The 144,179-nt window shown below is 37.9% G+C and overlaps 1 protein-coding gene across 1 annotated transcript; it reads right to left on the bottom strand.

Moving 5' to 3' along the window:
* Positions 1–30,822: 30,822 nt before the first annotated feature.
* Positions 30,823–119,942, bottom strand: LOC122800438. The gene is made up of 6 exons (XM_044069882.1): positions 119,742–119,942; positions 109,572–109,694; positions 97,865–98,051; positions 81,465–81,526; positions 56,782–56,904; positions 30,823–31,173 (listed from the first exon to the last, which is right to left on the bottom strand). The coding sequence occupies exons 1-6, from the start codon at positions 119,940–119,942 to the stop codon at positions 30,970–30,972; spliced, it is 900 nt and encodes a 299-aa protein (XP_043925817.1). The 3' UTR covers positions 30,823–30,969.
* Positions 119,943–144,179: the final 24,237 nt, after the last annotated feature.

Genomic DNA, 144,179 nt, shown 5'->3' with positions numbered 1-144,179 from the left:
TCGCACTGCCATAAATTCTCCAAGAAAAGATGGATATCTACTTTGTATAGCATTCCGCTGCCTGTTGTGCTTCACCAGCTTCTCGAGTGACTTTGAAAAAATTCCAGCCATCTGCAACAACAGCCTGATCACCTGTTTTCTTGCTCACTGGTAAGATTTTTTTTCTGTGTCATATTTTTAGTATGGATGCTATCAGACCGAATTCCAGCAAATGTAAGTCAAGTTTTACTCTTAATGTAACAGAACAACCAGATAAAATATGGAGCAAATTGCAATGTTGGTATACACAACACATTAGCAAGTGTAAAACCTTATTAGGGCAAGTTGGCATACAGGCATTATGTAAGTGGATTGTAACATTTGATTGGTATTTGCAACAAAAAAATGAAGTATATCATAGTAAATGTTTATTGAGTGATTCAAGAGAAACTGCATTTTGTGTATTATGCCATAAAAACAAATTTCATTATATTGCTAAAAAAACAGACTGTGAAGACAGATCTGTTCATGATACAGAATTAACTAAGGGTAAAGCGTTTTCATTATATCCAGATGCAAAGCAGTTATGTCCTGTCAGTACATTAATCTCTGAATTACAACAGCAATCAAATCTTTTATTGACAGAGTCCCCTGTAGAGCTTGTAACTCCCTTTAAAAATTATGTACAAGCATGGAATGATGCCATGGCCACACATACAGATGAGGACAGAAACAAAGCTTATGATATATTGACAGAAGAATTTAATACATTTTTAAAAGAAATACAAAGTGAGTTTAAAAAGTTCAGAAATGACATCCAAGATCTCTGTCAAAAGTTCATAGGAGCCCTGCAGTCAACAGAGGACTCTAATAACAGGTATCATACCTCCCTTAAACAATTACACGTAGAAGTGACAGACCTTAAACAACGTCTGAAGGAAAAGGAAGAAGAATTAGATGAATTAACAGAGACTAACCTCCAAAATTCTATTTTGATATCCCAGCTTAAGGAAGAGTTAAAAAACACAAAACCAGTCCAAATGATAGAACAGGGACAGGAAACCCCTACAGATTTATATATACAGTCTAGATTATTACAGAGTTTACCACAGTGGAATGATAAAAAAGGCATATTTTATAGCATGCTTGCATTTGAAGAATGGGTGGCATATACAGCAGGATCTGATATATGAACAGATGCATTACTTAGATGTTTCTGGATTTTCATTCCCAAATGTTTTAAAACTTTCATTCAATTAAAACAAGATGATTATCAGTTAAACACTAAAGAAGGACATATGACAGCCGTTTTAATGGCATTTACACAAGGGCAACCTCTCACAGCCAAATTATTAGATAATTTTAAAGTTACTATCACATATAAATTAATGGAACAAAGTGAACATTTTAGGCTTGCATTTCAAATCATATATAAAAAATAGACAGAGACATGGGAAAAAGAGAAATACCAAAACAGCTAACACATTGCTTCTTAGAACAAGTCAAAGGGGTTCCAGTGGATATTAAATGCATCTATGTAGAAAATTCTGATACCCTCACTGATTTGGTACAAAAACTAATGAGGGGATGGACTATGGCCAATGATGGGACATTATACTCACACCATATCTTTGCATTTGAAGATAATTGTGAGCCATTTGAAGTAATTGGTGAGGTAAAAAACAGGGGAAGGCAAAGGTGGTGTGACCAACCACCAGCAGAAAGAGCTGCATCAGCACCAACATGCTTCTTTGGTAAAAAAATAGGACATGTTAAGCAAAATTGTGATCATTACAAAGCCTGGCACAAAAAGAAGGAAGAACAGGGGGGGGTCCAAAAAGAGAGCAAAAAAATTTAAAATAAAAGTCAGAAAAGCAGGATTATATACAAAAACCTTGCAATATTGGTAAAGACAGTTATAAGAGCCATCAATATACAGGAAAAAGGGAAGTATGCCCTGTAGATTTTCAAACAGTTTTGCTTGTAAATCTGAAACATTTGATAGAACAGGCAGAAGGAATAGCTAGGCAACAGTTAAAAAAAGAGATTGAAAAAACTAAATATGTGGATCATTCAGACACAGAGGAAGATGACAAGCAAAAACATGAGGTGTATCATATTACATTTGATAATAAAGGAGAGGATGAGTGGATTTCCTTACAATAGGGATGTGCCCCCCTACTCTGGTATCTTTCCTGACTACCTTTAAAAAGGGTCGAGATGGACGACCACTGACTGATATTTGGGTAGAGGGGTCACTGTGGAAAAATGTCTTAATATACACAGGAGCAGCAGTATCTGTCACAAGCAGACAGTTACCAGCAAATCCTATAAAAAAGGTTTGCATTTCAGCATTTAATGGCACAGGATGCTATGCAGGGAGTAGCCAAAATGTGGACATAAAGTTTAATCAAAAGGGACAGACATGGAAGGGTGCATTTTTATTGCATCCATCTTGCTGAAATACCATTATTGGTATGGACATTCTAGGGCCTTTGGGCATAGTAATTGATTTACCTAATGACATTCTGTGGATGGGAGACAAACAACAAAGAGAGGAAGAGCAAAGTACAGGTTGCTATGCAATCTCTCTACCTGACAAACCTGAAAAACCTACAGGCTATGTAAATACAGACAGTGAAGATGTATGGAAGCATTTACAACAGCAGTTCTCAAATCTGTGGTCCAAGGGTCCCAGTGATTGTGGGAAACTAGAAAGCCCAGTAGGGGTTGGAAGTGATCAAGACTATATACCACCTTTTCAAAAACAATATCCTATTCCTAGGGAAGCAGAAGAACATATGCAAAAATGTATTACAGAATGGGAAAAAGAAGGGATTATACAAAAGGGCAACAGTCCTACAAATTCACCAATCTGTCCAGTTAAGAAAAAAGATGGTAGTTATCGTCTTGTTATTGATTTACAGAAGGTTAATTAATATACTACTCCCAGTGCACATTTAATTCCAGGAGTCCCAGAGTTGGCTGCACATATGAAGCCACAAAGTAAGTGGTTTACAATAATAGATTAGCAAATGGCTTTTTTGCACTACCACTCAGGAAAAAAGATTGGCCAAGATTTGCCTTTACATTTAAAAAAAGCAATATGTCATGACAAGGTTACCACAAGGGTTTCAAAATAGTCCAGTTATTTTTCACCAGACAGTAGGATCCATTCTACAACATTTAGAAAAGGATGATTCAGTAATACATTACACTGATGATATTTTAATTCAGTCAGAAACAGTAGAGGAGTATGTATAGCTTCTGAAGAGAGTTTTTCATACTCTACAGTAAGCAGGGTTTAAGGTTAAAAGTGAAAACATTCAGTTTATGTCACAAGAAGTTATGTTTCTAGGTGCTATTATAAAACCAACAAGAAGTTCTCCTTGCCCTATACATGTACAAGGCATTTTACAAATGGAAAAGCCACTGACTATAGCAGACTTACATAAATTCATGGGAATCATGAATTACAGTAGGGAATTTATAGTGGATTATGCAGCCATGGCTGCTCCCCTATACAAAATGTTACAGGAACAAAAGAACTCCACCTTTATAGAGTGGGGATCTCATGAAGAGGAGGCATTTTCACAAATAAAAGTAAAACTAGCACAAGCTACAGAATTAATAGCACCCGCACCAAGGTTACCGTTTGTGCTACAAGCAGCAGCAGGGAAAAAAACACTGTCTGTGGTAGTACTACAGGAATGGCAAATGGTAGTGACAACAGAATGGCAAAAAAAATTATGCCCAATCACTTTCTTTAGCAGGAAGATGACCCCCAGTGGAACTGGGCTACCATCCATGTATATAACAATTATTAGCCATTTACTGGGTTATTAAACAAACTGAATATTTGACCATATTTTCCAGCATTATAGTACAAACACCACATTAAGCAGTAAATGCTCTGATAGACAATTTTGAAATGAATAAAATTACAGATGGTATTAGTCAGACAGTCTTTGCAAAATGGATGGCACTTTTTAGAATGAAAACTGTTACTATACAGACAGGGGACAAATACTATTTGTCAAACCACATGGGATATGAAGGAAACCATCATAACTATTTAGAAAATATAATGTCACCTGATGTGCAATTTTTAGCATCTGATTTTGATCACTTTAAGCCATCCATCTTTGTGGATGGAGCACGATATTGGGATCAAGGCAGATACTGGTCAGGATTTGCCATAGTTCCAGAGAATCCACAGCTGGGTTCTCCTGAACTAATCAAGTTACCAGGGCATATGTCAGCTCAAAGAGCTGAACTGAAGGCAGTACTGTATGTGCTGAAGTATTACAATCCTGTTAACATTTTTTTAGATAGTGCTTATATAGTAAATTCTTTAAGACTGCATATGGAACATGGGTAAGGCGAGGATTTGTGGATAGTGTATGTAAACCATTATGGCATGCTGAAGTATTAAAAGACATATATAAAGTTATAACAATGTCAAAACAACAAAGACAGTATAGCATTTTAAAAGTAAAAGCACATCAAAAGCCAACCAGTGAAACTTACAGGTTAAATGTGTTAGCTGATACTTTGGCAAAACAAGCAGCACAAAATGGAAAAGAACTTCCAGAATATGAGTATGCCAGTGTAGAAGTTAGTGTCCTAAAAAAATTAGATGAAGAGTCAATAGAAAAAGACCTTGTAAATATACAAAAACAACAGGGCTTAAAAGAAGAAACCGATCAATGCAAATTAGCAGGTATACCACCAAAGGACTACTATGCATACACCAGCTCCAAAGGGTTACAGTTGCCATATGTAGCATTCCAGTTGGCACGCCAGTTGGTCAAGTTAAATCACCAAATACTGGGCCATATAGGTACTGATAAGTTATGGGCAGTTGTAAAAGAAAAGTATTGGAACCCAGATTTAAAAAAAGGTCTGCAAACTGATTGTAGAAGAATGTTTAATCTGTCTGCAGGTGAATGCTAAAAGCAAAAGGTCTCAGTTACATCGAGTACAGCCAGCGGATGGGCCATGGTATGCAGTTCAAATAGATTATGCAGGTCCATTACCAACAACAAAGGAGGTTACATGTATCTACTAGTAGTAGTAGTGGACGTCTTTTCAAAATGGTAGAAGCAATTCCTACCAAAATCATGACAGCAAAAGCAACAGCAGAAGCCTTATGGAAAAATATTTTCTGTCATTGGGGATGGCCACAGGTCATAGAGTCAGACAGTGTCCCACAGTTTATTAGTAATCTCATTAAACAAATGTGCAATTTGTTAGGCATATAGCAAAAGTTTCATGTACCATATCTTCCACAATCTTATGGCATTGTAGAATGTATGAATCAGACGTTAAAAGAGCGTCTAAAAAGGCATGCTTGGAAAAGGGCAATACATGGGTACATCATCTGCCTGGTATTTTAATGGGTATTTGAGCAACACCAAACAGCAAAACAGGCATTTCTCCATATGAAACAATGACAGGCTGCAAAATGCCCATACAATTACCATTTGACCCAGATTTACCTAATGGTAGGCCCATGCTAGAAATTAGCAAACATCAGGAATGAATACAATGACTTACTAGTATATGTGACCATAATGCAAGAGAGCAAGTGTTCCATCTATGGAAAAAGGTGCCAATATTACCAGCTGAAGAAAACCTTCCCTGTGGAGCCAAAGTATTGGTAAAAGCATTCCAAATGGAAGGACCATTGGCTAGCAATTGGCAAGACCCTTTTGAAGTAGTGGAACAAATTGGACCATTAGTGTATAAAAATCAAAGGAAAAAAGAAAAACAGAACAATGTTGGTACATAAAGACCAACTAAGAATTATCAAAAATAGTAAGTAATTTAAATCTGATTAAATGTATTCTCTTTTAGGTTTCCATCAGAGAAAACCATAATGAAATTGACATGGTTTAAAGTGCATCCTTTTGGAAATCCAGTTTTGGGTGACCAAAGGCAAAATGATTCACCAATGGAATTTCTGTTTAAAGGATGTTCTTTTTAAATTAATAATAGCTATCATACTAACTATTATTGTATTGCTTAGTATTAAATTATACTTACAACCTGTTAATCAAACTGTAAAGTTACATAAGAGAGAGAGTAAGGAAATGTGGAATAATGAACAAGATTGGTCACCATCTTTTAACACTTTTTTGGCAAGGCAATGTTGGTATGCAAAAAGCATGAATGTTTCTAATTGTTGGGTATGTAGTTTAATACCAAAAATAACAGGGGTAATGCCTCTAATACCTATTCCACTAAATTCTCTTAGTAGTTGGAGGGTATTAATAAATGAAACAGGAGATCAAGTCATAAATGTACAATTATGTAAAGCAAGAGTACAGTTATCTGCAATAGTGCAGGGGATCACATGTTTTCAACAAAATGGAAATGTTCTAGTGGGTAATAGCAATTGTATTCAAACATTTGAAGTCATAAATTTTCACAACCACATACCAGTACATGGAGTATTTTCTCATGGTTTTCCTATTTTAATACCAAATAAGGGTCAGTTAATATTAAGTGACACAGCAGTATTTCATTTTTCACAAAATGATAAAAATGAGTGTAAAACCAATATTACATGTTAGCGAAGTAAAACAGATAAAAACTTTACAGTTGTGCATGATAAAACTCCTACTATGGGGCAAGTAAATGGTAGTCTGATAAATAGCAGTGTTGCTCTATCAGATGGGTTATATTACATCTGTGGTAAATATACTTATAAATGGTTACCAAAGGGATGGGATGGCACATGTTATATAGGATTAGTGGTACCAGCAATACATCATGTAAAAGAGTTACCAAAAGGAAGCATTTGAAATGCAAACAAGAAAAGGGATATATTACCTGTGATTGAAAATCCAGAAAATCCAGTAGACACCTTAGTTACATCATGTATATATCATCAAAATCTTGATTATATTAAATTAAAACATATGGATTTAGGAGATGTAATCTCTGGAGCAGGTATTTTCCCTTGGTACGGGGCAGCAAAAGCCACCTGGGAGCTGAGAAAACTACCTAAACTAGTTGAGGTATTGGCAAATGCCACTTACAATGCAGTCCTTGACTATACTGTCAAAATGACAGCTATACGAACTATGGTTTTGCAAAATCAAATGGCATTAGATTACATATTAGCATCCCAAGGGGGTACATGTGCTTTAATAGGAGCACAATGTTGTACATTTCTTCCAGACAAAACAAAATCTGTAAAAGCACATTTAGAAGTGATTGCACAAGTGTCTCAACATACTAGAAAAAACTGGAATGATGATTGGAGTGAATGGTTTAGTAATCTATTTACAGGATGGACAGGAAAAATCACTGTATCTTTAATTTCTTTTATTGTTATTGTAATGCTTGGTTGCATATTATTTACATGTATTAAGGTCTGCTTAACAAAAGCTAGTCAAGTTACTGTTGTTAATTGTCATAATGAAAAAGTATTATCAAATAATGCTGAATTTATTTCCCTGGTTTAAAATAAAAAAGAGGGAATTGTTAGAGTGTGCTCAACAATATACTAAGGTTGAAAGTAACTTTGCTACAAATATGCAACATAAATAAGGTATAAGATAAAGCTTGCTTAAATGTAGAAATAGAGTTTAGCAATATGTGATTTGCATCCATACTAAATGACTGTGACTTGGAAAATAAGAAATCTGCTGAATGCGCATCTTTCCTTGCAGACTTAAAAACAGGATGTATGCATTTCATTGCCAGTGAGAGCAAAAATGTAAAATCTGCTTTTTTAAAGACACTGTTACAATGTGTTTCCTTAAAAAAACATGTTTTTTCTGCACTTATCAGCATTTGCACAAGAACAGATGTTCTTATACAAAGATCCAAATAGAATAGTAAAGACAAAAACAGAATGTTCACACTGTCAGAAAAGCTGGCCTCTTATAAATTCAGCAAAAATAAGACAGGACATTGTTAAACAAGGAAGCTTAAAAATAATATCATTAAGTCAGCATTTGCATCAGCATCTGCAATAATCAGTATTGTTTCTACAGGATGAGCAATTCTCTAAAATAGAATACCAAGAGGAAATGTGTATGTGTGTGCATGACTAAAATTGTATATAAAGATCTGTATTAATCCAGTTATGTTAGGGATATTGGTAGGGACACATTTGTCCCGAGGTAAATGTTATAACATCCATGCTGATTTAGAAGTAAAGTAGAACAATAACTAAAAAAGCTGTAACATTAGTATGTGTGGTTTGTTATAAAAAGCTATTTGTTACTGATCTGAGTTGGGTGCTGCAAAGTATATTCTTTTATCATTGTACATTCTGCAAGCTTCTGTGTGCAAAAAGACTGTAAATGCAACTATAACCAGACTTTCATTTCTGCAGAATCCAGCCAGCAAAACTGAGTGTCTTAAGAAGACTTCAAATCCATTACAGTAAGCAGCACCATATAATTTTTCAATGGCAAGCTAGCCTGCATTCGAACACAGAGGGAGTGGTAAGCCATGCAGAGGGTCACTTAAGTCAAATTGCAGTAACTAACATTTGTGCGTATGTGTAATTTCTAAACAGAAGTATTCCAGTTTATGCAGCTTGCAGTAGTAAAGTTTTTTCAGACATCTGAATCCAGATTGAGCCTGCAGTGCAGGAAAGTCACAGTGCCATAAATTCTCCAAGAAAAGATGGATATCTACTTTGTATAGCATTCCGCAGCCTGTTGTGCTTCACCAGCTTCTCGAGTGACTTTGAAAAAATTCCAGCCATCTGCAACAGCAGCCTGATCACCTGTTTTCTTGCTCACTGGTAAGACCTTTTTATGTGTCACATTTTTAGTATGGATGCTATCAGACCGAATTCCAGCAAATGTAAGTCAAGTTTTACTCTTAATGTAATAGAACAACCAGATAAAATATGGAGTAAATTGCAATGTTGGCATACACAACACATTAGCAAGTGTAAAACCTTATTAGGGCAAGTTGGCATACAGGCATTCTGTAAGTGGATTGTAACATTTGATTGGTATTTGCAACAAAAAAATGAAGTATATCATAGTAAATGTTTATTGTGTCATTCAAGAGAAACTGCATTTTGTGTATTATGCCATAAAAACAAATTGCATTATATTGCTAAAAAACAGACTGTGAAGACAGATCTGTTCATGATATAGAATTAACTAAGGGTAAAGCGTTTTCATTATATCCAGATGTAAAGCAGTTATGTCCTGTCAGTACTTTAATCACTGAATTACAACAGCAATCAAATCTTTTATTGACAGAGCCCTCTGTAGATCTTGTAACTCCCTTTAAAAATTATGTACAAGCATGGAATGATGCCATGGCCACACATACAGATGAGGACAGAAACAAAGTTTATGATATATTGACAGAAGAATTTAATACATTTTTAAAAGAAATACAAAGTGAGTTTAAAAAGTTCAGAAATGACATCCAAGATCTCTGTCAAAAGTGCATAGGAGCCCTGCAGTCAACAGAGGACTTTAATAACAGGTACCATACCTCCCCTAAACAATTACACGTAGAAGTGACAGACCTTAAACAGCGTCTGAAGGAAAAGGAAGAAGAATTAGATGAATTAACAGAGACTAACCTCAAAAATACTATTTTGATATCCCAGCTTAAGGAAGAGTTAAAAAACACAAAACCAGTCCAAATTATAGAACAGGGACAGGGAACCCCTACAGATTTATATATACAGTCTAGATTATTACAGAGTTTACCACAGTGGAATGATAAAAAAAGCATATTTTATAGCATGCTTGCATTTGAAGAATGGGTGACATATACAGCAGGATCTGATATATGAACAGATGCATTACTTAGATGTTTCTGGATTTTCATTCCCAAATGTTTTAAAACTTTCATTCAATTAAAACAAGATGATTATCAGTTAAACAATAAAGAAGGACATATGACATGCGTTTTAATGGAATTTACACAAGGGCAGTCTCTCACAGCCAAATTATTAGATAATTTTAAAGTTACTATCACATATAAATTAATGGAACAAAGTGAACATTTTAGGCTTGCGTTTCAAATCATATATAAAAAAATAGACAGAGACATGGGAAAAAGAGAAATACCAAAATAGCTAATACATTGCTTCTTAGAACAAGTCAAAGGGGTTCCAGGGAATATTAAATGCATCTATGTAGAACATTCTGATACCCTCACTGATTTGGTACAAAAACTAATGAGGGGATGGACTATGGCCAATGATGGGACATTATACTCACACCATATCTTTGCATTTGAAGATAATTGTGAGCCATTTGAAGTAATTGGTGAGGTAAAAAACAGGGGAAGGCAAAGGTGGTGTGACCAACCACCAGTAGAAAGAGCTGCATCAGCACCACCAGCTCCTGCCTCTATGTCTGTAGTGCCAGGATCAATCCCAGGTAATGAGCAAAAGGCACCAACATGCTTCTTTGGTAAAAAAATAGGACATGTGAAGCAAAATTGTGATCATTACAAAGCCTGGCACAAAAAGAAAGAAGAACAGGGGTGGGGGTGGGGGGTTCCTAAAAGAGAGCAAAAAAATTTACAATAAAAGTCAGAAAAGCAGGATTATATACAAAAACCTTACAATATTGGTAAAGACAGTTATAAGAGCCATCAATATACAGGAAAAGGGGAAGTATGCCCTGTAGATTTTCAAACAGTTTTGCTTGTAAATCTGAAACATTTGATAGAACAGGCAGAAGGAATAGCTAGGCAACAGTTAAAAAAAGAGATTGAAAAACCTAAATATGTAGATCATTCAGACACAGAGGAAGATGACAAGCAAAAACATGAGGTGTATCATATTGCATTTGATAATAAAGGAGAGGATCAGTGGATTTCCTTACAATAGGGATGTGCCCCCCTACTCTGGTATCTTTCCTGATTACCTTTAAAAAGGGTCGAGATGGATGACCACTGATTGATATTTGGGTAGAGTGGTCACTGTGGAAAAATGTCTTAATCGACACAGGAGCAGCAGTATCTGTTACAAGCAGACAGTTACCAGCAAATCCTATAAAAAAGGTTTGCATTTCAGCATTTAATGGCACAGGATGCTATGCAGTGAGTAGCCAAAATGTGGACATAAAGTTTAGTCAAAAGGGACTGACATGGAAGGGTGCATTTTTATTGCATCCATCTTGCTCAAATACCATTATTGGTATGGACATTCTAGGGCCTTTGGGCATAGTAATTGATTTACCTAATGACATTCTGTGGATGGGAGACAAACAACAAAGAGAGGAAGAGCAAAGTACAGGTTGCTATGCAATCTCTCTACCTGACAAACCTGAAAAACCTACAGGCTATGTAAATACAGACAGTGAAGATGTATGGAAGCATTTACAACAGCAGTTCTCAAATCTGTGGTCCAAGGGTCCCAGTGATTGTGGGAAACTAGAAAGCCCAGTAGGGGTAGGAAGTGATCAAGACTATATACCACCTTTTCAAAAACAATATCCTATTCCTAGGGAAGCAGAAGAACATATGCAAAAATGTATTACAGAATGGGAAAAAGAAGGGATTATACAAAAGGGCAACAGTCCTACAAATTCACCAATCTGTCCAGTTAAGAAAAAAGATGGTAGTTATCGTCTTGTTATTGATTTACAGAAGGTTAATTAATATACTACTCCCAGTGCACATTTAATTCCAGGAGTCCCAGAGTTGGCTGCACATATTAAGCCACAAAGTAAGTGGTTTACAGTAATAGATTTAGCAAATGGCTTTTTTGCACTACCACTCAGGAAAAAAGATTGGCCAAGATTTTCCTTCACATTTAAAAAACAACAATATGTCATGACAAGGTTACCACAAGGGTTTCAAAATAGTCCAGTTATTTTTCACCAGACAGTAGGATCCATTCTACAACATTTGGAAAAGGATGATTCAGTAATACCTTACATTGATGATATTTTAATTCAGTCAGAAACAGTAGAGGAGTATGTATGGCTTCTTAAGAGAGTTTTTCATACTCTACAGCAAGCAGGGTTTAAGGTTAAAAGTGAAAAAATTCAGTTTATGTCACAAGAAGTTATGTTTCTAGGTGCTATTATAAAACCAACAAGAAGTTCTCCTTGCCCTATATGTGTACAAGGCATTTTACAAATGGAAAAGCCACTGACTATAGCAGACTTACATAAATTCATGGGAATCATGAATTACAGTAGGGAATTTATAGTGGATTATGCAGCCGTGGCTGCTCCCCTATACAAAATGTTACAGGAACAAAAGAACTCCACCTTTATAGAGTGGGGATCTCATGAAGAGGAGGCATTTTCACAAATAAAAGTAAAACTAGCACACGCTACAGAATTAATAGCACCCGCACCAAGGTTACCGTTTGTGCTACAAGCAGCAGCAGGGAAAAAAACACTGTCTGTGGTACTACTACAGGAATGGGCACATGGTAGCGACAACAGAATGGCAAAAAACATTATGCCCAATCACTTTCTTTAGCAGGAAGATGACTCCAGTGGAACTGGGCTACCATCCATGTATACAGCAATTATTAGCCATTTACTGGGGTATTAAACAAACTGAATATTTGACCGTATTTTCCAGCATTATAGTACAAACACCGCATCAAGCAGTAAAAGCTCTGATAGACAATTTTGAAATGAATAAAATTACAGATGGTATTAGTCAGGCAGTCTTTGCAAAATGGATGGCACTTTTTGGAATGAAAGCTGTTACTATACAGACAGGGGACAAATACTATTTGTCAAACCACATGGGATATGAAGGAAACCAGCATAACTATTTAGAAAATATGTCACCTGATGTGCAATTTTTAGCATCTGATTTTGATCACTCTAAGCCATCCATCTTTGTGGATGGAGCACGATATTGGGATCAAGGCAGATACTGGACAGGATTTGCCATAGTTCCAGAGAATCCACAGCTGGGTTATCCTGAACTAATCAAGTTACCAGGGCATATGTCAGCTCAAAGAGCTGAACTGAAGGCAGTACTGTATGTGCTGAAGTATTACAATCCTGTTAATATTTTTTCAGATAGTGCTTACATAGTAAATTCTTTAAGACCGCATATGGAAACATGGGTAAGGCGAGGATTTGTGGATAGTGTAAGTAAATCATTATGGCATGTTGAAGTATTAAAAGACATATATAAAGTTATAACAATGTCAAAACAACAAGGACAGTATAGCATTTTAAAAGTAAAAGCACATCAAAAGCCAACCATTGAAACTTACAGGTTAAATGTGTTAGGTGATACTTTGGCAAAACAAGCAGCACAAAATGGAAAAGAACTTCCAGAATAGTATGCCAGTGTAGAAGTTAGTGTCCTAAAAAAATTAGATGAAGAGTCAATAGAAAAAGACCTTGTAAATATAAAGAAACAACAGGGCTTAAAAGAAGAAACTGATCAATGCAGATTAGCAGGTATACCACCAAAGGAGTACTATGCATACACCACCTCCAAAGGGTTACAGTTGCCATATGTACCATTCCAGTTGGCATGCCAGTTGGTCAAGTTAAATCACCAAATACTGGGCCATATAGGAACTGATAAGTTATGGGCAGTTGTAAAAGAATAGTATTGGATCTCAGATTAAAAAAAAGGTCTGCAAACTGATTGTAGAAGAATGTTTAATCTGTCTGCAGGTGAATGCTAAAAGCAAAAGGCCTCAGTTACATAGAGTACAGCCAGCGGATGGGCCATGGTATGCAGTTCAAAAAGATTTTGCAGGTCCATTACCAACAACAAAGGAGGTACTAGTAGTAGTAGTGGATGTCTTTTCAAAATGGGTAGAAGCAATTCCTACCAAAGGGATGGGATGGCACATGTTATATAGGATTAGTGGTACCAGCAATGCATCATGTAAAAGAGTTACCAAAAGGAAGCATTAGAAATGCAAACAAGAAAAGGGATATATTACCTGTGATTGAAAGTCCAGAAAATCCAGTAGACACCTTAGATACATATATACTAAGGTTGAAAGTAACTTTGCTACAAATATGCAACATAAATAAGGTATAAGATAAAGCTTGCTTAAATGTAGAAATAGAGTTTAGCAATATGTGATTAGCATCCATACTAAATGACTGTGGGACACCACTTGTGACAGGCTTTGAGTCTGACATGGCGCCAGCAACTCTGACCCTGTGGGTTCTGTCACTTAGCCAGTTTGCAACCCATCTTGTGATGTATGGGTTTACATTTAAACTGATGAGTTTTTCAATGATACCTGAGTGGGGTATTGTGTCGAAAGCCTTTGCCAGGTCGAGGAAGGCTGTATGGACTGCCTTTCCCTCATCAATGGCCTTGGTGACTGTTTCGAAAAAGTCAACCAAGTTTAAAAGGCATGACCTGCCTTTGACAAAGCCAAACTGGGTTGGATCCAAAGTCTGCAAGTTCCCTATGTCTTTATTTATGAGTTCCATTATGATCCTCTCCATAGCTTTGCAGATCAGGCTTGTCAAGCTGATGGGACAGTAATTTCCAGGGTCGGTGGAGGCACTGCCTTTGTGAAGTGGGACCACAGTTGCCGTGCGCCACTCCTTGGGTACGTATCCTGAGGTGAGGCTAAGATTAAACAGCTGTCCTAACTGCGGGTTTAATTCCTCATTGAGTTCATGGAGCACACAGCCTGGGACACCATCCGGTCCCATGGATGCTGTGTTTTTCGCCTTGGAGAGAGCAGTTCTCACCTGGGCGTTAGAGATGTTTGGGGGGCTACAATCCTCTGGTATAGATATCTCTCCTTTTGGGGGGGGAGTTTGCACTGAACCTGTCAGCCAGTATGTTGGCAATGTCTGTAGGTTCAGTAATTTTCACATCATTTTGAGCTAATTCTGAGCATATCTGGGAGTTTCCTCCCAGGTTTCTAACATAGCTAAAGAAGGCCTTATGATTGTCTTTTGAGTCCTTAGCAATTTTTCTCTCAAAATTTGCCTTGGATGATTTTATGAGAGCTCTTAGTTTTTTACTTATAATGATCAAAGGTGTCTTACCTTTTAAGGATTTTGCTCTATCTTGTAGTAGCTTCCTCCTTTTGTTGTAGAGCTTGTTTATGGCTGGGGTCCACCAGACTGGACGCTTGCCTTTGGTACAAAGAGTCTTTGTTTTGTTTGGGATTGCCTGATCCATGCAGTCCTGTAGGTGCTGGTAGAAGGCATTTGTAAGTGATTCAGCGGCTTGAGTAATGTTTTCCGCCGGCTAGGGGGCCTTAAAGGAGACAACACTAGTCTTTAGAAGTGTGAAGTCGGCTTTTGAGAAGTTCTTCACTGTGGTCTTTTTTATCTCAGGTGAGGGCGGGATGAGGACCTCCAGTAAGATTAGTTCATGCTCTGATCTCATCAGTGAGGGGTATACTTCCGGTGTTGAACATTGTGATACCATGTTTGTGATGATGAGATCAAGTATGTTTTCACCTCTTGTGGGGATGATGACTAGTTGTTCCATGGCATTTGAGTTTATGAACTCCAGGAACCTTTGGGCTAGAGTGTTTGGGCTTGAGTAGTGATCCCAGTCTATATTAGGGTAGTTGAAGTCACCTAGTATGATGGTGTTTGGAGATACATTTATCCCCTCCAGTGTTTTCAGGAAAGCTATGTGAGGTTCCTGAGTTTGAGAGGGTGGCCTGTAACATGCTACAAATTGCAGAGCTGTCTTGCCTATGGTTAATTGCACCTGGATGGTCTCCGATGCATCGTGCGTTGCCACCAACCTTGAGGTGTGGGTGTCCTTGATGAATATGGACACCCCCCTCCTTTCTTGGTGTTGTCCGGATTTTGGGGCCGGAACGCATGATATGAGGTAAAACCTGATAGTGCTGGGGTGCTCTCAGGAGCCTTGAACCAGGTTTCTACCAGCACCTACAGGACTGCATGGATCAGGCAATCCCAAATGACTGTGACTTGGAAAATAAGAAATCTGCTGAATGCACATCTATCCTTACAGACTTAAAAACAGGATGTATGCATTTTATTGCCAGTGAGAGTAAAAATGTAAAATCTGCTTTTTTAAAGACACTGTTACAATGTGTTTCCTTAAAAAAACATGTTTTTCTGCACTTATCAGCATTTGCACAAGAACAGATGTTCTTATACAATGATCCAAATAGAATAGTAAAGACAAAAACAGCATGTTCACACTGTCAGAAAAGCTGGCCTCTTATAAATTCAGCAAAAATAAGACAGGACATTGTTAAACAAGGAAGCTTAATAATAATATCATTAAGTCAGCATTTGCATCAGCATCTGCAACAATCAGTATTGTTTCTACAAGATGAGCAATTCTCTAAAATAGAATACCAAGAGGAAATGTATATGTGTGTGCATGACTAAAATTGTATATAAAGATCTGTATTAATCCAGTTATGTTAGGGGTATTGGTAGGGACACATTTGTCCTGAGGTAAATGTTAGAACATCCATGCTGATTGAGAAGTAAAGTAGAACAATAACTAAAAGCTGTAACACTAGTATGTGTGGTTTGTTATAAAAAGCTATTTGTTACTGCTCTGAGTTGGGTGCTGCAAAGTATATTCTTTTATCAGTGTATATTCTGCAAGCTTCTGTGTGCAATAAGACTGTAAATGCAACTATAACCAGACTTTGATTTCAGCAGAATCCAGCCAGCAAGACTGAGTGTCTTAAGAATACTTCAAATCCATTACAGTAAGCAGCACCATATTATTTTTCATTTACGTTGTTTCCTGTTTGGTTGAGAGCTATGTCTAACATAGCTGTCAACCTCTTACAGCAAGATATCTGAACAAAGCCATAATTAATGGAGAGACAAAGGCCCAAAATTAGGGACACTGTAACTATTGTTCATACAAAGTAAGAAAGTGAATATAATAACAGATATTACAGTAGCATAACCGTGTTCTGAATGGTATGACATCTTAAATTCAGATGTCTGTCTATTTTCTGATGTCAGCCAGCAGTGATTGGCCAACCTTTTGTCAGATATCCACAATGTTATGTGAAAATGACCAAAACTATCAGGCAAACATCTTGACATTCTGCAAACATCTGTATAGTTGAAAGGTATGATGCCTACAGGCAACATATACTACAGCAGGTTTGCATTGTTTTCTGTCATTGTGGCACACTGGTGTTGTTGGACTGGCCCCATATAGTGGTTGTAATAGCACACTGCTATTTGTCTGGCAGTGGCTGAATGACATATTACTGGGTATTTGCCCATAGGGGACACACCACAGTAGACTGCAGTGCTGGGTGTAGGAACATACAGCAGAATCTTTCACAGCACACAGATGTTACTATCTTGGTGATATTCACACACATAGTACATTGCCAGACTGTGGGGTATGATGTGTGAGGGAGCAATGGATATTGCAGGCCATTATGGGTGTGCTGGATCTGTACATAGTGGCCATCCACATATCTGGTCCTGTAATGTGTTCCCCTTTTGTTGTCTTTCAGAAACTATGTACCACAGAAGGGTCCCCCTTTATAATCTCGAAAAACTGAAATCTCGAATTTCAGTATCTCGAGACCATAAAGGCAAATATTTAAAATAGTGAAAGTGCATAATTGCGAATTTGTATATCTCGAATTTGTGGTTATGGATTTACACTAATTACGTGCAGTGTTTGGTTTGGATGGTGTCAAGTGTAGTGTGTGGATTTACGTGGAATTATAGTGAGTGTTTTGTAAGGGTTTTGGGTGGGAGTTTGAGTGCATGTGAATGTGTTTGTAAGTTGTACTTGTGGGTTAGGGTAGGCAGGTGAACGTATGTGTAAGTGTGTAAGTGTTTGTATATGTGTGTGTGTGTGTGTGTGTGTGCAAGTGACTGCAGAATGTCTGGGCGTGAGTTTGCTGTCTTTTTCTGTTTGTGCGATCTCAGAGTTAGTATATATAAGTACTTGGGGTGTGGGGGTGCAGGCCCCCACATGTGGGGTGCAGGGGGGCTTGCCCCTCTGCTTAATTGTAGTGCAGGTTTGTGGATGAGTGGTGTGTTTTTGTGTGTTGTTTTGTTTTGTAGTGTGTGCGTTGTGTATGTGTGGTGTGGTGTATGCTGTGTGTTCAGTATTTTGTGGTTTTGGGCTTTCAGTGTTTGGCAGATTCGCCTTTATTATTTTGAAATACTGACATTCGACATTTCAGTATTTCATGATTATAAAGGGGAACCACGGCAAAAGATATGCCCCCTTCTCAGATGCGGAGAATGACATAATAGGGGATAGACTGAGACAGCACCATCAGATCTTGTTGTCCAGGGTAGGAATAATCAGGAACAGCAGGCAGCATTGTGGGCAGACCTTGTGCAAGATGTCAATCAGATTGGCCAACAGGACAGGAACTATGAGCAGGTCCAACACTGGGCCACAGATATGCTGAATGCTGCACGACGAAAGGCAGCTGATGTTGCCAGGGATCGTACTGCCACCAATGGAGGGCCTGTGACAAAACAACCACTCTCAGCCACAGATGAATTTGTGGGGAACCTAGGAACACACAACAGCTCCCAGCCATCCATCACACTATACATCATGGAGGTGGGTGTCACAGTGTCCACAGCAAAGGAGCGTCCAGGTAAAAGTAATGTGTTCACCAGTGTAATAATTTCTCAGGCATTGTGGCAGGCTGTACATACCTGAACATGGGTGTAAGGCCTATCTGCATTGGGGAGAGTGTTGGGGTTTATGCTCAGTTGCACACACATACTCAGAATGTCGGCAATACAGCCAGTATCACAGTAGCTACTGTTCATGTGAATATATGCACATATTACCTTGCGGTGCTGCAACACTTGGTGGTGCTGACAATACTTCTCCCTCACCTTTTCAAAAGTCCATCAGATGTGGCCCAAGTCCATCGTCCTGTACCTGGTAGGTGTGATACTGTTTTTTTATGGATCATATATAGCCTATGAAAGTTAACGGCTGCCATATTGCCCTATATACATATGTTGTATTTAGCCAGAGTAGTATATATGTATGTTCCATTCTGGAACAGTTAACTAGGGCTCACAGACTGGGTAATCACAGGTGTGTATTTGAATGGCCAACAACATGTTTGTACTTATAATTATGAGTGGCTAGACAGCCTGGTATACATGAGGCAATTACTCCAAGATGCCTGTTCAAACACAAAAGGGAGATGGTACATACCTGAGACCTGAGGCAGTGACACTAGTACTGGTATACCATTCTCAAGATATGTATACTGGGTTTTATGTTTATTTCTATCAGGTATAGTGTCATATTATATTCCTTACAGGCAGATTGTACTGGCAACTTTAACTGGATGTTAATCACAGCACCATAAAATGCATAACCATTGCACAGCGATAGCCCATATGGGCATGTCTGTAGTGCTGTAAGGGGATATATTTACACACACACACACATACACACACACACACACACACACACACACACACACACACACACACACACACACACACACACTTGGCTGATGTGAGATTAAAATCCATGCGTATCTACTATTACACACTACAGCTCACAGTACATATCACATGCACCACAGGTTATGTCTGTTGTATATGCAATTGCAGGCACAGTACTTGTGGAGTATGCAAAGTAACCTTGTGTTGGGCAGCATGTGTGGCCTGCAGAGTTATATTGCTTGGTACTGTTATTGTATGTAGTGTCCTAGGAGTGGGATACATGTTAATATCCCTGCTGTGTGTATACAGTTGCCAGTATGGCCTCATTCTGCAGCTCATGTAGCTCCTGGAAGGTTACCCTGGGCCTGAACACTCTTCTCCTTCTCAGTCTAGGCCTATTGTCAGTCGCAGTAGCAGCAGCATTGACCTCAGCACCTAGCACATACATATATAGCAGACCTGTAGCAGCCCCTAGCATTCCTTCAGTTAAAAGTCCCAAGTCTGTACTCCACTGTTGCAGAGTATGGGGGTGAAATCAGATTGTAGGGTGTATGCAACCTTTATAGTGCTCTGCTGTAGGTGCAAAGATTTAATGGCCCTAGTTTAAGTGAAACAGGGGTCATCAGTAATTAAAATACCATTGGCTTTCTCAGGCATTTTATTTTTTGGACAACCTTCCTCGCTCAGCACTGTGGTGCACTGCACAAACATGTGCTGCGAAGGTAAACAATGCTCAACAGTCACTGCACATACCCCCCCGAAAGGTCACTGTCAGCATGGTGCTGTGTTATGCAAACACGCTGAATCACATGCCTCAAAGGTAAATAAAGCTTAGCAGTCAGTGTACACCCCACTCCCTGCTGAGCACAGCAGCATGCCATGCAAACAGGCGCAGCTGAGCTCCAATGAGCGTACAATTCTGACACCCCCCCAATGTCAGTTACCTCTTCTCTGGACACCAACATGGTTCTGTGCCTACATGGATGGGATCTGTGGACACTTATACCCATTTGTGCTATTCAGTGACCCCACCTCATTTGCATAGGGACCCGTGCACATATCCTGGAAACTACACGATTCCAGGCTCTGCCTCATTGGCAACAGCACCACCATTCCACCTTTGTAGATATGCCACGCAGGGTCCTAGAATACATTACTGTTACATACTACTAAATTTGATTTTTACAATCTTTTTTTTTTATAACAGCATGTTTGTACAATGTGGCATGCTGCTCAAACATACACAGATCATTAAAAAAACAAAATTATTTTAAAATATTTTCCATACAGTTTTGGATACACTGTGGATAATTTTCTGCACATATCTGTGCCTGCTAGCCTATTTCTGTCCATCTAACTATACTTTTGTAGCCCCTGCTGTCTGTTTAAATTCCTGTACAAAGAATTTTTCTGGGTAAACTACGGACAGTGACACACTAACCCACGCACGTTCAAGCTTGCACGGCCCAACAGCAGAACAGGAACAAACAAGAGCCAGCAACCGGTTCCCAAAAGCTTTATTGAAGTGAAAATAGTGTCAAAGACACTAACACTCTCCAGACAAAAACAAGCCTCAAACTAGTTTCGGTGTGATACCTTCTTCAGTGAGGAAAAAACATGATAATTCCATTAGACATGCTCCTTATATATATATAAATAATTAGCCAATAACCAAGTGGCTAACAATCAATTACAAAGCCAGATTTAAAGACATGCATCACCCTAAAACCTGACTGATAGATAGAAATACATAAATGCACAAACTGTGCATAAATAATACAGTTTAAGCAAAAATGTTATATCAATAACAATAATGTGTGGCCAAGATGTGGTATATAATAACTTATAAGTATATAATATATTGAGTATATTATAAATGGTCATTCAAGCCTGGTGAAAAAAGGGCTCCCAAATGTATGATCCAATATTTTTCTTTCATACTTAAAACACTCTGCCAGCCAGTCTGATTGGACCTATTACCCTGTACTTTATCAATAACACAAAATATGAATTTGGCAGATGAATGCTTGACAGTATGTTGATATAATGCATTGCTGATTTTGTGAGTCCGAATGTCACTACGGTGTTCTCCTATTCGAGTTCTGAGGGACCGTGAGGTTTTGCCAACATAAAAAGCCTGACACTGACATATAGCTAAATAGATCACCCAACATGTTGAACAATTGGCAAATATATGTATATCAAATATCTTACTGGTATTGGCACTGGAAAATTCCTTAGTTTTGTTAATACTTGTACAGGAGGTGCAATGACCACACGGGAAAGTCCCCAACAACTCATCACCGGTGATGGTAAGTTGTCTGTATGTTGCACCTCCACTGTCCTGATGTTTATAATGAGAAAATAACATGCCCAAAGTTTTGCCCCTCCTGTAAGAAATAGAACATTGGTCGGTCAAAATATGACGAAGATGTTCGTTAGCCAAAAGTATATTCCAATTGTTATTCAACACACTTCTAATCAATTGGTGATTCTTCCCAAATGTAGTAATAAATCGAATGGTATCACCTTTAACAGCGTCCTTAATCTGATATTTTAAAAGATCTGATCTAGACTGCTGATCTGTCCACACCCTGGCACTAGATATGTCCCTGATAGAGTAGCCTCTATCAAGAAATCTCTGATTTAAATCCTTTATGGCATCCTCATGATCCTGAGGAGATGAATTAATACGTTTAAGACGCAAGTATTGTGATTTTGGGATGTTGCGGATGGTGTGACGTGGGTGCATGCTTGACGAATGAAGTAACGTATTAAATTGTGGGTACTTCCTATGTATTTTAGTACTTAGGGTATTGTCATCATTCCGATATACCGTAACATCCAAAAAGTCAATGGTAAACTTATGGTATGTTATAGAGAATTCAATACCCCAAACATTGCTATTCAAATGTTCCACAAATTCCATCAAATAGTCAACATCCGCACGCCACACCATCCAACAATCATCAAGATAACGTCTCCAAATATCCATCTCCTCTAAGTAAATGTTATGCAAGGGATCATATATGAGACATTCCTCCAGGTATGCCATAAAGAGGTCTGCGTATATAGGGGCAAAAGAAGCCCCCATAGCTGTACCTCTGAGTTGCCAATAGCAATCACCCTGGAAGAAAAAAACATTTTTATTCAGAACATACTCTGACAAACATACTAGTAGCGTATTAAATCCGGGTGGGTATAGATCAGATCTTTGAAGCCAATAATCCAACGCCTGTAGGCCAGCCCAATGGGGAATGCTCGTATAAAGGGATTTCACGTCTAAAGTACACATTATCCATTCTGGATCTAATTGTGTATCAACAATGATGTTTAAAAATTCCGTGGTGTCCTGTATACGAGCTCTAACCATGGGCAATAATGGCTTGAGGTATGATGTTAGAAAAACCGATAAAGGTTCTGTAAGGGATCCATATCCGGACACAATAGGTCTCCCAGGAGGAGCACTGAGAGATTTGTGGATTTTGGGTAACAGATAGAGAATCTGCTTTTGTGGATCACCAACTAGAAGATGACTGGCAGTTTTAGATGAAATAATACCTTCTTGTACTGCCTGTTGGATGAATGCGTCAATGTCTTGTTTAAACTGAGGTGTTGGATCTATCCTCATATGCTTATAGCACTGGGCATCAGACAACTGTCTTAATCCTTCCTGTACATAGTAGTCATTATTCAGGACAACCACAGCACCCCCTTTATCCGCCTGGATAATGACAATTTTATGATTTTGTCTCAATTCCAACAAAGCTTCTCTCTCAGAAGGTGTGATATTGTCCTGAGCTATGTTAATATTGAAATTTGGAAAATGTAGGTCCCTCAAAACAGCTTGTTGGAAAATCCCTACATTTTTATTCATTGGAGGTTGGAATGTTGATTTTTTAAAAGTAAAATCAGTAGATCTTTGAGTGACAGGATTACTCTGATCGTTAAAGAAAATTTTTAAATTCAACTTTCTGCAAAATTCAATAACATCAACAGATACTGAATAATGGTCAGAGAAAAAACTTGGGACAAAACCCAATCCTTTATTAAGAATGCAATGTTGTTCTTTAGTAAGTATGTGATCAGACAAATTTAGGACATTGTCAAAAGGTTCAACTATTTGTTCAACAGTGCCTGAACTAACCCTGTCATAGAATCTGTATTCATGTCTGCTCTTATGCTTCCTCCCCCCTCGGGATTTCCCAACATGTCTAAAGGGAACTTAGATTGATTTTTCTTTTTGACAGGAGATCTGACACTGGTGCCTCCCTCGCTGTCAGTGTAGGATGACTCCTCTCCTGAAGTACTAGTGTAACTAGAATCATGATGTTTTAAAATGGACCTAGGTCTTTTCTTTGATTTACCCACATTTACCATTGATCCTGCGTCCTTGAATCTAACACTCCTTTGAACCTGAAATGGTTGACCTCTCTCATAATCATGTATATCCCTAGAAAATTTTTTAAGTTTTCTATCCTTCACCATATTGTCATAAACCGTGAGTTCCTTAGACAACCGCTCAACACAACTAGAATATTTAGTACTATCCTTGTATTTTTGGCATTCCATACTTAGATCTTTTACCTCCTTGAGCAGGATATCTACTGTTCTTTCATAATAATCCAATAAAATCTTCACAAATACCATTGAACCCTTCCTCAGGGCATCATCCCATTCCTCTGTGAGTCTCTGTTCAGATCTACCCACAAGAGGGCGTAACTTAATACGAAGGCCTCTGGGTGCCAAGCCTTTATGAAAATAGGTCTTAAACAACCTTAAATGCCAAATATTGGCTCTGAGACCCCTGAGTCCCTTATCTAATCTACGGAATGCCAAATCACAACCCCCTTCACTGTTTGGGTTGTTTATATTTTGGTTGTTGCTTGGGGCTTCCACCAGGCCAAAAATGGCTATATCCTCCCTATCAGCACACAACCCTGATAATATTTGGTCCAAATCCATATTGAAAAAACGTGTGTTGATCAGTCGTCCAAGGAAGTACCCCTATATAAAGACAAAAAAGCTATAGAATTCAAGGAACGCAGAAAAAATGATTTGTAGATATGAATTAAATGATGTCTACCAAGACCTAGTGTATATCATTCAATATACTTATCCAAATAGAATGGAGTCATCCCCCATACACTGAGCTGCTGTACTCATTTATCCTTTGGATAATATAAAATTAAACATGGCCTCACATAATAATGATGAAAAAATATTCAAATGTAATTACCAAATCAGAAAGTTTTTGTTGAGAAAATTTTTGTTAGAAAAAATTTTTGTTTGTCACTACCTAAAATAAACAGTGCATATAATACAATCATAACATGTGCCAAAATGCATAAGTTCAAAGGATACAAAAAAATTTTTTCAGACCCTTAACAGATGATATAATAAAGATGTTACCATCCCATAGCTGAAATGGCCATTAATTACCAATAGTACAAATAGGTGTGCTAAACCAAATGTTATCCTACTCAATTAAAGTCTATCAATGTATGATGACTAACAAACAACAATATTCAGTCCTCACTCAAAACAATACCTATGTCTTGCCTGAAAGGACCTATAATGTGCAAAGCATACACTATATTGTACCTAATTATCAACCAAAAAATATATTTGCATATTATAATAGTAAATGCAGATTGTATATACATATCACATAAGCCCCAAATATCCTAAGAATGAAACCCTTCTTATAAAAAATGGGCTCAAAAAGTGATTATGTTCCTACCCCTATAGCCAAGAAATGAAATCGTAACGTGTAGTACACAATTTCAATGCCATTTGAAAATGTACATTTGTTAATACAACATATTACACATAAGCATAGCATCCGCATATGACACTTGTAATTCAACTAACAAATCTGACACCAACATGGGGTCTGCAGGACTGCCTATCCACTTGCTGCATCACTCTACCTCCCTCATTTGCATGCAGTTCACCTGCTTATAAGGTAATTTGTATGCCATATATACGTCCGTGTTGGCGCATGCATGCCTGCTGCCCAGGTCTGTTTACTGGATTGCAAAAATTTTTGTGTAAGCAGTGTGCCATGATGCCTACATGGAAAATGTCTGTGTAGACTTTATTAAATTCCCCCCAATGTTTTCCATCTAAAGCCTAATAATGCTGAGTGAACAGCTAAATTAGCCTAACAAGTACACAGATAAGTGTCAGGGATTAGAGAATGACTGGAAGTTAGATAAAACAGTGCTAGGGTAGCCAGGATGTCCATGACTTTGCTTTATATTTCTGGTGTAGTCCTTATAAAATATTTGGCTTTTTAGCAAATAATTGAGGATTGCAGTCGGTAAGTAAGGATGGGGCAGTAGTGAATTTTTTTTAATGATTTTATTTTTATTTGTAAGGGTGGTAGAGAACTGATGGAAGCCTTTATTAATTATGTATGTAATAATAAATTTGTTTTTACAATTAAAGGTAGTCCTTTTGAGGAAAAAGGTAGTTTTAGATAGTAGTATGTCTCAAGGTTAAAAATATTGTGATGAGATTATATAGGAAAGACACTTCTAGTGGGGATTTTTTTTTTTATATAGCAGTAGCTGTCATTGTCCCCATTTGATTAATGCTTTGCCTAAGGGAGGTTTATTGGAATATGTAGATAGTGTAGAGAACTGGAAGAGTTTTTGTTTGAAGCTAATTGTACAGTTGGATGTTTTTAAATGGGGGATATGATTATACTAATATATGCAAGTATGTGATAAGTGAAAAAGTAGTAGAGGCTACTAGAAAATATATTTTTTTAAGAATACTTACTTTTTTTTTCAACAGAAATTTGGGGGTTCTAGGGTTTTTTATAAGAAAGGGAGAAGCATTAGTGATATGTTATTGCATAGTCAGGTTATTAGGCATAACAAAAAGCTTTCCACTCATATTATTGCAGAGAGAGGTACTTCCTCCTGTGGTTCATGTAATGTATATGATTATATAGTTAATACCTTTCAGGTAATGAATGGCAAAAAAAAATGTGTGAGTAATAATTACACTTGTCACCCTGAAGTTTACATATCTGCTGCCCTCACAAGTTTTAAGACATAAGAAGAACAACTCTAAGATGACTTCCCTGCTTAGTTTAGCAGAAGCATATCAGTATCAAGCTGGAATGGAACTCAAATCAGAAGCAGGCAAAAATCAGGTAGCAACTGACTGTGACAAAAACCAAAAGAAAAAATATAAGGTGAAGGATCAGATGAGAAGGCAAGAAATGTGGAAAATGCATAAATATAGTTGCAGGTACAGAAAACTCCTGGAATAACCTCATATTGATCAGGATCTAACACAGAAATGGTTAAGAAGAGGTGAATTTAAACCAAAAGATGAAAGGTTAATATTGGCAGCCCAGATTAGTGGACTACGTACACGCTGGATTACAAACTCTGTTGAACGTCAGAGAAACAGACAAATGCAGTTTTTATAAAACAGAATTGGAAACAGTCGCACAACTTATTACTGGGTGTGATAGAATGACAGAAGGCCTGTATACTGAAATGCATAATAGTGTGGCATGGCTACTGCATTGGGAATTGTACAAACATTATAATAATGAAGTAGCTAAAATAATTGGAAACATGAGCCACAAAGTGTTAAAAATGATGAAGTTTATATCACATGGGATCACCGCTACCAACAGTTCAAAAATAGATGCGAGAAAAACAGATTTAGTAGTCCATGAAAAGGATTCAAAAGCAGCATTGTTCTTTGAAATTGGTACACCCCGTGATTACAGTGTCTTATGTACAGAAAAACAGAAAGTCATAAAATACAAGGATTTGCAGGCAGAAATGAGGTCATTCTGTGTGTGTGTGTGTTCATGGATTCATAGGTACTAGTCTATTGATCCATGGGGATATTAAAAGCATAGCCCTGCATACCCATTACATTTTTAGCCCTTGAAATCTAAGTCTGAATAACTCAGAGCCAGGCAGGATATATATACATGTTACCCCAATCCATAAAGGATAAGGTGCTAAATGACGGATGAATTTATAGTTTCCCATCCATTCATCCAGATTATGTTTGACTAGAGTAAGGAGAGTACATTGATTTGGTTAAGGTGATTCCAAAGAAGTGGTATTTTCTGTGATACATATCTATCCTTCCAACATTTTCTATTTATGTTATAGAAAAGAATATGATGTCTTGAGAGGGTGTTTATGCCACCACTGGACTTGTGGATGTGTAGTAAATCTGAGAGGACAGGGTCTGTTGAGAATCTGTACACGGGGCAGAGATCACCACTTGGTAGCCTGTATTATACTGGGAAGAGAGGTATGTGGTGTGCTTGTGTGACAGAGAGAGACAGAGTGAGAGAGAGAGCGAGAAATGCAGGCTGTTCTTTCACTATCATCTTAATGACTGCAGTAGAATGTGATTTCTGTAAACCGTTTTGTCATTCATCATAGCTGTGATCTGAATTGCACCAGAAATTCTTATTCATGCATTGGATCCTATTTGCATACGAACTGCACACCTTCTGCCTGTTTGATGCACATTTGTATTCTAGCTCTCTGTGGCACAGTTGTTTCTGAACTGGGACATGACTTACCTGCCTTTCTCTGTGTGCTAACCTTACACAAAGTGCACTGTGTCTGTACTTCTTCCCTTCTATCTACATGATAATAGTAGGAGATAAATGGATCTCAAACAATCCTAAATATGCAAATTGATTCATCCATTAAATTTTGGTTGCATTAACATTTTTGAAATTCCCAGTTGGCTATAGCATACACGTGTCATAGTCTTTGTTCTTTTATAAATTAACACTGTATTTAAATTCAACTTCATGGCACAAAAGTATGAAGCTCTATCACCCTAAACACCCACTTGAAACTAGTGACCTGGGATTTGGAGGATATTCCTTGTACAGCATGTTCTTGAAGCAAACAGACAATGACATTGGTGGCACATCCTCATCAATGGCCAGGAAGATAATTTGTGCAGAAGGCCTTTGTCTGCATCACTGTGGATCTCATTAGAGTGGGGCTTCTGAGTTAGGGAGATTCTGTATTTAGGCTACATGGCTGTTTTGCTTCAAACAGTCATTTCTGGGAAGGCACAATGACTGCTGTGTATGCAGCTGGTATTTTGCTGGGAGATCAGAAACATGTTTTGTGGTTCTGCTGCTACGACCATGTAAGCAGGGATTGATAGACACCTTTATGCCTCTAAGATGTTTCAGAGACATAGTGTGAGGTCAATAGTAGTGTTATACTTCCTGCATAGCTGACCTGCATTTCAGAATGGCTTTGGATTATCTCTGAGAAGTGCCGCATGAAAGCAGTCTTAGATAAAACAAGATATCACTTTCAAAAATGCCGATGGTTGGATGTGGGAAAGTACCATCTTGATTATTGCCTTACAGAAGACATGTCTGAGAATGCAATTTTGTACTCTTTCTTCACCTCCAGCTTCTTCTTCTTATATATCTCATTGTAACCATCATGTTATTTGTACTGCATTCTGATCTGAAGCTGATTTGCTCACTTCCCATCTTACATTCTGCTGCTCTCACATTTGTTTATCATTCACACTCTGCAGCACTTTCATGCAGTGCAATGAGTGTAATGCAATGAATAGTTCCCTAATGCTTCTTTTTGACTTGTTATTTTATTAAATGAAACTTGAAACTTGCTCTAACCTCAGGAAATTCTGTTTAACTACACTTTTCTTCAGAGTTGGTGTGTCACCTCTTCCAGTCACATTTCATATAGATTTCAGATTTATATCAAGTGCCAACTGATGCTTTGTATGGTACAATGATGTCAATGTGGGGAAGAGGAAGCTATGTTCCTCTGTCCTTTCTAATTCAATTATACTAACTCCATAGCCTCTACATACATGACTCTTTGGTCACTGTGGAAGCAAAATTAATTATCAGACCTAGTAAAAGTTCTGTTCAAAAACGTGAGTTTCAACCATTATAGCTGAGGTAGGGCTATATAATGAGGATACACTTACATAAGTGAAAACTGAAGACCTCACTAGTGCAACACAATGTCAGTTGTGCAAGTTTGATTTCTGACTGTGTGTGTTTAAGAAACTTAACCCTTACAAGCATTTTAATCATACAATTTTACAGAGGCACTGTGCTATTTTCTGCTGAACATTATTTTTTTTCCACTTATAACTCACTCTCGGGGATTGGAAATTAACTAAATTTAGTTTTACATGTGACTGGTAAAGATAGACACTTTGGCTGTTGCTGTGAGAACATAGCACACCATCTGTGGAAGATCCCATAGTTCAAAGGACTCTACACAGCAGAAAAATGACACGTAGTTCTCTGGTGCTGGCTGAGTTAAAACATTAAATACCATCACATTCGAGACTTAGAATCCTGTCTCACTGTCAAAGTCTTGCCCTAAGCAATTATGCATATTGCTGGTCTCCTGTATGTGCTAATATGTCTTATAGAAGACTGACATTTCACACATACATGCATAAACACACACACACACACACACACACACACACACACACACACACACACACACACTGACACATATTACATAGGGAGCTATATCACAATTTGAGTATAGTGTCCCCAGCACTCACCACATTAGTCTAACTCTGTGGTTGCTGTGGTTGTTATTACCACCAAGTGAAGGATATGGCAACAGCTGGGAAACTTCACTTGGGAAAACTGACATTCACAATACAAGGATTTTCCATGCACGTGATGATCGACATGCCAGGCTGTGATGCAATAACCAGTTAGCTCCTCTATGCAACAAAACATGACATGCTTATACAACCTGCTGGCAAGATCCTACAGGTGACCGATGACATCTGAATGGCAGCAGCATGGAAGGTGGAGCAACCTGGTTAACATCACTAGATTAAGCCATGGTGGACAACAGCAATGGGAAATTAAGTATAAGGAAATGAGCATGGAAAGTTAAGAAAGAAGAAAATGGCATGGGTCTATCTACCTATCTATATTTATGTTTGTCTGTTCGTCTATTACTGTATCTGTCTGTCTTTCTGTCTATCTATCTATCTATCTATCTATCTATCTATCTATCTATCTATCTATCTATCTATCTATGTCTGTCTTTTTGTTTGTGTATTTATCTATTATCTATGTATCCACATAATTTTTGCTGACTGGAATAGTCCAACTGAATTAAGCATTGCCCCTTTTCAGTGAAATCTTGAGAGAAAAGCTCTACACATAAAGTGTAATTCAAAAGTAAAATACAAAAAATGTATAATAGCACAGTAAATATAACAGTGTTAATTATACCAGCAGTAAAGTATAAATTAATTCCAGTGTGTCATGACAAGAGCATAGTACATAAAATAAAAAAGAAATAAAAAATCAGTGACATAAAACAGTTGTGGCATGTAACTGTATATACATTTTCAGTCACAAAAGTATAATTTCAGATGAAATAGTACACGTATAAAAAGTATAACGTATAAAAAGTATAACTTGAGAGTTTCAGAAAAATGTAATAGTTATGTGCAGGAGCAATTATTTAATGGTGGTTAAACTATGGCTCTACAGAACAAAGCACACTAGTAAGGAACAAATAAGGTCTGTACTGCAGTCTGTCTAGTTTATGTAAGAAACCTGTTCAGTGAAGGAATTAATTGAGCAAATGAGTTCTGAATGGAGACATTATTCGGACTTGCCATTTTCAGGTGGAATTTCAGCCTTTGCATGATCTCCTGGTTTCTGCTCTTCTACAACTTGCTTTCTGGGTTCATTTGGGTCCATACAGATTCCAAAGTCTGTGTGAGTTATACCCCCAATGATGGTTCTGTCAGTTTCACATTTCAGCCCAGCCTCACAGGGACAGCGGTAGTACACATCCCAGATGTACTGAAAATAAACAGAGTTATGTTTAGAATTTTAATCTCCTTCTCTCTTTTTCTTTCTAAAGTGAAATCCCTTTTTTAAATAACCTTACCAAGAGAGAAATTTACAAATTCCCATTCATCTTCATTCACCTGGCTATCCACTTCAGTACGACTGGCTTCAAGGGCCCACCTCTTGGAGATGGAGTCAGACTGTGAAGATTCATGTCAACTCTCCAAGGGTTACACACACACACACACACACACACACACACACACACACACATATATATATATATATATATATATATATATATATATATATATATATATATATATATATATATATATATATATATATCTACTTCACAAACTGGAAATGGTTGAAAAAAAAATAAAAACAAAAAAACATTTTTTTTATGTTTTTGCAGGGGGGCAAGCCCCCCTGCACCCCCCGCACACCCCCTGCTAAATAAATATACCAACTCTGAAATTGTACTACAGTGAGGAAAATGGTAAATTTTCTGTTCTGTGCTGTACTGGAATCTCCGTTCAAAATGATCGAAGTTTCAAAACTTCTATCTTATGGTCTCAACTATTTGCATTTCGAAGTTTTGAAACGTTGACCTTGTGAAGGGTATCCATATATATATATATGTGTGTGTGTGTGTGTGTGTGTGTGTGTGTGTGTGTGTGTGTGTGTGTGTGTGTGTGTGTGTGTGCATATATATATATATATATATATATATATATATATATATATATATATTTTTTTTTTTTTTTTTGCAGAGGAACACCAGATTTGATAAACACATCTGCAACACTCTCTGCTATCCATACACCACACCAGTGTTCCATTGTTTGGGATGATGTAAGAAGCAAAAATGGGATAAATCTTCAGAAACAAATAACCAAAAACAGAAGCAATGCAGGCATAGCCGGTGTTAGGCACCCGCGAAACCCATGGCCGCGGGTAGCCCTCGATTACTTACTCGCAAATGAGGGCCCCCATTCAGCATCCGTGGGTTACTCCGATGGTCCGACCGGCATCTGCGGGTTACTCCGATGGCCTGACCGGTGTTACCTTGCTTCGGCTCGACTCCTTATGGATGTCTAGCTGCTCCGTCATCGCGAAAATTCAAACTGCATTTCTGTTTTTTTTTTTTTGATTCGCTGGCAAGCTGCACTCAATCAGGTCTGCTCGCTTAAACAAGGGATCTGATTGGCTGCAGCAGCCTGCGAATTAAGTCCTTGTTTTTTTTTTTAAGTAGGAAGTGATGAAGCAAGGACCTGATTGGTCCTTGCAAATCACTTCCTGCACAAACTGCCTTTAAAAAGGCACCTGCAGCTAATAAGTATCACTTCTCTTGTTTTTAAACAGAGGAGTGTTCCTTAGCAACAGCAGGGTGATCGAGCGGGGTTTGGACCAGCGTGAGGACGGACAGCAGGAACGGATCAGTGGTGGATTAAGCCTTTGCAGTGGTCGTGGTCTTTGGATTATACTCTTTTTAAACTGTCCTTCTAAGGACAGCTTCTGAAAAGGTCTGACAAACTGTTCTTTTAAGGGCAACTTCAAATGGATTGAGTGGTCTGAAGAAGGCAAGCAGAGCAGGTGAGCCTTCAGTTGTGAAGACGGAGCAGAGTATTGGAAGCTGCCTTCTGTGGAAAGCAAAAAAGGTAAGTTTTGGGTTTAGTTTTAACTTAATTTTTTGTGGGGGTGGGTGATTGTTTTTTGTGCATATTTCTTGTGCTAAGAGGTTTGGGGGAGTGTGGGCTGTGGTTGCATTAGTTTTATTTTGGTTTTGTGTACAGTTTTTGTGCTAAGAGGTTTGGGGGGGGTGAGAACTGTAGTGGTACCAGTTTTATTTTGGGGCTGTGGTTGTATTAGTTTTATTTTGGTTTTGTGTAGAGTTTTTGTGCTAAGAGGGTGGGGGGGGGGTCAGGTTGTGGTTGTACCAGTTTTGTTTTATGTCTGTGCGCTGGTGGCAAGAGGATGGGGGGTGAGGGGCTGTGGTTATACCAGTTTTACTTTACTTATTTTACATTTGTTTTCTGGATCATCTGGGATAGAACCCATTTTCAGTGGATGCCCAGGGAGAAATGCTTTTTAGTACATGTGCTAGAAATATGTAAAGTAATTTGGTTTCTGTTTATATGAGGGACAACATAAGGGAGCGTGAAGTGTAATATACATTTAATTTTGATTGCCCATTGGTTAGGAGAGTGTATAAGTTATTTGGAGCAAGAGGATTTTGTTTTGGCAGTATCAAATTGGAGTGATGAAAAGGAGGGGAGATAAATAATGGGACAGAGAAGGATATTGTAGTTGGCTTGAGCAGGGATAGGTGGGCAGTCTTGTGGGCTAGAGAAGGGATAGGTGGGCAGTCTTGTGAGATACTGCTGTCTAAGTCAATAGTCTTAGGCATATGGGGTAAGTGGTGAAGATTAGCTTATTTCAGCCTGGGTTGGGACATGACCTGTTGCATGGTAGATGTAACAAGTGTATTGATGTCAGCATATTGGATTGTGAGTGCTAGGGATGTGGAGGTATTGAGGTTGATCCACTAAATTTAAGTGGATCAAGGATATAGCCTTGTGAGACTGCTAATGTGAGTGGAAGTAGAGGGGAGTAGATACTGGAAACATTTTATGGCTGTTTATGACCTTTTGGGTAGCTTTGGAGCCAGTGGAGAGCTAGGGGGATCTGATTAAGGTTGGTGAGAGAGTTAGTAGTTTGTTGAGAGACTCTGACAAAGGCCTTTAACAAATTGAAAAAGCCAGATACCATCATTTGTAAATTGTGTTATTATAACTGAGGAGGGCAGTTGCAGCATGAGGCCTGAAGCTGTGTTGGGATTTGGCAAGTAAATTATTGGTTGAGAATGAATGCATTCCTCTAGGAGTTTAGGTAGTGGGGAATAATTGCTCTTGGCCTATAATTTAAGTTTGCTCAAGCTTCCACCTTTGTGCAAGGGTATAATGTATATTTTCCATATGGTTGGGATGTGTACTGCTCAGTAATGTTTTTTTTAAGTATTCAAGATAAGAACTGGCTTCAACTGCTATTTTTTGAAACTGTTGGTAGATTGTCAACTGAATTTGCAGTAGGTTTTGAGTTTTTTTACACATTTGTTAAACACTGTTTTGCTATCTAGGTTTATAGTACTGTTTTACACTATCCCTGATGTTACACCTTGTTCTGCAGTTTTTCTGGCTGTTTGAATTGTGCTGAGAGGTTAGGAGGTTGATGGGGCATGTACGTTGCTTAAAATGCATAATGTTGGGAGGGTAGTTTGCAGCTGTGAGAATGTTGCTGCTGAAGGCATAGATGTTTTGAATGTATACTAATGCAAGCCTTGTTACACTTTGCATATAACTGCAATGTTCTACTCACTGATGCAATGACTGCAACTTTTTCATTGTCTGTAGTTAATGTGTTGAAAGTTTGGGAGTGTGGTTAGGGCCTGTGCGAATGTTGCACTGTTAAATGTTTAACTGGAGCCTTTTTAATGGGGGTCATGTACTGTATAAGGACATTGTTAATGCTACATCTATGTTTTTGATTTTCACTTTATCCAGGATTATTGCGCATCGGCTGGGGGGGGTTCTGCAGAATGTACTGATATTTTAATGCATGCTAATGCAAATACTGTTCTGTCAAGGGTGATAGCACTGTTTAAATATCCCTAGTGTTACAGCTTGTTCTGAGTTATTTTTGGCTGTTTGGATTATGTAATTTGGAATATGCTGGCGCCTGTACATTGTTTAAAAAGCCCAGTGTTGGGAGAGTAGTTAGTGGCTGTGAGAATGTTGCAGTGTTCAATGTTTGCCTGAAGTTTTTTTTAATGTGGGGCCACACACACTATAAGCACATTGTTAATGCTACACCTATGTTTTTGGTTTTCACTTTATCCAGGATTATTGTGCATTGGCTGGTGGGGGTGTGTGAGAATTCCGCAGAATGTACTGATATCTTAATGCATTAGCACTGTTCTGCTGTCTAGGTTTATAGTGCAGTTTAAATATCCCAGATGTTACAGCTTGTTCTGCAGTAATTTTTGGCTGTTTTAATTATGCTATTTGGAGGTTGATGGGGCCTGATATCTTAATACATGCTAATGTAAACACTGTTCAGCTGTCTAGGTTTATAGTACTGTTTAACTATCCCTGATGTTACACCTTGTTCTGCAGTTAATATTGGCTGATTGAATTATGCTCTTTGGAGGTTGAGAAGACTTGTGCATTGTTTACCATGCCTAATGTCAGTAGGGTAGTTAGCAGCTGTGAGAATGTTGCAGAAGGTGTAGATGTTTGAATGTATACTAATGCAAACCATGTTACGCTACTATTGTTTTTACCAACAATGTACTACTGATGCAATGGCTTAATTTTTTCCTTGTCCATACTTATTATGTTGAAAGGTTTGGAGTGTGGTTAGGGCCTGTGAGAATGTTGCAGTGTCCATTATTTGCTTGGAGTATTTTAATAGGGGGTCACAGACTGTAAGCACATTGTTTATGGTATGCCTTTTTGTTTTCACTTCATCCAGAATTCTGCCTAGACTTGGGGGGGGGGGTTAAGAATTCCGCAGAATGTACTGATATCTTAATGCCTGCTAATGCAAACGCTGTTCTGCTATCTGTTTATAGTGCTGTCTAACTGTCCTTGATATGCCTTGTTGCAATGACTTATTTTTATGGTCCATAGTTATTGTATTGAAAGTTTGGGAGTGTGGTTAGGGCCTGTGAGAATGTTGCAGTGTCCATTGTTTGCCTGGAGTTTTTTTTGTAATGGGGGGAGGGGGTCACAGACTGTATAAGCACATTGGTAATTTTGTTTTCACTTCATCCAAAATTGTGCAGAGATGGGGGAGTAAGAATTCCACAGAATGTACTGATCTCTTTAATGCATACTACTGCAAACACTGCTCTGCTATCCAAGTTTTTTGGCTGTCTGAATTAAGTTGACAGTTTAGGAGGTTGATGGAGCCTGTGAGAAGTGTGTCCAGATGTTTTTGGTTTTTAGCCTGTTCTCTCTCAAAATGATTGCATAGCAAAATGCGGATGGCTGAGGCTACTAACAGAAATGGGCTTCTTGTTTCATACACTCCACGTAATGCATGATACATTCCTTGGATTTATGCTTTTGTACATGGATCCTGTGCTAAGAGGGGTTGTGGGAATGTCAGTCTCCCAGTCTGTGTGCCACTTCATCCCTCACAAATGAGGTTTTGTAGCAAATCCATGATTTCACTCCTTTGTTCAAACAATGGTTTTGATTTATTCAAGTTTGCTACGAGATTGAGAGGTAGTGGGCATGTGTAGTCTTTATTGTACCGTAACATTTGTCTTCCCTCAGTTTGGTGTATTCCCCTTCAAACTTGTGCCTCTCCTAGTCATTAGTTCTTTCAGACTTTAGTCTGAGAGCTTGTAATATCGATCTTTTGCATCATTTGTGGCCTCTTCACATGTTTAGGGGGATGACAGGGGAAGAATTGTGTAGAAAAAGCTGAAGTTCACCTCTAGTGTTAGATATTTAACATGAAACTGTAACCTGGGCCTCTCATTACTTGTTTGTGGCTACCGGTTAGTCGTTTTTCAGTCTTTCTGCCTGCAGTGCAATAGTGAGTGTCAATGCTAGTCATTAAGCATTTTTAATAACAGTATGACAAAAGGACTCTGCATGTCTAGTAATTCTGCTTTACTTCCATTCACAGTTAGAGATGTAGCGTACATATTTGTCAGGAGCAGCAAAAAGAAAGCTTCAGCAGCAGAGGAATGAGGATGCAAAGAGACAGGATTCCATTATGAAATTTTTCTGTGGGTCATTGGAGAGGGGAGATTCAGGAAAAAGTCTGCCTTCAGGACAACACAATGGTTCTGCATTACAGTCTGACCACTGTGAGGCCAGCATCCTTCCAATAGAAAGTGAACACTCTCTTGCAGCCACACCACAGGCTACTTCCTGTGTTCCCACAGCCATTACCATGGGTGAAAGCACAACAGCAAATGCAGATTCACCTGAGGTGTTGCCTGTATCACCAGACTTTGATACAGAAGGAGCCCATACTTCCGTAGTGACAAATGTGTCCTATGACTTGCAGGGAGTGTCAGGTACATCTTTGGAGGATCTAGGGACTTGGCTAGACTTGATTAGGGATGAGTTTAGGGTAGCTGCCATTCAACATGGACCTGTGCAAGTGGTGTTACCACAGTTCCCAGTCAATGAGCAGAAAAGAAGATTTACATCTGAGAACTATTTTCATATGCTGCCTAATGGAGCGAGAGCAAAACACACTTGGCTGACATATTCGGTCTCAAAGGACGCACTGTTTTGCTTTCCATGCAAATTGTTTGGACATTCTACCCATATTCTCCGGTCAGGTGGTTACAAAGCATGGAGAGAGATGTCCAAAGCTTTACACAGCCATGACAGAGCGCCAGAGCATATGGCATGCATGATGAAGTGGAAGGAACTGGACAACCGAATAAAGAGTAGACAGGCTATGGATGATAAGAGACAAGCAGTGGTTGAAAAGGAGATAACTCACTGGCATGGTGTGTTAGAATGCATTATTGCTGTTGTCCAGTACTTGGCAGAACGGAACATGGCATTCCATGGTACAACTGATGCCCTGGACACCTATGGCAATGACAACTTCTTAGGTCAAGTGCAGTTTGACCCTGTCATAGCTGAACATTTGCATCATATTCGTAATAAAGAGATAATGGATCACTATCTTGGGAAGGACATACAGAAGTTATCCACCTGATTGCAAATGCTATTTTAAGGATCATTATAGGGAAGGTGAAGGACGCTAGGTACTTTTCTGTGATTCTTGATTGCACGCCAGACATCAGCAATCATGAGCAAATGACTGTAGTAATTAGGTATGTGGATATTTCACAGACTGCAGCCACAGTTGAACGTTTTCTGGGATTTGTGCCTGTGAATGACACAACTGAGGCCGGACTGATAGAAGCTCTTCTTCAGACTCTTCAAAATCATCAACTGGACATTAATGACTGTCGAGGACAAGGATACGACAATGGCAGCAACATGAAGGGGAAATGCGCTGGACTGCAGGCCCGGATAAAACAGATGAATTCAAGGGCTTTTTATTTGCCATGTGCCTGCCATAATTTAAATCTTATAGTTAGTGATGGAGCACATTCATCAGTACAGGCAGTGTCGTTCTTTGGATGTCTGCAGAACATTTATGTACTCTGTTCAGCATCAACAAGCGGATGGCAGATCTTAAAATGGCACACAAATGTCACTATGAAGCCACTGTCGGAGACTTGCTGGGAATGCAGGATAAACTCTGTCAAGGCAGTAAGATTTCAGTTGAAGGGAGTCATTGAGGCATTACATGAGATAGGGCAAGCAGTACGTACAAATGATGCTGCAACATATCAACAAGCAAAAGGACTGTGCTCAGAACTTATGTCATACCAGTTCATTGTATGTTTAGTGGTTTGGTATGATGTGCTGACAGAGGTAAATCGTGCAAGCAAAGTTCTGCAGCGTCCATCTGTTGATATTTCGACATGTGTCAAAGTGCTGGCATCCACTATGGACCTGCTAAAGAATTACAGAGAAACAGGATTTCAACATGCCATGGGCGAAGCCTCCAAGATAGCAGAAGAACTGGATGTTGGCACCACATTTCAAGAAAAGAGACGGAGGAAAGTAAAACGGTCTGTGTCCCATAGCTGTGTTGTGTACATCTGCAGTGTGACTGTTCTGCATGTCAGTAATTGTGTGGGTGTTAATATTCAGTCTTGCTGTAGTGCAGTCTTTATCATGTGTGTGTCTGTGTGTGTGTCTGTGTGTGTGTGTCTGTGTGTGTGTGTCTGTGTGTGTGTGTCTGTGTGTGTGTGTGTGTGTGTGTGTGTGTGTGTGTGTGTGTGTGTGTGTGTGTGTGTGTGTGTCTGTGTGTGTGTCTCTGTCTCTCTGTCTCTCTGTCTGTACCTCTGTGGGATTGGCTACCTTGATGCGGTACAGAGGCTTGTCATAATGTAACAACATTGCTACTAAATGCCAGCTGTAGCTCTTTATCTCATGGCACAAAATCTGGACAAAGCCACAGATAATGGGGTTCCAGTCCCAAAGATCTGGGCAAATTTTAAATATTGCTCTTATAAACTGAAAATGTTAGCATAAAAGGTCTTACCATGCATGTTCTGAAGGGTATATGAAGTTAAACTGAAATGCCTGTCATTTAACGAATTCAGTCATCAATGATTTGCCACAAAAAATCCAGAAAACTCTAAATTGAGGAACAGACCAAACAAAAGTCACATCTGGACATTCTTTGAAAATCTCGGCAGTTGAGTATGCAGTTAGTGTCTGCATCTGTGAGTGGCAACCTTGCTGTGGTACAGGGGTTTCATAATGTCACATTGGTACTCGATGCCAGTCAGTGTATGCACCTGTGAGTTGCTACCTTATCATGTGCACCTGTGAGTCGCTACCTTGCTGTGGTACAGGGGGTTATAAGGATTGTAACATTGGCACTAAATGCTAGTTTGTGTGTGTGCACCTGTGAGTAGCTACCTTGCTGTGGTACAGGGGGTTGTCTTAATGCAACATTGCTATTAAGTGTCAGTCAATCTGTGTACCTGTGAGTAGCTACTGTACTGTAGTACAGAAGTTTATCGTAATATAACCTTGGTACTAAATGCCAGTCTGTGGCTTGGCACATCAATTCTTAATGATCTGAATGTAGTGACACTAGTGGTTAAATGGTGCTGGATGAGCTTGACAGGGAAGGAGGTGCAATGGCAATGTGGTCACGCTTGATGTCCTCTTGAGTAGGGCCCCCAACTTGAACCTTGCTGGGGGCCCCCAAAATGCTAGCACCGGCCCTGAATGCAGGTACTATTATCTGTTACAGGAACCACATTCACATGAAGAATATATCTATATGGTTAAGATTTTCAGAGATGGGAAGTATCCGGAATGGTGCCTATAACAGGATAAACAAGGAGAGATTTAACATGGGTACATGTCTACAGGTGGCCTGCTCCTGGCGATGTACCTAAAAGAAGAGAAAATGTAGGCAATAGGAAGGCTTTCAGCAGGAATAATCACATATAATAAAAATGGAGTTCATTTACTGAGGCTGGAACAGTGATGAGCTGTGAATGAGACAATACTTTTAGCTTCCCAAGCTTTGACATATGATCATACCTTAACGTCAATAAATGGGTAATCAAATCTGAATATTTTTCATAAATTTTCTTTGCTATATTAGTCCAGGAGGAACTTGATTAGTGGCATGAGGTCATATGAAAGAAACGCAGTCAGTACATTAATTTAATATGACAAAATTACTGCAACTGCATGCATGAATTGGAAACAATTGTCTGTTATTTTGTTTGCTGCTATCAGGACACTAATTTCTTTTTAACCCATCATTTCATGAGACTTGTAGCAGTGAAGTCAGTTATGCTTTTTTTTCCTGTACTGCAATAAATATTAAGAAAAAAAAATGGATGCTAAGCATAAACAGGTTGTGACTCAGAAAAAAAATATATATGTGTCGTTAATTCCAACTTCGGCCAAACTGCTCAATTCGAAAAAGCAAGTTCACTGCAGTTGTGCAATATGGAGCTATATACATGGTTTACACTGTGCGCTTGTATAACATAGGGTCACAGGTTAATACCATATGCATGGTTTACACTGCATGCTTATATAACATAGGGTCACAGGTTAATACCATATGCATGGTTTACACTACATGCTTATATAACATAGGGTCACAGGTTAATACTAGCCTAGCTACAAGATAGCCAATTCATTGATACCTGCCAACATGAATACCTTTGACCCTTTTCAATAAGGTGCATTTTTAATTATCCATCCATTCATACAGATTATACTTAATGAGGGCCAGGGAACTACTTTGCTTTTTTATCAAAGAGAAATCTATAGCATAAAAGTAGAGGAATTCACCAGGAGAGATATCTATCTCATCAGCAGGTCCTATTTATGTTTTGGTGGAAGTTTAGTTCACTTGAGTGGGTGTTTAGGGTGATACATGTTTTGTGAATATGTAGGAAGTCTCACTTGACTGGATGCTTTCAGACTCTTTAGGCTAGATGGAGGTCCCCTTTCAAGAGTCTGTAGGAAACTAAAAAGAGGGGTGGCACTTTAAGATAGTTTATGTAGCACAAAGAAGACATGCCCTTAATTGTCTTAATCAGGAAATGCTGTGGTCTTCAAGATGAGTTATATGCTTAGACAAATACCTACCAAAGGGGATATTATACTCTTTTCTGGGTCTGATGAGGGAGCAGTAAAGAGTGTTAATGACTTCCTTAGACCTAGAATATATACGTCTAGTGATCAATTTGGCTAGATAAAAGGATTTCTTACTGACAGTGAGTAGTGGGTGATCAAAGGATAGTTAATTCTCAACTAAGGTTTCCAGTTCCTTAAATAGTTGAGTCAGTTTTCAAAGGGATGTCACCTATGTGGTAAGTAAATGAGTGCCCAGGTTTGCCAACGAACATAGAGCTGCATTTTTTTGGAATTTAGTTTAAGGCCATGCCCCAGACATCACTTGTTTGTGCATGTTAATTGATAGCTAAATTATGTTTGCCTTAGAACAGTCTCTAAAGACAAAAGGGTTTTTGTGGTAAATCAGGGGTTTCCTTCATAGTGAGTGTTATTGAACAGTGGTCAGATTTGACCAGAGATGTAATTGTAGGTGTTGAGTGCAGTGGGGGTAATATTGGTGTGGACTAGATCCAGTATTTATGAATCCCTTGTTGGGACTTGAACTAGATGTTCTAAGGTGCTGGAATTAATGAAGTCAATAAATCTTTGCACATACTTTCTTGAGGTAATATATCTTTCCATGTTAATGGAAGGATAGTCAAAATCTCCCAAGAGAATAGTGTTAAGTTTGATAGGGAGGAGAGATATCAGTTTGCTTAGATATGTGTCATGAGATGCAGGTGCCATAAGAAGTAGGGTAGCTGAGTATGGTGTGGTACTGAGTATTATTTACTATAAGAAGGACATGGAGGAGTTCAAGTTCATTGCCTTAAGAGTGTAGAGGTGAATTGGCTTCTTAGGTATATAGATTGCACTCCTCCAATAACACCAGCCTCATACTTGGAATTGGTTTTGAAAGAGTGATTGAAACTCTTCACTGCAGGAGTGCAATATCTATTCTTAAATCATGCTTCAGTAGCTGCACATATATCTGTGTTTTTCAAGAGTTAGGAATGCCAGCAAGGAGTGCAATGTTTTGTTTAGACTTCTAGCATTAAACAGTTGTACATATATGTAATCTTGATTTTGTTTGGCTATGTTTTTAGTTTGAGGAAGCTAACCTTGCCTGAAATGCACTATGATGGTGGAAAAAGTTCTGGCCTATATAATGAAGCCATCAGGAGAGAGGTGCAGGGCATCCTTACTGAAGAAGATAGTGTTGTCAATCATGTCCACACAGGCTGAAATTTATTGGTTCCTCTTAGAATGACACAAATAGCTAAGCCAATAATTAAAGTAACTGATCTTTTGACTGCACTGTGACATCACTCTTGATGATGGTAGGATCAAGTTCAAGACTACGTCCCCATCAGTTTCAGGTGGCTATCCCAAGAGCATCATCATCTCAGTCTTCACATGATTCAAGAAGGTGTGTCTGAAGTCATTGACTCCCATGTGTGTGTGTAATGACCTGGTAATGTGTGTACCTAGGGTTAAAGGACTTGATGGGCTTAGTAACGTGACAAATCCTGGCACCTGATAGGCAGCTAACCATCTTGCTCAGCCATTTGTGTGCCTGTCTATGCAGTGACCTATGACTAAAATGTTGCAAGCTCAGCCTTGCTATCTTAAGGGCTTTGGCTTGCTAGTTGACTGACCCCTTTTGTAATCTTGTTTTATGTACTGTCTGTGTAATTTGTTTTCCTACCAGTGTAATGCTGGGTGTCCAGTATGCAATACCTTCATCATGTTTACAGGTGTACCCATACAACTAATGTGCACAGACACAAAGAAAGAACAAGGCTAAAGTCAACGAAAACAGCTGTGTGAATACATAGCATTTCTTATTATTCCAGCAATCTTTTTATTTAATTTTGATACCATTTAAATATTTTTTCTACTCGTGTACCAAGTAAATGAGTGGTCTACACCCCTTTTCTGACATTATAACAATGCCTGGTTGCCGAAGGCAACATTTTGCTCACTGAGAGAGTAATGCACTAAGATGTTCTGAGATTTCCACAGTTTACTGTAATCCCTAATTAATTCTTCATGAGGACTCTTGTTTGGAATCCTCCTTGTGAATTATTGTTTGAAGCTCATACATAATATTATAGCTTTGCAAAGCTTGCACTGAGTAGTAATACTGAATTCCTAATTCTTTCACTGTCATAAAAAAAAGAAAGCTTTATTACTGTGGTAACATCTGGCCAATACCTCACCAGCCTGCCAACAATTAAATGATGTCCCTTACTGTCCTGGGACAGTAACTAAGGAACTCCAGTCCTCACTAATAACTCCAATAGGAGACTGTCACTTAAACAGAAGCAATATTTCACAAATCTTTTTTAGTTTTTGGAATGCCTGTTCACAATCTGTGGTCCACACTACTTTGTCCAGTTTATTCTTCCTCGATAGGTCTGTAAGGGGTGCAGCTATGGTACTGTAATTGGGCACACATTTCCTATAGTACCCTGCTGTCCCTAGAAATGTTCTCACTTCTTTCTTAGTTACAGGAACTAGCCACACTTGGATAGCTTCCACCTTGACAGGTTCTGGCCTAATTTTACCACTTCCTACTCTGTGTCCTAAGTAAGTGACCTGTGCCATACCTACTTGACACTTACTGGGTCTAATGGTTAATCATGCCCTACTTAATCTATCCAAGACCTCCCTCTCATGTTGGAGATGTTCCTGCCAGAAGTGGTTGTAAATACTGATTTAATCCAAGTATGCCAGAGCATATTTCCCTCCTCCTACCAGGATATGGTCTACCAGACTCTGGAAGTTGCTGGGGCATTTTTTATTGCAAAAGGCATCCTATTAAATTGATAAAATCTGTAAGGGGTTACAAGATCTGACCTTTCTCTAGCAGCATAAGTCAAGGGTACCTGCTACTACCTCTTAGTCAATTCATTAGTGGTCTGATACTTAGCCCCACCTAGCTGTTTTAGAGCTTCATCTGTCCTCGGCTTGGAGTATGCATCTGACTATGTGCAACTATTTAATTTCTGGTAGTCTACACAGAATTTTGCACTACCAATGCTAGAAATCCCAGTTCTTGCATTTCCCTTATTTCTTCTTTCAGAATCTGCTTCACTCTCTCAGGTACTCTACAAGGAACCTTCTTAATACGTTTTTGGAGTCCTGTGTTCACATGGTGCTGCACTAAGTCAGTACACCCAGCTTTCCCTGTGAACAAATCCCTAAATTCCTGCAATACTGTTTTTTTATCTCCCGGACTTGATTAGGAGTTACCTGCGGTGATATGGTGATCTCTTCCATAGAGGTGTCAATCTTAGCCTAACCCAAAAGATCGGTTACCATATCCCTTTCAGACTCTTCCTGCCATCCACTAAGAATGCCCGATACTAGGGCCTCCCTGTGGTGATAAGGTTTCATCATATTCGCACAATATATTTTGTGCCCCTGTCTCCTACCTACCAAAATTACCATGTAGTTCACATCATTGATTTTCCTCACCACCTCAAAGGATCCCTCCCAAGCTGCTTGTAACTTGTCATGTCTAACACGAACAAGTACCATCATCTTCTGTCCCTTAGCATACTCTTGGGCCTGAGCATTCCTATTACGCCACACCTTCTTTTGTTGTTGAGCCACTGCTAGATTCTCTTGAGCTAAACCCATGAGCTCCTTAAGTCTTGTCTGAAAGTTGAGAACATAAGCCACAACAGACTGAGTGATTCGCTCTCACCTTCCCACTCATTATGAATTAAATCTAAAGGCCCCCCTCACCCTATGCCCCCATTCCCCATTAAGGAAAAGTAAAAACTCCTCCAGAGCCAACTTCATACTACTTAAGACAGAAGTGGCAAGCTTCATGACACCCATACAGATGGAAAATAGAGGTACGACTGCTGAATCCTGTATAAATCCACTGTATAAGTACATACACGAGTGCATGGATTGTGCCATCCCCAACAGAACCAAGACACTATCTTCCAAAAAAAGGAAGACAATCTGGTAGTCCCCTGCCATAAACAAACTCTACAACAGAAGGAAGAAGCTGTTGCAAAAGAGTAGAATCCCCTCATTGCAGGAACTCCCTGGTCAGCCTCAGTAAGAATCAGAGATCCTTCATAAAATCCTCCAAAGCTAGTTACAAAAACAAAATCGCCACTGATTCTAAAGACAACCACAAAGCATTCTACAGCTATGTCAAGAATCTCAATGGCGACAATCAGATCTGGTCTGAGCTACAGCACAATGGCACTAGATTTATAGAACCAACTGATATTGCCAACATCCTGGCAGATAGGTTCAGTGCAAACTTCACCCCCCCTCACCTCCCAAAGGGCCCATCACTATACTGGAAAAATGCAAAGCCCCTGTAATCACGGCTGCACAAGTAAAGACCGCATTCTCCAAAGCCAACAACACAGCATCCATGGGACCTGACAACATCCCAGGCTGCGTTCTGCACAACTACAGAATGAACTGGTACCCCACCTAAGTACCATGTTCAATCATAGCCTCACTTCAGGCTTTGTGCCTACTGAATGGCGCACAGCGACGGTTATCTCACTCCACAAAGGGGGCGCCACTGTGGACCCGGGAACTACCGCCCCATTAGCCTGATGAGCCTGTTCTGCAAGGCCATGGAACGTATCATCTTGAATCTTATAAACAAGGACATAGGTAACCTCCAAACTCTAGACCACACTCAGTTTGGGTTTATAAAAGGTAGGTCATGTCTCCTAAACCTGAATGACTTCTTTGAAGCAGTCACCAGAGCCGTGGATGAGGGTAAGGTGGTGCACACAGTCTATCTTGGCCTCACCAAGGCTTTCAACAGCATCCCCCACTCTGGAATTATACATAAACTCACTAGATTACCGGCCTCAAACAGATGCCATACTCAGACTGTCTCATAAAACTCCAACTCTACTCCATCGCTTATCACCTACTCAGAGGTGACCTCTGCTTAACCTACAAAGCCATGTCGAACCCAGATCTGTTGGACGTGCTACGCTTAAAGAAACCCCAATCCCTCTGAGCCACATGCTCCAGGGACATAAACTTTGCCACCACAATAAACAGAACATGCTGGAGGGATTGATTCCTGTCCCAGAGACTTCCCATGCTCTGGAACAGACTACCCATTCATGTCAAGCAAAGCTCGTCATTAGCCCTCTTTAAGAAAACTCTCGGCAATTGGATGGAAAATAGGAAATTCACCCTGGGGATTACTTCTGTGGCTCTGCTAGACAGGGGTGCAGGAAAATAACTTTCTTGGGTGGCGAAAGCCAGGGAACATTTTTGGCTAGGCTTTTAAAGGCCCCAGGGCCAATAGCCTTGTACCTACCTATGAACCTATGAATAATTCAAAGGGTGAAAACCCTGTAGATCACTGTGGTACCTCCCTGTATGCAAATAATGGATGGGGCAAATACTTGTCCCACTCCCTTTTTAACTGATCTGCAAATCCCCATAGCATAGTCTTGAATGTTGAGTTTAACCTTACCACACGGCCATTAGTCTGGGGATGGTAGGGGTGGTCTTTAGATGTTTCACCTAACAGTGCTTCCACAGACAAGTCAGCAGGCCTGACATGAAGTTGGCACCTCAGTCAGTCAGTATTTCCTCTGAAAAACCTACTCTGCTGAAGATTTCTATCAAAACATTTGCCACCTTGTCTGCCTCAATAGATGACAGAGCCACCACCTCAGAATATCTGATAACATAGTCTACTACCACCAATATGTATTTCTTTCCTGTACTCAGGGGTCCCACAACATTCAATGTCACTTTCTGAAATGGCTCTTTGATAACAGGCAAAGGCATTAACAGAGCCTTAGCTTTGTCCCCTACTTTAGCAACTTTTTGGCACTGTTCACAGGTCCTACAGTATCCTACCACATCCCTCACAATCCCAGGCCAATCGAAATTTTACTTAATATGTCTCTTAGTATGTCTTATGCCCATATAACCTGAGGAAGAAATGTCATGCACTATGGCTAACAGTGGCAGACTGTAAGCTCTAGGCAATACCAACTGACATATCACTTCTCCTTCTAGCCCACCTCCAGGAATCCATTCTCTATACAACAAATCTTTGTTTCAGTATACAGACTCCCCTCTTTCTTGAGCCTCAGGTACTTTCTTAGCCATCTCCCTCAAGCTTTGTAATGTAGGATCTATAAGTTGAGCCTGTCTCAACTCTACTTTCATGACCTTCCCCAGTTCCCCTTCCACAGGAAGCCTAGTCACTTCTGACAGCTGTGCCTCACTGTCACTCTGGGCACCACCACTCACCTATGTCCTCACAGTCACCATATCCAAGGGAACATCAGTACCCAGCAGCAGCTGTGGCTCACATTCAGATTTGCTGCTATCAGAGAGCACCTTCTCTTAAACAGCCACCACCCCAGTCCCAGCTTCAGGTATGAGATCTTTCTGGGTCTCTCCCAGGCTACTGGACCTGTGTGCCTTTCTCCAAGCCTGACTGTTACTGCATGTACACAAGTTACTGCATTATCAAATTAATTCTCTATCAGGACATCTGCAGGAATATCCTTGAACACACCTACTTGCTTGCTTGCTTCCTCTTCCACCCTTCCAGTCAAGATGAATCCTAGACAAAGGTATTTGGAATGGGGTCCCTTCCAATACTCTAACTGGAGTGGACTGCCCAAGCAAGTACTGCTCTTCTCTAACCACTGCAGGCCTCATAATGGTTATATCAGAAGCTGTGTTCCTCTTAGCAGTTACCTGTTTAACATCTACTAAGATTGGATATAAATGTTGGTGATAATTAGGCACCCCAGTTATTTCTAAACAACATACTACTAGCAGTTTGCCATCACCATTTGCTGGCTCCCTCACCTTCTGTTTCTCACATTGTCTTGATGGACATTTAACTGCTATGTGTCCCCTCTGGTTACACTTGAAACATCTAATCCCTAACTGTGCACTTGGATTAGTGGTTCCCCCATTGCTGGACTACTTTGTTGGAGTGGTTTAGACTGCTCCACATAGATTCCCTTATATCTGGGTATCCCTCTCCTATGCATTGTTGCTGTGCTTGCCAAGTAGAGATCCCATTTTCTCCCCAGCTCCTCTGCAAAGTTGTACTCATGGTCTCCTAACCAGACTCTGATGTCATCAGGCAAAGTATTGAGGGCTTGTTCCCTCACCAAAAGTCTGCCAGTCCCTCAAACTTGATGACCTGGCACTCACTCACCCATCTATGAAAGTAAGTGCTTAAGTCAGCAATATAATTATGTACACTTTAATCTGCCTTTGGTCTGTGTTCATGAAATTTTTTTCTATAAGCTTCAGGTGTAAGTTTGAAACAGTTAAGCAGGCAACATTTCACTTTTTCATAATTCAAACAATCTACATCATTTAACTTTGCTACAGCCTGCACAGCTTTACCATGGAGTAAGGGAGTCAGGAGCTGAACCCAGAGCTGATGGTCAACATCATATTTTCTACATACCCTCTCAAAAATATGAATAAAACTATCAAAGTCATCCCCATCCCTGTGCTGAGGAAAAAGTTTACTGACCTTTTCAGCTTTTGGGGTCCAGTTATTCCCTTCTCCATTACCTCCATGACTGTCTTGATGGGTTTGAAGCTCCATTACAAGTTGGCACTGTCTCTCTCATTGCCCTCAGCTTCTAAATGCCTCAGCCTCTCTGCTGATTCCAGTTCAAGATGTTTAGCCTCCAGTTCATGTTGGTGCTGCTTTTCCCTTTCTTCAGCCTCCATGCATCACATTCTCTCCCTTTCTTCAGCCTCCAGTTCCAATCTCCTTAACTCTTGACAGATTCTCAGGTCCTCTGAAGAAGACGTGGACTGTCTTGTTTTGGCAGCCTGCACATCACCAGCAACCTACTGGATATCCTCTGAACAGCTGATCTGAACAGTGGCTGCAACCAAGGCTGAAATCATTGCTTCCTTGGTCAGGTTGGCATGCACCATCCTCTAGCATCACTTAGCCAACTGGATCTTTATCAGCTTGCTAAAATCTTCTGCTGACATCTTTGCCTGCTTTCCTTGACTATCTAACTAAAAAATAAATAAAACTGTGGTGGACTGAAATTCTGAATGTTTACCTTGTGGCTGTCAGTAGTGTAAACCTTAATGACAACTATCCATAGGCTACTGGAATTCAATTAAAAATCCCACACTGCTGGCACCAATTAATGTGACATCCAGCCAACACCTCACTGGACTGCCAACAAATAAATGACTTCCCTTACTATCCTAGGTCAGTAACTAAGGAGCTACAATCCTCATTCCTGACTCCAATATGACACTGTCACTTAAACAGAAATAATATTTCACAATTTTCCTCTAACAGCACAACAGGAACATGCTCTATTTTCTGGAACTGGACTATATACCTCTGCCCACCCCAATTTATTTTCTTTTTACACACTCCAGTGCAAAGTATCCCCATTTAAGACCTCTGAAACACACACACTCATAGTAAATTTAAATCTCATATATCCAAACACTTCTGAGAAGCCTGATACAGATTTTCAGCTGTGTCTCATTCCCAAAATAATATAGTAACATTGCCAGCAATCAGAGGGTCCTCATGCACTTCTAAAGGGGTGTCCAATTAGGAAAATGAATTATCAAAATAAATGATAGCTATGACTAGAACAGCCAGGCCTTTGAGGTGACCTCAGAAGTATCAAACAGGTAGAAGCACTCTCTAATCTATAAAGAAAAACACTGGTTTCCAGCCAGAATATAAAATAATGAAAACCATTTAATAATAAGTAAAAAGATTACAAGATTGTAAATCAATAACTCTCAATAAATACCAGAATTGATTCACCAGAAATATAAAACTAAAACTGTAGGATAGAAGTTCATTATTCTAGAAAAACTCTATCTTAATAACTAAGCTTTCCTGATCTAACTAAAGAATCATGTCCCTGATCTACTCTAAGATATAATAGCAAGACCAGAGCAAGCTTACAGTTTTTTTGGTGAGTTCTCTTTTCTTTGTGTCCACTGACTTCCCAGTACTTGACAAACTGCTCAGTACTTGACAAACTGCAGTCTCAACTGTCTAATTTCAAAATATAACAGTCATCTGTTTAAATAATCTCTTAGCAACCAGGAACATTCTAATGACATCACTCACTGGTTCTCCACAGTTTGTACTTTAGTATGTCCCTCTCAAATGTGAGCAGTTAGAAATGTATCAAAGCAGTGACAGATTCTTTAAACATTCTGTTTAAATAAGAAAATACTAAACATCTTAAAAATTATTTACATTTTCAAAATTAGGCATGCTAGCATACAATACAAGTTAATCTGAGAATATGGACAAATCTCCTGCCACATATGCTAACACAGTGTTTTTAGTTTCTTCACAGCTGTATAGACTAAAATCAAGGGGCTTATCAGGTAAGCAACTCTGTAGATCAGTCACAAAAAGGAGAAACACGAAGGGTAAAGTATCTCCAAAACAAAAACTTGAAATCCAAAAAATAGAATGGTGGTACAACACGACAATCGAAGCCGACTGGATAAAAAAGCTTTTGTTGTAGTTACATCCAAATAACACCCAAGCAAGCACTTTTGCGTTATTACTAACACTTCACCAGACTTTACATTCTACATTCAAAAATTCATTTAAATACCCTTGCTCTATTTAAAACAGCCAATGAAAAGCATGTTGCAAATTTAAAGAAACATTTCATTTTAACCTCATATTAAATAACTATCATAATGTGAAAAACGTCAGTTATATCAAATCTGTATATATACATATACATACAAAAACATTTGCACTTGCAAAGAATACATAAAAAATATATATATATATATGTATGTACATTCATATATGTACATAAGAAATGTGTATCTATGATAAAAAAAAAAAAAAAAAAATATATATATATATATATATATATATATATATATATATATATATATATGCACAACTATACATAAAAAATTCACATATAAAAAAGTTCATATATAAAAAAATGTTCATGTATCAAAAATGTTCATATTTAAAAAGAGCAGTTTATAGAAATAAATTAGGGTTTCAAGGAGCGGTCCTTTAAGAAAGGTTTCAAAGAGACCTTCTCATTCAGACCATGTCCCTTATAAGCTTGCAGTTTAATTACCCATTTTCCTTCTTGTTTCTCTGTGAAGTTCCTGACATTACCTAGCCTAATAGTAGAATATATCAGTTGCAGTACAAGAAACTTAAAGGTATGTGTGCTGTCATTACTTAATACATGTTTAGCTAGTGCGTTGGTGTCATCTTCCCTATTAATGGTGTATGTATGTTCTCTGACCCTCTCTCTGAGGGTCCTATTTGTTTTCCCTACATAAAAACACTTATACTTCTGACACATAGCTAAGTACACTAGATTTCTTGATTTACAATCTATATAATGAAAAATATACCTATTCTCTGTATCTGGATGAATGAAACTGTTATCATTCAACATATAAGGGCATTGATTACAAGTACACATGATAGTGTTCCTTTTCTCATATAACGTAAAATATCTTTTTTCCTACCTTCATAGCATAAAAGTCTTTTTAATGATTTAGTATTTTTGTAGCTCATCTGGGGTACTTCACCAACTATTTCCTTAAACTTCTCATCCAAACATAACACATTCCAGTGCTTCTTGATGATATCTGTTATCTTTTTGTTGTTATTAGAATATGGGACCACTACTCTAGTGTTACGTGTTGATGTTCTGTTTACATATGCATCTGATCTATCTTTGCTGAAATATGGTTTCCCAATAATTCCTCTGATTGATTCATCTATTGGTAGCAAATCCTTACTATGGTATCCCCTATTAATAAATTCCATAACTACATCCCGAGCTGTCTCAAAAGTTCAGTCTTCACTAGTTAAATGAGATTTTCTCAAGATCTGACTCTTAACTATATTTTTATGTATATGTGGGGGGTGCATACTATCCCTGTGTAAAAAAGCATTTCTCCTGCATGGTTTCCTGTATACCTTTGTTGTTATTCCACCATTACCTTTCTCAAGCCATACATCTAAGAATTCAATCTCATGAGTTGAGTATTTTTCAGTGAAGCATAAAAATGATGTAGTTCCATTAATATACTGTATAAATTCCTGAAGCGTATCCAGGGGTCCTTTCCATAAAAGAAAAATATCATCCACGAAGCATTTATAAAATATTATATGTTCACAAAAGTGCAAGTGTTCAAGGACATAGGTATTCTCCCAATATGACAAAACTAAATTTGCATACGAATTGGTGCATGGAGTCTCCATAGCTACCCCTGTGACTTGTAAATAATACTTTTCATCATGGCTAAACACATTAGATAAAATCAAATCCATCAACATTGCACATCTAAGTATTTGTTCCCTACTCATCCCCTTCTGTATCAAAAACAGTCTTAGATACACGGAGAAATAATTATATAACTTCACATCAAATATATTGCACATTAACATATCATATAACTGACTATGGACATTTTTAATTATTCTGTCTAAGTCATATCCAGTCAATAACTGATATGTATTTAAATCCGATAACATTTCATTCATACTATTATGGTAGTACTCAAAATCAAGTACAGCAATGGCACCACCTTTATCAGCTGGTCTAATTACGATGCCATAATTGTTCTGTAACTTCTTTAGTGCTTGTATTTCATTACTATTTAGATTATAATTATCTGGTCTAACATCATTTTTATTTATTTCAAATAGTTTAAGTAGGTCACTCTCGCATGCCCTTTCAAAACTTTCAAGTAAAGGATGCAATGCTGGTGTATACATAGAAGGTTTTCTAAACATTTTACAATGTCCATCTATGTTATTATCAAACTGCAATTTCAAAGCCACATTCCTTAAAAAACATTTTAAATCTACAATTAACTCATTTACATCTACACTTTTAGAAGGTATAAACGATAAACCTTTGTTTAGTATTGATTTCTCAAAATTATTTAATACATACTGTGACAAATTTACTATCAGGTGCTGTTCACATGCCTTAATGTCTTTCTTTGGAACTCGTGTGGCTCTTCCATGTTCTTTCGTTTTTTTCCCCCCTTGAGGACTCCACGTCGATCGACTGGCTATCTTGAATGGTAAAGGAAAATGGAAGTTTGATAATTCGCCAACTGGTGATGAACTAGATACTTTGGATGGCTTCTCCTTCCTTCTAACATCAAGGTTATTCAAACTTCTAGTAGAAACTAATGTTTCTGTTTGGCTGCTTGCAGGCTGGGCAGCAGCGATAAAAGTAGCTGTATCTCCTCTGTTAAACTGAGCAGCATCCTTTATATGTTGAATGATAATAGTTTCATTCATCCAGATACAGGGAATAAGTATATTTTTCACCATTATACAGATTGTAAATCAAGAAATTTAGTGTACTTAGCTATGTGTCAGAAGTGTAAGTGTTTTTATGTAGGGAAAACAAATAGGACCCTCAGAGAGAGGGTCAGAGAACATACATACGCCATTAATAGTGAAGATGACACCAACGCACTAGCTAAGCATGTATTAAGTAATGACAGTACACATACTTTTAAGTTTCTTGTACTGCAACTGATATATTCTACTATTAGGCTAGGTAATGTCAGGAACTTCACAGAGAAACAAGAAGGAAAATGGGTAATTAAACTGCAAGCTGATAGGGACATGGTCTGAATGAGAAGGTCTCTTTGAAACCTTTCTTAAAGGACCGCTCCTTAAAACACTAATTTATTTCTATAAACTACTCTTTTTAAATATGAACATTTTTGATACATGAACATTTTTTATACATGAACTTTTTTATATATGAATTTTTTATGTATAGTTGTGCATATATATATATATATATATATATATATATATATATATATATTTATGTATTTTTATCATAGATACACATTTTTTATGTACGTATATGAATGCACACACACACACACACACACACACACACACACACACACACACACACACACACACACACATATATATATATATATATATATATATATATATATATATATAAATATTTTTTTTTATGTATTCTTTGCAAGTGCAAATGTTTTCGTATGTATATATACAGATTTGATATAGCATACATAAAACGTTCACAAAAATATGTAAAAACGCTGTGTAACTAAAGAAAAAGTCAGTTTATTGTCATAGTAAACTACGACAATAAACTGACTTTTTCTTTAATTACACGGCGTTTTTACATATTTTTGTGAACATTTTATGTATGGGATATTGAGACGCCTTGGTTACCTCTCAGCCACAATTATTGGTTTATTTATCGGTGTATGTTTGGTATGCAGAGAGGTATTAGCACCATTGGATATGTACATTTATAGTTTGACAGATTTGATATAATTGACGTTTTTCACATTATGATAGTTATTTAATATGAGGTTAAAATGAAATGTTTCTTTAAATTTGCAACCTGCTTTTCATTTGGCTGTTTTAAATAGAGCAAGGGTATTTAAATGAATTTTTTGAATGTAGAATGCAAAGTCTGATGAAACGTTAGTAATAACGCGAAAGCGCTTACTTGGGTGTTATTTGAATGTGACTACAATAAAAGCTTTTTTATCCAGTCGGCTTCGATTGTTGTGTTGTACCACCATTCTAATTGCTGGAATTCTGTAGAGCAGATGACTGTGGGCTTTGTTCCCACACCATTTCTTTGGATTATATACTGACACTACAGTGCAGCAGCATAAGGGTGTGCTGGTCTCCTGAGTGCTGGTGCTGTCCCATGGATGCAATGTTAAACTGAGGTCCCACCTGCCTAAGATGGTGGCAGCTCAGGTAGATTTGAAATTCTCATGGAAGTTATTGAAAAAAGAGTAGGGACACTACCTGGTGTTCTGGCCAAATGTCCTCTGTCAGTCTACCACCTTGAGTTCCCCTGAAAATGTTTGCATCATATATTTGATGGATTCCAGTAAACTGTAGCTCACATAGCTTTATAAATAAATTTCTAAAATTCCAAACAATCCAGGTACAGCAGGTCTTTTCACCGTGTCAATATCCTAGTATCATACATTATGCATGAAAAATGCAAAACCTATCATACCACTGCATTAAATTCCTTCCCTGTCTTTATATCTGGCAGTTCTGTTAACCCTCTAGTCTCAGAAACGGCAAGAATGTCATAAAGATGTATATAGAGGCTGAAGATGTATTTATTCATTTATTTTAGGACTCACCCCATAATCCTATTATACTCTTCAAAGTGCCTTTCTTTGGATATCCTACAAGGAGTCTTGTATTTGCTAGTATCCAGTTCTATTTATCGTAACAAATTCACCTTCCTTTTTACACTGGGTGAAGACTGGGTGCCTGTTTTGCTAATGTTTCATTCCTGAATGAGAGATATGCTTAGCCTTTTTAAGACTTGGGCTAATTTCCCAAATAATTCTTTATTTAGCTGTACCACTGATGGATGGGTCACTTCCCAGTATGAGTAAGTTGAGGTTCCAAGGTGCAAGGCAGACAGGTCTAAGACCATGAACACAAAGGTTAGGAGCACCAAACACCATTTAGTTTTTCATCTAAGTATGCTTATCCTCAGAGTTTGTGCATGCATATCAAGCTACAGTATATGAGTAGAAAGAAGCATGTGTGCTATGGGTGTACTGTGACTGATATTATGTTCATGCACATCAAACAGTTATGTTACCACAGCTGTGCATGATGTCGACTCCTATAAATTCATGCTGTGAGGGGAAAATGGAAATCTAATACACAGTGAACTCTAAATGTCTAAACTTTAACAAAATATGGTCTGTTGCAAGGAAAAAAGCATGTATGCCTTTATAGCAATGACTGAAAATATATGGAGCACACTGAAGATATCACCCACCCAGTAAAAACTTGACTGAACTTAGACGGTTAAGGCTACAGTCTTAGCCTTCTAGAGGAATGCATTCTCTTAAAGCCTCCTACTGACATGCTGTGTTTTCACCAGTACTCAACAACCCACTATTATTTCTAGCTAAAGTTCATGGGGGGGGGGTTATTGCACTATCTGCATGCCAGCATATTTGTACTGCTCACTTGTTGTTGTGTTTCTGCTTAGTGAAGGAATGTACCTGCCCATTTTTCATGCCTTTACAACTAGAAAATTATTTTTTTTCCACACTTCTTAGACACATGACTAAATTTCCATGCTAACTGCTGGCATATTTAGGGCAGACAACTTGCCAGTCTCTATTGTCCTTTCTCTGAAAATTAAATAATAAATGATTAATATTAACATATTTTTTTTCTGTGTTTCGGCTATTTTCAAAATTGCTTGAGCATACATTTTTGTGAACTAGCTTAACCACCTTTGTGCTACTGATCATGAAAATAATTTCAGCTTTTCTCTACATACCATTGTTCTGTCTCCAGTTAGTGACCAGTGGCATGACTTACATTAGGTGAGCATTCAGCATTCTCTTTGGACATCGGGGCACATCTCGCCAAGTCTAGACCATGTCTTCTGTAGCAGCACTTGCTTTTACACTGTATTCCTTCAATGCATAGTTCACCATTGTTCTGTTAAGTAAAAATTTATGAATATAATTTTCTTTCATGGAACACACATCATTTACAAAATCATGTGCTCCATTTTTTTACTTTTAGTGAGTCATGTATGTGAACGGTTAACATTAAAAAAGAGACCAGTAATTTGTAAAGTCCTTGTATAGCATAAACACTTACACATTTATAAGCAGCTAAAGACTACTTTACCTACGGTGCCTGTTCAGTATCATTCCTAATAGGTCAAATGCATTTTCATGGTAACCAGTTTTCTTACTTCTTTATTTGTCCCATAAGAATTGCAATATGTTTTTTCTTGAATTCAAATACTTTTTAAAACTCTTTTATTCAATACTTCACTTATGACAAAAAAATCAACATTTCTGACAGCATTATGTAAGCATAAATTTTCTTTTTGCAGATGATCACAGTAAGAGTCATTCACTTTCTGACACCTGTGTTAACCTATTTGGAAATGCATCACTGAGCAGATATAAAAGTGAAGCAATCTTAGGGCCACTCCTGTGCAGTAGAGGGATAAAGCCTTGACCACTGCCCAGTTGACCCAGGCTTGAATAGCTGCCCAGGGTGACTGATGGAGAAGCAGGGAGGAATGGAGGGGTGCTCAGTGTTGACTCCAGTGAAGAAAGTTTCCCTCAGCTGCAAGCAATAAGCATGAAGGGTGGGCAGGGAAATGGAAGGTGGATAGGACATATAAAATTAAAAAAAAACAACAAAAAAAAAACAGATGGAATGGAAATATAGGTGGCTGAGCCCCCATGATGCTGTTAAGATCAATTGCCAGCTCTAGCAACACTGACCAGGTGATAGGAGAATGGTTTATAGGTTCATAGTTTCATAGGTAGGTACTAGGCTATTGGCACGAGGGCCTATGTAAGCCTAGCCAACAAGGTTCCCTGGCTTACGCCGCCCAAAAAAGTTATTTTCCTGTGCCACTGTTGAGCAGAGACACAGAAGTAATCCCCATGGTGTATTTCCTATAGGTTCTTAGGTAGGTACTAGGCTATTGGCCCGAGGGCCTACTAGTAGATCCATTGTGCGTGTGGGGCTCTATGGACTAGGCTGTTAAAAATGAGGTCCAAGGTGCCAAAAAAAAAGAGTGAAGCAATTTTAGACAGGATGTCAGTTCACAGCAGAGACTACACCTACTTTCAGTAATGCACCACACTCAAGCACACAGAGACAAAAAAATAAACAAACACACGTGCATGCATGCAAATACACATATGCATGCTCACACGCACACAAACACATGTGCACACACATAGACACATGCACACACACACACATCAGCTGTTTGGAGGGTCACTAGCTTAACTGCAGCACACCTTTTATGGTGTGGTAGAAAACTGGTATACCCATCAAAACCCACATGGAGACAGTGGTGTGACATGTAGGTACAGCACAGAAAGCATCCCTGTTGGATACTGAACTAAAGAAACAAGTGCTCTGATGCAGGAAAGCTAACTACTACAATGAGCTTTTCAAGCAGGATTCACTATAACAAAACTTAACATGCAAGTTAAAACACAAAACAGCTTTCTAACATTATTCTTAACCACTCACACAAACATATTGATTTGTCTGTCTATCTATCCCTCTGTCTATCTATCTATCCCTCTATCTATCTATCTATCTATCTATCTATCTATCTATCTATCTATCTATCTATCTATCTATCTAATAAATGAAGCCAGAGTGCGTGTGTGACACCTCACCACTGGACCGGTAATCAATGAGCCTCAATTCTCACCACTGGCAACAATGGGGGATGTACATTGGGAGGATGACAGGTGCACACACAGTATTTTCAGATGCAGTGCATAAGTGCAATTTCCCTTAAGAGCACACAGAGACTGCAGTCAGTCCAGGGCTGGTTTCTCCCTCTTTCTCCAGATGTCCAATAAACTGTCCACTGGCACAGCTATAGAGTTGAGATCTCAGATGAGAGGCCAAGCCAAAACCTCTAACACCCTCTCTGTCCAACCAGTGGTTCAAGTCACTGCCCAAGTAGTTGACACACACATTCATTGAGGTTTGATTTCTACACACACACACACACACACACACACACACACACACACACACACACACACACACACACACACACACACACACACACACACAAAACACCTGGGAAAGGCTGCCACAGGTTTGCTAACAATGCCCCCTTTTGTCCAGACTATAAGGTAGTTTTCACTGCCACCAGCCAGCTCCTTATCAGCTAATTTAAAGCCCATAACAAATGGTGTCCAATCTTACTGTGTAATGTTACTATTAATACAAAGGGCAGTTTGACCAAGATTAAGGCTATTAGGAGTGGCCTACACAGTGTCACCAAATAAATACGCAAGTTCTCTCAGAATTAAATATCTCTATACAGATCAGCCACAATGAATGATTTAAATATATTTAATAATAAATAGTTAAAGAACAACACAATACTAAATATATATTTACAATGATATCAGAGTTCAAAATCACAGAAAATATTTAAAACAACATTGCAGGAGAGTCTCAAATAAATAAAGAAAAATATCCAAGCTAAGCTTTGCTATATTCCTGACTCTATCTAAGAGAATTACTATATCCTAGTTAACTTACTTACAGAGCAAGGTAGATGTGGTGAGTGGATCTTGATGTTGTCAGGTCCTAGACAAAATACAAAATATGGTCTCTCTCAGAGACTCCTCAAATTAATATCTCAAATATTACTGCTGGGATAGCTTGCAGAATGACATAATTTCTTGTCATCTGACTCTATGCCAGGTGAAAACCCCACTACTGGAATCTTGCTTCTACCTGTGAAAATACATAGACAAGGGCTTTTCCTCAGATTTATGGTAGATACTGGAAGTCATAAAACAATAAAACACTTCCAAGACAATACAGAAAGTTCCCTAGTTTTAGACATTGTATCTCCTTGCTGCCATAAAGTAATTTAATTACAGCTGTTTTTCTGAAATTTGCTAGACTGAGGTTAACCTTCTGTGTTCCAGTTTCCCTTATTAAAATATATACATTTAAACAGTTTTAGTAGTTCATGTACATTTCTGTTCTCTTCCAGCAGGGCACACTGTGGCTGCATCTTTAAGCTCATTACTTTATAAAATATCTTTTCAACAGACATGTCTGTACAAACCTAGTTTGATTGATATATATATATATATATATATATATATATATATATATATATATATATATGACAAACAGCTGTAATACATTTGTAACACAAGCATCTTAGACGAAGCATGTTGACATTGCCAAATGACACAACCATTTACAAAATTCTAGATAGCTGTGCTGGCAGTATCTCCCTTTGTCACACTTCTATATAAATCATGTTGACATTCAAAAATGACATATAATTATTTACAAAATTCCAGCTAGCTGGGCTGGCAGTATCTATTTTCGTGATGGTGTGTATGTCTAGAACAGTACATTGTGCAGTGCACTCAAACAACTGATGTAAGTGTTCTCTTCATTTTCATTAACTGGACATTATCAGTCTGGTTGGTCTAATGAAGTACAGGAAATAAAAAAGACAAAAAAGCATTTTCATAGTTTTCATTTTCAATAAACATCCTGTTGTGCACAATTTTTATTCTGTATTTTGGAATATAACACAGTGGTTGCATGGTTTTATATTGGATTATATTATCAAAAGAGAATTTTTAATGAGAAATAGAAAGAAAGGGTTAGACAGTGAAAATGCAGATAATAGAAAGAGGTGCACGATAAACAAGGCACCCCCTACTCATGAAGGATATTCCATGCTCTTGCAAGTCTCTGCACAAAAAGTAATCTTTCTCCCTCATTTTTGAATGTCTTCAGCTTCTACTCCCTTTGTTCTTGAATACCAGTTTCTCTGAAACATGCTGCTTTACTGAACTACCCATTGCAGTATGTAGATGTTAATGTCATTGTATACTTTTTATTCTCTACTTCTATTCCAACATGATAGTCATAATAGGCTCCCTTAGTCTACTTGTTCATGCCAACTAATGTAGACTTTTCACATTGTTTGTAAATTGTGTTACATTTCTTTGCAAATGTAGAGTCTTCAGTATAGCCCAAATTACTAGAGGTTGGCACTTATTGAATTTTTGGTAAGACAAAGGAAAAAAAATACTTTCCAGTTTCTACTGGAGTAGCTAGTTCCCGTGCAATGCCTGAATTCCCTTGTTTTTCTTATTGCCTTCTCTCTGTGTTTGACAAAATACAGAGTAAGGCATCGTGATTGCACCAAAGTCCTTTTACATTTTTTGGTTATCTGTATTTTAGCTTCTGTTGTCTATTCTTTCCTTGCTTTTTGTTGCTGGTATGCAGTTTCTTACACTTATTTGCATTAAAAGTATTATGTAGTACACATTTCTTCATCTCTTCTCACTTTATCCATTGCAGCTCTTGGACTGAATCCACTGTAATTTGCACAGAGGTACATTTTCCTTCCAGTCACTCCATAATGTCACATGTGTAAATACATAAGATACTGGTCCTAGAACAGATTGGGATAATACAACAATTACTTCTCCCTTTTTTGACTTCAGGATTTTCTGTTATGCTAGCCTATTTTTTGATTCTTGGTAAAACCATTATGTCCACTTACTTGCGTATTAATCTTTGTGAAGACCATGTCAAATGGCACATTAACATGTAGGTAGGCCACTTCTGCAGACCTCTTCTCTGTTACTTTGGTGACTATGTGAAAGTTTCTGTTAGGTCTGACATAACCTTCCTGATTTTAATGCATGCTTTCTTGGAGACCATGCCTCACTAGTCTTAAAGATTTTGATGATCTGACTTCAAGTTGTAGACTTCTGTGAAATGGAATTGCATCTGTCTACTTTGGTTCTCAAGTGCTATCCTGCTATGATTTTTAAAAAGTGTGGTTAGAATTGTTATTAACTCTGTTTGTATTTCCTTCAGAATTGCATTGCACATCCTGCTGGCTCACTGTTTGTCCATCTTCAGTTTTAGAAATTAATTCATAATATATCCTTTTGTAAATGAGCTGATACTTGCCACTAATGATACTTTTTATTACATTTAGGTGCCCCTACCCTTACATCTTTTTGTCTTGACTTGCAAAAGCAGTCACATGGGGCATTGTTTTGCTACACAAACCTTGCTCTCTTCCTTCACAAGCATGCGCTTGTCTAATTGCATGTTTATGGTAGTACTTTTCAACTGATTCATTCACAACTCTTGAAATCCTCTACACAGAATAACTAGGCCGTGATAATGATCAGATTTTTTAATATGGCGAAAGATCTTGACGATTTTATCACTGATGACAAAAGGAAGTTCATATAGAAGTTTTTAGGAGAGATACTGCATCAGTCAGAATGCATTTGTTGCTCTGCACTAAACATACTGAGTGAAGAGTTTGTAAGTACAAAGAATAACTTAATATGATAAAGCACCATGAATGCATTTTTCTGTTTGAACTTCATGTTCCATAGTAGCTATTAAGTCACTTTCAGAACTCATGAAGAAAGAATAAAAACACCAGACAGTATATGAAGTAACTTTGACCAGTCTTAAGGTGGCAACATTTTTGTCTGTCATGTTTTCTTTGTTTTATTTCTGAAGTTAAATGATTGGACTTGCAGACTGTCAGGAAGCTGGTTAGTACATTTGCATTTAATGTGCTGAGAGATGGTTAGCCTTCTTGCTGGTTTACTTCTTTGTAGAAAGAGAATTCTGCTATAGGCTGCATGGGAACCAGCTGTCTGTTGTGTGCGCATGCAGTAATATCTACTGCAATGTAGAGAAGCTAAACATGGATGGGATACAAGTGTGCTATGCACACACGCATGTGTGCACACACACACACACACACAGACACACACACACACATACACACACACACACACATACACACACACACACATGAGAGTTTAGGGTTAGGAAGGGGAGTGCTATGGTTAGGGATTTGGTGGGAGTTTTAGGATTAGACTTAGAGGTGTGGCAGGGCAGTGTTATTCAGTAGGGTCGGGTGCTGCAAGCAACTATCACAAGAACTGTTGTAGTAGATCCATGGGTAATCAAAGCCAAATTTGTGTTGAAGAAGTAATCCTGATGTCAAGTAAAACTGCTAGAAAGTCTATGCGATCCAAAAGCAGGGTATCAGGTAGTCCATACAAAGCTAAAGAATTTCTCTGACTGGCTTGGATAATTAACTAATTTAGCTGCATGAATCACTGGGATTGTGGTCTTATTGAAGTCTGTGACTTATGTGTATGTGTTCATATACTTACTTGCCTATATCCATATACTTGGTTTTTATATTAACCATTGTCACCGAGCTAAATGCAAGACAGAATTTAAAAGTTCAAATGTGGCTTTGATTAAAATTGTTACTTTGCAGGTGGTGCAAACTCCCATGTACCCCAAACTCTGTTACTGATATATTATAAATATGACGGTGTACAACCCCATATTAAAGGAGAATTACTTGCCATGATCTGTTAATCCATATTTAATGGAATAGAGAGAAATTTAGAATGTCATTGCAGAGAAGGACCATAAGGTCTACCTAGACTGCCCATAAAAGCGTCAGTAGATTTTATTAATCAGATATTCTACACTCTAGTATTATGTAAAAAAAAAAAAAAGACTCTAGAAATTTTAGCTGAAACAATGAAAGGATATGCTTTCAATCAAATTCTTTAGAAAATGACAGATCCCCTTGGACAAGAATAACACCATAAACTGGCTACCATCTACAAAAAATCCTCCCATCCTACAATGCAGCAGTACAGAAGATTGGCTTGAAAATCCAGAACATAGGGGATCATATTTAAAAAGTTGATGGTTCAATTTTTTAAATCATAAGAGTTTGGTAAAGCAAGAAATCCAGGAAGCACCCCCTTTTACAAATTATTACTCTGAAAGAGGCATACATGTCAAATGCTAACATGTCACATACAGATATGCAAGTACCAGTAAGTTAAGCAAAGACTTATTTGTACTTGTTAAAAAATGACAAAAAAGTTGGGAGTGGTTCACCAACAACTTAAATAATCTCACTTCAAGGTTAGTGTAGTTTTTAGACAGATGTCTTTTTTTTGGAAGGAACAGTATTTGTCTGTACCATGTTAAGAATGTTTGTCAGCCATTAATATTTTTGTCATAACTTTTGATACTTGAAAATTTAACTTATTTGTTTTCAGGTGTCCATGTTTGTGGTTATGATGCCTATTCATTCCCAATATTGCAAATGCTAAATGCAACATCCAACACTAGTTTTTGCAAGAGCTGTTGTTGTTGTTGTTGTTTTTTGTCTTTCGGCTTTTCCCGGTTAGGGGTCGCCACAGCGGAACTTCAGTCCGCTAATGATTGGCAGTTGGTTTTTATGGTGTCGAGTTGCCAGCCTGATGCCCAACCTTCAACGAAGGCATGCCCATTCAACGCATGTCTTTCGAATTTCCACTCGACCGCGGGGAGAACATTCAGACTCCACACAGAAGGCACTTCCAACCCAAGCCGAGAATTGAACAGGAGACCCTCTTGCAAGAGCTCTGATAATATGAAATTCATAGGACATGAATGTACACACCTGGCTCTGTCCACCATAGCTCAGAATTATTTTGCAGATCACATTAGAGTAAATGGCATATAACCAGAAATGAGTATGGTTTCGAATTACCTTGCTGGCCAGTCTCAAGGAAAATATGGACCGACTATATTTCATTCTCTGTTTTATTAAATAGTGCTGTTCTACAAAGAAGACCTGCAGATTTAACTTCATACTTGAGAACACAGATAACATCATTCATATACATTTCTTCCCATTAAGATACTCCAAGGTCAGACATGTCAACTTCAGACTGAATCAACAAACTCTTACTTAATACACTGCTGGGTTTTAATAAATCCTAGCACTGCATCACAGTTAACTTCTCTCTATGCTGTTTAAAAATCAGGACTGCCTAAGAAACAATGCATTGCTATGAGAATAACACAAAACTATTACTAATACTAATGCTAATACTAATAATAATAACTAATAATAATACTAACACTAATATTAATGCTAATACTAATGCTGATACTAGCGCTAATGCTAATACTAATACTAATGTTAATACTAATATCAATACTAATACTAATATTAATGCTAATACTGATGCTGATACTAATGCTAATACTAATACTAATGTTAATACTAATACCAATACTAATACTAATGCTAATATGCTAATACTAATGCTGATACTAATGGTAATGCTAATACTAATATAGTACTAATATTGAAACTCATGCTAATACTAATGTAAGTAATAATACTAATATCATGCTAATAATAATGATAATAGTTATACTAATACTAATATTAATATTAATATACTACCAATAATAATACTGATAGCAATGCTGATACTAACGATAATACTGATACTAATGCTAATGCTAATACTGATCAGTGATTGTAATTTTATGTAGATAAAAAGTCAAACTAATTTCTTGACAGTGCTTCCACTAGCAGCGTTCAAACCTTCTGGAAAACTTTAGAAATTATCATTTCTTCAAAATGTATTTCAACTCAAAATGCTAATGCTTTTAATGATGACCGGTGTTGTATATTGTTTTGCTATGGTCTCATAATACAGTCAGTTCTATAGTTGGAAAATGTGAGCAAATATATTATACTAGTGCAATTTTCCTGGTTTTCTTTAAAAGCAGTGGATATTAAGACTCTATTGTACTTACATTAATATTATAAATATATTTTCTGCTTAATGTATCATGTTACAGAAATTTGCTACTAGTTTTGGCAATTTACATGTCCTACATTCTTTGTATAAATGCTGAGTGACAATTCATATGCATGTACCTACATTGCTCAGTTAATATCCCAATAAGTATGCATTTTACATACTGGGTGTGGTAGATGGTTGTCAGGTGGTGACGTCTGTGCTGCACTATCTGTGACTTATCATTTCTAAGTAACCACAGTGAGAGCAAACTGATGATATCAGATACAAAGAATGTGCCTGGAGATAAAAGAAGCTGAAACTAGAACTCAAATCATGAAATATTTCACAAAAGATCACTCTGGGGCTCTTTTATGTCAAAACCATGACACTCAGATAGTATCACTGTCCTCTGACATGCTTTGAATGCAAACCTCTCTTCTGTTATTGCCACAGGATATAGCATAAATATACAGTAACTTGTATGTCATCATAACTTAGCAACAACAAGTTCTTGACAAGGGTTAGGCCCGGAAATAAGTTAGATGTACATATGCCAGCAATGTTTTCTTTGATGCCTTAAACTCTGTTGTTAGTCAAGTTGTACCTTGTATCAACACTCTCTCCTGAATGGAAATATCCAGAATTAATTTATATCAGGTGTATTATTCCTGGTGAAATTAAATCAGATATTGACAATGACACAGGATCTTCGGTTTATTTCTACAAGAAAATTTCCTTCCTGTGTCTCTGAGCATTCTTTCTGTTCTTATCTATGCCTTATTGTCTTTGTTACAGCCATAAGAACTAGAGTACTTTCCACTACTGGGTTCTGGAAGCATCTGGTCTTTATGTTTTATGTCTGTTTAGCTTCTTTCTCTTCTGTTTAAATCACTCAGTTAAGGAGGGACTCTAAAGCTTAAAAGAATGAGGGGAGGGTAGCCAGAAACACATAACAACAAGGAGAACTAGTGAATGAATGCTTCTACTCAGCGGGATTTATAATATGTTGTCAGCAAAAGAGGTACCTGTAAAGAGGCTGACTAGTCATTTTATAGAAAAAAATGGGCTATGGGAAATTTAAAATGCTAGGGGTAGACAAAGTAATGGGACCATAAGAAGAATTAGTAAATAAGTGAGAAGTGATAATACCACTATCGACATTTAAATACCTTCTTCCCAGGTATTTTACACATAAAAGAAATCAAGAGGTGAATATCTATAAAACGTTTAATAAAACTGAGATAAACATATATGAAAGACAAAGCCCATAGATTAAAAAATGAAATCCACATATTAGAATGTTTACATTTTCTGCTTGGGATTCACTACAATCATTTGAAATGATGATATTTTTAGGGACCTTGTAAAGATGCCTCTGAATCTTGTCCCTTACTAGAGAAGGTAATTAAAAATAGAATAGACAAACACCCAGCATTCCCTCTGTACGTAATAAAGTGTTGGTCTGAAAGCACGACACACTGGATTTTGATTTTTTTCTTGTTTTATTAAAGAAGGCAGGTGATTTCTAAGGACTGGTGCCAAATATGCAAAAGGAAAATGTCTAGAAGTTTTGATCTTGGCCCTAGGAAAAATTAGCAGCCCCTTATGTCTTAACTACTAAGAACTGTCTGTAAAAAAGGATGCTGGTAGCCCTTTCAGGTAAGCAAGACCCAGATTGTGTAGGGCTCTACATGCCAATAGTAAGATTAAAAAAAAAAAAAAAAAGTTTCACAGTGACTGAAAGCCAGTGCAAATCCTGTAGCAAGGATGCAATGTGGCAGCTATGAGAACAACCCATGAAAGACCGAATTGCAGACTTCTGCACTCCCTGCAGAAGTGCCAGACGACCATCTGAGAGCCCTAAGTGACAACATTACAGTACTGTGAGATATCACATATGCTCATATCACTGTAGCAAAGTCCACAGATGAAAACAGTTCTAAATCCATGCAATAAAATGGACGTATGATGTTTTGGTAACAGCTGACTTATGACCCCATGTAGATTAGCCTATTCTGAAGAACAACTCCTGGATCATGGACTTGAAATCAAATTCCAGTCAATTCCCACTGTGTGAAACAAGAAAGAAAAATGAGATAGACATTCAGTGTCATGGACTGATATTGTCTCAGTCTTCTGACTTGCTGCAGAATTTTAAATAATTCTCAGAGAACCAAGAAAGAATTGATTACAATTCAGAGTAAAATCTGACATTAAGAAAAAGAGAGAGACATAGAGTTGGATGCCATCAGCATAAAACTGATAAGGTATAATTCTTCATCTTCGAATCTCCCTCAACAGTGAACAGGAATGGTGCCAAATGTATTCCCTATGGCATCTCATATTGCAGGGATAACTACTAGAAGAATTAATCCAGGCCCTGTTCACAGACAAGGGCCCAAAAGGTAGGAAGCAAACTAACTAGCCACTGTTCTTGGAGTAACTACCTTAGATTTATGATTTTCATCAAGATCTTGTATCTACCACATCAACTGAAACCATGGAATCAGGGAGGAATAAGATGGAGAGAAACCACTGATCCTGAACAACCAGATCACTTACAACCCAAATACGTGCTATCTCAGTACTATGTCAAGGTCTAATGCCAGACTGATATGGAATAGACAGGTCATGAGAGAACAGAGAAGAATATAATTGCATATTTATTTCTTTCTCTATAATCGTACTTATAATATGAATGTTAGGGACTTGGCAGTAGTTTTCCAGCTAGTCTGGCTTCAATAATGGCTTATTAAAAGGAGACTAAGTAAATTCTCAAATAAAACAGCTGAAAAAAATCTCCAGTTTAAAAGAATATTTAACATTCTGTAGAATAACTGATCCAAGAACCCCTGACAAGATTTTTCAAGCCTGTTTTGACCTAAGCCAAAACTGAAATAAGTAAAATGCAAAGATAATGCTTGCAAACCTTTAAATAATCATTTTCACTTTGCTTTGCAGGTTCTTAATATTATTTAACTGAATTATTACATGACTGTATGCCTTCTGATGAATAGAAAACTGTAGACCATTTCACATTTACTATAGTCAGAGCAGGAAAGAAGATGAAAACTGCTGACTTGTTATTATTACCTTAGTTATATGAAAATAAACATGGCATCACTAATGAAGGAAAGAACTGTGGAATATCGGGAATAATCTAGGATAATAGACCAAAGACAGCATAGATTCACAATGGGATATTAATGCCAGATATCTATCCTATATGGCATCACTAATGAAGGAAAGAACTGTGGAATATCGGGAATAATCTAGGATAATAGACCAAAGACAGCATAAATTCACAATGGGATATTAATGCCAGATATCTATCCTACATGGCATCACTAATGAAGGAAAGAACTGTGGAATATCGGGAATAATCTAGGATAATAGACCAAAGACAGCATAGATTCACAATGGGATATTAATGCCAGATAGCTATCCTATATGGCATCACTAATGAAGGAAAGAACTGTGGAATATCGGGAATAATCTAGGTAATAGACCAAAGACAGCATAGATTCACAATGGGATATTAATGCCAGATAGCTATCCTACATGGCATCACTAATGAAGGAAAGAACTGTGGAATATCGGGAATAATCTAGGATAATAGACCAAAGACAGCATAGATTCACAATGGGATATTAATGCCAGATAGCTATCCTACATGGCATCACTAATGAAGGAAAGAACTGTGGAATATCGGGAATAATCTAGGATAATAGACCAAAGACAGCATAGATTCACAAAGGGATATTAATGCCAGATAGCTATCCTACATGGCATCACTAATGAAGGAAAGAACTGTGGAATATCAGGAATAATCTAGGTAATAGACCAAAGACAGCATAGATTCACAATGGGATATTAATGCCAGATAGCTATCCTACATGGCATCACTAATGAAGGAAAGAACTGTGGAATATCGAATAATCTAGGATAATAGACCAAAGACAGCATAGATTCACAATGGGATATTAATGCCAGATATCTATCCTATATGGCATCACTAATGAAGGAAAGAACTGTGGAATATCGGGAATAATCTAGGATAATAGACCAAAGACAGCATAGATTCACAATGGGATATTAATGCCAGATAGCTATCCTACATGGCATCACTAATGAAGGAAAGAACTGTGGAATATCGGGAATAATCTAGGATAATAGACCAAAGACAGCATAGATTCACAATGGGATATTAATGCCAGATAGCTATCCTACATGGCATCACTAATGAAGGAAAGAACTGTGGAATATCGGGAATAATCTAGGATAATAGACCAAAGACAGAATAGATTCACAATGGGATATTAATGCCAGATAGCTATCCTACATGGCATCACTAATGAAGGAAAGAACTGTGGAATATCGGGAATAATCTAGGATAATAGACCAAAGACAGCATAGATTCACAAAGGGATATTAATGCCAGATAGCTATCCTACATGGCATCACTAATGAAGGAAAGAACTGTGGAATATCGGGAATAATCTAGGTAATAGACCAAAGACAGCATAGATTCACAATGGGATATTAATGCCAGATAGCAATCCTACATGGCATCACTAATGAAGGAAAGAACTGTGGAATATCGGGAATAATCTAGGATAATAGACCAAAGACAGCATAGATTCACAATGGGATATTAATGCCAGATATCTATCCTATATGGCATCACTAATGAAGGAAAGAACTGTGGAATATCGGGAATAATCTAGGATAATAGACCAAAGACAGCATAGATTCACAATGGGATATTAATGCCAGATAGCTATCCTACATGGCATCACTAATGAAGGAAAGAACTGTGGAATATCGGGAATAATCTAGGATAATAGACCAAAGACAGCATAGATTCACAATGGGATATTAATGCCAGATATCTATCCTATATGGCATCACTAATGAAGGAAAGAACTGTGGAATATCGGGAATAATCTAGGATAATAGACCAAAGACAGCATAGATTCACAATGGGATATTAATGCCAGATATCTATCCTATATGGCATCACTAATGAAGGAAAGAACTGTGGAATATCGGGAATAATCTAGGATAATAGACCAAAGACAGCATAGATTCACAATGGGATATTAATGCCAGATAGCTATCCTACATGGCATCACTAATGAAGGAAAGAACTGTGGAATATCGAATAATCTAGGATAATAGACCAAAGACAGCATAGATTCACAATGGGATATTAATGCCAGATAGCTATCCTACATGGCATCACTAATGAAGGAAAGAACTGTGGAATATCGGGAATAATCTAGGATAATAGACCAAAGACAGCATAGATTCACAATGGGATATTAATGCCAGATAGCTATCCTACATGGCATCACTAATGAAGGAAAGAACTGTGGAATATCGGGAATAATCTAGGATAATAGACCAAAGACAGCATAGATTCACAATGGGATATTAATGCCAGATAGCTATCCTACATGACACAGCCATGATCATCCAGAAAGCTTGAGTACTAGACTTAAAATCGCTACACTAGTGAGTGGCAGTCTAAATGTGAACCAGTAATGTGTGATTCTGTAGCAGATGGTTTGGGATATACAGTCTCAGACGTGGTTCACATTTGTGCTGTTCTGATGGGCTATGGTCAATTTTCTGTGACTCAATGACAATTCTGTTGAAATTTCATCAAGGAGTCAGGTATTTTTTGAAGGAACAGGCTCTTACAATGTATAATTAGAATGAGCTGTATCCGATCTTGCTGCCAGTTCTGATAATGTTCTTTTCATTAGATGACCAGAGAAGAAGCAAGAAATATGGTGAACACATGATCTAGCAAGGCATTTGACAGAGATTTACATGAAGGAACAAGAAAAAAAAAAGACAGGCATGAAGTTTATCACAGTGTGCTAACATTGGAAAAAAACATTTTTTGAGATAAAATTTTGCAGAAGGTGTGTGAAGTCCACTCAGATAAACCCAGATGAAAGGATGGTTCAGAGCCATAGCTAGATCATCTGGTACCCAGAGGAGATCCATATACTGGTACCCCCTCAACCCAAAGTTGAGTAAAAAAAGTCTCCCCACTGAGCTGTAAAAGTAGCAAATACCTTGTGACAGATGTTAATATGTTGAACTCATATCTGAAAGTTTGAAAGCACAAATGCAGTATCAGCATACATTTAAAATGCTACAATATCAACAGTGGATTCGTACATGAGTACCAGTACTTCACTCATGCCAGATCAGCAACTGTCAGTTACGACCACTAACAACTTGCACCTGGAGCAGTAGACCTTTTCACCTTTCTTTAGTTACAGCTCTGGAATGGTTATCAAAGGTACATCACAGAGGACAGTAATGGGGGCATCCTTTTTTTAGTTTCGATATATGATGTTGGGAAAAGCATGCTTTTTTTGCCTATTACACAAAGATATTTAAAAAAGTTTCTATACAGGATTATGCACTAAGGAAGAATTGTGACTTATCAGGGTCTCTTCATTGCCAAAAACATGTCTGCATCAATTTACTGCAAAGCAATGCATTTGAAAGACAACAAGCTAGTGAAGAGTATACAACTATAAGGGCAGGTACTGTGCCAGCCAAGGTGGTAAATGGCTACAATAGTTATATCAGTGACCTAATGATAAGCAAGCAGTATGACAAAACAGGAGGGAAAGCCATAGGAATACTGTGATACATAAAAACAGGCATCGCCAACAGAAAATAAAGATAATGTTTCTCATTATAAATTAAAACACCTACGCAGAAAGCCATGCACAGTTCTCGCCCTGAGGAGCTTGTTTTCACAATTCTATAGACATGTACCAGTTTAGAGGAGCACAGTATTTATATGGAATAGATAAGAGATCTGGTGTTTAATAAATAAGATCGGTTTTCCATTAGGTTTAAAGAATGTTTCAGTATAAAATGAGAGGCATTTACCAGTTTGATAAATAAATAAAACAAGTAACATAAAGTCCCTAGCCTCTTCTTGGTAATGCAAAAGTTATCTTATTTGATCACCAGTTTCTTGTTGGTTTATATATTGAAATACAGTTGCAGATGAGATAAATAAAAGTTATGAGCTATGGTGCTATTCAAAGAATGGTACCCAGGGTGATGCTCAGAGAAAGGCTCCTATTTCTGACTAGAATTGATACTGGCTCTTGGTCTGCTTTGCAAAAATATTAATAATATTTTTTGTGATATGTAATAGTCAAGTCACACACAGCCAACATTGTAAGGCAAGGAAACAAATCTCAGCTATTTAGATATTTCAGTCAAAGTCACAAGGTTTCTAATTTCAGAAACAAGATCCGTTTAAGGGAGGAAGATTGACAGCTTGGCTAGCAGTTACCTTTGTGGATTAAGGTTCTCAGTTGTTAACAAGCTATTTGCTGTACCCAAAGTAAGGGGTTTGACTCTTTCTACCTTCATTTGCCTACTATGTTACTTTGAGCAAGTTACTTAATCAGACAATGCTCCTGCGTCACCTCTGAAAAGAGATCTTTTTTCCAATGGGCTTATCTGGTTCTGGTTAATAAATGTATTACAAAAGAAAAAAAAAACTCACGATTTTTGTCCTTCTTTAACCTTTGGACAACACAAGCATCTTTCATCAGCCTTATTCTGATAACCAGAAGGCTATTAATGTTAGCATATATTTAAGAAAGCATGTTAGCTTATATTTAAGAAAGCATAATTTCAGACAAATGATTAAGACTTTTTTTTTGTCCCAGTCACAGAAATTAGTTTAAACTTCATATTAGGCCTCTTAACTTTTACCCTTAATCCAGTTAAAAACGAAAGCTTTGTTTATCAGTTAAAGAAGATTTGGAGTCACCTACTTTAGATACTATTGCACCTTATAACAATTCTTGTTCATTTTTGTACAGGATGGAAATCGTTCATGTTGTGGTGTTTGCTTCATAAAGGAGTGACATCTAATGCTTGACTGAGTCTGCAGCTTTCCCAAGAAACCTCATGACAGTTTTTTAACTGACTGCCACTGATTTCTTTGATTTCAAGGTGTAGCAACCTCAGTGTGAATAATAAAGCTAAGAAGGTTTTGGAGCCCCCCCCCCCCACATGGGAGTGCAGTGGGTCTTGTTTCCCAACGTACATATATAAATAAATAAATGTTTTTTAAAGCAATTTATGTCTTTGTGACTATAATAGCTTGATTACCTATTTTTTGGTTGTTTATGTATTCAAACTGATAGTTACGAGGATAATTTGCCAAACTTGGCAGCTTTGTGAAAAGTAGCATGGACCCCAAAAACAAAGTGCCAGAAAGCAGATAGTTCAACTCAGTATGTCTACTTTAAACGCATTCATAAAACCAGAGAAGTTATAATCACAATTTTGTATTCTCTACTTGCATTCTTGCCTCAGGTGATTTAGATGATGAAGCCACATCTGGAAGATGCCTATCTGCTTGTTCCCAGCAAACCTTGTAAGGAATTTCCATGACTTCCAGAAGGAAGTCATAATTTCCAGGTTTAAAAACAATTGCCATTCGACCTTTATATGACTCCCTGAGTGTTCACCAGCTGTCTTGCACTAATGCTTGCCTTTTACACAAGACTTGTACATTTTACTTTTTACCCTGTTTGGATGGTTATCCCCTTGTAGCAGCCTCTTCATGATCTGCATTTATGTGCGGTAGAAAACTAGCTCTTTTTAGTAGGTTAGGTTTGACACTGAGCCTAAAAAAACAAATTGAGCTACAGCCATCTCAGATAAAGCCAGTACTTTTTGGTGTCATTTGGAATTTAACATTGCAAAAGGATTTTTTTGTGTGTTATCTCCCCTCATCCCTGCATCTATTAACTTCATTCCTGACAGGTTCATTCATTCATTCCCCCTTTTCTTCTGGTATTGGAAAACACTATAGGAAAGATATAGAAGACAAGGATTGTGGCTGTCATCCTGCCAGGAACAAGAAAAGTTCTGATTCTCATAACAGCACTTCTCCATTTTGCCAGCAAGTGTGGTGCATTGTCAATGAACCTGGTGTGAAAATGCGATGCCAGTGAGCCGAGTGTGAATGTGTGTGTGACGCTCAGCTAAAGTGAAAGTACTTTCTGACTGGGCTTGTGCTTATGAATCATTCTGCATATGAAATATATGAAGCACAGTTCATAGCCTTCCTCAAGGGTGTAACTAGGGTGGGAGAGTGGCAAATCCCCCTCCCCGATCTTCATGCACTTCCCTCTCTATCTGACTTCAGTTTCCATGCTGATAATCAAACCTGGATACGCTGGAATGCAGACCACAGTTTGTCTCTGACTGCATCAGTGAGCCAAGTGCAGGTCATTTTTTAATGAGATTGTACAAACACATGGTTCTTCCACTGGGCTAACTTCTAATTAGAGTAGTCAGACCAAATGTTTGTCAGGGCTCTTGGGTACATGTCTTTAGCTATTCTGATCACTCCAAATGCCACATTTTTAATGAGCAAAAGTCAGTGGTGCCTCAGACATCTTTGAAAGCAGAGTCAAGATTTCCCTAATCATTGATTAAACTGGAGGTGCTTATAATTTCATCAAGTCCAGGAAATCCTTTCAACCCTTCAAGCTGCAGGAGAGAATCACCGAAGGAAGAACAGGCACAGTGGAAGAGAAAATCAGAACTAACTCTGTAATGACAAGGGGAAGCCTGCAGAGGCAGGATGAAAGGTCAAGTGGCTAAAACCGAGCCACAAACTATTCTTATTACAGCTCAAAAAAGGTATGATACCTTATTCTTTTTTCTCTGCATTATTGTGCCTCAGACAAGAGTATCTGGTAGTGGTAAAGTTATGGGTATAAACAGCAGCATACCTCTCAACCTCTCAGGGCAAAAAATCTGAGCAAAGTCTGAAATAATGGGGGGACAAGGACCCAAAAATAGGGACAGATTTTAAATATTACTCCTATAGACTTAAAGTAACAGATAAATATTTTCTGGAAGATATGAAGTCTGAAACTCAAATGTCTGTCATTTTTTAGTATTACTCAGTGACTTAAACCCTCAGTGATTTGCCAGAAAACCACAAATTTTATGAGGAACAAATCAAAAATAAGAGGCAAAAATCTGGACATTCTGCAAAAATCTAGACAGTTGAGAGGTATGAACAGCAAAGATCAATTGGCTGAGAAAATTGCAGGAAACAGCTGAAATGGAAGTTCAGGTAACAGGACATGGCTGTTAAGGAAGTTTTCAAATGTCTGAAACTCCCAGTCAACTACCAGATCATAAAGACCAATCAGAACACAGCGTCAGAGAAGCACAGGGGAAGGAAGAGAGAAGATGATGCCTAGAATATGATGCAGAAGACATAACTAGCAGCAGACCCCAGCAGTGTTTTTCAGTGCTGTGTAGCCATGCTACCTAGCAGTTGCAGTAAGTAAGCCAGGCAGCTGTGTAGGATACTAAGCCCAGGGTAATGCAGGGCATCATGCTGATGAACAAGAAAACCATAGCATTAGGATGGCATGACTGCTGAGAATCCAGTCCAGTGTAGATCAAGCACCAGCTGATGTGGGCACTGGCACAAACTAATCAGGATATATTATATGCATGGTGTGTGTGTGTGTGTGTGTGTGTGTGTGTGAGGGGCGGTTTGGGTTGATGCTGTTTAGGCTGAAGAGCTGTCATGTTATTGTCTGGGTTTTCGTTTAGTGAATGCTATCATGAGTGTGATTATAAATCTTAGTGATTGTGATGTGATCGAATGCTGTGGGTAGTGGTATGTATGTGTGCAATATTCTGATAGTGTTTTTGTGTGATAAATATATGATGTTGAGTGTGTTTGAGTAGTTGCAGAATGTTTATGCATGAGTGTGTATGTATGTGAATTCATTTGAAAGGGCTTATGGTGCAGCAGCAGCTTCGCCCAATGATGATATATGTACTTTACCTCCAGTTTGTACAACCATGATGTTAGGAAGAGGGTGTGAGTGTCAGGAGGGAATTCCACCCAGCAAAAAATGCTGATGAGTGTTGTAGTGTGAGTCTGTGTGGTGATTTATGTGATGTCTGGTTGTTGGCATGTAGTGTTCACTAGTTTGCAGTGTATGGGTGTGTGAATGTGTGTGTGTGTGTGCACGTGTGTGTGTGTGTTTGTGTGTGTGTGTGTGTGTGTGTGTGTGTGTGTGTGTGTGTGTGTGTGTGCATGTTTGAATAAGTGACTGCTAATGTGATGTATATAGTGTTATGATTAGATCAGGTGTGGTGTGATGAATATGTTATAAGATGGTTCAATATATACTGAAAGATATATAGAAAATTATGTCTGAACATCTTAAGAAGCAAAAGATTATTTATACATTAGTTCAGATTACATGAGTGGAGTAAAATTGTTCCTAGTACACTGCTACATTACAAAAAAGTATTACAAGTGTTGTATTATTACAAAGACATTAGTGTAGTTTTGTTCTTGGAACTCATGGAAGAAATGCATATTTTACAAAGTATTTCTTGCATTTTACTTCAAATATCTCAAGAAACTTAACTTGTAGACTGATGCTCTAAGGATAAACATAATCACTCAGAATAGTGTGTGTTGTTTAAGCAAAGATCCCTTTTATAGGTTCATAGGTTGATACTAGGCTATTGGCCCGGAGACCCTTACAAGCCTAGCCAAGAATTTTGCCCATGTTCCCAGAAAGTCAGCACCTGTTTCCCCTGTCCAGCAGGGACACAGGTGAGATCCAAGTGGTGCATTTTCTGTTTCCCATCCAGATTCCTGTTAAAGAGGGCTAGAGAGGTACTCTGTTTGAGATGGACAGGGAGTCTATTCTATAGCTGAGGAGTCTTTGCGACACAAACCTATCCTGTCAACAAGTTCTATTAATGTCACAGACCAGGCTGAGGCCTTGCATAAGGGTTGCGATAGTAGAGTTTAACTTACGGATATGCACTAACTCCATTAAGGCTTGGTCTGAGATTACCTTGTATGCCAGATACAGGTCACCTCTGAGCAGTCTGTATGAGACTGAGTAGAGGGACAGGGCTTTTAAACTATGTGTATAGAACAGGTGTTTCAAACCCTGGATTTTCCTGGTCAGGAACCTCTGTGGTGTCTCCAGCTGCTGCATGTACTTGGCAAGGTACATCCCAAAGGTGGCATTGTACTCAATAATAGGTCGGATAAGGGAGGAGTACAGGGATGTTATGGCCTCCTTGTTCCTGGATGAAATACTCTTACTTATGAGGTAGGCCATGTAGAGAGCCTTCTGTACAATGGAGACAACATTGCGGTCAAAAGTCAGGTTGCTATCAACCTAGGTGCCCAAATCCCTCACGACTGACTGCATGCTTAGTATGTTGTTATTAATGTGATAATTAGTGGGGACTCCATTTTCCCCAAAGGGGAAATTTAGTTTGAGGCCATGTTTCTGGCACCAGTCATTAGTTTGGGTAAGTCCCTCTTAGAGGATGTTCACATCACTAGGGGAATTTAAGACAGCACCCAGCTTGCAGTCATCTGCAGGCTTGGTCAGCCACAGACCACTGGTTTTAGCTTGCACCACAGAAAAGTATATCCCAAACAGTAGAGGCCCCAAGACCAATCCTTGGGGTACACTGCTTGTTAAGGGTCAGTGACTTAGAACCCACTCAGTCAAAATAGCCTATCAGTGATCCAGTTTGTTACCCATCTGGTAACATACGGGTTGATGCCTAGCTGAGAGAGTTCATTTATTATGCCAGAGTGGGGAATAGTGTCAAAGGCTTTGGCTAGGTCAAGGTAGGCAGTGTGCACCGTCTTCCCCTCTTCCATGGATTTGGTGACTGTTTTGAAGAAGTCGACCAAGTTTAACAGTTTTAATTTCTTTGTAAATTATGTGACCATATAAAAAGAAAAAGAAACAATAACATGTTTCTGTTTTCACCAAGTAAATGGGAGTAAATTTTAAATGAAAGATAACAGAGCTCTGTTAGCGCTGCAGCTGATGAAAAGAAAACTGCAGAATCACATGCCACTGAGTCCAGGGACTTCATAGGACTCCTCTGCAAACCCAAATGAGAAATTATTTAAAGTAGCAATTAGAGAATTGATGTATGAATGGTATTTCAGTTTGATATTTTCTTCTAAGGTAAGTAAGGAAAAGTACAATATTCTTTATGTACACAAAGAATGCTGAATGTAAAAATACATGAAAGTGATTTTATTTATGGGCACCTGTTATTTTTTTTAATGAGCAGCATATACAAACAAATCCAATTCTTTTAACAGATAGAAGGGCCCTGGTATTCTAAATGTTCTATTACATAATAAATATTAACAAAAATTAGTGTTTTGTCATTTGCTACTACAATTGATGTAGACTGTTTCCTTAATCAGTAAAGTAAGCAACTAAAAATCATGTTTAGAATTTGTACTTTTTCGAGAGTTACAGTAGCTGGCAATCACAAACCTTTTACATGTTAAACAAGCCCCTTACTCCATGCTTGTCCCTGGCATAAAATTCACAACAGACAACCTAAAATCAGATAACTGCACTTGCCCTGCTTCTGTACACCTACACCACACATAGCTAAGGACAGACAATGTTCCTGTAAATATATACAGCAACTGGACCTTGTGCTTAAAGCAGCCTGCCATTGCCTGTGGCATTTCTGCTAGTTGCTTCATGCATATCAACACACCCCCCCTCAGCGTGGAAGCAATTGATGCCTCCCCAGCCTCATTTACATCCTGATGGTGGAGTACCATGTGTTCTAGTGACTTAAACAAACAAATATAAACTCAGAAACCAACCACGGAAGTTGAAGCAATACAAACACTTGGACCCCCACAAAGACTGTTAGTCTGCAAGAAAAAATACGATTTATTAACAAGTTAACCTAGGTTTCGTCTTACATCCAAGAACTTCTTCAGAACAATAACTTACTAACCACACTCCCTTTTTATAACACATTTGGTGTTGAAAAAGTTAATTGACCTATTGTCTATAATCACTGCTTAAAGGAATATACCCCTTAAATAAGTTATGAAATGCGTATTATACACATATTCCATACTTCGTAAAATGCTAACAGTGAAATCAATAATAACATATTCAATTAACTTCAATAGTATTACGAATATTTTTAAAGGTTTTTAAAAAGAAATGGAATGTTAAGTGTTTTAGTTTTTGGTTCATGTTTTAGAAATGGAATGTTAAGTGTTTTAGTTTTTGGTTCATGTTTTCTACTGAAGTTAATTGAATATGTTATTATTGATTTCACTGTTAGCATTTTACGAAGTATGGAATATGTGTATAATATGCATTTCATAACTTATTTAAGTGGTATATTCCTTTAAGCAGTGATTATAGACAATAGGTCAATTAACTTTTTCCACATCAAATGTGTTATAAAAAGGGAGTGTGGTTAGTAAGTTATTGTTCTGAAGAAGTCTTTGGATGTAAGACGAAACCTAGGTTAACTTGTTAATAAATCATATTTTTTCTTGCGGACTAACAGTCTTTGTGGGGGACCATGTGTTCTAGTTCCTGTTCTATCACTGTTTACAGCCACGATACTTCCTCCCTAGTAATCATTCTGTACTTTGGTTCTGTTGTATGTTCTTTGCAGGAAAACATCTATCCATAAACTAGCATCCGTATTACTATAACATTTTGTGCTCTTCATGGAGCTCTGATTACATGATTAAAGGGTCTAAGAACTGGGCCATTCACCTGGTTAACAAACTGATAAAAAAATCAGTGGATAAAACTAGATAAATCACCAATTTCCCAGGGTTAGTCCCTGTACCATTCAATCAGTGGTTAGACCATGGTGCTTCTTCACAAGGCTTATAAGAAAATGGAGATACGTTAGCCCCCTTATTCATCTTGGTAGTGACTGATAAACTCTGTCAAGTCCTTCATTCATCTCAGCTTCAAACTGTGTTAATCATCTCAATTACACAAACTGTCTGTAGTCACCCTATGTGTTCATGATCAGACTGTACAACTGGCTTCCAAAAGCATGCTAGTAAATAGTGTCTCCTGAAATTATGGGTCAAAGTTTGGTTCCTGAGTCTAGAAACACAGTCCTTCTGAGGTGCTTAAACCCATTGTCTGTGAAATGTACAGAAATCCCCATTTTTGAAATATGTGCTACTTTCACCACTACATTATACTACATTGATCACTTTATAATTATGGTCCCAATACTAATTAGGTGTATAATGGCCCTGCTTAAGAATCACAGCTGCTCTGCATTGATAGTGCATTTGGTTTGGCATAAAATGCCAGAAACATACCACAAAGCTACCTCTAGCTAGTAGCCTATAATCACCAGTTCTGAGCCCTCCATCCTGCCTGTTGGCAAGCTAATGCACTTGCAGAGCCATACCTCTCAGTATCTAATGTGACTATTATTAAATCATTTCTATTATGTGTTCACAGTTTTCCCACTGTTGCATTACATGTATACCAAATTAATGTATCATGAACTATTGCTGAGCTCACCATATTGGAGCTTGGGCATGTTACCAGCCACTATACAAGATAAACAAGATGTTATCTGGTTACCTGCTCTTATTTTGCACGTTTATTCCAAATTCTTCTGGTAGATTATTATATTCTCTGATATTAGCAAAACAATAATCATGATAGCTGTGTTTTAAGCTAGTTAATGAGACTATTAATAACATCTGCAATACAAACGTGTTTGAAATTAGCAGATAGAAAATCATACAATTTAATTACATTAAAACAAGACAATTCTGTTGCCATTGTTTTGTAAACAACAGAACGGCTTTGTGACTCATATCAACTATTTTGCTTCAAAATTAAAACTTGCAGGTTAGACACTAATATTCTGAATTCTGAAAAACATCATTTGTAACAGATTAGTAAGTAAACAAATAAATAAAATAACATTTCTTACCAAGTTGATAAATTTTGTATCTTCAGGCCGAACTTCACTGGCAGGTTGAGATGGCTCTCCTCCTGTAACAAAAATATAAAACACAAAAGAAGCTGGACTTACATTTGTATACATATTCCAGAACAACTATGACTAACCTCATTTCTACAACCTTTACTCAAACTAAAGGTATTGTGCTGCCCTCAAAACATTGATATATGTTGAAATAGTAATAGAAGTAGGATGTGAGCTTTGCTAAAATTTAGGTACTTAGTTATAATCTCTCTGAATTTACACATGCATACATATCTATCTATCTACATAAAACTCAAATGCACTGGAGTATTAGGTTAAAATGTCTGTAGTTCAAAAGCAGATAAATCTTAAACAAATTTCAATGAAAAAGACTATAAAAAGGAAGAAAGAAAAACAAAAATACATATCACAGAGCAGTTAAACACTAACACTCACACACACACACACACACACACACACACACACACACACACACACACACACACACACACACACACACACTTTCAAACAAAACAGTATAGCCTGAAACTATTATTTTGGTGAGGGTAAAGGCCCATACAGTCCTAAGTGGGATGTCATCCACATGCTTTAATACTAATTCAAAGATTACAATAAAACTTAAGTAAGAGCAAAACCCATTTTAAAATGCTTATTTATTTTCTGCTTTCTGAATGACACTAACCTTGGAGAAAACAACAGTCAAAGCACAATAAATCCTTACCAAGCAAAGTTTCATTGGCTTCCCCAGCAAGGAAGAAAAGTGTACCATTCTCTGCTGAGTGTACAGGCTTGCATACAACAACAACCTGACTGTGGATACCTTGAAGAATGGATATGACAGTTTTGATTGGCTGACTAATGTGGAAGTATAGGCTAGATTTTGATTAACTGGTTTCTGCAGGTGAAAGGCTCATAAATCAGATTAGTGGCCCTTATTGTTTATTATTTTTTAACTGAGCTTCGGTTCTAGAAGAAGGATATGTTTGGTCTTGCTATACAAGTGCATATATGCAAGGCAGGAAATACTCTTGTCTTGATGGCATTTTGCCATCACCCAAAAAGATGTGAAGATTCAAAGACAAAATAATTGGTTTTAATAATTGGCTATGTCATTGGTGTCACTGGAAGGAGATCCATTGTGAGTCAGCTTCTTAAGAAATCATTGATGAGCCTCTCTGCTTTGCCAGGGATGGTCTACACCTCTCTTACCATGGCTTTTGCTTTCTGACTAAAGACATTGAAAGTCCGTTGTGCTGGACACTCCAGTTTAGTAAAGCCTAAGTCTGAAAACCTTAAAGTAGCTCTACTCAATGTCAGCAGTCTTGACAAAAAATGTCTTGTGGCCCTCCTGCATCTTTAATGTAGTCATATGTATGTAGTTACAGAGACATGGTTTTAATGCAATGAAAGCATGCCTTCTGTTCCTGATTGTTGTACATATCATGTCTTCAGACAGTAAGAAATTGTAAGAACGTATCGCTATTTGTCAGGAATGCCATTACCTCATGTGAGATTTCTTGGGACTTCAAATTTAAACTTTTAAATATGAAAAAACAATATTAATTACCAACTCTTAACTAGCTTTAGCATATCCTCGGTGTTCCCTGCCTACTAGAATAACCATCCTAATTCCCATTGATCCAAGCACATTTATGTTTGAAGACTTAAATTTTCTGCCAAACAATTACAGGACTGGTAGTGCAAATTGTTAGAATTCCCAACACTTCCTTAGCATTGTTAAGTGTTGACTTCCTTATAAAAATAATTACCGTCCTACTAGAGGCCAAAGCCTGTTGATCTTTTCCTCATAAATATGGCCTCTTTTTGCACACGTCCATATGCATCATCTTCCCTTCTGAAATTGGACCATAAATCAATGAAATTTTATTTTAAAACTGGTGCCGCTTCCTTCCCAAATATGTCTGTGTTTAGGGACTTCTCAAAAGCAAACCTTCAATTATGTGGTTTATTTTATTTATGCATTGCTTTTGTTTAATGTGTTGTTGTGACTTTGCTTAGTCAAAACCATCTTTTCAGTGGTGGGCAGGGGAGAAACTCTCTAATGTATTAAATGCATTTTTAAACAGACATTCAGTTATATATATATATATATATATATATATATATATATATATATATATATATATAAATATATAAAAACAGACATTAAGAAATATACATAAATAATTACACATACATTTGATAATTAGATTACATTCGTATAGAATAAAGGCAACTGTTACAATATAAAAGATGCTTATGCAATAACAAACATTGAATCTTGATTATTTCAAGAGGTATACTTGTGGATTTGACAAATAGATAACAAATCACATGATTAGTACATAGAAATGCAAAGAAACTGAGGTGAGGAAAGGAATTAGGTGGGGCAGAAAATGTTAATATTGTTTTTAAGAGGTGGGTATAAATAAAGTTGGTTCAGAGACAATTATACACATGTCTATCACAAGGTTTATATTAGAAGTATAGAGAGGTGGGGGTGAGTACTGTTACAAAACTATGTATGTGGTTGGGAGCTGCTAGTAAAACTGTTCAGGTATTGGTGATCACAGGTGGTTGGGCATAGGATTCTGAATGGAGAGAAATGGTTTGATGATATGGGAAGCTGAAGAATTATTTGGAGACATAAATAAATGATTTTGTAATCCTTCTCTGATGAACCAGATTGCTAAAGCTGATGCCTATATTTTTTGTCTTCTTTTCCCACTTAATAGTAGTATTGCTAAGGCAGCCTTGATCCACACCAGATATGACAGGCTTAAAAATAAATCCATGTGGTTGAATACCCATATAAATAAATTATATAACACAAGAAAGAAACTACTTAATGCCTATAAAAGAACACATTCTACATACCTTAAGCGTTCACATACAGAAACGAATAAAGATCTTAAGAGAAAGATTAGGAAGTTCAAAGCTGAAAATAAATTTAAAACTGAATCCAACAACTACAAATTTTTCATTATGTCAAGTAAGTTAACAACTAACATCCAACAATGTTCAGAGCTAGTCCACAATAATATTGCCCACTCTGACTCAAAGAAAATAGTCAATATCCTAGCTGACAAATTTAGTGTACATTTTACAGCATTACAGTTATAACTATTCCATAGATACCACAGTTCCAGCTACCCTGTACAGTTAGTACGGAATATGACCACACAGCGCTTTAAAACTATGAGCGCCTTATCCATCACCAGTAACAATGTATTTCTTTGTCTGATTATCAGTACCAAATAGGACCTTATCTGAAACCATACTAAATCACTTCAGTCTAAGCCTCTCCACTGTTTATACTCCTGAAGCCAGGGAAAAAAAAACATTGTAATTCTGCTACACAAGGATGTCCCAGTCATAGGCTCTGGTTAATAAAGACCCATTAGTCCTACCAGCCTTATAAGTAAAACCATGGAATGTATTATTCAATACCTCATTTACCTGGATTTTGAAAATATCTTAACCCTGGATGGCCTCCTTAACTTCATTTTTTTTTTCAAAAAAAAAAAAAAAAAAACAAGTTTTCAAATGAGTAGGTAGCAGTCATTTATGGACCTGGCAAAGAACTTTCACACTATTCTCTTTGCAGGTATTATTGTCTGACTTGTAGATCCATGTGTTGTATGGTGAATATCCAGCTGGTAATCTAAAAGAACCTGAAGTGGTTGGAGTCACAGATGCAACTTCTAAAAGCAAAATATTCCATTGGTGTTTCACAGGCCTTAGTGTTGGGGCTACTCCTGACCTGTGTTATCTGAGTTTGTAATTAATCACAATAGTAAGTACTTATAACCCCCCCCCCCTATTACCACCAGTGGCCCTTTTCGAAGGATTGAATGAAATAGAGTACAGGAATTTAATAGGGAATAAGACTAGACGGATTAACCAGAATTTAACAAAAGACGAACAACAGGCATTAACAGAGTTAATGAGGAACCAAGAAGTAAGAATCATGAAGCCCGATAAGGGGGGAGGGGTAGTTGTAATGGAACATTATGACTACACCACTAGAATGATGAAATATTTGAATGACATTTCCTACTTTAGTGCAACATCACTGAATGAGGTTAACATCTTTAATGCTAGATTAGACATGATTTTGGAAGAACTTTTCCAGGAATATACCTTTAGTGAAGATGAGGTGAGATACTTAAAGGTGAACAATCCTGTAACCCCAGCCTACTTTGGGATTCCCAAAATTCATAAATAATTAGGGGATCCACCAATGAGACCCATAGTGGCAGGAGGTGGGAGTAAAACAGAACCTTTAGCAAAAATGCTAGATTTCCATTTAAAAGGATTTTTTGAGGATAAAAAACATGTCTTGAAGACTCTTGGCATTTATTACAGTGTATGGCAAGGACTGAGTTCAAGGAAGAAGTTATTTTCTTGATTATTGATATTAAGGACCTTTTTCTTTGTATCCCACATGAAGAAGGAATGGAATATTTTCAGGAAACACTAAGGGAAGGAACCAGATTTTCAAGGGATACGGTGTATGTCTTAGCTACACTCATGGAATTGGTTCTGAAAAATAATTTTGTGTGGTTTCAGGGGGAATATTTCAAGCAAACCCGAGGGGTAGCAATGGGTGCAGCAGTAGCCCCTATATTTGCTAATATTGTTCTTTGGTATTGGGAAACCAAATTTGTGTTAAATTCAACGTTTAGGAAAAATATCTTTAGATATTATAGATTTTTGGATGATATTCTAATATTATGGGAATGTGGGTTTGATGAGGCAGATGATTTTTTGAACTATATCAATGCCACTACTGATTTTTTGAATTTTATTAGTAAAATTGAGAATGAAGCAGTTAATTATCCGGACATCCACCTATACAAAAATAGAAGGGATGGATGTTATGAATCCTGTATGTATAGGAAGCCCACCCATTCAAATAGTTATCTGCACTTTGAGAGTGACCACCCCTTTTGGCAAAAAAGAAATTTGGTAAAGGGCCAAATGATTAGAATATTAAGACTAACGACAGATGACAACAGGTTTAAAGATCAAATGGTAGAGTTAAAGACTATGCTGGCAATAAGGGGTTACCCAACTAGTGTCCTACAGGGATAGGAGAGTTATGTAACAAGCAGGAGAGAAGATTTTTATCCCCTATTACTGAAAAAAAACTGAGAGTTTGTTGAATGTTAAGGAGACAGAAGAGGCAACTACTTGTTGTGTGCTAACATATAATGAGGATAGTGTAGAGGTTTGTAAAATGGTGGAAAAGAACTGGAATTGTGTTTTTGGGGCCTATGGATTAACTGAAAAACTGGGTAATAAACCAAAAATAGTTTTCAGAAGAGGACCCAATATTAAGAACTTATTTGAAAGGAAGAAAGACAAAGATAGGATTCCATTAGGTAATATGAGGAAGTGCTATGGCTGCAGGGAATGTAGGTATATCTATGAATGTAGGAATATAGTGATAGAGGGTCACAATAGAATAATTCCAGTGACAGTTAATTATAATTGTAATACAAAAGGAGTTGTCTATGTGGCCTTGTGCCAGTCATGCTGTGCATATTATATAGGAAAAACAGAAAAGAAGTTAAAAAAGCGAATTTACCAACACATTTATGCAATTAGGAGACAAGATAAAACACACGCCTTATTTAGACATAGCATAAATTGTAAGGATTTTAAAAAATTCCTCTTCTGTGTATTGGAAAAGGTAGGTAGACAGGAGGGGGGATAATTGGCCCTGTTTTTTAGAATACAGGGAAACACACTGGCAGGTGTTGTTGAATGCTACAGTTTTTCCTGGTATTAATGACAGGCTTTCTCTAAGGAGATTGTTTCATTTAAAGGCAGATGAGATTAGATGAAAATGGTTTAAGTGGTTGAACACAGAAGCAATTAAGTTAGTATAAATATATATATATATATATATATATATATATATATATATATATATATATATATAAACAGATTAAATGTTTATTATATATGTGTTTTTATAGGAGAATTATTTATGTATTATATATAGCAATATATTTTTAAAGAACATATTAATGTGTTTTTATCTTGAGCACATTTAACTAATTAATTCATTTAAGTTAATTGATTGTGATTAAGCAATTGAATTGTATATAAAAAAGGGGGGAAGTGTGTAAGGTTTTGTATCTGATGAAGTTCCGTTTGTATTGAGTGTGAATAAAGGGAACAAAAGCACTTATAACCTTACTCTGTCTGGTGTCTGGTTCTTTTCAAGGAGAAGGTATCCTGTGACATTTTTTTGTTGGAGTTTGTAATTAACTATAAACTGGGCCTTGTTATATGCTCCTCCTCTGAATCACAATTGCTCCAACACTGGTTAGACTGTGTTAATTACTAGCGCAAGGACAGTGGTTTGAAACTAAATGTAAACACTGTCATATAGCTCACTTTGTAAATAAAACATTTCCACATTATACCATATAGGTAATGCATTTCTTGAGTCAGTTACTTTAATAAGGGATCTAAGCACACTTGTTGATAATTCCTTATCTTTTGGCCATCATGTCTCATTACTAATTCAGAAAGCCTTCTATCTGGCTCATGCAATTTTCAAAGATATTTGCTCTAGATCCAGAGAAGTATTATTTCTCCTTTTTTCATCTCTTATTAGACTCATTATGGAATACAGTGTCCTTTTTGGCATGCATTTGTCAAAATGTTTATGACATCATAAGAGACTCCACAGATTTCTAACAAAAAAGAAAAATGACCTCAAGGCACTTGGTTATCTGGACAGACTTGCAGCCCTCTCCCCGTTCTACAAGTCATGAAAGACTCAACCCTCCTTGATCTCTTAGTCCTTCACAAAACAAATGGTTCCTCAAATACCTGGTTGAAGGACCTGAACCTTCAGCAACAGATAAATAAGGCATGTTGGTGTGATAAATATCCCAGTGTATCCCCAACTTCTGAAAGAAACTTAAACTACATGACAAGCAGCGTAGCTCTATTACCATATTTGAAATGAACCTAGAAAACAGGATGGACAGCCTCAAATTCTCTCTCTCATATGTCTTGCGATACTCTGCTCATGGAAAGAGTGAGGTTTTAAATGCAGTTTATTTGCTAGTCTTGCAGTGATCTGTCGACTTATTGCCTAGTACTTACCAAGCATTACTAATGCAGCCAATGCAGAAGCAGACTTGTAAACGTAACCATAGATACATACAAGTATAATTTAAATAATAGCGATACAAGGACAAACCTTCAAAATGACAAACATTTCAAGGAGCACCAGACAATAGAGGCTGCTAGAAAAAAATCAAAAGTTAGAGAAATGTATACATATTCAGCAGACACACACACTCAAACTATCATTTAACACTGGAAAGGCAGGCATTATGTATAACTGTTTAGGGTATGAAATGTATGCAAAAGAAATGAAAGCAAAATGCATCTAAAATAATGAAATTACCTACACTGGATAAAACTGGTTATTTCCATGTTACTGTTGCCCTGCTGCATAATATAGAATGAGGATGCAGACAAAAGCAAAATGTAGATATTTAGTTGTCATCCTTAACCAGACATACTACAGCAAATCACAAATAAAACAAAGTATAATAAATATTTTTCTATCAGGGTTTCACCCACACCACCAGAAACTTTATGCACCAGCTTCAATGCTATATTACTTTTTGTAAATAATACGTCTAGTTTTGTTGTAAAATCTATCATGCCATTTACCTCTGAGTACAATGATCTAGAAAAAAAGGGATGAGGAAGATATGTAATATACTCTGGCTATAAGGAAGATATGTAATATACTCTGGCTATAGGTCACTGGCAATAAAAATGCAGCTTTATATTGGAGGGAGATTTAGTGAGCAAAACAGGCTTAACAATTTGCAATATCAGGTCTGAGAGTTAAACAAAATGCTGAAGAGTTCAATTATAGGTTTAAGGGTAGATGGAGTCTTACCTGTCGATGAAATGGCTATGTGAAGGAAGAGTGGGGAGTTGGTCAAGTGACTTTGGTATGGAAGAGTGGGAGCATGTCAGTATGGTCATAGGTTATGTGGATGGTGAATTTTCAGAAGAGACTTGGGGGGAGTGGGTGGGTTGAAAAGTAGAGGGTATTAGTAATAAAATATATAGAACTTAGAGTGTGCATGAAGGAGATGGTAGTTATAAAAGGGTAAAAAATGATGTCAAAGCAGACATTCCTTGGAGTGAAGTACAGTACCAGTCTGGTATGGGAGATGTGAGTCTTTCTGGTGCTGTACATTATCTGGATTGTCAACACCAAATTCGAGAGGAGTGTATGAGGAACAGACAAGGGGATATAAGTAGAGCTTCATGGAGTTTAGAGGGGACGAGGTTTGTGGAGGGGAAGAGTGGTTGTTTTAGGCATAGATCAGAGAATAAGAAGTAGCCTGAATCTATAACTTAGGTAGGGTTGGAGGATGGTAGGTTAAAATGTTACTCTGAGGTTGGGGAGGATGCTAAGGCTGTGAAGTGATGGATACTGAAGGAGAGGGTATACACTCAGAGCAAATGGGGAAACAGATAAATAATATAAATGTATTGTGTGAGGAAGTGTTTGGGGGGAAAGATGTTTTGCAGTGATGTGTGGTGAAGGAACCGATGGTGAAAGAAGGAAAAAGAAATTTATTTGATGAGCAACAGTTACGAGCTAAAGGACAGGGGTACTTTAAGTAAAAGTCATTCTAGATCTCACCTTAAATCAGACCAGTAAAGATGCAAGGCTGTATGAGAATGTGGGTCTTATGAGCTCGATTTGGGATCACTTTATAATCTTGAAATACTGAAATGTCGAATTTCAGTATCTCGAGACTATAAAGCCAAATGTTTGCAATAGCAAAAGATCATAATCATGAATTCAAATATCTCAAATTCGCAGTTATGGCAATATACTACATAATGTCCGGGATTGTGTGCTGATGGTGCGCGGTGCCATGTTTGGATCTAGGTGTTATGTCAGGTAAGTGTGTTTTATAAGGATTTTGAGTTGGCGTTAGAGTGTATGTGAGTTTGCTGATATGTTTGATGTGTGTGTGAGGGACTGGAAAATGTGCGTGTGTCAGTTTGCTTTTGTTTCCTGTTTGTTCCTGTTTGTGCGATCTCAGAGTTAGTATATATAAGTAGGTGGGTGTGGGGGGCTTGCCCCTCACATGGGAGTTGCAGGGGGGGGCTTGCCCCCTTGCTTATGTGTGTATGAGTTGTGTTTGTGTGTAGTTTTGTTTGTTTATGTTGTGATGTGGGTGTTGTGGTGTCTGAATGGTGTAGTGTGTGCAGTTTGTTAGGTGTTTTGAATTTCGTGGTTTTGGGTTCGGGGTTTTGTTGTTTCGGTGTTTTGTGAATTCAGTTTCATGGTCTTGAGATACTGAAATTCGATATTTCAGTATTTTGAGATTATGAAGTGAATCCGCTCAGATTCAGATGTCCAAGAAAGAACATATGATCTGTCTGTGGTCATGGCATGTTAGACAATGATAAGGACATTGGAGGTGGTGGAATTCCTCTGCTGAACTTGGGTACAAACTACTTTTTTCTGAGCAGTTTCTTTTATATATAGCTATTACAGCAAGAAAATGAAGAATTAAGAGACATAACTAGTGGTGAGAGTTTGGACAGTAGGAAATTGGACTTACCTGGTTGGTGAAGTTAGAATGTTGGAAAAGGTAATGTTGTATGTGAAGAATAGGGTGTACATAAGTACAGAGAACAGAATGGTGATTACTGCTGTCTCACAGGCTTTCAGAATTTCGTGGTTTTGGGTTTGGGGTTTTGTTGTTTCGGTGTTTTGTGAATTCAGTTTCATGGTCTTGAGATACTGAAATTCGATATTTCAGTATTTTGAGATTATGAAGTGAATCCGCTCAGATTCAGATGTCCAAGAAAGAACAATGATAAGGACATTGGAGGTGGTGGGATTCCTCTGCTGAACTTGGGTACAAACTTCTTTTTTCTGAGCAGTTTCTTTTATATATAGCTATTACAGCAAGAAAATGGAGAATTAAGAGACATAACTAGTGGTGAGAGTTTGGACAGTAGGAAATTGGACTTACCTGGTTGGTGAAGTTAGGATGTTGGAAAAGTTAATGTTGTATGTGAAGAATAGGGTGTACATAAGTACAGAGAACAGAATGGTGATTACTGCTGTCTCACAGGCTTTCAGATCTACTACAACCTGACTAAGCTCTAAAATAGATTGCACTGAGTGTAAACATAAGGATGGGGTAGGCATTTAATAAAACCGAAGTCCCTTTGTGCCGAGTGTAGACATAAGGATGGGGTAGGCATTTAATAAAACCGAAGTCCCTTTGTGCCGAGTGTAGACATAAGGATGGGGTAGGCATTTAATAAAACCGAAGTCCCTTTGTGCCGAGTGTAAACATAAGGATGGGGTAGGCATTTAATAAAACCAAAGTCCCTTTGTGCCGAGTGTAGACATAAGGATGGGGTAGGCATTTAATAAAACCGAAGTCCCTTTGTGCCGAGTGTAGACATAAGGATGGGGTAGGCATTTAATAAAACCGAAGTCCCTTTGTGCCGAGTGTAAACATAAGAATGGGGTAGGAATTTAACATAGCTGAAGCCCCTTTGTGCTGAGTGTAAACATAAAGATGGGGTAGGAATTTAACAAAGCTGAGTCCCATTGTGCTGAGGGTAAACCTAAAGATGGGGTAGGCATTTAAATTAGCTGAGTCCCTTTGTGCTGAGTGTAAACATGAAGATGGGGTAGGCATTTAATGTAGCTGAAGTCCCTTTGTGCTGAGTGTAAACATAAGGATGTGGTAGGCATTTAACGCAGCTGAAGTCCCTTGACAAAATGCCTGCACTTATCCATCATATGGAATCTTAACCAGCTGTACACCTGACATATATATATCTATATATATATATATATATATATATATATATATATATATATATATATATATGTGTATATATATATATATATATATATATATATATATATATATATATATATATATATATATATATATAAGCTTGGCATTACAAGATCTGAAATTAATTAGAGCTTATTGGAGCCTGCTTCATGCTATGGGTTATATCTGCATAAGCAATTCTTGAATTATCAGTCACGAGTGTGTTAAAACCCAGCAAATATCATCCTTGCATTTTGAGTGAAAGCTGTAAACCTGCATTTTTTCCCCTTCTTTGTTAATTTGCTCTGATAGTAAAGCAGAAATAGTGTCATTCCACAGGATCATCTGCTTGGTAATTGTAGGCACTGCAACTAATGTTGTTGTGTGCAGCTGCATGCATAGCGTGCCTTAATGTATTAAGGAATTGATACTCTGTTGCAGGTAATTCTGGATACCAGCTGGAGCCCTGGCTTATGATTCTCATGTAGAGTCCATAGATAGTGGCTGAACCTCAGTACAGCACTGTGCACACACAAACCTGCACTATTAAACAGAGTATTCAGCTTGCACAAAGCCTGCTTCCATTGCTGTGGCATGTCTGGGAAGAGTAACATCACTATGAAGCTGCCACAGCCTTCAGGATATACCTAGCATGTTGCATGCTATATACTCTACTGTTGGGAAAATAGGATGGGCAGACCCAGAATACTTCTATAGTCAGACCACACACACACACACACACACACACACACACACACACACACACACACACACACACACACACACACACACACACACACACACACACACACACACACACACACACACACACACACACACACACACACACACACACACACACACTTCCTGTGGTACAGGGCTTGATTCCCCCAGCCTTCATTTCTCTACTGTGTGGCCTTTAGTAAATCCCTTAATCAGGCAGTATTTTGGGGCAATTGGGAATTTTGACATGTCTCTTTAATGGCCTCCTGGGCTGCATACCTTATAAATATATTTGAGCTTATGAACACCATTATATGGTAACAGTATGACAGAGCATCAGCAATTGGCAGTTGTACAATCAACCCCCTCATAGCAACCATCAGAGTAAGTGTCAACACAGGCAACATGGTGGCTTCTAATCCAGACCCACGTGCCCCGATGAGCGAACATGGTACTTGTATTGTTAATACTTGACTTTGATGCTCAGGACACGGTCATGCCACACTGTACATCAGATAGTCCCACATACACCACAAGGGTTGAATGGATCACTGTTGTCATCTGTGTGCAGATAACTAGTGATATAATTACACAAATTTGTTCACACACATTGGGTGGGGGAGCATGTCACAGGTGGTGAAGACACAGATCATGAGGTGACAGGTTCTCTGTGTCAGTGACAATTTTCTCTTGGGTTGTCAGTAAGTGACTGTGACCTAGTGACACTCTGCTGGCTTGTTGTGGCAAGAGCTGAGGTCCTTTCTGCCAAAGATAGTGTGTGACAGCAAAACCATAAACTGAATGGAGTTCACTAGTAAAGAGTCATGTCATAGCAGTCTGGGTGCTGTTCCAACCACAAGGAAGGGAGGCAAAGCATTATACTTTTCTAGATGCAGTTGAGGATTGCGAAACTTGTGATAGTCCCTCCACACTTTTTCCCCTGGTACATACTCTACTCTGACCTTGAACAGTATAGCCAGTATGAGCAGGGATGGTGGCACTTGCAATTGTCTATAGAAGTGGATGTGGTGCATGCCAAAGATCCCATTTAGTATATACTGACTTTCTGTGAAGTCGAATTTTATGTAGTCAAATTCATATGATCGATTTTATGGAACGTCAAACCATTTGTACTGAAATTGTGGTAAAGAAGGGATGGAGGAATTTGCCCTTTTCCTGATGGTAGTGCACTCTCAAAGCTGGTATATGTAATTAACAGAGGGTGTGGGGGTTGCGCAAAATCACAGTTTTGTGTTTTGACAAACTTTAACATTTTGTAAAGCTGATCATATGAGTTGGATTTTACTGAAAGTTGATATTCTAAATGACATCCATGCACTACTGTGGACCTCCCATGTCCAATCAGTACTCGATTAGTAGTTTAGATTAGATAGTTCATGAACTCCATGTCCTCACCAATTCCACACAGCACAGCGATTGACTACATGTTGGACTGTGTTGCAGCTGATATTGCTGGGATGATAAATTGGCACAACTACTGATTGATCTCAAGTACGGCCTGCATATCAGAGGTTAACAGTGACATGTCATGGTGTTGTTTATCTCTGCAAGTCTGTGCAGTATACTATACCCCTATGTGCTGCAGTGGGCTCCTCTGCCACTGAAGCTGCAGAGGGAGCTGCACTGATACTTGGAGCCATAGGGATCCCCTTCCCCACTGGGAATGATAAACCTTCAGACTTTACCAACTCAGGTTCATCTGTGTGAGAGGCCACAACTTCATCTTGTACTACAGGTGGATATTCACCTAGGATGGAAGCCGGAAGTATCACTGTGCCATCTGAATCTGCCTCAGGTATCTTTGTTTTATCATCCTTAGACTCGAAATGAGTGCCAACATTGGCCTGTTTTCCTATCCCAGCCTCTAAAGCTGTCACTGTAGTTGTACCCTTCCTTGAAAAGACACACACACACACACACACACACACACACACACACACACACACACACACACACACACACACACACACACACACACACACACACACAAACAGTTAAGAAAGTAGAAACAATAATACCAGATGGAGTATTTGAAAAGAAAAAAGTAAGCAGCACTGATTATAAAATTTGCTACACCTTATGATGATAGAGTCCTTCAAACTTAAAGATATAAAGTTATAAAATATCAAGATATGCAGGTAGAAACTAGGCCAATGTATGATAAGGGCAACCCAGATTGTTCTTGTGGTAGTAGGAGCAACTAGGCAAATGAAAAAGAATTTCAGCTGTACTTAAGTGTGCTACCAAAGATGATAACCCCATATAAACTACACAAGGAAGGAATTCTGGGTAGATTATAGATGTTGAGTAGAGTACTTTTGCAAGCATCAAAACTGAAGCAAAACTAATTTTATAAATTTAATTATGCCATGAGTTAGGAACAGGGTACATTCCTTTCACAGTATTAAAAAAAGTAAACGCTTGGAGAAATCAAACAAAAGTGAGCATGAATGCCTGTGCTAAACCCATCTCCTTGAGGTACAGGTATGCATAATAAGGGTTTCCATGCAAGACATATAATATAATCCCAACCTACCTCTGCTGTTATCCTAATATGTTAGAACTCCTGATATTCCTATAAAAACATAGCAATTGTATATTGTGGTAGTGTCTATATTATAACAGTGAACGATCAAAAGATCAAATGCTGTTATATCAACCCCAAAACATCAAAAGCTGAAAAGAGGGAACTACCAGAACAGCAATTTTTTTCCCAGGGAAAAAAAATTGCTGTTCCCAAAAAAAAAAAACAAAAAAAACCCACACTAAACACTATTTTAAATGGGGGGCTTCACCCCCCCACACCCCCCCTACTTAAATATACCAACTCCGAGATCACACTACAGTGCCAAAAATGGCAAAGTGACAGAAGCGTCCAAGCAACTTCTTTCCCAGAGAAAGAATTTGCTTATATGACGCTTTGTCATTTTGCATTTTTGACATTTGAAGTTCGACTAAGATGCATTCAACAAAATGCATCTTTGGTCTTCTGATAGAAACCCTTGTGGTAAGCCTACGGTTTCTCTGTGCTATGCTGTGGAAGCAGCTCTGTGGAAATCTGCTGAGCATGGTACTAACATGGTACTAACAGGCTGGGAATAGCTTGCAGGGGACTCCTGGCCCTTCCTGGCAAGTGGTTTGGCACCATTGCCTGACATAGCCTAGCCACAGCTGAAGTAGCTGGTGGAGATTTCACTGAGGAGACCAGTGGGCAAATGTCTGGCCATGATGGATAGCCTCCTGGAGCTGATGGCAGAGTGTGTCACCTAGGTAGTATCTAGCATTGACTGTTAGGAGATGGTGTTGCCCATTCCACTAGCTACAGCATGATGCTGGCTTCTGGTGCATAACAGTAATATCCTTCTGAGTCAGACCTACAAGTAGCAGGTTACTGCTCATACCCCACTCTATTCCCAGCCATATGTGCTCATTCTTCTTATGTCATACCCTGTACCATGTATGCTGTCAAACCTTCCGCCAAACCATTTTCTATCCTCTGTCTCTAGCCATTCCATGTTTTCCCATCCTAACATGTGATCATCCCTCCATGTCTGTCTATACTAACTTATTTTGTGTCTGTCTGCCCCTGCACACTGCCCTCTTCCATTTTATTCAATAATTTTCCATTTTGCTGACACTACATAAAACATGTTGCCTGCACAACCCTGCACACTGTTACATGCTGTCCTTCTTTGTGTCCCTCTAACTGATGCATTCAGTTTTTCCTGCTTCCTTATACACTTATTTCCTCCTCATTTATACATCCGCCAGCTGTCCAAACACATGGACACTACAGGACAGCTGTTACACTGTATGACTATATAACTTTAAGTGGCACTGTGTGCCATCCTGCCAAATTGATTGGACAACATGGATGTGTCTACTTACTTACTTAGTTTCACGATACAGGTGAGTCTACTTGCATAGTGGCAAGGACTCACACCCAGCTTAAAAGATCTCTCTACTGTCACAAAATTAAGCCCCAAACTAAAGCTTGGCTGCTGAAGTAGTCGGTTGAAATGCCTCACTTTAGGTTAGATCACTTAGCTCCGCCATTAACTCCCTTCCTGCTATCTACTTGTCATTCTTCTCCCATCACTCGTAGCACAACCCCTCACCAGTATACATGCATACAGACTGCTTCATTATCTCTTATCCATATTGTCTTTTATTTTCATCTTATCACAATGAATTGTATTTCTTTCTATATTAATACTTTCTAACTTAACTTACATACTTTATTGTTTGCACATCTTATTTACATGTTACTTTTTCTTTTACCAACATCTTATGCACTCTGTCATTTTTGTCACTTGTGTTATGCAGTCTGAGTTCTGGTTGTATCACTGTAACCTGGGCTGGACATGAATTTGGCAATTTTTGTTCATTATTCTACCCCAGTAACCATATTACATGCACACTAGCCTACTCATTTATGTTCTCTGGGGTGCATGTGGTTGCACAAAAATGCTGACTGGCTTGGTTTGGATATTTAAGCACTTCTTTTTTTGCCTTGCAGGGTTGGTGTTAGCATTGTAACTGCACTTCACTTGCATTATCTCTAACAGATGTTACACTGAGGCGTATATTAAGAACTGCTGGGAAGTGTTTGACAGAGAATACTATGAAAAAAAAACAGTATGTTGCATATAACTAAGGGGCAAATAGCATTTTAACATTTTCACTTTGATTACCACTACAGATAGTAGCAACAAAGTATATAATTTTCTAAAGAGTGATGACTGCTTTCACTTTTATCACCTTCACTTGCAGTTTCAGTATTTTCATGATCTCCTGGTTTCTGCTCTTCTGCAACTTGCTTTCTGGGTTGATTTGGGTCCATGCAGATTCCAAAGTCTTTGTGTGTTATACCCCCAATGATGGTTCTGTCAGTTTCACATTTCAGACCAGCCTCACAGGGACAACGATAGTACACATCCCAGATGTACTGAAAGTAAACATAATTATAATGACAATAAGTGAATTATGTGCTGTAATGTCTTCTCTACTTATATTTAGCTAACACACACATAAGGGCTATGATAGTACACATTCCATATATATTAAAAATAAACATAATTATTTTATAATGGACAATAAGTGAATTATATGCTGAACTATATATATATACTTTACTTATTTAACAAATTAGCAAAGCATAAAACACATGCATGCAGACATATATATATATATATATATATATATATATATATATATATATGTGTGTGTGTGTATATGTGATACACCTCAACATTGGCCCGGTAATCAAGGAACCTCAATCCTCACCCCTGGCAACAGTGGGGGATGTACACAATGGGAGGATGACAAGTATAGATACAAACAGTAAAATGCAATTTCCCTTAGGAGCACATAAAGACCACAGTGAATCTGGGGCTGGTTTCTCCCTCTTTCTCCAGATCCCCAATAAGAGTCCCTGCTGGCACAATTATAGGGTTGAGATCTCAGCTGAGTGGCCAAGCCAAAACCTCCAGCACCCTCTCTGTCCAACCAGTACTTCATGTCTCTGCCCAAGTAGCTGACACACACACTTTGAGGTTTGATTTATGTATATACACACACACACACGCACGCACACACACACACACACACACACACACACACACACACACACACACACACACACACACCTGGGAAAGGCTGGCACAGGTTTACTATCTAGGGCCCCTTCTGCCCAGACTATAAGGTAGTTCCGACTGCCACTAGCCAACTCTTTATCAGTTACTTAAGGCCCTTAACAAAGGGTGTCCAATCCTATTGTCTAATGTTACTATTATCCAAATGGTAGTCTGACCAAGAGAAGGCTGTTTAGGAGTGGCCTGTACAGTGTCACCATATAGATATGCTAGTACTTTAAGAGCTTAAATATGTCTCTCAAATATCAGCCACAAAGATAGATTTAAATATATTTAATAATAAATAATAAAAGAACAAGACAATTCTAAATATGTAGTCAGTTACACCAGAGTTCAAAATCATAGGAAATATTTAAAACAACATTGCAGGACAGTCTCAAATAAATAAAGAAAACATCTAACCTATACTTTACTATATTTCAATCTGAATCTAAAAGAGTTACTATGCCCTAAAAACTTACTTACAGCAAGGCAAGTTCAGAAGGTGGTAATGAGTGGATGTCTCATCAAAAACAAGATACAAAATGCACAGTATTTCTGAAAGAGTTCTTAAATTAGTATCAAATATTACTGTTGGGTTAGCTTATATGACATCACTTTTTTTCACCTGAATTCATTTTACAAGTTGAACCCCTTTTTTCAGAAACTGACAGAATTTAGCAGCTCTCTGCGAAAAAACATAGCCTTCAGATGTTTGCATCTGCTAGAGGACATAAAACAATAAAACACTTACAAAACAGCACAGAGAGTCCACTAGTGTAGATATCCTGTCTCCTGTTGACTGAAACTGAAAGATAGTTTTTTATAGCATGATCGTAATGCAATTTAATTTCAACTTATTTTCTTGAAGTTTTGCAAGTTAACCTTTTATGTCCCAGTTGCCACTATTAAAAACATATACATTTACACAGTTTTATTAGTTTATATACATTTCTGTTCTAAGCCAGCAAGGCATGCTGTGGTTACATTTTAGCTCAGTACGTAACATACAGGTCTGTATAAATCTTATCGATATTCACAAATGACAAAATTATTTACAAAGTTCCATATATCTGTGCTGTCAATATCTCCTTATAAATCATATTAATATTCACAAATGACATGTAATTATTTATAAAATTCCAGATAGCTGGGCTGGCAGTGTGACATTTCTTCCCCTCCCCCGAAAACTCAAGCTAGTTTTTCAAGTGACTATCTGGGAGTACCTTGCCCCATTCCCTGTCTTGAGAACCTGCCTGTGTTGACATTGCTAACCCCACTGCAGTGCTGCACTGTCATATCATATACCTGCAACACTGGGCTCCACCTTAGTAACTTGGCATTTTGCTGGCTGGCTCAACATAGCCATGTTAAGAGACTGTGGTCTGAAACTACAGTGAATTTCCTTCCATACAGATAAGGCTGAAGTTTCTGCAGAGTCCACACTATAGCTAGACATTCCTTTTCTACAGCTGTATAGCGTTTCTCCCTGGGGTTGAGCCTATGACTGAGATATACTACTGGGTGCTCTTCTCCCTCTGAGGAGACCTGGCTAAGTACAGCCCCCACCCCATGATTTAAAGCATCAACTTGCACAACAAATTATTTGCTGTAATCTGGACTGGCTAACACAGGGAGTCCTCCCAAAGCTTCTTTAAGCTTCTGGAATGCCTGCTCACATGCTGGCATCCACATTACCTTATCTGGCTTGTTTTTCCTTGTCAGGTCTGTGAGGGGAGCAGCTATGGTACTATAATTGTGGACAAACTTTCTGTACTACCCTGCTGTCCCTAAGAATGCCCTCACCTGCTTTTTGGTAACAGGGGCAGGCCATGCCTGAATGGCTTCCACTTTGGCAGGTTCTGGCCTGAACTTACCACTCCCCACTCTATGTCCCAGGTAGGAGACCTCTGCCATACCCATCTGGCACTTATTGGGCTTAATGGTCAACCCTGCCCTCTGTAGTCTTCTGAGCACCTCCCCGACATGTTGAAGGTGCTCTTGCCAGGAATGGCTGTAGATGACAATGTCATCTAGGTAAGCAAGGGCAAACTCTCCTGCTACGATACAATCTACCAGCCTCTGGAAAGTCACTGGGGCATTTTTCATCCCGAAGGGCATTTTTCTGAAGTCATACAAGCCAAAAGGAGTCACAGAGGCTGACCTCTGTCTAGCACTGTGAGTGAAGGCATCTGCCAGTAACTCTTGGTAAGATCAATGGTGGTAAGATACTTAGCCCCACCCAGCTGCTGTAGGGCTTCATCTGTCTTAGGCAAGGAGGAGGCATCTGACTTTGTGTGACTATTTAATTTCCTGCAGTCCAAACAGAACCAGGTGCTGCCATACTTCTTTGGCACCAGGATTATTGGTAGGCCCAAGGACTGCTGGACTCCTTGATTAACCCTAGTTCCAACATTTCCTGTATCTCCTCCCTCAGAGTCTGTTTTACTTTCTCAGGCACCCTATAAGAGGCATGCTTAATAGGCCTTTGGGATCCTTTATCCACATAGTGCAGCACCAGATGGGTGCACCCTGGTTTCCCAGTGAACATGTCCCCAAACTCCTGTAACACTGCTCAGATTTCTCAAACCTGGGTAGGGAATAGCTGCTGGGATATTGCTAACCCTTCCACTGAGCTGTCAGTCCAAGCCTCACTGAGGAGATCAGTCACCAGATCCCCCTCAGACTCCTCCTGTAATCCACTGCAAATACTCAGCACAGGGGCCTCCCTATCATGAGAAAGTTTCATCATGTTAACATGATACAATTTGTGCTCCTGCCTCCTGCCTAGCAGTTCTACCATGTAGTTAACATCCCTTACCTTTCTTACCACCTTGTAATGTCCCTCCCTAGCTGCTTGCAGCTTGTTGTGTCTGACAGTAATGAGAACCATTACTTGCTGCCCTACAGCATACTCTCTAGCTTGAGCATTCCTGTCATACCAGACCCTTTTCTGCTGATGGGCTTCTGCCATGTCTTCCTGGGCCAAGCACATGAGCTCCCTGAGCTTTGTCCTAAGGTTTAGGACATATGCTGCAACAGACTCCTTGTGAGATTCACACTCACCCTCCCATTCATCATGAATCAAACCTAGAGGTCCCCTCACCCTATGCCCATACAGCAACTCAAAGGGTGAAAAACCTGTGGATTCCTGGGGAACCTCTCCGTAAGCAAATGACAGATGGGGCAAATATTTATACCACTCCTTCTTAACTGGTCTGCAAATGCCTGTAGCATTGTCTTGAGTGTATAGTTTAACCTCTCAACAAGACTATTAGTCTGGGGATGGTAGGAGGTGGTCTTTAGTTGCTTCACCCCATAATAATTCCACAGATAGGCCACCAGGTATGATGTAAAATTGACACTTCTGTCAGTCAGTATTTCTTTTGGGAAACAGACCCTGCTGAAAATCTCTAACAAAGCATTTGCCACCTTTTCTGCCTCAGTGGAGGATAGGGCCACTGCTTATTTGTATCAGGTATAATCTACTGCCACTAGGATATACTTTTTCTCTGTGGAACTTGGGGTACTCAGAGGCCCCACAATACCCATAGCTACCATTGAAATGGCTCCTCTATCACAGGCAAAGGCATCAAAGGAGCTTTCACCTTGGTTCCTGCCTTGCCTACCTTTTGGCAATGCTCACAGGTCCTGCAGTACCCAGTTACATCTCTGGAAATCCCAGGCCAATAAATGTTCTGCATAATACTTTTCTTTATAAATTTTATGCCCATATGACCTGGAAAGGAAATATCATGGGCTATGGCTAGAAGTGCCAGATGGTAGGATCTGGGCACTACCAACTGCTGTATTCTCTCACCCTCTAGCCCTCCCACAGTAGAGAACAAATTTTTCCCACCTCTCTATACAGTATATATATATATATATATATATATATATATATATATATATATATATATATATATATATATATAGCTAGGGTGTGGTATCCATGATTATGAATCATCTCACTTTTTATAAGTTCTGCTCCCTTTCCAGGCACGTACCTCCATATGATCCCTGGTTCCTGCCGGAGATTCTGGCATGGAGTTTGCACCCCAGATATGATTGCCTCATCCTTCCCATGACTGAGGTGAGCATGCATTCTCTTGTCACTCCTGTCCCTCAGCTGTAGTCAGGGCTACATTCCTTATTCATTGGGTTACTAGGGGTTGACCCCCCCTACTGAAAACACTTTGTTTCTCCTTTAGGATCATTTTATTCAAGTGTCATTCCCATGATTGTGTTCATTGGAACTGCACTCAACTTTTCTGTTTTCTGCCTTTTCACCATATTCATGTTTATCCTATACAGTAACTCAGTCATGTCCTCTCTCAAGGAGTTTCCATCACCTATTTCTCAAAGAAATTCCTTCTGTGTTTACTCTGCATCACATCACAAACCTTAGCCATTGCAGTCTTTCTCTTCTGTAAATTTACATACTGTTCTTTTCTAAACTGATACACATTGTTTTCTCCATTAGATACTTGTATATAGCTACCATGTTTCAGGATTTGTGCCGTACAGCTCCACAGCACAGTAGCGTGCTTACTACTCCCTAAAGCATTTCTTCCAGGTCTCTCAAAGTGATGGTTAAAGTTCAATAGATTTCTTTCAATATGGTAGAACTAGACAGTCATCTTATAGTGAGACAAATTCTCCCAGAAACCTCTTGTGGCTTAATGTGGCAGAACTGGGCAGCCATCTTAAAGTGAGTTACATTCTCCCAGAAACCTTCTGTGGATGAAATACTCTACATCATCACAACATGCATTGGGTTACTGTGATGATTAAAATACTTGCATGAAAGAACAGAATACTAAGTGCCTTAATTAGAGTCAAGAATCTGTTTAGCGCAAAATTGACAATTAAAGGTTGTGTCATCAGTCCTCCCACTCTGCAGGAGGATGCTAGCCTGTCAGACACTCTTGCGTCGCTGTTTCCTGTAAACATTTCCTGTCTTAGTTCCGCTGGCTGTAGTAGCCTTCCAGACAGTCTCAACAACATGAGGCTTCTCCCAATTCTACATCAGTGATGGGGTGTAAATTAATCCTGTAGCAAGAGACATACTGTGATTGCACATTCTCACTTGCAGATTTTGAAAGGGAATGCAACATCCTAGCCTCTATTTTTCTTTATATAATCAACAATGTTGTACCTTTGTTTTGGCACCCGTCTTAACATCTATGCTCATTTCTCGAAGCCATTTGTGATGGTGCTCTTCTAGTAGCTGTTATACCCCTCTTATGTAGTACATAGTTTATTGCCTACAGCATCACAGGGTGGCATTAGTATGTTCCTTGATTTTTATACTTGACTAGTGCCATGGATTGCTTACTAATAATTTCAGTCAATTAGAGCTAACTAAAAAAGAAAAAAGTTAAAAATAAATGTCCAAACTCAGAGAAACTGGATAAATTGTTTAACATGGTTTGGGGCTAAACTAGAGTTACTATATTTGTAATTGTGTATGTGTATGGGGAAATCTTGTCCTTTTGGGCAATTTCTGTTTGCTAATTAAAACTGTCCTCCCGAGTGGTTTAGTGTTCATATTGTATCACATCAAACCGTTTAAAAAAGACAAAAAAGGCTTCACTATTGACTGACTTAATTTAAAATATAAACCATATTCCTGATATGTTTATCGAAACATCCTGTCCATTGTTGACAGTTGCCGTATCATAGTGGGAGCTTTAGTCCATTCACAAACAGTTCCTCAAATACATCACTTTTTCCTTCACATTATTCTGAAACTATTTGTGCTTAGTTTACTTTCACTTCCACTTAGCTCTTTATCATGCTTCATTATTTGCAAATCTATGCTTTTAAACAAAGATTCATCTTGAAAGGCTTTATAGTCCAGAATTAAGTCACTCCTTAGTTATTTGTAAGACAGTGAAAAAAAGGTCCAAACTGCTTTAGCCTGTCTTCATGCAGATTTTGTTTTGACTGCATACATTTTCTTTGAACTTCTTCAATTTTCTTGCCCTGAACTTTGTTATTGGAATTATTGTTCTCTAGCCCTTTAGTTGAATATAGATCTTTATGACATCAAGGATTTAATACAATAATAAAACCAAGAACCATACGAAACTCCAAAATCGAGCCACAAACTTCCAGACTTGGTATGCGAAGAAGACAACATGGTATAATTTGTATGAATGTTGTTTATTTTATAAAAGCAAACACAATTGAGAGATTTCATTGGATTGTATCAAAGACTTCTTCAGAATCTGTTACTTTGAATCACAGTTACAATTGAAATTATCCACTCACACAGGGTCTTCTTTCCCCGGTGATTCTGCCATTCTTATTCCCTTGGCTGTGGTTTCACTAGACAGTAGGTAGGGACAGTGGGAATCTCGTTCATCCATTCATGCGTGCCACATGCCTGACTGGACCATTAGGATTACACACAATATGTTCATTTACTACCATAAAACAGCTATACTATTACTGATTTAGTTTATTATTTGTTTTTACTACTTAAGCAACACTACGTTTGCCCTAGAAGGTGTATTATTGTACTTTTTATGCTATTACATTTAAGACATTTAAAACATTTAAAACAAATCATATTAAAATGCATAGTTTTTGCAAATTTCATAAACCCGGTACATATATAGTTTTCTACTTTGAGACAAAAATAGTTATTAACTTTATTACACAATGTAGGAATGAAGCTTTAAAATACTAGCTATAGATAGGCTATTGTTCAAACCAGGAAATATTTGTGCATTGAGTTTAATTTGCCACACTAATTCCCTTGCTTTTATCAAATTGCCCCATGGCCCACCATGGGGATCTCTAGAAGCCATTTACAACCCCAGAACTTTAAATCCATGTGTCAGATATTTAAAGGTGTGTTTATAGAGAAAATTATTTTTGTTGTCTCTAATATCCTGAATGTGTTCATAGATATGTTTTTTGAGCTTCCTTTGTGTCTTCTCTACATAAAAACAACAGTATTGTTGATAGAAAAATAAATAAATGACACCCACTGAATTACATGTACAATGAAACATTGATCTGTCTGAATAATTTTTAACCACCACTAAGTCTTTCTCTAGAATATGATCACACTGGGGACAAAGTCCACATTTTGTAGTGCTCACCCTTTTGTTGGTAAAAGATACTGGAATTGCCTCTCTTAATTCCAAATAGTTATTTAATAATTTTCTTTTCCTAAATATAATGTGGGGCTCATTCCCGAACAGTCCAGTTAAGCCATCGAAACAGGAAAAAAATCTTTCAGTTTGTCTTAAGGATCTCTATAATACTGGCATGATCTACCATATAGCTGGTCATAAAAGAGTAAGGGAAGGCCTTCCGGTTAGGCTTTGTCCTATTGTTGGACATGAAACTGTTTTTGTACCATAACAAAGACTGGAAAACAACTGCTCTTTTCTTAAATAAAACCTCCTCAAATATCCTTTGCACAGGTCCATTGGGATACCCCTGGAAGTGGAACATTTGTGCCAGTTTTTGTCCTTCAGTTTTTAACTGGTCACCTTTCAAAACCATCCTGGCTAGTCTCACATATTGCACTTTCACTATCCCCTTTTTTGATATTCAGGGTGACAACTAGTGTAGTGCAAGAGGCTGTTTGAGTACGTAAGTTTCCTGTATCTATGTTACCAATCAACCTCCTGTTTACTACATCCTTGCTGATTTCTACATCAAGATAATTAATTCTAATCGAGTTAAAGTTAAATGTAAATTTAAAAGAATGAGCTGGTGTTTTAAGGTAGCTAATAAATTAAACAATTTCATTAGCAGGTTTATTCCAAATAATGAATATATCATCCAAATAACGGATGTTCATCTTCCAAGGTGGAGGGCAAAAAATTGTTCAACATATATTTTTCTCCCATTGGAGCATTTCAATGTTGGCAAATATAGGGACGCAGGACGATCCCATAGCAAAGCCCTTTTTAGAAGAAAATATTGCCCCTCTAGAAAAACAAAATTGTTTTTAAGTACTGTCTTCATAAGAGTGTCTAAGGTGTTGATTTCATCATTGCTAAACTCAGTGGACTCTGTCAAGAAATCATGAAACTAGTTCAGTCCTATAGTGTGTGGTATAACATTTAATAGGCTAGTAACATCAGTAGTTACAAAGACCATATCTTCAGAGAAATTGAAATCTACATGTTTTGACAAGAAGTCCCATGAATCCTGACACAGGTGATTGAATAAATCTAAACATTTTTTCACCTTAATATCTATTTATCTTGCCAGTGTCTGTATGTTTAACTTCCCTACGTTCACGATGGGTCTCATGGGTGGGTCTGATATATTTTATGAATCTTTGGAATTCCAAAGATTAATGGTACAATAAGGAATTTTGAACTTAGAAACATTAAGACCTCTTGACTGATCTGGCCCTGTTCTGTAACAAAAGATCAATTTTCACACAAGATATACTGACACATTTTAAAGATGATTCTTCATAAAAACTGTCATCAAACAAGTATTCATTCATTCTATTGATGTAGTCAGTTTTATACATTATCATCACCCCACTGCACTTGTCATGCTTCATGGCCATCACGTTTTTTATCTTTATTTATTTGTTTAATCTAGATAAATTATACTCCATTTCATCATGGTTACTATTTAAAAAACTCTGAGATCAAATTCACAAAGGTTTTTCAAATAATATTAAAGACAAAGGAAGGGGGGTTGAATAATCTTCCTAACCAATTGATTTGCAACATATTCAGTATTTTGTTGTTTTTAAAAAGTAACTTTAAATTAAGCTTCCTAAGGAACAATTTAACATCAATAAGAAGGTCTTCTTTACTTTAAAGTGGTTACAAAAGTTTATCCCTTACTAAAAAGATCAGCATATTGACATTCATACATTTTGTGATAAAGTTGTAAATTTTAAAGTCACCTGTAGTATTGCTAATAATACAAAGGCCTTTGCCTTCATAACTAGTAGAGTCAGTCTGTGCAGAAAAAATAAACCAGGTTATCTCCTCTTCCTTCTGTAATTCTGTCTCGGTTGATACTGCTGAGAATAAAAACCCATTTGCACCCTGGGTTAATTTGAGGATATTCATTGTGTATTTTTTCAATTCTTTAGCTTCTCTGATCTCCTTAAAGGGGCTTGTTCCAAAAGGGTAAACTGTTCTTCAGTCACATCCACCTGTTATTCGGTAAAATGATGTTCTGCACTCTATATTGTTGGTAGCCCTGGTATGCAAAATGGACAACACAGGGTATAACTTGAATGAACGTTGTTCATTTTATAAAACCAAACATGACTGAGTGTATGCCAGGTCTGGAAGTAGATCTCCTCAAATCAACCCTGGGTGGAAATGGCGGAGTCCTGCACCCACTTATTTCTAGGAAATACCCATGCCCATTTGGCAACATTAGTCATGACCAAATCACCAAGTTGATGCTCAGAGTAGTTGGTCTATATAACTCTTCTCCCTGTAGGGAACCATCTAGAGTCTGTGCGGCTGCACATACTCCATTGTTGGGGGAGTTTGTGATGAAAATACTCAGCAAGTTTTAGGAGGTAGGAGGAACCCCCACAGAGAAAAAGGAAGAACATGCAAACCTGATACAAACATTGCCAGAGGTCAAGATCAAACCTTGTACTTTGTGTATGGGAGGAAAAATACATACCCATTATGCCAACTGTGTCTCTTACTTAATACATTCAACACTAAGGTTACATAACCTTAAGAAAAAAGGAGAGATACTGTCTCATACTAGCCTAAAAAGACATCAGACAGCAAAACTCTTAAAGAGCTCCCATTTTTCCCTGAGATAAAATAGCTTTAGTGTTGGCTGGAGGGATTTCAGGGGTTCAGGAAGAGTATAAGAGGTCAGCCCCCCAATAAAAAAGACATTTTGCCATTGGTCATCTTTTTCAACTGATACAACATTTTGTCCATTTTAGTTTCACCCATTAACAGTGACTCCTTTCCCTCTTATCTTAGCATACCATTTGGAGTGCTGTGCCTTCTTGTGACTGCATGCTTGTATCCGTTATTTTTCTGATTTTTGGCTTTGTTGTATATCAGCTGTCTTTCTCATTTTATGTTGGTTTCTTCTGTATGACTTTTGGACACTTGTCTGCTTTTGATGACTTTGTTTATTTATTTTTGTGTTATATTATTTTATTAATATTAGTTGAGGGTGAAGTGGACGACCAACCCTAATGTATCCATTTCAGTTTCAGTCTGGGGAATGTTCATGAGTGATTACTTGACACATATTTTTCAGATATATAAGTACATTTGTATATAATTTGACACACACACACACACACACACACACACACACACACATAAAAAAATTATATATATATATATATATATATATATATATATATATATATATATATATATATATATATATGCAGAGGTAGTATTACCAGTTTTAATTTGAAAATATCACTCAGCTGGATAACTTCGGAACCAGAACAATATCTAGGTAACAACTGAATCCATACAAGTGGTTTAGTAGATGCTTGTGGCTTACTAAATCAAAGGCCTTTATTAAGTCAGTAAAGAGGGCACCAGTTAGCTGACCTAGTCAGCATCGGTCAGTATTGTGTCATTTAATGATGTTTCAAGGTCTTACCATAACAAAAGAAAGTATATCTGTGTGTGGCATCCTTGATAGTAAATGTAATGAATGTGTGCAAATAGTCGTTAAATAGAAACCTTTTTCCTTTACTTAGTTACTTTTCTAAACCCACCACCACTTCTCATAGCTCATTACTTCTATTTTTTATTGCTAAACCCAGTTTCCAACTCTAATCCTAATGGAGTAGCTTTGCTAGTTTATTAACAATAGATGACACATCTTACATTTGGTGAACATTCAGCATTCTCTTTTGACAACGGAGCACATCTTGCCAAGTCAAGAAGATGCCTTTTGTAGCAGCACTTGCTTTTACATTGGATGCCTTCGATGCAAAGTTCTCCATTATCCTGCAAGAAAACAGACATTAAATGAATTCTAGTTGTCCTTTGCAACATCTGTGTCCATTTACCATCGTATAAACTTTATTTTTTCTCTCTTTCCTTCTTTCTTTCTTTTTTCAAAAAGAGTCTGCTGGGGAATATTAAGTGAAAGTTAAAAGTTAAAAAATAATGAGTCTTTACATACATTACATACACAGATGTAGATTAAGAATTAAATGTCATATATCTCTAAAATTTATCTGTGCAATATAGATGATGACTTTTAAAATAACAGTGTATAAGTTGTATGACATAATTAGATTGTGTTTCCAGTAATATATATAAAGTTCAGCAGACAGTTTGCTCTGCAGCTAGACCGTTTGGGCTAGACTTCTATAAACAGGCTTACACTGGGGCCCAGATTTAAAAAGACCTGCTCTTTCAGCCTGCTGTCAGTGTAATGGTCACTTACACTGAGAACAAGTCTTTTGGAATCAGGTCCTTTGTATTTTATTCAAGTTCATTAATATTTTTTATGAAGCAACAATAATATCTGGGAACTCTTCAGTGCTCAGCTAAGCCTTAGTCTCTTCTACTTGGAATACGGTAGAATAAAACCCAACTGCACCATTGCTGATGCCTTCAGAAGTTGTTACCTGACTTCCTGCATCTGGAAAAAACAACGATTGAAATAATCCTACAAAATGTAAATTATTCCCAATTACATCTATGGTATATTGAAGCAGAGCATAAGAATTATGATTGGTTTGCTGTTCTGTCCCTTTCTTCCATCTATAAACCCTGTGATGATGTTCTATGGGCTTGTCCTCTCCCTGATAAACACATGCTCTTCTTAAGTCTTTAGGACTTGACAGCATTTGACTGGCTGGGTTACTCTGAAAGTCATACCCATTGTGAGTATGAATGACAATGCCAAGGGTGCTTTTGAGGCCTTTTTAGTTTGGTCTGATATTGTGTGCTTAGAATATAAAGAAAAACATGGGGCCAGACTCATGAACACTTCCACTAGGTATACATGATCTGTATTCAAGAACATTACTGCTACATTTTTTGTGCTGTCTATTCATTCAGAAAGACTAGATTAACTCTAGGCATAGTTTAACAATACGGTAACCTTTATGAATCCCCTCAATATTTAAGGTTCCAAGAAAATCAGTAGGAAAACTAAAATTATGAGGAAGAAGGTGAGAGTTATGCTTGTATTACCTATTCACTCAGAATGGTATATATTTAGTGTAGGTGTCAATACATCTGGCACCTGATTTTCTTAGCTAAAATAGGTAAAACCTATCTAGTTTCAGAGAAGTGTTAGTTTTAGTTATCTGGGATTCTTGCCTGCCTTTGTTTTCTTTTTTTTTTTTTATTTACTTATTCATTGAAATAAATGGATTGTGCGACTTGGCCATTTTCAGTGATGGCCTAGTGTGAAAAGGCCTAGTAATACAAATTAATGCAAGCACTGTAAAAAAAAAAAAAATATTATAAACAGTTCAGTTGTGCAAGTTATGAAAAAAGAACATAGTTTTATGAGTTATTCTATGATTCTTCAAGGACAGAGTCAGCAAAGACCTTTCAGTCGAGACAAAAGACAAAAGGATAGCTCTGTAAACATTTCACAGACTGACAAATTGCAGAGTACGTACATCAACACAAGTTGAACTCCCCAACACAATACAAGAAAGTAACTAGACAAAAAGAGAAGGGTGAGTGTGTATCAGCACAGCCCCAAACCAGAGCCGACCTGAGCTGTCATGCCAACTAAAAGCTCTGGGGATGAAGGTGTGGTCAAATCCAGGAGTACAAGATGGAGGAAGTGTATGTTTCAGCTAGGGCTTATAAACTAGACCTTTGGAAAACTGTTATAGTTGTTCTAAAATGAAAAAGTAGAAGCAGCTGAAAATTGACAAAGATGCTGGTGCATTATCTGTCCATCATAAATATGTAAGTCATGCAGACAAAGAACGGTATAGCAAATGCCTTAGTACATTACTATGAGCAAGTTGCAGAAGTACTTTGCTTGATGAAGGTGTTATAATTTTCTCTAAGGCTTGGCAACATCAGACTTCATTGTATTTCTTATGGGATACTGCTCCGGGCAATAGGATGTGGACTTTTGCCTCATGTGAAAAAATATATTGCCATGTGACCCCTTTGGCATACCAGTCTCAACCAAATCAACATTACTGAATTTAAACAGTATTGCATCTTTGCAATGTTTGCATTTTCTTCCTATCTGTATGACTTTGTGTAAGCTACAATGTGTTCATAACATATAATTACTGTTCATTAGATCTCAACCATTTTTTGTTTTGTGTATTTGGTTTTATAGTTGCATATGACTGTTAGGCCTGGGTCAAGGCTGAAAAAGGTCCTTGGACCAGTACACTTACTTGGTTATCAAAATTAAATAAATAAGTAAATAAACAATATATAGCACTATTTGGTTCTAACATATAAGTGCAGGAAAATGGCACAAGGAGCAAAACTATAATTCATACAAACACAACAAATGCATCCTTAAGAACGTCTAGACAGAAGTAACCTGGGTGAAAAACTAGGCGATGCATCATTAAAAGCAGACATCTGTGTGAGGACTGCAGCTGTTTGAATCAAACAGTTTAAGAAGTAGAAGTCAGGAGTGTCAATGGACAGATGTACTACAAAGGGAAGATCCTGACTGGCATTGCTGGTGGACAAATGGAATACAGTATTGTCAGTTGTAAAGAGTAGGTCTGTATCTCAAGATGGCCGGTGCTACCCGTGATCGTACCCAAAAGGCCAAGAAGTGACAGAGGTAGTGATATGAGATGATTCATGCCAGCTGTATTGTATGGTCATTTATAAGGAATGCAATGGCATTTAAAAAGTGGTCTGAGAAGTAGGTCAAGAAAGGTTAAAACATTAATATTCCAACATATGCAGTTCAAATTTACAAGTGACACTTGTTTTTACCTACAGCAGTAAGGAAAATGCTCCTGTCTTCCAACCTTGTGGATTTAGGATGGTAGCTACAACCTCTGTTAGAAAAGCACACAAAGAAACAGGTTCATACCTTTCTCTTTTATACATGCTAATGAGTACATTTTTTCTTAGAGAACCTTGTTTTTTGGACTGGTTTACAACAACTAACCACTCTACATATGAACATGTGAAACAAGAGAAATGTATGTGTATAGGGCCACAAAGAAAGCAACAAAACCAAAAATAAATTGTGCATCAGACAATTTTATTTCTGTTATTTATTTCCACGCAAGACCCTGTTAACATAGCTGTGAGTCTTTGAAGGAGCAAAACTACCATGATGATATCTGTACCTCTTGCAATACTTTCTGAGGTTGTGAACAAGTTAACTGAATTTATTTTGCAATGATGTGTTGAATATATACATATATTTTATATATATATATATATATATATATATATATATATATATATATATATATATATATAAATATATAGATCTAGAGTATGCTTTTGCTAAAGCCATTCTCCAGGGGCTCCTGGACTCTTCCCTTTCCATCTCCCAAATATAGTCTGCTGTGGTAATCTACCCATATAGCTAAGGCTACTGCAGCAGTGATTGATATGAAGAACACAGTACAGCTGTGTAAGTTAAACTTACCATAGTAGTAGCTGTTTGAATGATCACTGTTTCAGTAGCCACTCCCTTCCTCCTTCCATCTCCCTTGTTTTTTTTTTTTTTTTGTTTTGTTTTTGGTGTATTTTTTATGCCAAGGCATGAACATTTATTTGTTGTTATTGCTAGCCTTGTCTTTTCAGGGCTCAGCCCCCCCCCCTCTCTGCTTGAGGAAATCTCTGAAAGGACCAGGAGTGGCCTTAGGTCAACTGGTGCCCTAGGCAAAAGGGCACCATGGCACCCCCCAGCACACCATCCAGTGCCCCCATCCTGGTCTACCTACACCAAATAAATACAGGAAAAGTGCCCCTACTAAAGCGGCACCCTAGGCGGCCGCCTAGTTGGCCTATGCCTAAGGCCGGCTATGGAAAGGACATTGCACCCAAATTTGTTTTTTAATCAGCTCAGCTTGAGCAGCTTGACAGTCTGGGTGTGAGGAAGGTGCCCTGAGGCGTTGGAAGCTGTTTGGCTGTTATATGCTTGTCAGGCTATAACTAGGCAATCAACTGAAAATGATTAATGTCTGGGTGCATCTAACACCCCTGTTCTTGTATGATTATATCCATTCTGTGAAGAAGCTTGTAGTAATTTCCCCTGGCTATTTCCAAAAGAAGAGAAAACCATGGTTGCCTTAGCCAGAACGGAGTCTCCACAATGATCCTGGGGGATTTCTTCTGAATCTTCAAAAGTACCCTGGATATTAGTGGAAAGTGTAGAAAGGTACTTTGGAACATTCCTGTCCAAAGAAAAGAAAAGCCATTTGTTTTCCAGGCCTTCTTGCATGGAATCATGGAGCAGAATTTTGCCAGTTGATTGTTTGGAGAGGAGGCAAAGAGGTCTACTTGGGGAACTCCCTCACAGATGGATCAAATCTTGGAAGACCCACGGCTCTAGTTTTCATACTTAAGCATCTACTCTTAGTCTTGTTCAGCTTGTCAGTTTGTCTGCCACATAATTTAGCTCTGATGAAATTTAGAATGCCTGTAGAGAGAAATTGTGCTAGAAGCTATATCTTAAGCTAACATGGCTAGTCTGGAAAGGGGGTATGACCTAGTTTACCCTTGCTTGTTGATGTACCACATCACTATTGGATTGTCTGTAACCACTTGAAGAGGTCCCAGGGACCAAAGATGGTTCAGAGAACTGAGTGTCTTGATCAGGGCAAACCTTGATATTTATGTGCTTGCATCAGTCCTTGGTGGTGCATAAATGGGAAAGAGAGAGAGAGAGAGAGAGATCTGTCCTTGGTGACCCATACCGCCCTACACTTTTATCTCTCCTGAAAAAGTTCCCCAAGCATCTGTGATGGCTGAATGCTTTGAATCAGGGAGGGAGAAGTTGAGACCTTGATTTAAGGATATCTGTTGTCTCTGCCAAGTGATTTCTCTTCTGACAAACCCCAGTCCTAAGATCTAAAAAAATAAAGGGTATTGATGCTGGGATCAAAGGGATTTCAGATACTACTGTATCTCTCTCATGTGGAGTTTTGCCAGGGGTATCATGAAAATCATGGATGTCACGAGGCCAAAATTCCTGAGATATTCCCTCACAGTGACTGAAGTCTGAGTGGAAAACCTTAGAACTAGATCAAAATAAAGATTTATTTTCTTCCTGTGGAAGAGAAGCAGTTTGAACTGAGGTGTCTAGTTGGCTTCCCAGGAACACAATCCTGTATGAGGGATTCAGGAAAGACTTTTAAATGTTTTCTTGGAATCCCAGCTTGTGCAAGAGATCTTTCACACAAGAGAGAGATTCCTAACATTTTGAAAAGACTCTGAAAGAAAAGCACATCATCTAAATACAGAAAATTTTGGATATTCTGTAGCCTGTAATGACTTATAACTGGTGCTAGATGCTTTGTGAACAATCTTGGTGCAGTGGATAGTCCAAATGGTAAGGCAGAGAACTAATAATGTAATCCAGACACAAAACCATAAGAAATACCTGAAGTCTGGATGAAAAGGAGTGCAATGATAAGCATCTTTTAAGTCTAATGTTCCGAGGAAACTTGAAAGAGGAAGGAAAGTCAACAGCTGTGAAGTGAAGTCATTTTCAACAGGTTTAGGGAAGAAAGATCCAGAACTGGTCTCCAAGTGTTTTCTTTTTTTGTGACTAGGAACATCTTATAACCCCCCACCCCTTCTTAATCTGGGAAAGAGAAACTGGTTGTACCATTCCTTGGGACAGTATGTGATGAAGAACAGGAGGAAATAAAACCGTCTGACCTGCAGGATGAGGAATAACCCCTTAGAAAGGAGGAATTTCATCCCACTACCATCTGTAACCCTGATGAACGATTTTCAGAACCCATTTGTCTGAAACAATCTGTTGCCAAAGAGAAAAATGGAGATTCAGACTTTCTGGAAGAGAAAGAGGGCCATTGTGTGTGTGTGTGTGTGTGTGTGTGTGTGTGTGTGTGTGTGTGTGTGTGTGTGTGTGTGTGTGTGTGTGTGTGAGTGTGGGGGGGGGGGTCACAAGGTCTCTTGAATAGTCATTCAGATTTTTTGGACTGTCCTTAGTTTTGGGAGGTTTGAGAATCCTTTTTGGAACCTCTTTGCCACTTCTTTTTAAATGTCTGTTTGCCTGAATTTTGTTGAGACTGTTAATTCTGTTTTTGCCATAATTGGATGAGGAGAAAGAAAATCCCTTGGACAAGTTGAAAAAGGACTGCTGAAAAATCTTAGAGATTCCCTGGATGAGCATGTCCCTTTCATTATACTTTTTGATCACATCTGCAGCAGAGGGGCCAAACACTAAATCTCTAGCCAAAGGAGAATTTAAAATCTCATTTTTAACACCATCTGGAAGGTTATGAGAATGTAGCCAAGCAAACCTCCTTAAAACCATACCAGTGACCATATCTCTGGAAGAAGTATCAACAGAGTCATGCACACACAGGAGTAGTGGGGCCTATGTTTAATCATCGAACAGCACGTTAATCAAATGGCAGTTCATCAAACACTAAACACTGAACCTTCCTTTAATCAAAAGGCCAAATCATTGTAAAACTTTACATTGAATGATGACAGTTGGCCAACATCAAGGAAATGGAATAGAGCACTTACTGATAACTTAGTTATAAGGAAACCTGCCATTTCCCCACTATAGTGTGACCTCGGAGTTAGTATATATAATTAGTGGGGGTGTGGTCCACCTGTGCAATAGAAATAAAAAAATAAGTTATTTAAAGCAGATCTTCTTCACAAGAAGAAACTGTATATAAAACTTTCCTCATACATTTACAATATGTTGGAATAAACATTAACATTTGAGCCTGGCAATTTAAAATTCTGAAATTCAGAGCTGCAGACTTACACACCTTTTCCCCATACCTATAAATAATTTTCCCATCCTTATTAGAAAGAGTAGGATTGGAATAAACTAAGTGTTTAGCAGCAGAGGAGTCAACTAAGGCTATAGCTGCTGGGTTAGGTTTGGGAATAGTGTATAAAAATTTAAAAGATTATAGAACTTTATATGTCCTATCTGCCTTTTTAGGAAAAACTGGCTGACTATCAGGAAAATTGCAGGAAATAAATAGGTAAAATTACATATTAGCAATGAAGTAAACTGAAACACCTGCAAATAGTTGCACTGTTTATGTGATAATCCTATTGTAATGTTTTTTATGAAAGGCTTGTGGCAAAGTTAACTAGGTTATCTGGTCTTTTCGTGCAAAATGATTTTTTTGAATGTAGCTATCATTGCTGGTTACTTCTAAAGTAATTCTCTGACCAGGATCATGGGCAGTGTCTGTGTGTGTGTGTGTGTGTGTGTGTGTGTGTGTGTGTTTGCATATATATAAATATATCCAGTATCAATGTGCATAATCCAATTTTTACTGAAAATACAAATACAAAAAAGCCTAAGGAAAAACATAGACCACAGTTTCTCCATTATATACTGCCTCATTAGTGCTATTATAAAGCAGCAAACACCACCTTAAAAAATAAGGAAATGGAAGTGACATCACCAAAATCTATTTCAAGAAATATTATACAACACCAACTATATTAATATAAATACATGAAAACAATCATTTAATCCACAAATAAAATTTCTTTTTAAATAAATTATTACTAATGCAAAAAATATAACCTCAATAATGGATGTTTAAAAAAATAAACTTATAAAGATTAATTTAAGCCTGGCTTATATACACCTCCAAAACTAATTATTCACGGTCTCTTTTTTATTTAGAATGTCTGCCCATGTGGTAAAATTAAGTCTTTGCTTATCTACTGCATCCAATCCAACAGGCATAAACAATGCTGTAGGATACTGTAATGTATGTTTATATAGAGCACACCTCTCATTTTTGCATCTAATATCACTCAAATGCAATGACATTTTCTGCTTCCAGTTCCTCTGGATCTGCCCAACATAAAAAGATCTACAATTACATTTAGCTATATATATCAACTAATCTGTGCTGCAAAATATAAAATGTCTAATTTTGTAAACACTCTCAGTATTACAAATGTTAAACTTTGTTGATTACAACAACAGGATAGGAACCTTTTAAGCCGCAGTCTTCATGTCAAACATTGCTTTCACACCCTATTGATCATTTATAGAGTGAAAAAACTATCCTAAATGCTTGCCTTTCTTATAAGAAAAATGATAAAAGGGAGATAAATGTTCAAAAAATATATCATTAGTCCAGAGATGCCAATGTTTCTGTACAATCCTTTTAACAGGAAGTATTTACTCTATAAGTGACTAAAAAGTGAATATTATTACTGACATTCAGTTGTCCACCTTCCTGTTTATATTGCAACAATTTAGCCCTCAATTTAACTTTAACTTCAGCAATTAGTCCTTGTAACTTCTTATAATCATATCCCCTCTTAACAAACGTCCCTGCTATATCATTAACTTCCTGAATGAATTGAGCATCATCATCATTTATGATCCATTTAATACATAAAAAAAGAGATTTTAGAATGTTTGATACAATATATGCAAGATGGAATCTCTTCAAATGTGAATAGGTATTTCTAGTAAAAGGCTTCCTATATAAATTGGTAACTAGGGTTACACCTATCAGTTTAGTTACTGTTACATAGCATAGAAAAAATGCTATAGTAAGCAAATTGGATGTATACATAAAGGAAAAGCCAAAATAATTCACATTCAAATACTGAACATTTTTTGAAATTTTCTACTAATGATTCCCATAGCAATCCGCAATTATCCATAAAAAAATCATCACATAGAAATTGTTAAAAAAATACGTTGAATTCTTCATTGTAAGTAAATTCAAGTTCAACGAAACTTATACAAAGATCAGTATAAGTAGGAACAAATGCCATCCCCATGACAGTACCATTTAACTGATGATAGCAATTTCCTTTGAAATAAAACATGTTACACTTCAAAAATAATTTCAGCAATGTAACTATAAACTTATTATATTTCAAGGGATACAAATTTGCTATCTAAATAATATCTAACAGCCTTCAAACCAAAGGCATGTGGAATACTAGCATATAAGTACTGCACGTCAAGGGTATGTAAAATAGGACTAGCATTTAACAGCAAATCCTGTACTAACTGTAAAAAATGTAAAGTATCCTATAATTTACATTTTTAACACGTTTTAAAAGGGGTTTCAAAAGCTTTTCCTAAAAAAATTGAAAGTTGTTCCATTATATAACATCTACTGGACAACATATGATGTCCAAGAAATGGAAATCTTTCTGTATGTATCATAGGTAAAACATAAAATTATTATTTCTCAGGAAGAAGCACACCAAGTTGATCTCTAAGCTCATTTATAATAATACCACTTAAATATGGTGACTCTAGACAACTATCAATCTGATTCCTAAAATAAGAAACTGGAACCAAATATAGTGAGTGATAAAATAAGGGGTTACCCAGTTGTCTTAAACACTCTGTATAATAATCATTTCTATTCCAAACAACCACAGCCCGACCTTAATCAACTTGTGTAATAACTAGATCCTACCTTGATAGCAACTTCTTAAGTGCTGTTCATTCAGCAGGCGTTAAATTAAAGGAAATGTTTTCAAATATAGAATCCCTTTCATTAAAAAATCTAAAATAATTTCTTGCTCAAAAATTCTAAGTGCAAGATGGTAGGATGATTAAATTCAGACAGTTTCAATCTCAAACTCACTAAATCAAAATGTATTTCTGTCAGATTTAGTTGTCGATTGATAACCCAATACTTCAAACTCAGTAGCCTACAAAACCTACATAATTCTTCTACAAAATCAATTTGAGAAACAAACAAAAAAAAACTTGGAACAAAAAAAAGACTTTTATTAACAATTTAATTTCAGTATCAGATAAAAGTGAGTTAGAAATATTAACCACCAGGTCATCTAACCCTAAAGTTGTTGAAGTATTATCTGTGCCATTTGTGTTTCTATTTCAATGCTTCTTACCACCTCTCCTTTTTCTAAAGGGTTCTCTGCAGCAAGCACACCCAAACTACAACATTTAGAACATGGCAAAGAATCTGAAAGTTCAGTTTCAGTATCAGTATCCGAAAACAAATCAGTATTTGATGATTCCTCGGATTTGTAAGATAGATTTATGTCTAAAACTGGAATGCTTACTCTTATTGGAGATGTCTTTACTATCATTCCCAACATCTGTTTTCTATTTCAGAAAAACATACAGTTCACTTATGTATACACCAGGTAAAAGCTATCCCTGCTTTATTATCATTTAAATCCACTTTAAATTTTTTAAATTTTCTGGCCTCTAGTTCTTTGTTAATTGCATCTATCAAGTGAGTGCATTCCTGTACTGAACTATCAAATAATTGATGTGATTTAAATATTATTATATTTTCATAGGCTTTTCAACTTTTTCATAGATTTTTAACAATTTCACTCTCATAAAAGTCCACTAAAAGATTTAAAAGTAACTTTGATGCTGCTGCTTGAATCTCATGCCATTTTGCCAGAAAATCAACATCATGATGCTACAATTAGATATTCAGAAGTCTGTGACATTTGGATTTGTTGGATTTGTACGTATGTATGTATATATATATATATATATATATATGTATGTATATATATATATATATATATATATATATAAAACACACACACATACACACATATGCACACACACACACACACACACACACACACACACACACACACACACACACACACACACACACACACACACGCGTGTGTGTTTGTGTATCAGCAGGCTGTTGTTAGTAGTGTATTTTAATTTTTACATTGACAGAAATATTTTTTAAACATAAAGTCGATTTATTAGTTGCATTGCCTCCAGTGCTGATTAAAGTAGCAAGCAATCAGAATGAATACATGCTTAAGACTAATTTTTGGAAATGTTGTGAAGCCTTATTTACACTAGCAGTGGTATATAATAAATTCAGCAAGCTTATCACTGAAAATGTCAAACCAAGACGGGATATATATATATATATATATATATATATATATATATATATATATATATATATATATAAGTTTGTATTTGTTATTTTCAAGCAGGCAGTTATGATTAATTATATTCCCCTTGTCACAAAAGTAAATATTGTCAGCCTAACTATCTGGAATTTTGTAAGTAATTAATATGTCATTTGTAAAATATTAATATGATTTATATAGAAATGCAACAAAAGGAGATACTGCCAGCCCAGCTATCTGGAATTTTGTAAGTGGTTGTGTGTCATTTGTGAATATCAACATGATTCGCATGCCTGTGTTACAAATGTCCTAGAACTGTATGTCATATTGTATAGATGTGTGCGGAAGAGATATTTTTTATGCACTGTTATAACAGTTTGTTTATATATATATATATATATATATATATATATATATATATATATATATATATATTTTTTTTTTTTTTTTAACAGGGGGAGACTGAAACACAGGAGATTAACTTGCAAAATGTCAGAAGAATGGTTGAGGTTAAGTTACTTTGTAGCTGGGCCATAAATGAAAGGATGTCATCTCTCAGTTTCAGTTAACAGGAGACTGGGTGTCTATACTAGGGGAGTCTGTGTTGCCTTGAAAGAGAGATAATTACTAGGCTTGAGATATAGAAGTGTTTTATTGTTTTAGGACTTCCAGGATATGAAAACATCTGAGGAAAAGCCTTTATGTATTTTTACAGGTAGATGCTAAATGCTACCTCAGCGGTTGTTTTTGAGCCAGGGATCTGAAGTCAGATGACAAGAAGTGATGTCATGCTGCAAGTATCCCAGCAGCAATATTTGAGATATTAATTTAAGAACTCTCTGAGAGGGAGAGAGAGAGAGACAGTGCATTTTGTATTTGTCTTTGACCTGACATGAATATCCACTCACTACATTTGCCTTGCTCTGTAAGTAAGTTAATTAAGGTACAGTAATTTTTTTAGATTCAGTAAGGAATATAGTAAAGGTTAGTTTAGGTGTTTTCTGTATTTATTTGAGACTGTCCTGCAATGTTGTTTTAAATATTTCCTGTGATGTTGAACTCTGAAGTCACTGTGAATACATATTTGGTATTGTGTTGTTCTTTTATTATTTTCTATTATTAAATATATTTAAATATGTCATTGTGGCTGATATTTGTGAGATGTATTTATCTGTTAGAGAACTTGTATATCTGTCTGGTGGCACTGTGCAGGCCACTACTAATAGCCTTGCTCTTGGTCAAACTACTGTTAATAGCAAAATTACACAGTAGGATTGGACTCCATTTGGTAAGGGCCTTAAAGTAGCTGATAAGTAGTGACTGGTGGCAGGAAAAGCTACCTTATAATCTGGGCAGAAGGAGGCATAGCTAATAAACATGTGCCAACCTTTACCAGGTGTGTGTGTGTGTGTGTGTGTGTGTGTGTGTGTGTGTGTGTGTGTGTGTATGTGTGTGTAATTCAAATCTCAAATTGTGTGGGTGTGTGTCAGCCACTTGGGAAGGGACATGAATCATTGGTTGAACAGAGAGGGTGGTGGAGGTCTTGATTTGGCCAGTCAGCTGAGATCTAAACCCTATAACTGTGCCAGTGGGGAGTCTTACTAGGGATCTGGAGAAAGAGGTAGAAACCAGCCCCAGATTGACTGAGGTCTCTGTGTGCTCTTAAGGGAAATTGCACTTTACTGTGTGTGTACTAGTCATCCTCCCAGTGTGTACATCCCCCACTGTTGCCAGTGGTGGGGATTGAGGCTCCTTGATTACTGAGCCAGTGTTGGGACATCACACCCTTAATAAGAAAATTAGAATGGTTATATTAATTTGATAATGCACTTAATAAAAAATGCACTGGAATTAAGCAATAAGGAATACAGGTGAAAACTATAACAATTACAGTAGTGTGTCCAGCTCAGAAGGAGTAATTAATACACAAAATGAAGCCTTGCAGTCAGTCATGCAACTATTTTAACAATAATGAACATATAATGCTTGCTTGACTCTAAACTGGACCAAGCTGTCATGTTATCTAAAAATATTTACTTATTTATTTGGAGTTGTAGAATCCCATGTAGTTTTTATCACCAGCAATCTGTATTTTTTGGAAAATACTCCTTCTCTTCACTCCAAACAACGTTAAGAACTGGGACAAGCAGCAAAAAACAAACGGAAACAACTGTCAAACAATTCATTTTATCACTTAGTGCTTTTGTCCCTTGCTAAACTTAGATGTAGGACTTCATCAGACAAAAATAGGATAATGAAGTAGGATGGCTATTTAAAGTTTAAAAACTCCAATCACAGAGCACATGTAATGAATATTAAGCAAGTCACATTACAACACATTAAATAATTCATGAAAGTCATTGGCATAAGAACTGTTGCTATGATGTGTAGTGTTAAAAGCACAAATAGAAATAATAATAATAGTAATTCTAAAAATTAATAAAAATGAAACTTTAAAAGACTAAAACACCCAAGAAATCTATGTTCAAATTAAATTTGAAGATGTATTTTGGAGAAGACAAAATAGGTCAAGGAATAAAAGAGAACACTTTAAAGGAAAAAAAAGAGCTTTTATTCTTCCTTCCCATCTCATGCTTTCCACCTATGAGAATGCGTGTGGTGACCAAATTAGAAACATCATTAGTCACAGAGGCAATGGGGCTGTTTTGGATATTTAACAAGAGATGAACGAGTGGTGCTGAAAATATTATGACAGAATTATTCGGGCCATGAAACCAGATTGGGGGGCAGTACTGATGGACCATCTGGATTATTCTGCTAAAATGTCTGACATCCATAATGACGAAGAGGTGTACCTGAGGCTATCTAAAAACAAACTCAATATTGCTTACAAAAAATTGATTATCAGTTTATTGACATGTTGGATCAAGGTTTCATTATGGCTGAGACTTTTGATTTTGTTAAAGTTGATTATCCATTGATACCCCCAATATTCAGCATAAGCAAGATCCACAAAAGTACTACTAACCCCCCATCGAGACGTATTGTGGCATCACATGTATTGAAAACTGAGATTTTAGTGGGCCTTTATTGACGTGAAATGCAAATACATTATTTCCAGGCATGAACATTTACTACGTGATTCTTCGCACCTCCTTGAGAAGTTAAACAATCTTGTTTTTGACAATGAAGTTTTATTTATCACCATTGATATAGCCAATTTATTGTCTGCTATTTCTCATGGTTTAGGTTTGGAAGAATTTACCAGGGTACTTTATGACTCCCACAGTTTTGACAACCATGACATTAATGTTATCAGTGCATTTATGGAACTTGTTTTAAAAAACAATTTTGTGTTTTTCAAGGGTGAATATTTTCACTAAAGGATAGGAGTAGCTATTGGTGCAAAATGTGCCCCAGTGTTTGCTAACATTGTTCTGGTAGCATGGGAAAAGAACGTTGTGTTTGACTCCCTTTTTTACAACTATATTCAATCCTATTTTAGATTTCTGGATGGCATCCTTATTTTATGGTGCTGGAGTGAGTCACAAATGAAAGACTTTGTTACCCATTGTGGGAGTTCCACTGAATTCTAAAGGCTTACATACAGAAAGGCCTTCAGTAAGACAGCTGACAGTTGTTTCTGCCTGTTTTTTGCTGCTTGCACCAGTTCTTAGTCTTGTTTGGAGTGAAGAGAAGGAGCATTGTGTTAATTTTAATTAATTAATTGGAAAATACTGCAGAAAAGGAAAAGGTCATTGCCACAACAGTTGATGCTTGCATTCCTAACAAAAACAAAATAATAAAGTTTAAATTTCAAATTACACTCTTCTACTTTCTCTAATTTTCATAAAGCCTATAAAAGTTAATGGGTCTGTTATTAAGACGTATTATTTTCTGACTCTGAGAGCATCACTGATAATCTACCACATATAGCTATATCTATCTATCTATCTATCTATCTATCTATCTATCTATCTATCTATCTATCTATCTATCTATCTATCTGTCTGTCTATCTATCTGTCTATCTATCTATCTGTCTATCTATCTGTCTATCTATAGTTCAGTCTACTTTACTGGTTAACAAATAAATCAACATTACAAGGTGTAATACCCTGAGGTGTGGCCATTAAATCAATTACTAAAGCTAAAGGAAGCATTCATACCTCTCAACCTCTTGTCTTGGTGCAAAAATTCTGGACAAAGCCTGAGAAAAATGGGAGGAGCAAAGGCCCAGAAATAGGGATATATTTTAAATATTGCTCATATAAACTTAGAAACTTGCTAGAATGACAAGTTTTGTGTCAATGTGCATTTTCTGAAGAATTTGAAGTCCGAAACTCAAATGTATGTCATTATTTAGGGGCTTCAGTCTTCAGATCATCCCAGTGATTTGCCAGAAAATCACAAATTTTATTAGGAATAGACCAAAAATACGAGGCAAAAATCTGGACATTCTGCGAAAATCTGGATAGTTGAGCGGTATGAAAACATTCAGCTATTCTACTGGTGGATGAAGTTTGACTTCTCTAGCATTGATTGCTGAGAGTCCAGACACCAAGGACTAAAGTACCTTTACAGAAAATCATTGTCAAGGAGATGTGCCCAAAGTGATGCCCAATTTTGAGAAATTTTCCTCTTGTATGAGTTGGTATGAATGTGGAGTTGCATGTTCTTATAAGTGGTTCATTTACTGCTAGAGAGGGTGCTGAGTGTGAATGTAGACTTGAATACCATATTTCATATTATATGCATTGCATTTGTTATAACGGGTTCAGCATGTGCAAAAGAATTATTATGGTGTACTGCTTGGTATGTAAAAAACACTACATTTCTTGCTCATGTTTATAGGTAGAGCACATAACTGCCAGTACTATGCTTTGCCTGCTAAAAAGTCAAAAACTGTCATGAAATGACTGACACTAAAGAATCTGGTATGAGAAGAAGTTAAAAAATGTACAGGGTTGAGATGCATCTGAGAGTTTTTAAGGTCACACTATGAAAATATAACTTATGGTGCTCTGCTGTTACTCAAATAGTTAATACTTGTTTTGGTGATTTGAGTAATTTCAGTAATACTGCGAGCAATGTTGCAAGGTCACTTCTGCAACTTTTAACATCTTGAAGTTGACCTCAGTCCAGTTTTACAACCCAGTTAACAACAACACATATAAATTAAAAAATAAATAAAATAACTTCACAGTTGCTAAAACGTGGGAATAAGGAGATATTATCTTGCATGACCTTGGAGTTTAGTGAATTTATGAACATGAGATAGTGTGGAAGCAGGGGCCTTGGAACAAGCAATATTTTTTTGTTAACATTTAATGCTAGTTGAACATCAGTGATTTTTTCCCCCTGATAGTAGGAGGGAAACTTGTAGACATATGATACTGACATGAATAGGTTTTTTCTATCTGTGATACAAGTCATACAGTTGAAGTACTGCTGCTGATGGCAATGCAAAAAAAAAAAAAAAAAAAAAGAGACGGACTACCAGTAAGTGTAATTTATATAAAATGCATGCTTTGGACTTACTGCTATCCATTACAATGACATTAGTGCCAGATACATAAACAGGTAAGAGTGATGTAAAATTTTGAAAGATAAAATGAGTAACTCTTTGTTTATGCATTTTGTTCAAGCATGTGATGTGGGGGGGGGGTTCAAAGTCTCACAATTTAACTTGATTGCATTATAAAGGATTCCAATATAAGACAGAAGCATGATAGGTAACATCATTAAAATGAAACTTGACTAGGTCAGGCAGCCAGTACATCTGAATGAAGGTGCACAATTATTGGTGCTTGATTCAAATGCACCATCTCTTAGAATGGTTGCCTATAAGCCTGCATTATGGGAAGGGTGACTGAGTGATTGTGAAGATTATATTAATAAATAATATGCATTATGCATTACAGTTATTATCAATAGATTTTCATGAAAACAATTAATTTCTCTTTGTATTACTATATTAGAAACAGGGGTAGCAGACCTGCATGCATTTTATTTAACATCACAATTTAATGTTGACATCACCGTGGAGATTTTATGATTTCCCCCCAAATTCTTTTTGTCTAGATAACCAAGTTTTGAGTTCCTTGCTGTAACAAAATAACATTTTTTAAAATTTTTTTTTTCTGTAGCTATTTCCTTTGTAGGCCTATTATCTGCTGACAGATCTGCCAATTAATGAATGTAGCAGAAAGGCACCCTGACCTGCTAAGGTCTCAGGATGCTTGACCCAAATGAAATAGCTAGTGTATTTAGTCATCATTTTTTTTTTAAATGATTCACATGTACCTTATAGAACCGACCCTAGGGTGTCAGTACATATCCTTTATAACAATCAGTTCTTTAAAAAAATAAAATATTTTCAGAAGCAAGTAAAATCTAACGCAGTCCTCTCCCAAACATCTTCTTCTTCTTCTCCTTTTGGCTTTTCCTGTTAGGGGTTGCCACAGCGAAACAATGGTCTGCAGAACTATTAGCAGTAGAGTTTTATGGTGTTGAACTTGATCTTCTACAGAATGCAAGCACATGCACACACTCACACCTATGGCCAGTTAGAGTGCCCAATCCACCGTCTCTTTGGAATGTGGTAGGAAACCGGAGCACCCAGATGAAACCCACATAATGAAGACATGTATACCCCACACAGAAGGCACCCCAGCTGAGAATCGAACCAGAGAACCTCTTGCTGTGAGGTGGCAAAGCTAACTGCTGCATCAATGTGGCCACTCAGTCCTCTCCCAAACATAATCCCATGTTACTGAATGAGCCATAACTGTCTCTTTCATGTGGCTCGCTTCTTTAGGGAAGGATTAATTTCTAAAAAATCCTTGTATAGTCTTTCTTCAGGAAGAAATCTTTATTCTGTGAGTATGCTTCTAGTGATGTAGGTTCAGCAAGCCTTCCAGAGTGCAAAGGTATTTGGTGGCCATGTAATTACTGTCCCATCTCAAGGAGTGCTGATATCCCACCATGAGTGTATTATGTTGTGGATTCCAGTATAAGCATGTTTACAGTAAAATGAAGATATGGAACAATATAACACCACTGGCTTAGTTTCATAGACAGCATGTCTATATACAAAATATAGAAACGTATCCCATCATCTGTCAATCACTGCATCGTATTTATAATTTGGCTGACAGATATCAACAAAAAAAAAAACACTCCTGACCCCAAGATGGCGTAGACATTCACCATTTCCCATCACACCTCTGCAAGGCTTGGGAGCCTAAGTTGTTGAGAAGGTATACGGCACTAAACGCGGTGAATGGAGATATGTGATTGTGAAGATTTTAGCTGCTGGAACATGTTTGGGGTGTATTTAATTGGTTTATTTAGAAAAAAAATGAAGGAAGTCCATGCGAGCAAGTTGTCAGTGGCCTACCCATCTTCCTGTTTAGTCCACTGGTCAAGATCCAGGCATAATTCCAAATACTGTCTGCTTGCAGATTCAAAGCAGTCCATACAGGAGGTATTGCACTGATATAGTCTTTGAAACAAATAACAACAGATCCAAAACATTAATATGTTTTATATAATAGGAACTAATGCAAATATAAGCTATTTGTACCTCAGTGAAAAGCACTTACTGGGAGTCAGTTGGTGAAAACGACAGGTTCATTAAGAAATATTTTTTTTAGGTGGCCATGGTGGTGAAGTGGTTAGCATCATCACCTCACAGCAAGAGGTTCTCTGGTTCAATCCTCGGCTGGGGTGCCTTCTGTGTGGAGTCTGCATGTCCTCCCTGTGGTTGCGTGGGTGTCCTCCGGGTGCTTCGGTTTCCTCCCACATCCCAAAGACATGTGTAGGTGGATTGGACACTCCAAATTGGCCCTAGGTGTGTGTGTGTGCCTTCTGTGCAAGGTTGGGTGCCGGGCTGGCAACTTGACACTGTAAAAACTCCACTGCCTATCATGAGCAGACAGGTGATCCGCTGTGGCGATCCCTAACCAGGAAAAGCCAGAAGAAGAATTAAGAAATATTTTTTCCAGTAACGTCTGTAATTATTCCCTGTTATATCAAAAACTTAACTGTGATAGTACCTTTTTTATTAGTATTCAGAGAGTGTAAGTCTTAATAGAAATTCCACTAGATAAATACCTACTAAAAGCGAATTCAAAGATGGCTTCCTTAAATTGAAAGCTGCTTTGCTTCTTAACTTTGGTCTCTGTATCCTGCTCTGCCTAGATCACAATGCATGATATCATAACTCTATTCTTTTGACTCAGTAAGATAACAGGGCCTAAATCTAGCATAGCAGACTTGCCTTTAAAGTACTTTCTTCTTATCATTGGTTTGGAAACTAAATATATGCTACTGAGCCCCCCACCATAATCTCTTGATGGAATCCAGTGTGACCACTTTTATTGTTTCTTGTCATTAGCTTCATCTAAGAGGCACTCTAGTAGTATGCTTCCTGGAAGGTAGTATGCAGAACATTTATCATGACACTCAGAGCAGAGAAAAAACATATGCACATCCACTCACAGTCAAAACTGCAGTATTTCAAGGAAGTGTACTCGTATCAGGGCTACTCAGTGTAGCAATAGACTAGATTCTTGAAAAATCTGTCCTGACATCCAAACTGGCATGGATTTGTACCTCAGTTTTCTTATCCATGCTAGTGATATTTTCTGCAAAAACAACAATGCAGAAACTTAGCTTGTGTTAAATTACTTACAGCAAAATGCTGAACATTTATGGCTAAAATTCAGCCTATCCAAAACAAGTAATCATAAATGCCATGCAGCAGCTTTGGCTGGTTTTAAATAATGAGACAATAGAGCAAACCAAAACTTTCAAATATCTTGACTGTCACATACACCCGAAGAAGACAGATGATATTGCTGTTTGCTTCGAAATACACAAATAACACAAAAACTGAACACCACACAGCCAAAGGTTGATCCACACAAATGAATAATAAAAATAAAAGCAAATGCAGATCAACCACCACAGCAGGTAAAATGAAAAAGAAAAAGTTTGATGGCGAGGGCTGTCATGGGGTTACCACTTCATCAGACCATGTAAAACATCCAAAATCACTCAATGTAAATAGAAATATAACAACCAATGAAAGTAATCCACTTGAGTTATACCATTGCATTACAACTACACAGAGTGCCTGGTCTTAATAACAGTTTACCCTTGAAACCTGTTTTGAAGGGGAGGTGACAGTTTTTTAATTGATTTTTATTGGCCTGTTTTTATTGTTGTAATTTCATTGGTTGTTATATGTCTAGATTAAGTGGTTTTTGGATGTTTTACCTGGTCTGATGAAGCAGTAACCCCAACATATACAACACAACTTTTATCAATTAAAAAATGTTTATAACAATTGTCATCCAAACAAAAACAAAACACCATTTTGTCATTAAATCAATTCTACTTCATAAATATTAATGCTTCTGAAACAGCATTCAAAAACTGGAATCTTTTAATTGTACTGCTTCAGATGAATTCTAAACATCAGTTTAAATAACCATCAAAAAAAGAAAGATATGCAAGTGATATGCATTCAGATTACTGTAAAACAAGAAGCATAAGAGAGTAGATTGTGATAGTTTGGGCATGTAATTCATATGAACAGCTTTTACTTACTAGTGCAGTGTCTCACATGCTCAAAACTCTTCTTAGTCTCCTTTCAGCTTTTTCCTGGTTAGGGGTTGCTACAGCGGAACAATGATCCACACAATGATTGGTAGTGGAGTTTTACGGTGTCAATCTGCCAGCCTGGTGCCCATCCTTCCACATAAGGCACACACATGCACACACTCACACCTAGGGCCAATTTAGAGTGTAACTGAAAAGATCCAAAAAATGGCATCAAAGAAAACAAAGAAAGGCCGAGGAAGACTTGTATCCCATGCAGATGACAGGAGCTGATGCAGCATCCGTGGCCAGAAGTAAGAGTCAATACAGGCCCACTGTTCATTATCAGCTACATTGAAGAGAGTCATGTATTGTTAATAATTATAGAGTTTAGTACAGGTAGAAAGTGCAAGTGTTAACAGACTGGTTGTATCTTTAAAGGTTTCCTACATATCCCAGCCTCCCTTTCAGTCAAGAATACAACATACTACCCCTGATGAGGCAAAAAAATCACATAGCTGCTTGCTAAGACCACTTTGAATTTTAATTTACAATTCTCAGTTCTTCAGACTCTGCATTATATATTAGCTTGAAGACAGAGGGAGACAATAAGGCTGTCTAATCTTCTTTTTAACTTAGTTAAACATTTTATCTCCTCCTGTGTCTGCCATCTACCTTATAGTTTCTCTACCGCTCCCATTCCTACTGAATAATTGTGTGAATTCCCTCTTTTCCACTGATTCCTGTACAGTATTTCACAGGACTGCAATCCCCACAGTACCCATCATGAAGAAGTAATTTCAAAAGGAAGTAGTTAGCCCTACTACTACTACTACTACTACTACTACTACTACTACTACTGTTATTGGCTCCACCCCTCCAGTGGTGGCTGGTGACTTCAAATCAAAGGGGGGCTGCAGGAGACAGCTGAATGGGTGGGGTCAATGGGAAGGGGTGTGGCCCACTAGAAAAGGGAGGAGCTATGCTCAAAACCACAAAAACTAAATATACTGCCCTGGGTGCCAAACCGTCATTATGAGAGTCCAATCAAGACAAAATGAAGTGTAGAAGAAAAAAATATTTCAATGCATTGGCTGCATGACAGCTTAATATCTAGATGGAAACAAAAAAGGTTGTGAGGCATGAAAAAATAAATTACTTTTTTTAAATACATTAATGGAATGCCAGTCAAACTCAAGTATAAGAAAAACAAGCAGCACTCAACTCAAACCACTTCTTGCACTGTAGTTCTAATTATAATTTATATTCAGCTTTATTAAAGTACCAAGTAACATGCTGAAAGTAGAAATCTCTGATGCCCCCACTTGTAAAAATGTTCCTTATCCAAAAAAAGACCTGCTGCCTGACATCTACTTGTTTCATGGGGAAAACATGATCAAAGTAAAAAATGAAAAGCAAACAAGAAATAAGCTCAAGATACATTGCTTAAAAGGATTACTGTACAGGTTATGGACCACACGATTGGCATTCTGTTTACGGGTAAAACCTGCAGAGATGACTGGAAGTCTTTAAGTGTAATGAGACTCTTAAAATAATGTAATCATGTCCTTTATTACAAATACTGGCATATGCATTTCAATACCCAAGGCTTATACATTATCTAGTTAAGTATTCTCTACATGGCAACAGAAAGGCTTTCAATGTTGGCAATTCTTTAACAGTATACTTATTAAAGCTTACTTGCATCTTGCAATCTCAGCCAAGCTTACCTGATGGTCATTAAAGTATTGCTACTTAAACACAGAGCAACAGGCACTTTGAGTAATAAGCATAAATCAATAGTACAAAAAATATGACAGAAACCAGACCATTCTGTAAAAATCAAGGACAGATGAAAAGCCACTCTAGTACTTGTGTCTACCTTGGATGGGGGGGGGGGGTACTCTGCACAGTTACACTGCATAACTACTCCTTGCCTTGCTTCGACACATCCATAGTCACTACATGGGGGAGGGGGTGCAACACGTATGTCACAGTTTGAAATGTCTCTGGCTGACTTGTGATGGCCCTGACACATTTGTCATACCTCTCAACCTCAGAGCAAGAAATCTGGACAAAGCCATACAAAGAAATGGGACAAAGGCCCAAAAATAAGGACAGTTTTTAAAATATTGCTCTTATAAACTTAGAAAGACAATAGAGGTCTTGCATTAGTATGAATTTTCTGAATGGTATGAAATCTGAAACTCAAATGTCTGTCATTATTTTCTAACTTCAGTCTTTAATGATTTATCACTAATTTGCCAAAAAAACACAATTTTATGAAAAATGGACCAAAAATGTGATGTAAAAATATAAAATAGCAACACAATACAGCTGGGAACCTGTCAAAGAAGGGACACTTTAATATTAGTGCTGCTAACTTGAGCAGCTGACAAAATAAAAGAATCTACATGCATTTCTGAAATAAAAGTAATCTAACTGATTATTACAGTTATTTCTTAATTATAAACCCTCCATGTTTTCTTCCAAAATTGCTATTTTGCGGAGGGATCATTAGGGGAAGAGTAACATTTTGAGCCAAAATCAGGGACAGTTGAGAGGTTTGGCTATGCCTAATTCTATAAAGCAATTTATTTGCATGTACCTCTCAACCTGTTAATGCAATAAATCTGGACAAGGCCAAATATATTGGGAGAACATATAAACAGTACTAAAAATTGCTCTTGTATAAACTGAGACAGTTGATAGAACAGGTCTTACTTTAGCATGCATTTTTCTGAAGGTTATGAAGTCTGAAACTCAGTGTGTCATTATTTACTGACTTAATTCCTAAATGATTTGCCAGAAAACCACAAATTTTATGAGGAACAAACCAAAAATAAGAAGCAAAAAATCTATTAATTCTTTGAAAATCTGGACATTTGGGAGGTATGGTTCAGCTGGGGCTGCCTAAGTTTGCCGCCCTTCCCCCTCACAAAACCATGGTCGAATGGAGCCTCCCCCTGCAGCCATTCCAATGATCCATTACTTGGCTATTTCACTCCATTTACCATAAACACTAATGCTCATACTGATTTACTTCTATGATGATTTGAACTTCATTTGAAAGTTTTATTTGACCCCTCCCTTCCCTGTCCTTCCTTCGCAGGATAATACTTTCACATCTCTCATATGATCCTGTGTAATAATATAATGTTTCCCCAGTTTCTTCTTCTCTCTGTTGAATACGGTACAAGCTCCTTTTGCCTCACACAAAATTTCTGGTCTCTTTCTTCTAGACTCATTTGTATTATGTTTCTTTGTAAGACCTCTAGAACTGTGCATTCCATTTGAGGTGTGATCTGTGAAAAGTCCTGTAGAGTGAATTCATTACCTCTTGGCTTCTGGATTCTATGCCCTGAGGATGCACCCGAACATTCTGTTTGTTGCTTCCACTGCTCAGTTTTCTTTTTCCATTTATGAGTACTGCAGATGTTTTTCTTTGAGTACCATAGATCACAGCTCTCAACCTTCCATCTTCAAAATGAGGAACACTAGCCCTCATAATGTGGAACAAATGGGCAAAGTGTGGAACACATACTAATGGCTTACTAACAACTTCAACTAGGAAGGCCATAGGATGGTTAAAATATGCTGGTTTTACTTATAAAGAAGATAGTTTAAGAAATTAATATGATTCATTTCTATTTACCATGGATTTCACTTAAAAAAATCCTAACACTGACTGTGTGGCAGAGTTTTTCAATGTGGAACACTGAGGAACTTTGAGGAACATTAATTTTTTAAGACCCCAAATGAGGTATGTTCCACGTAATGAGGTACACTTGAGAGGTATGCCATAGATCTTTTTCTGTAAGTACCACAGATCTCTTCTTTCAGTACTGCAGATCTTTTTCTGTGAGTATGCCAGATCTTTTTGAGTACCAGAGATCTTCATCTGTGAGTACCACAGATCTTTTTCTTTGAGTACTTGAGTATCTCAGATCTTTCTTTCAGTACCAGAGATATTTTTCTGTGAGTACCACAGATCTTTTTCTGTGAGCACTGCAGATCATTTTCTTTGTGTACTGCAGATCTTTTTTTTCTCATTTGCAATCAGTTTTATTTCCCAGCTGATATTTCACACCAGAACTGTTATGACTCAGAAAGAGTACATTGCAATTGTCTGCAACGAACATCAGCTGTCATCTTTGTCTCCACTCGGTCAGTTTTTCCAAATCCTTCTTTAGAGTTTTCTCTCTCTCATTTTCTATGATTGTACCTAACCTTTTGCTGTTGGTAAAGATGTCCCAGACCAACACACTGATGAGAACTAGTCCTAGTACTTTCCCCCTGTGGTGACCTTCCATGCTCCATTAGCCCCTTTATTAACTTCTGACATTTTTTTAACCATGCAACATTTCAGTTCCTCACTTTTGGTCCTATTTACATCCCTCCAGTTTTTCCCTCATTTTGTTTTTTGTCACCTAGCCAAAGGTTGTGCTAATGTCTAGCTAGACCATTTGACCACTGATATTCCCCTGTTCAGTCATAAAACTAGATCAAGTATTATGGACAGCTCCTTCTGTTGATCAACTTATGTTGTTTGCTGTTTTGGAGATTGTTGTCCTCTATGATGATACCAGCCTTCACCTAAGGATTCTGTCCATGACATTTCTGTCAGGATGCTATAGATATGTAGTTCCATGGATTTGTTTTTCCTAAACTCCCCTATTCCATTCATGGAGTACAGTGGTCACACAATGACCCAAGACCACTTACATGGTCTTGCCCCATAGTGTACTTATCTCTCTGAAATGTTAGTGGTTTACTTCATAGTATACATCTTAACCTCTTAGCACAACAAATCTCGACAAAGCCAAAACTAATGGGGGGACAAAGCCCCAAAATAAGTACAAATTTTAAATATTGCTCTTATAAGCTTAGAAAGTAGCTAAAATAATAGGTACCGTGTTACCATACATTTTATATAGAATATAAAGTCTGAAACTCAAATGCCTGTCATCATCTTGTGAATTCAGTACTCACTGATTTGCCACAAAAATCCAAAAAAAAAAATCCAAATTTTATGAGAAACAGACCAGAAATGTGGTGAAAAATCTGGACAGTTGATAGGCATGGTTCACAGATTTAATGCCTATCAGTTCTGCTTCACTGCACAGCAATATTTATGTATACTTCCCATTGTTTCTAGATACAACATTTTGTTCTTGTTTGTTATTATATGAAATGTTACTGTTTACATTTAGTGTATCTGATCTCTGTACATTAATGGATATTTCTGTAATGTAGATTTTAATGACAGATAAGGACCACATGGTATTTCGAGTTTGCTTAAGTTTATTTATTGCATAAACTGAAGGTCCTACTTATCTACATGTATCCTCACTCATATCCTGCTAATATCCTCAATTATCTCCTATTTTGATAAGAGTGGCATTATGATTGACCCATACATTGCTGAGCTAAGTTAATGTTTTACATTCTGCTATGTGTTTAACTGACTCAAACATTCATCATCCAGTCTATGGCAAGACAATTTATAGATGTTTGAGGTTATGAGCCACTACTATGTTTTATGCCACAGTCCTGAGTTTGATTCCTGTTAGACTCCATTTGCCTACTATATTACCAGAAACATAATTACTAAGCTAGTCAGTGGTCTTGGGCTGCCCCTGAAAAGAGACTCTTTTGCCAATTAACCCACCTGGAACTCATCTCCTTCATTAGAGCTTTGGCTGTTTGTACTCTTAAACTCAGATGGTTGTATACTATGCCTTATAACAAAATCTTGTTATATACCCCCTCGGTTCAAACAAATTGTCATATCTCTAACACCATAAGGGTTACTAAGGAAATGTATATGGCAAACTCTTCAGCATACGCTTACCTCTGCAGTGGTTTTGTTAATTAGAGTCAAGATTTTAAAATGGATATTATAAATCACAGTAAATATTAACTTTTTAATGTTTTTTAAGCAACTTAGTATGAGACCACTCAAATTACACAATACTGCTTGTAGCTTTCTTTTCAGCCAACTGTGAAATTTCATAAGTATCTAAACAGTTTTGTCTGTGTGCTTGGTTGTTGAGATGGTCAGAGAAATAAGAAACCATGACAATATAAATAGTATATAAAGAACATCTACTATCACCTTAGCTGCAACAGGCAAAGGTTTAAACTACAAGAAGTCTTGCAGCTGTGGTTGAGAGTTAAGGCTGCTAGTTGTAGATTTTGTGCTACTGGGTTTCATTCCATCAGGCTTCATTTGCCTACTTTTTGACCTTGAGCAAATCACTTTACCAGACAGTGCTTGCAGACAACTGGGAATTTGGGCTAGGGCTCCTTAATGGTACACCTGGACTGCAAGCCTTGAAATCTTTCATTTGCTTATATGCAGTTGATGTTTGTCTTTCAGCTTATCCCGGTTAGGGGTCGCCACAGCGGAACTCCAGTCCGCTAATGATTTTCAGTTGGTTTTTATGGTATCGAGTTGCCAGCCCAATGCCAAACCTTCAACGAAGGCACACCCATTCAACGCATGTCTTTCGAACGCCCACTCGACCGCAGGGAGGACATGCAGACTCCACACAGAAGGCACTCCTAACCCAAGCCGAGAATCGAACGGGAGAACCTCTTGCTGTGAGGCAACAATGCTACTGCTGCACCACAACGGTTATTTGCTTATATGCAGTATGGTTTTGCAATTATCCCTGACTTCTATTCCTGCAGGTTGAGAGGTATTATGTAGATTAGACTGACCCCGATACTAAGTGAATGTCTTCCATAATGGAGGCTTTACTATCTAAAGTATGCAACAGCTAGGCATAACTATTAAATATATAATTTACTACACCACATAGAACCAATCTCACACACACACACACACACACACACACACACACACACACACACATATACACATACACACACACACACATTTAGAGTATAAAGGAACTTCAAGTTCTTTCTGCAGTTCATTAAGTTCCTTTCCATGAGACCGTGCTCACAGCCTCAGTTTCCATATTTCCTTATTTGACACTAGATTGTATTTATATATTATTCTCAAATGTGTGCTTAACTCTTTTATTATTTACGTGCCACATGTACTGCAATTCTATCATTTTAGTCACATGTGTAACTGTTTTGCTTTGTCGCAAATTAAAAAAAATCTATTTACTCAGATGAAGTATCAAAATATGTGACCAAAAATGTAACTCATTCACTTATAGCCTGACTGTCTGACTAACTGACTGACTCAATGACTCACTCACATTTTTCCAAATAATGCATAATGATCCACTGATGGTCCAGCCTTTTAAATCTTTTAAGAAATTTACTGGTTAGTCATATTATTTCCCTCTTTCCTGGTCTCCATTCTGTATAGGATATTGTTAAGGCATCAGAAGCAACTGTACTGTTACTGTATGTGTGACACATTAATATATATTTATTTTATGTTAATATATTATTGGCCCTGGAAAGGTCCTTACTTCTCAAAGGTTGTGTTAAACAAAAGCCTTTATTAACATTAACATTTCAACAGTATTGCATGTCTTTTAAAAGTGCTGAGTAATTATTAGTGAGTGTAAAGCGATAGTTATTGCATTCAGTATGATTAATGGAATTTATTGTGTACCGTGAGAGAAAATGTCTGTTAGCTAACATCCATGTTTCTCTGACTGAGGCATTTCCAAGCTAGCTAACCACAATGAGTATATGTCAGTGATCTCATAAAAAAAACAAACAAAAAAAAAAAAAAAAACAAGAATCTCTGCCCTTTAGTACAAGATCAACGGAGTATCTTATGTAAATGCAAAGCCTCTATACTGGGTTAATGTTCTCTAGTAGACTGAGATTGTCGTGTAAGCATTTCTTGTACTCTGTCCCTACTGATAGCATGTAAACTAAAGTGTTTTTCTTTGGCACAATATTACTAAGAACAAACTCATGATAAGGGTTTAGTATAGAAATCAAATGTGCACAATTGTAAGATTTCTTTTTCTGCCCTGAGCCATGGTTATCAAACATATTGAAAAATCATTATATTCTTCAAGCGCTAGGATGGGGAACCTAGGACTAGTTGCATCTAAAATTATATCAGCCGTTTAAAGTGCTCTGACTCACAGGATAACATTTCTAAAGGCTACAGCAGTCAACTTCAATGCCACCCACAATCAATTAAAAACAAAACATAAGATGTTTTTATTGGGTGGGGGGCAAAGACTTTGACAGTTACTGTGTTGGAGACTTTGCAATGCGATCTCCATAACTAACTAAAAATTAACTAGTTTATGGACCACAGTTCCAAGGATGCAGAAAGAACCCCACCATGGGTGTTAAGAACTGCAGCCAAAAGGCACTGTTTCTGCGATCATGGAAAATGCAATTAAGTCCCATGTTAGCAACTAAGAGGAAAGAACTCATGATCAGATAATTGGCATGTCTCTGAATTAGCTGCAATTACCACGAATGCAAATCAGAACCTTCCTGTAGTAATCACCACTCACAGCCCATGCATCTGGTTGACACAGGCACCCCCTCATTCAGTCTCTCTCTCACACACACACACACACACACACACACACACACACACACACACACACACACACACACACACACGCACACACACACACACACACACACACACACACACACACACACACACACACACACACACACACACACACACATGCGCGCACATGCACACACACACACACACACCACATATAAATCACAGATCCTTACAGTCAGTAAATAATGCAGACATTATAGTTTCATTCTTCCTATTGTTTATAAAGTGCATCAGGATGCTGGACCTGTTGCATCATTAACTTTTTAAGTGAGTCCAAGCAGCAGTTAAAACTGTCCCTGAGTTTACAGAATGCTGCTGCTATTGCCTCTTATACTTGTCCTGTCCTTCATGACTTACAGACCATTAAAGTCAATGAATAATGCCAGACATTAGAGTTTCATACTTATAATGCAAAGACAAGCCCTCCTCAGTGTTGAAGGTTAAGGCTCTCACTTGTTATGTTGCTGTATATGCCAAGATCACAAAGTTTGAAGCTTCCTCCTTTTTACTTTAACTAATAAAAATCTAACCAAACAACAGAGACCTCCAAGGCAGAAACGCACTCGACCACCACAACACAACACTAATCATGAGACACAACTCTCCTAAACAGTGTGCCACTCAACCAAAGCCTCTAAGGCAAAACAGCGTGCCCAACACACTAGTCATACGTGACTCGATAGTGAGGCACACTGATGTCCCACTCACTAGGTTGAATAAGGAGAAAGTAACAGTCACCTGCCTGTCAGGCACCAGGATCTACCACATAACACATGCACTCAGGTCCCTCAACAACCGGTACAGATATGACTCTGTCATTGTACATGTGGGTGTGAATGACCTGAGATGTACCTACCTGGACTACATAAAAAAAAAAAACATAGAGGAGCTCTGGGATTATGTAGCCCAGGCGGGTATGACCCTAGCCCTGAGCAGCATCCTGCTATCACCCAGAATGATACCACAGTACAAGCAGAAAATGATTGATTTCAACAATTGGCTAAGTTTTTGGTGTCATTCTAAGGGGATCCAGTATCTGTCTGCCTGGGATGACATGATTGACAGATCTCGATGCTTTGCTAGAGATGGCCTGCATCTGTCACCCCTGGGCTTCCAGATACTGGCAAAGGCTCTTGCCACCCCAATAGTGCCTTTTTTAGGCAGTGTTCCAAAGACCAAATTACCACTGTAACAGCTACAAACAAATGCAATTTGAGGGTCATGCTGCTCAACGCTAGAAGTCTAAATTTCAAAATGCACTCACTCGAAGTACTCCTTAAAATGGAAAACATTGATATTTGTGCTGTAACAGAGACCTGATTCAAGGCAGCAGAAAGCATCCCTGCACTACCAGGCTATCACTCATTCCACACCTTTCGGCCCCAGAACTTGGACCAAAGCTCCAAAGCCGGTGGTGTTTCCATATTTATAAAGGATCCGCACACCTCCAGACTGGTAGCTCAACATAACTGAGATACTTCAGGTGCAGCTAATATTGGGTAAGACAGCAATTTGGTCGTAGCCTGCTATAGGTCTCCAACCATGTCCCAAGATTCATACTCCACATTCCTAAGCACCCTGGCGAATATTAGGGTCCAATCTAACACTCTCATACTGGATGACTTCAACTACCCCTCCATTAACTGGGAAAACTAGTCATGTACCAATACACTTGCCCAACGCTTTCTGGAATTCATTAATTCCAATGCCCTGGACCAGCTCATTCTTACCCCACTAGAGGGAGCAACATCCTTGACCTGGTCATTACTAACATGGGCGACCGTTGCTCTACACCAATAGTCAACTCCTTCCTGGCTAGATCCGATCACAAGCTAATCACCTTGGAAATCCACATCCCTCCAACCCCTCCAACAAAGGTAACGACCATGAAAAACTTCTGCAAAGCTAACTTTGTGTTCCTAAAAACAGAGGTGGCTAACATCACGGCACCCATGCAAATGGAGAATAGTTGCATGACCAGCAAATCATAGACCAATGCACTGTACGAACATGAACACAAATGCATGGATCTCGCCATACCCAATAGAACTAAGATGCTCTCCTCAAAAAAAAAAAAAGGAAGCAAATCTGGTGGTCCCCTGCCATAAACAAACTCTACAATAGAAGGAGAAAACTGATGCAGAAAAAAGTGAAGTCCCAAGACTGGAAAAACTCCATTATCAGCCTCAACAAAAGGTTGAGATCCCTCATCAAATCCTCTAAAGCTAGCTATGAAAACAGAATTGCAGCATATAGTAAAGACAACCACAAAGCCTTCTATAGTTATGTAAAAAATCTCTATTGCAATACCCAGATTTGCTCTGAGCTACTGCACAATGGTATCTCATATACTAACCCAACAGATATTGCAAATATACTGGCGACCAGATTCAGTGCTAACTTTACCCCTCCTCCCCTCAAAGGACCAATCACAACACCAGTAGATTGCTAGGCACCCAGTATTACTGCTGCACAGGTTAAAACAGCACTGTCCAAGGCCAAGAATACAGCTTCTATGGGACCTGACAGTATCCCTGGCTGTGTTCTACATGAACTACAGAGTGAACTGGCACCTCTGTACCCTGTTCAATCACAGCCTCACCTCAGGCTTTGTCCCTACCGAATGGCACAAGGCTACAGTCATCCCTCTCCACAAAGGAGGAGTGACTACAGACCCGGGGAACTATCACCCCATTAGCCTGACGAGTCTGTTATGCAAAGTTATGGAATGCATCATCATGGACCTAATAAACAAGGATATAGGGAATCACCAGACTCTGGATCCTACACAGTTTGGCTTTGTGAAGTTAGATCACGCCTGCACAACTTGGTCAACTTCTTTGAGTCAGTCACCAGAGCTGTGGATGAAGGTAAGGTGGTTCATACAGCCTACCTTGATCTGTCCAAGGCCTTTGATACCATTCCCCACTCAGGAATCATAGAAAAACTTACTAAGCTAGGCATCGACCCCTATATATCACAAGGTGGGTTGCAAACTGGCTCACAGATAGAACCCACAGTGTGAAAGTAGCTGACTCCAAGTCAGACTGCTGACCAGTCACGAGTGAAGTCCCACAGGGTTCAGTCCTGGGTCCTCTCCTGTTTGGTATCTACTTCTCTGAAGTCCAGGCCAACATGAAGGGACACTGGCTGACAAAGTTTGCAGATGATTGCAAGTTAGGAGCTATTATTAACTCCCCAAGTGATGCTGACATCCTACAGAAAGGCCTCAATGAGACCAATGACTGGTGTCAGAACCATGGCCTTAAGCTCAATGCCAAAAATTTGCCTTCATCCCCTTTGGGAAAAACCTGGTTCCCTTGAATTACCACATTGATGGTAGTCCACTGAACCCAGAAGGCGTTATAAGAGATCTGGGAACACAGGTTGACAGCAACCTCTCTTTTGACCACCACATTGCCATTGTGGTCAGAAAGTCCTATGTGGTACATCTCATTACTAAGGGTTTTGCATCCAGGAAGAAAGAGGTCATTGTCTCCATCTACTTTTCCCTCATTAGGCCAATCATTGAGTACAATGCACCATTTGGCATGTACCTCACTAGACACCTGCAACAACTGGAGAGGCCAGAAAAGTACTTCACAAAGAGGATCATAGGCCTTAAACACTTGTCCTATATGGACAGACTCAAAAAACTCCAACTATTCTCTGTCTCATAGCACCTACTTAGAGGCGATCTCTGCTTGACTTACAAAGCCATGTCTGACCCAGCTCTGTTAGAAATGCTACATCTAAAGAAATCCCAATCCCTACGCACAACATGCGCCAGAGACCTCAACCTCATTACCACAATCAACAGAACATGCTGGAGGGACAGGTTTATAACCCAGAGACTGCCCATGCTATGGAATAGACTTCCCATACATGTCAAGCAAAACACCTCACTGGCCCTCTTCAAGAGAAATCTTGATGAGTGGATGGGAAATAGAAAATTCACCCCGGGGATCACTCCAGTGGCTCTACTTAACAGAGGCACTAGGATCACTCCAGTGGCTCTACTCAACAGAGGCACTAGGAAGAAAGGTTGGGTGGCATGATGCCAGGGTAATCCTATGGGCTAGGCTTGTAAAGGCTCCAGGGCCATTAGCCTAGTACACACCTATGAACCTATGAACTTAAAGTAATATATTAGTAGCATCCTTGGTGTCTAGTGGTGGTGAAGAGAATAACACTCTGCTAGGTAGCTAGCTGTCTGCCGAGGATACAGGGTTTGAAACTCCTCCCCATTTTCCCTAGTGACCCATTGCCTAGTTGTCTCCATCCACCAATATTGCAGGTTTTTATCATTAGTGTAGGGGAGTATGGAGGTATGACAACCCCCCTACACACACACACACACACACACACACACACACACACACACACACACACACACACACACACACACACACACACACACCAACGTTACCTATCCCCTAATCACTACTGTGATCAATCACCCAGGGCATAGACACACACACACTCTCTCACACACACACACACACACACACACACACACACACACACACACACACACACACACACGCGCGCGCTACCTATCCCCTAATCACTACTGTGATTACCCAGGGCATAGACACACTCACACACACACACACACACACACACACACACACACACACACACACACACACACACACACACACACACACACCTGAGGCTACTCATCCCTCTGCTTCCTTTTCTCTTTTTACTGTCCTGTAACAAAAGATACAGACATGAAAACGAGGAGGTCCTCAGACAATGTGTTATTTCAACAGTCTTTAATAAAAACAGTTTAAAGTGTTTTCCACATATCATGTTTGTTAGTTGTGTTTGACAATAACTGTTTTGTATTAATGGAATATAAATGTATATAAAACAATAGAAAAACAAAATGCAGTTGTGCATTTTCTGAAAATCATATTGCCCACTGTATTGGGCACTGCAGGCTAATGGTAGGTGTTCAAGGTGTGATAAGGTCCAACTTTACCTCGCTGAATCGCTATTTCTTTCTTACTCCCATTCTCTCAGGGAATACTGTTTGATTCTTATTTCTGCAAATCAATTGTACATCTATCATTTTAACTCGGATCTATGTTCGTGCATGAAATAATTTCAGTGAATGGCTTATCAGCAAACATTAAACAGCAAATGTTGAAATCACTGAACATGCTTATTGTTGAAAAATAATTCACTGAATGGCCATAGGTGGCCAAAAAACAGGAAGTACCATGATGCATAAGGTAAGCTAAAGAAACCCTTTTATAAATTTGACCTTTTCCCTACTGTAGTGCGATCTTGGAGTTGGTATATATAATT

This window comes from Protopterus annectens, chromosome 4.part0 (assembly GCF_019279795.1).
Source record: "Protopterus annectens isolate FY-2018-M chromosome 4.part0, PAN1.0, whole genome shotgun sequence".
NCBI lineage: Eukaryota > Metazoa > Chordata > Ceratodontiformes > Protopteridae > Protopterus > Protopterus annectens.
The sequence above is the reverse complement of the archived record's forward strand: the minus strand, read 5'-3'. Positions and strand labels throughout refer to the sequence as shown.

Coding starts and splice junctions, on each gene's coding strand:
- LOC122800438 (XM_044069882.1), bottom strand. CDS start 119,942: ATGATAGTAAAGACATCTCCAATAAGAGTAAGCATTCCAGTTTTAGAC. Junction 109,695..119,741: donor CTTTAGAAAAAGGAGAGGTG/GTAAGAAGCATT, acceptor GTTTTCTTGCAG/GATAATGGAGAACTTTGCAT. Junction 81,527..97,864: donor TACTGAAACTGCAAGTGAAG/GTGATAAAAGTG, acceptor TTTTTGTTACAG/GAGGAGAGCCATCTCAACCT.